Source organism: Pleurodeles waltl, unplaced genomic scaffold (genome assembly GCF_031143425.1).
Source record: "Pleurodeles waltl isolate 20211129_DDA unplaced genomic scaffold, aPleWal1.hap1.20221129 scaffold_65, whole genome shotgun sequence".
Taxonomy (NCBI): Eukaryota; Metazoa; Chordata; class Amphibia; order Caudata; family Salamandridae; genus Pleurodeles; species Pleurodeles waltl.
Window position 1 is genome coordinate 163174 of NW_027150363.1, and position 144179 is coordinate 307352.

The window sequence follows — 144179 nt, forward strand, 5'->3', positions numbered from 1 at the left end:
CCGCTGGGTCTCCTGAAACTTGGCCAGTACCGTTACCATTGACTCCTGGGAATGATGGTACGCTCCCATGATGTTAGAGAGTGCCTCGTGGAGAGTGTGTTCCTTGGGCCTGTCCTCCCCTTGTCGCACAGCAGTCCTCCCAGTTCCCCTGTTTTCCTGTTCCTCTGTCCCCTGAACCGTGTGCCCACTGCCACTGCCCCAGGTCCCTGATTTTGTTGTGCTGGTGAGTTTACCTGGGTTCCCTGTAGTGGTGGACACACTGCTGCTTGACGTGTCCTGGGGACAGAGGGATGGGCCTGCTGGGTAGGTGCTGTGGTGGTGTTTCCTGCGGGGGGAGGCTCTGTGGTGGCTTGTGCCAGTGTCAGGGGAACCGACTGTCCTGAGGTCCCAGATAGGCCGGGCTTGTCATCTTGATCCAGTTGTGCAGAGCTGCTGTCATCACTGTGGGCCTCTTCTGTGGGGGGACTGGATATGTCTGGATCCCCCTGTCCGGTGAGGTTGGGTAGGGGTCCTGCAGGGGTGTAAAGGCATGATTATTGCATCTGTGTGTGCCATTGTGTACAATGGGTGAGTGATCCTGTACTCCAGTGCTTGCATTCTTGTCTAGGTCCTTGTGTGATATTTGGTTTGGGGTCTGTGTGGGTATCTGTAGTGGACATGCTTTGGTGATGGTTGTCCATGCTTTGGTGTTGCATGCAGGGCTTGGTGTTGGGATGGGTGGGTTGTGATAGTGTGACATATGTGAGGTGTTGGAGTCATGGGGGTTAGGGTGGTGGTATGTGATGGCATGCAGGTAGGGTGGGGGATAAAATAGTTAAGAGTTGACTTACCAGAGTCCATTCCTCCTGCTGTTCCTGCAAGGCCTTCAGGATGCAGTATTGCCAAGACCTGCTCCTCACATGTTGTTAGTTGTGGGGTAGGAGGTGGGGGTCCACTGCCAGTCCTGGGTACTGCAATCTGGTGTCTGGAGACCACGAAACGCACCTTCCCCCGTAGGTCATTCCACCTCTTCCTGATGTCATCCTGTGTTCTTGGATGCTGTCCCACTGCATTGGCCCTGTCGATGATTCTGCGCCATAGCTCCATCTTCCTAGCAATGGAGGTGTGCTGCACCTGTGATCCGAATAGCAGTGTCTCTACCCGGAGGATTTCCTCCACCATGACCCTGAGCGCCTCCTCAGAAAACCTGGGGTGTCGTTGAGGTGCCATGATGTGGTGTGGGTGATGAGTGAGGTGGTGTGTGTTGTGATGTGTGAGGGGAAGTGTTGCTGTGTGTTGTTTGAGGTGCGTGGATGTTGTGTGAGTGATGATGTTGTGTGTCTGTGAATGCTAGTGTTGTTTCTGGTGATGTCTCAATCTGGCCTTCTTTTGAAATTTTGGTAGTAAGGGTTTGTGGGTGATGTGGCTGTGTGTTTTATATTGGATTGGGTGTGTGAGAGTGGTGTGTGTATGTGTATCAGGTGTGTGTATTTGGTATTGTCCAATGTGGTTGTGTTTTGTAAATGTGTGTGTATTTTGAGTGCGGTGGTGTGTACCGCCAATGGAATACCGCGGTTGAGAGACCGCCACGTGGATTCGTGGGTCGTGATAGTGTGGCCGTATTCCTGTTGGCGTGACGGTGTCGGTTTTGTTATCGCCAGTTTATCACTGACCTTTGGTGTGGCGGACTTGTGTGGGTGTCTGGATTCTGGTGGATTCCGAACTGTGGGTCGTAATAGCTGTGGCGGAATTCCGCCAATGTTGTAATGAGGGCCTTCGTGTTTTTTACCACATAGAAACGGATAGCGCCAATCTGGTCATCTGGTCTCACCTCGACTGGGGCAAAGTCAAAGTTTAAGGCCGACTATGATGGAGCCCTGCTCGGCTACAGCAAGCAGGAGGACTCAGTCGAAAGTTTACCTTGGGATTTAGTCATTTTCTTGAAGATTTTCAGCCAGATAAAGTCGCCAGTCCGATTCTACCTCCCTGGAGAATTTCCTCGGATACGCGTCGCAGGAGACCTCAGTGAAGATTTATACTTTCGGACTTAGATGATTTTTCTAGACGAAAATCCTTTGACCGGACCAAACCTGAATCTTGATCCAATATGTCTGGAGGCCTCTTTGGATACACTGCGCGGGATGTCCTGGTCAACTTTCTAAGTTCGGACATAGTCACTTTTTTGGAGATTTGTTTCAGCAGGAGAAACCTGCAAGTCAAGCCAGGTCGCGGTTGAGGCGAGCCGGCTAGACTCACCGTGGCGGGTCGATCACAGTATGGAGCTTTTTCCAGAAAGTTCACCAATCTTCTTCAAATTTCTGGATCTTCTTCCAGAAGGTCTTTGAAGGTCATTTAGGAGTCCACAGCTCACCCCAAAGTTCCAGAAGCTCTGAGTTGCTCCTTGAGGGTGCTAACTCCCACAACCAGAATGCACCTGGCTGAAACCTCAAAATGGCCACTGGACAGTGGTCAGCTCGTCAGTTTCTTCAGGATTTGATGCAGTGGACTCTGGTTAGCTATTTTTCACATATAGCAAACAGGGAGTCCCTTCTTGAACCAGTTGAAGCCAGGCAAAGTCTTTCTTGTGGTGAAGCCCAAGTGTGCAGTTGGTGCTGTCCTTCAGAGTGCAGTGTCCAGGTGAAGGTCAGGGGTCCAGCAGGGCAGTCCTTTGTCTTCTGGTGTTCTTCCTTGTAGGGATCTGAGGTGTGGGTGCAGCTCTGCCATATTTATTCTTGCTTCTGGATAAAAAACAGGGGGGTCCTGGGTATCCAATCACAGCCAGGCTTCTTCTCCCTTTGTTGGCCACTTCCTGGGAAGTGTGGCAAAAATCAAACCCAGGGAGCAACATTCTTCAAAAATCCAACATGCCTGAAGGTGATTTTTAGAGGTTAGATCTGACTAAGCCCACCCACTGGTGTGGCACAAAATCCTAAACACACCCCTCTCCTGCCTTCTCCTAATCTAATCAAGAGGGCACATAATTGTCTGGGGTTGCAGGATGTGGTGGAGGTGCTGGGCTGCTCCAAATGTCCTTCCCTGCTTTGAAGACCAGTTTTGCTGCCCTCCCCCTTCCTGATTCACCATCTGCTGAGGCAGATCTCCTCTCACAGACACATCCGTTGTGTTCAGCCCAGGCAATTCACACCTCATCTAGGCAGCCTGGCCTGGGCAATCAGAGAAGGGCACCACCGAGCTGAAGTTGGCAACTTTCAGGTAGAGCTTTAAAACTCTTTATTGAAAATAGTTATATTAAATCTGTAGGAGGCTGGACTGGCTTGTAGTGAGTACCAAGGGGTACTTGCACCTTGCACCAGGCCCAGTTATCGCTTATTAGTGTATAGGGTGTCTAGCAGCTTAGGCTGATAGATAATGGTAGCTTAGCAGAGCAGCTTAGGCTGAACTAGGAGACGTGTGAAGCTACTACAGTACCACTTAGTGTCATATGCACAATATCATAAGAAAACACAATACACAGTTATACTAAAAATAAAGGTACTTTATTTTTATGACAATATGCCAAAGTATCTTAGAGTGTACCCTCAGTGAGAGGATAGGAAATATACACAAGATATATATACACAAATAGCAAAAATATGCAGTGTAGTCTTAGAAAACAGTGCAAACAATGTATAGTTACAATAGGATGCAATGGGGAAACATAGGGATAGGGGCAACACAAACCATATACTCCAAAAGTGGAATGCGAACCACGAATGGACCCCAAACCTATGTGACCTTGTAGAGGGTCGCTGGGACTATTAGAAAATAGTGAGAGTTAGAAAAATAACCCTCCCCAAGACCCTGAAAAGTGAGTGCAAAGTGCACTAAAGTTCCCCTAAGGACAAAATAGTCGTGTTAGAGGAATAATGCAGGAAAGACACAAACCAGCAATGCAACAACTGTGGATTTCCAATCTAGGGTACCTGTGGAACAAGGGGACCAAGTCCAAAAGTCACAAGCAAGTCGGAGATGGGCAGATGCCCAGGAAATGCCAGCTGCGGGTGCAAAGAAGCTTCGACTGGACAGAAGAAGCTGAGGTTTCTGCAGGAACGAAAAAGGCTAAAGACTTCCCCTTTGGTGGACGGATCCCTCTTGCTTGGGAGAGTAGTGCAGAAGTGTTTTTCCGCCAGAAGGACGCCAACAAGCCTTGCTACACGCAAATCGTGCGTTTGGCGTTTTTGGACTCTGCTTGGGCCCAGGAGGGACCAGGAGGTCGCAAATTGGACCTGCAGAGAGAAAGGACGTCGAGCAAGACAAAGAGCCCTCACTGAAGCAGGTAGCACCCGGAGAAGTGCCAGAAACAGGCACTACGAGGATGCGTGAAACGGTGCTCGCCGAAGTTGCACAAAGGAGTCCCACGTCGCCGGAGACCAACTTAGAAAGTCGTGCAATGCAGGTTAGAGTGCCGTGGACCCAGGCTTGGCTGAGCACGAAGGATTTCCGCCGGAAGTGCACAGGGGCCGGAGTAGCTGCAAAGTCGCGGTTCCCAGCAATGCAGCCCAGCGAGGTGAGGCAAGGACTTACCTCCACCAAACTTGGGCTGAAGAGTCGCTGGACTGTGGGGGTCACTTGGACAGCGTTGCTGGATTCGAGGGACCTCGCTCGTCGTGCTGAGAGGAGACCCAAGGGACCGGTAATGCAGCTTTTTGGTGCCTGCGGTTGCTGGGGGAAGATTCCGTCGACCCACAGGAGATTTCTTCGGAGCTTCTGGTGCAGAGAGGAGGCAGGCTACCCCCACAGCATGCACAAGCAGGAAAACAGTCGAGAAGGCGGCAGGATCAGCGTTACAGAGTTGCAGTAGTCGTCTTTGCTACTATGTTGCAGGTTTGCAGGCTTCCAGCGCGGTCAGCGGTCGATTCCTTATCAGAAGGTGAAGAGAGAGATGCAGAGGAACTCGGCTGAGCTCATGCATTCGTTATCTAAAGTTTCCCCAGAGACAGAGACCCTAAATAGCCAGAAAAGAGGGTTTGGCTACCTAGGAGAGAGGATAGGCTACTAACACCTGAAGGAGCCTATCAGCAGGAGTCTCTGACGTCACCTGGTGGCACTGGCCACTCAGAGCAGTCCAGTGTGCCAGCAGCACCTCTGTTTCCAAGATGGCAGAGGTCTGGAGCACACTGGAGGAGCTCTGGACACCTCCCAGGGGAGGTGCAGGTCAGGGGAGTGGTCACTCCCCTTTCCTTTGTCCAGTTTCGCGCCAGAGCAGGGGCTAAGGGGTCCCTGAACCGGTGTAGACTGGCTTATGCAGAATTGGGCACATCTGTGCCCAACAAAGCATTTCCAGAGGCTGGGGGAGGCTACTCCTCCCCTGCCTTCACACCATTTTCCAAAGGGAGAGGGTGTCACACCCTCTCTCAGAGGAAGTTCTTTGTTCTGCCATCCTGGGCCAGGCCTGGCTGGACCCCAGGAGGGCAGCTGCCTGTCTGAGGGGTTGGCAGCAGCAGCAGCTGAAGTGAAACCCCAGGAAGGGCAGTCTGGCAGTACCAGGGTCTGTGCTACAGACCACTGGGATCATGGAATTGTACCAACAATGCCAGGATGGCATAGAGGGGGCAATTCCATGATCATAGACATGTTACATGGCCATATTCGGAGTTACCATGGTGAAGCTACATATAGGTAGTGACCTATATGTAGTGCACGCGTGTAATGGTGTCCCCGCACTCACAAAGTTCAGTGAATTGGCTCTGAACAATGTGGGGGCACCTTGGCTAGTGCCAGGGTGCCCTCACACTAAGTAACTTTGCACCTAACCTTTACCAGGTAAAGGTTAGACATATAGGTGACTTATAAGTTACTTAAGTGCAGTGTAAAATGGCTGTGAAATAACGTGGACGTTATTTCACTCAGGCTGCAGTGGCAGGCCTGTGTAAGAATTGTCAAAGCTCCCTATGGGTGGCAAAAGAACTGCTGCAGCCCATAGGGATCTCCTGGAACCCCAATACCCTGGGTACCTCAGTACCATATACTAGGGAATTATAAGGGTGTTCCAGTAAGCCAATGTAAATTGGTAAAAAGGGTCACTAGCCTGTCAGTGACAATTTGGAAAGAAATGAGAGAGCATAACCACTGAGGTTCTGATTAGCAGAGCCTCAGTGAGACAGTTAGTCACTACACAGGTAACACCTTCAGGCACACTTATGAGCACTGGGGCCCTGGGTTACCAGGGTCCCAGTGACACATACAACTAAAACAACATATATACAGTGAAAAATGGGGGTAACATGCCAGGCAAGATGGTACTTTCCTACAAAATCCAACAATTTTAAAATGTGGGATTTATTATACCTACTGATTTGATACCAAACTGAATGTATCTGACACTTAAGGGGACTTTATTAATTTAAATAAAGTCTCCCCATTTTAGCCTCTGGAGGTCACTCACTACCGTGAGGGAAAAACAAGTTTGGCTATTTTACCTCAGCAGGACTTATAAAACAATTTTTATAAAGTCCTTGCCTATAGTTACATGGCACCCACCCTAGGGGCACACAGGGCACACCTTAGGGGTGACTAATATGTAAAAATAAAGACGTTTAAGACTTGAGAAGTGCTTTTAATTCCAAAGTCGAATTTGCATATAACTTTGGTTTAGAAGCAGCCAGCAAGGCAGGGCTGCCTTTAAAATTACACTGGGCATCTCAGCAGTGCACCTGGGGGTGCCCTAACTATGCTGTGGTCCCCAAGCCTACATGTCCTACAATATACTAGGGACCTCTAGGTAGGTTTATACTACCAATTATAATTAGCCTAGCTTGAATATCCACTCTACACAGAGCACTGGCCCTGGGACTGGTAAGCAGGACCCAGGGCACAGCCAAGAGTCAGTAATCACCAGTATCTGTGCAAAACATTTGGGGGTGACCAGGGCAAAAAGGAGGACTTTCCTACAGATCTGGATACTGTTCCCTTCTTTTTCAGGCTCTCCATATCTGGAATCCACCTTGTGGTGTCAATGACCTAGCCCATTGTAGGAAGTTGGCTCTGTATGTAATATTTCAAAGTAAGGAATAGTATGCACAGAGTCCAAGGGTTCCCCTTAGAGGTAAGATAGTGGAGAAGGGGGTGCCCCGGTTCCAGTCTGCCAGCAGGTAAGTACCCGCGTCTTCGGAGGGCAGACTAGGGGGTTTTGTAGGGCACCGGGGGGGACACCAGTCCACACAGAAAGTACACCCTCAGCGGCACATGGGCGGCCGGGTGCAGTGTGCAAACAAGCGTCAGGTTTGTAATGGAAATCAATGGGAGACCAAGGGGTCTCTTCAGCGATGCAGGCAGGCAAGGGGGGGGCTCCTCGGGGTAGCCACCACCTGGTCAAGGGAGAGGGCCACCTGGGGGTCGCTCCTGCACTTGAGGTCTGATCCTTCAGGTCCTGGGGGCTGCGGGTGCAGTGTCCCTACCAGGCATCGGGTTCTTAGAAGCAGGCAGTCGTGGTCAGGGGGAGCCTCGGGATTCCCTCTGCAGGCGTCCCTGTGGGGGCTCAGAGGGGTCAACTCTGGCTACTCACGGTCTTGCAGTCGCCGGGGAGTCCTCCCTGAAGTGATTGTTCTCCACAAGTCGAGCCAGGGGTGTCGGATGCATAGTGCCAAGTCTCACGCTTCCAGCGGGAAACGCGTGTTGTTTCAAAGTTGCTTCTTTGTTGCAAAATTGCAGTCTTTGGTGAATAGAGCCGCTGCCCTCGTGAGTTCTTGGTCCTGCTAGATGCAGGGCAGTCCTCTGAGGCATCAGAGGTCGCTAGTCCCTGGGGAGAGCGTCGCTGGAGCAGTTTCTTTAGAAGTGGGGAGACAGGCCTTTAGAACTGGGGCCAAAGCAGTTGGTGTCTCCGTCTTCTCTGCAGGGTTTTTCAGCTTAGCAGTCCTCTTCTTCTTAGGTTGCAGGAATCTGAGTTCCTAGGTTCTGGGGAGCCCCTAAATACTGAATCTAGGCGTGTGTTTAGGTCTGGGGGGTTAGTAGCCAATGGCTGCTAGCTCTGAGGGGGGCTACACCCTCTTTGTGCCTCTTCCCTGAGGGGAGGGGGGCACATCCCTAATCCTATTGTGGGAATCCTCCATCTGCAAGATGGAGGATTTCTAAAAGTTAGAGTCACCTCAGCTCAGGACACCTTAGGGGCTGTACTGACTGGCCAGTGACTCCTCCTTGTTTTTCTCATTATCTCCTCCGGCCTTGCCACCAAAAGTGGGGCCGTGGCCGGAGGGGGCGGGCAACTCCACTAGCTGGAGTGCCCTGGGGTGCTGTAACAAAGGGGGTGAGCCTTTGAGGCTCACCGCCAGGTGTTACAGTTCCTGCAGGGGGAGGTGTGAAGCACCTCCACCCAGTACAGGCTTTGTTACTAGCCACAGAGTGACAAAGGCACTCTCCCCATGTGGCCAGCAACATGTCTGGTGTGTGGCAGGCTGCTAAAACTAGTCAGCCTACACGGATAGTCGGATAAGGTTTCAGGTGGCACCTCTAAGGTGCCCTCTGGGGTGTATGTTACAATAAAATGTACACTGGCATCAGAGTGCATTTATTGTGCTGAGAAGTTTGATATCAAACTTCCCAGTTTTCAGTGTAGCCATTATGGTGCTGTGGAGTTCGTGCATGACAGACTCCCAGACCATATACTCTTATGGCTACCCTGCACTTACAATGTCTAAGGTTTTGCTTAGACACTGTAGGGGCATAGTGCTCAAGCACTTATGCCCTCACCTATGGTATAGTGCACCCTGCCTTAGGGCTGTAAGGCCTGCTAGAGGGGTGCCTTATCTATACCTGTAGGCAGTGTGAGGTTGGCATGGCACCCTGAGGGGAGTGCCATCTCGACTTAGTCATTTTATCCCCACCAGCACACACAATCTGGCAAGGAGTGTGTCTGTGCTGAGTGAGGGGTCCCCAGGGTGGCATAAGATATGCTGCTGCCCTTAGAGACCTTCCCTGGCATCAGGGCCCTTGGTACCAGGGGTTCCAGTTACAAGGGACTTACCTGGATGCCAGGGTGTGCCAATTGTGGAAATAAAAGTACAGGTTAGAGAAAGAACACTGGTGCTGGGGCCTGGTTATCAGGCCTCAGCACACTTTCAAATCAAAACTTAGCATCAGCAAAGGCAAAAAGTCAGGGGGTAACCATGCCAAGGAGGCATTTCCTTACACAACCCCCCCCCTCTAAACGAAAGAGGATGAGACTAACCCTTCCCAAGAGAGTCTTCATTTTCTAAGTGGAAGAACCTGGAAAGGGCATCTGCATTGGCATGGGCAGTCCCAGGTCTGTGATCCACTATAAAGTCCATTCCCTGTAGGGAGATGGACCACCTCAACAGTTTTGGATTTTCACCTTTCATTTGCATCAGACATCTGAGAGCTCTGTGGTCAATTTGAGCTACAAAGTGAGTACCAAAGAGGTATGGCCTCAGCTTCTTCAGGGACCAAACCACAGCAAAGGCCTCCCTCTCAATGGCACTCCTACGCTGCTCCCTGGGGAGTAAGCTCCTGCTAATGAAAGCAACAGGCTGGTGTAGGAAAGTACCATCTTGCCTGGCATGTTACCCCCATTTTTCACTGCATATATGTTGTTTTAGTTGTATGTGTCACTGGGACCCTGCCAGCCAGGGCCCCAGTGCTCATAAGTGTGCCTGAAAGTGTTACCTGTGTTATGACTAACTGTCTCACTGAGGCTCTGCTATCCAGAACCTCAGTGGTTATTGTAGGAAAGTACCATCTTGCCTGGCATGTTACCCCCATTTTTCACTGTATATATGTTGTTTTAGTTGTATGTGTCACTGGGACCCTGTTCACCAGGGCCCCAGTGCTCATAAGTGTGTCTGAATGTGTTACCTGTGTAGTGACTAACTGTCTCACTGAGGCTCTGCTAATCAGAACCTCAGTGGTTATGCTCTCTCATTTCTTTCTAAATTGTCACTAACAGGCTAGTGACCAATTTTACCAATTCACATTGGCTTACTGGAACACCCTTATAATTCCCTAGTATATGGTATTGAGGTACCCAGGGTATTGGGGTTCCAGGAGATCCCTATGGGCTGCAGCATTTCTTTTGCCACCCATAGGGAGCTCTGACAATTCTTACACAGGCCTGCCACTGCAGCCTGAGTGAAATAACGTCCACGTTATTTCACAGCCATTTTACACTGCACTTAAGTAACTTATAAGTCACATATATGTCTAACCTTTACCTGGTAAAGGTTAGGTGCAAAGTTACTTAGTGTGAGGGCACCCTGGCACTAGCCAAGGTGCCCCCACATTGTTCAGAGCCAATTCCCTGAACTTTGTGAGTGCGGGGACACCATTACACACGTGCACTACATATAGGTCAATACCTATATGTAGCTTCACAATGGTAACTCCGAATATGGCCATGTAACATGTCTAAGATCATGGAATTGCCCCCTCTATGCCATCCTGGCATTGTTGGCACAATTCGATGATCCCAGTGGTCTGTAGCACAGACCCGGGTACTGCCAAACTGCCTTTCCTGGTGTTTCACTGCAGCTGCTGCTGCTGCCAACCCCTCAGACAGGTTTCTGCCCCCATGGAGTCAAGCCAGGCTTGTCCCAGGATGGCAGAACAAAGGACTTCCTCTGAGAGAGGGTGTTACACCCTCTCCCTTTGGAAAATAGTGTGAAGGCAGGGGAGGAGTAGCCTCCCCCAGCCTCTGGAAATGCTTTCTTGGGCACAGATGTGCCCAATTCTGCATAAGCCAGTCTACACCGGTTCAGGGACCCCTTAGCCCCTGCTCTGGCGCGAAACTGGACAAAGGAAAGGGGAGTGACCACTCCCCTGACCTGCACCTTCCCTGGGAGGTGTCCAGAGCTCCTCCAGTGTGCTCCAGACCTCTGCCATCTTGGAAACAGAGGTGCTTCTGGCACACTGGACTGCTCTGAGTGGCCAGTGCCACCAGGTGACGTCAGAGACTCCTTCTGATAGGCTCCTTCAGGTGTTAGTAGCCTATCCTCTCTCCTAAGTAGCCAAAACCCTCTTTTCTGGCTATTTAGGGTCTCTGTCTCTGGGGAAACTTTAGATAACGAATGCAAGAGCTCATCAGAGTTCCTCTGCATCTCTCTCTTCACCTTCTGCCAAGGAATCGACTGCTGACCGCGCTGGAAGCCTGCAACACTGCAACAAAGTAGCAAAGACGACTACTGCAACTCTGTAACGCTGATCCTGCCGCCTTCTCGACTGTTTTCCTGGTGGTGCATGGTGTGGGGGTAGTCTGCCTCCTCTCTGCACTAGAAGCTCCGAAAAAATCTCCCGTGGGTCGACGGAATCTTCCCCCTGCAACCGCAGGCACCAAAAAGCTGCATTACCGGTCCCTTGGGTCTCCTCTCAGCACGACGAGCGAGGTCCCTCGAATCCAGCAACTCTGTCCAAGTGACTCCCACAGTCCAGTGACTCTTCAGTCCAAGTTTGGTGGAGGTAAGTCCTTGCCTCACTTCGCTAGACTGCATTGCTGGGAACCGCGACTTTTGCAGCTACTCCGGCCCCTGTGCATTTCCAGTGGAAATCCTTTGTGCACAGCCAAGCCTGGGTCCACGGCACTCTAACCTGCCTTGCACGACTTTCTAAGTTGGTCTCCGGCGACGTGGAACTCCTTTGTGTAACTTCGGGTGAGCACCATTTCACGCATCCTCGTAGTGCCTGTTTCTGGCACTTCTCTGGGTGCTACCTGCTGCTGAGAGGGCTCCTTGTCTTGCTCGACGTCCCCTCTCTCTCTTGGTCTAATTTGCAACCTCCTGGTCCCTCCTGGGCTACAGCAGCGTCCAAAAACGCTAACCGCACGATTTGCAGCTAGCAAGGCTTGTTGGCGTTCTTTTGGCAGGAAAACACATCTGCACGACTCTCCATGGCAAGGGGGATCCGTCCACCAAAGGGAAAGTCTCTAGCCCTTTTCGTTCCTGCAGAAACCTCAGCTTCTTCTGTCCAGTAGAAGCTTCTTTGCATCCACAGCTGGCATTTCCTGGGCATATGCCCATCTCCGACTTGCTTGTGACTTTTGGACTTGGTCCCCTTGTTCCACAGGTACCCTAGATTGGAAATCCACAGTTGTTGCATTGTTGGTTTGTGTCTTTCCTGCATTATTCCTCTGTCACGACTTCTTTGTCTTTGGGGGAACTTTAGTGCACTTTGCACTCACTTTTCAGGGTCTTGGGGAGGGCTAATTTTCTAACTCTCACTATTTTCTAATAGTCCCAGCGACCCTCTACAAGGTCACATAGGTTTGGGGTCCATTTGTGGTTCGCATTCCACTTTTGGAGTATATGCTTTGTGTTGCCCCTATCCCTATGTGTCCCAATTGCATCCTATTGTAACTATACATTGTTTGCACTGTTTTCTAAGACTATACTGCATATTTTTGGTATTGTGTACATATAACTTGTGTATATTTGCTATCCTCTCACTGAGGGTACACTCTAAGATACTTTGGCATATTGTCATAAAAATAAAGTCCCTTTATTTTTAGTATAACTGTGTATTGTGTTTTCTTATGATATTGTGCAAGTGACACTTGTGGTACTGTAGTAGCTTCACACGTCTACTAGTTCAGCCTAAGCTGCTCTGCTAAGCTACCATTATCTATCAGCCTAAGCTGCTAGACACCCTATACACTAATAAGGGATAACTGGGCCTGGTGCAAGGTGCAAGTACCCCTTGGTACCCACTACAAGCCAGTCCAGCCTCCTACATTGGTTGTGCAGCGGTGGGATAAGTGCTTTGAGACTACTTACCACTCTTGTCATTGTACTTTTCATAAGAGAAAAATATACAAAACAAGTTCAGTGTGTGTACACATAGCTAAAAAGTTTTGCATTTCCTCTTTTCACTCTTTTCTAAAGTGCCGAAAAGTACTTCTAAACTTTCAAAAAGTTCTAAAAAGTTGTAAAAGTTTTTTCTGTCTTCCTAAAAAGTTCTGAAATTTTTTTTTTCTCTTTTTCTATCACTTTAACTCTCTCTAAAAATGTCTGGCATAGGCCAAAATGTTGATCTGTCCAAACTTGCATATGATCACCTTAGCTGGAAAGGAGCAAGGAGTCTCTGCATAGAGAGAGGTTTGAGTGTAGGGAAGAATCCTTCCTTGGAACTGTTAATTAACATGCTTAGAGAACAGGATAAGGCCATAAGTGCCCCATCTGTTGAAAAAGTACCTAATAGTTCCCAATCTGATCCAGGGTCTCCCCCAGGAAAAGATTCAGGAAAGAAACTTCCTAGAATGCCCATTACTAGACAGTCTAGCATAGTTGGTAATGATGATGAGCCACACCATACAAATAGTGTTGTCTCACATCATAGCAAAAGCATTTATTCTCACCACACTGGTAGTGATGTTTCTGTTAGCCAAGCTGTTAGGGTGGCCTCTGTAAGGGACAGGTCTCCTTCTGTTCATTCTTCTGTGTCTAAGAATGTCCCTCCCACCAACCCTGATGACAGAATGTTAGAGAGGGAACTCCATAAGTTGAGGGTGGAACAAACCAGACTGAAGCTTAAAAAGCAACAGCTGGATTTGGATAGACAGTCTTTTGAACTAGAGAAAGAAAGACAGAAGTTGGGTTTTGAAACCCATGGTGGCAGCAGCAGTATTCCCCATAGTCATCCTGTAAAAGAGCATGATTCCAGGAATCTGCACAAGATAGTTCCCCCTTATAAGGAGGGGGATGACATTAACAAGTGGTTTGCTGCACTTGAGAGGGCCTGTGTTGTACAGGATGTCCCTCAAAGGCAGTGGGCTGCTATCCTATGGCTATCATTTATTGGAAAAGGTAGGGATAGGCTCCTTACTGTGAAAGAAAGTGATGCCAATAATTTCCAAGTTCTTAAGAATGCACTCCTGGATGGTTATGGCTTAACCACTGAACAATACAGGATAAAGTTCAGAGAGACCAAAAAGGGAGTCTTCACAAGACTGGGTTGATTTCATTGACCATTCAGTGAAGGCCTTGGAGGGGTGGTTAAATGGCAGTAAGGTTACTGACTTTGAAAGCCTGTATAACTTGATCCTGAGAGAGCATATTCTTAATAATTGTGTGTCTGATTTGTTGCACCAGTACTTGGTGGACTCTGATCTGACCTCTCCCCAAGAATTGGGAAAGAAGGCAGACAAATTGGTCAGAACAAGGGTGAACAGAAAAGTTCATACAGGGGGTGACAAAGATGGCAACAAAAAGAAGGATGGTAAGTCTTCTGACAATGGCGGGGACAAATCTAAAAATGAGTCATCATCAGGCCCACAAAAACACTCTGGTGGGGGTGGTGGGCCCAAATCCTCTTTTAATCAGAACAAGGAAAAGAAACCATGGTGCTATTTTTGTAAAGTAAAAGGCCATTGGACAACAGATCCCAGTTGTCCAAAGAAAAGCACCAAGCCTCCTACCACCACAACCCCTACTGCTACACCTAGTGTCCCTACTAATATCAGTGGTGGTGGGAGCAAACCTACTAATAGCCAATCCAAGGGAGTAGCTGGGCTCACTATTGGTAACTTAGTTGGGGTTGGTCTTGTTAGGGAGACCACAGAGGCTGTGTTAGCCTCTGAGGGGGCTATTGATTTAGCCACCTTAGCTGCTTGTCCCTTTAATATGGATAAGTACAAGCAGCTACCCCTAATAAATGGTGTTGAGGTTCAGGCCTACAGGGACACTGGTGCCAGTGTGACTATGGTCATAGAGAAACTGGTCCACCCTGAACAACACCTACTTGGTCACCAGTACCAAGTAACCGATGCTCACAACAACACACTTAGCCACCCCATGGCTGTTGTTAATCTCAACTGGGGGGGGGGTTACTGGTCCAAAGAAAGTTGTGGTAGCCACAGATTTACCTGTAGTCTGTCTACTAGGAAATGATTTGGAGACATCAGCTTGGTCAGATGTGGAGTTGGAGGCCCATGCAGCAATGCTGGGCATCCCAGGGCATATTTTTGCTTTAACCAGGGCTCAGGCCAAAAAGCAAAAAGGACAGGGAAGCTTGGATCCTGGAACAATGGACCAAGTGCTCCCTAAAGCTAGGGCTAGTAGAAGCAAACCACTTCCTACTATCCCTCCTTCTACAGTGGATTCTACTTCTGAGGAAGAAGAATTCCCTCCCTGTGCAGAACCTACACCAGAGGAGCTGGAAGCAGATACTGCTGAGCTTTTGGGTAAAGGGGGGCCTGCCAGAGAGGAGCTGAGTGTGGCACAGCAAACCTGTCCCACATTAGAGGGTCTGAGACAGCAAGCTGTCAAACAGGCTAATGGGGATGTCAGTGACTCTCACAGAGTTTACTGGGAGGACAACCTCTTGTACACTGAGCATAGGGATTCTAAACCTGGAGCTGCCAGGAGACTAGTGATTCCTCAGGAGTACAGAAAGTTCCTCCTAACTCTGGCACACGACATTCCCCTAGCTGGGCATCTTGGACAAATGAAAACTTGGGACAGGCTTGTTCCCTTGTTTCATTGGCCTAGAATGTCTGAGGACACAAAGGAATTTTGTAAGTCCTGTGAAACCTGTCAAGCTAGTGGCAAGACAGGTGGCACTCCAAAGGCACCCCTTATTCCACTGCCTGTGGTTGGGGTTCCCTTTGAAAGGGTAGGGGTTGACATAGTTGGCCCCCTTGACCCTCCTACTGCTTCAGGCAATAGATTCATCTTGGTGGTAGTGGACCATGCCACAAGATATCCTGAAGCTATTCCTTTAAGGACCACTACAGCTCCTGCAGTGGCAAAGGCCCTCCTGGGAATATTTTCCAGGGTGGGCTTCCCAAAGGAAGTAGTATCAGACAGGGGAAGCAATTTCATGTCTGCATACTTAAAGGCCATGTGGAAGGAGTGTGGTGTAACTTATAAGTTCACAACACCCTATCATCCACAAACAAATGGACTGGTGGAGAGATTTAACAAAACTCTCAAAGGCATGATTATGGGTCTCCCTGAAAAACTCCGCAGGAGATGGGATATCCTTCTACCATGCCTCCTTTTTGCCTACAGGGAGGTACCCCAGAAAGGAGTGGGCTTCAACCCCTTTGAACTTCTTTTTGGACACCCTGTTAGAGCTCCACTAACACTTGTGAAGGAGGGTTGGGAACAACCTTTAAAAGGTCCTAAGCAGGATATTGTGGATTATGTACTTGGCCTCAGATCAAGGATGGCTGAGTATATGAAAAAGGCCAGTAAAAACCTTCAGGCCAGCCAAGAGCTCCAGAAGCAATGGCATGATCAGAAGGCTGTTTTGGTTCAGTACCAACCAGGGCAGAAAGTATGGTTCTTGGAGCCTGTGGCCCCAAGAGCACTCCAAGATAAATGGAGTGGACCCCACACAATTGTTGAGAAAAAGGGTGAAGTCACCAATTTAGTTGACTTAGGCACTGCAAGGAGTCCCCTTAGGGTGCTCCATGTAAACCGCCTGAAACCCTACTATGACAGGGCTGATCTCACCCTGCTCATGGCAACTGATGAGGGACAGGAAGAAGACAGTGATCCTCTACCTGATCTCTTCTCTTCCACAGAACAAGATGCTCTTGTGGAAGGTGTAGTTTTGGCTTATTGTCTTACTGCTGAGCAGAAAGATAATTGCAAAAATCTCCTAGATCAATTCTCTGAACTCTTCTCTACTGTGCCAGGTACCACTTCTTGGTGTGAGCACACTATAGATACTGGAGACAGCTTGCCTGTCAAAAGTAAGATCTATAGGTAGCCTGACCATGTCAGAGACTGCATAAAACAAGAGGTCCAGAAAATGTTAGAACTAGGTGTGGTTCAGCACTCTGAAAGTCCATGGGCCTCTCCTGTGGTACTTGTACCAAAACCCCATTCCAAAGATGGAAAGAAGGAAATGCGGTTTTGTGTAGACTATAGAGGTCTCAACCTTGTAACCAAAACTGATGCTCACCCTATACCCAGGGCAGATGAGCTCATAGATACACTGCCATCTGCCAAGTATCTAAGCACTTTTGAAATAACTGCAGGGTATTGGCAGATCAAATTGTCAGAATATGCTAAACCTAAAACAGCATTTTCAACCATTGGAGGACATTACCAGTTTACTGTAATGACTTTTGGTTTGAAAAATGCACCTGCCACTTTTCAGAGGTTGGTGAACACAGTCCTGCAAGGGCTGGAAGCTTTCAGTGCAGCATATTTGGACGATATAGCTGTCTTTAGCTCCAGCTGGGATGATCACCTGGTCCACCTATGGAAAGTTTTGGAGGCCCTGCAAAAGGCAGGCCTCACTATCAAGGCTTCAAAGTGCCAGATAGGGCAGGGTAAGGTGGTTTATCTGGGACACCTTGTTGGTGGGGAACAGATTGCACCACTTCAGGGGAAAATCCAGACAATTATTGATTGGGTTCCCCCTACTACACAGACTCAGGTGAGAGCCTTCCTAGGCCTCACTGGGTATTACAGGAGGTTCATTAACAACTATGGCTCCATTGCAGCCCCTCTTAATGACCTCACTTCCAAGAAGATGCCTAAAAAGGTATTATGGACAGCAAACTGTCAGAAAGCTTTTGAGGAGCTGAAGCAGGCCATGTGCTGTGCACCTGTCCTGAAAAGCCCTTGTTACTCTAAAAAATTCTATGTCCAAACTGATGCATCTCAATTAGGAGTAGGGGCAGTCCTATCACAACTTAATTCTGAGGGCCAGGATCAACCTGTTGCTTTTATTAGTAGGAGGTTGACCCCTAGAGAAAAGCGTTGGTCTGCCATAGAGAGGCAGGCCTTTGCTGTGGTCTGGGCTCTGAAGAAGTTGAGGCCATACCTGTTTGGCACTCACTTCATTGTTCAGACAGACCACAAACCTCTACTTTGGCTAAAACAAATGAAAGGTGAAAATCCTAAATTGTTGAGGTGGTCCATATCCCTACAGGGAATGGACTATACAGTGGAACATAGACCTGGGAGTAGCCACTCCAATGCAGAAGGACTCTCCAGATATTTCCACTTAGACAATGAAGACTCATCAGGTCATGGCTAGTCTTATTGTCCTTCGTTTGGGGGGGGGGGTAGTGTAGGAAAGTACCATCTTGCCTGGCATGTTACCCCCATTTTTCACTGTATATATGTTGTTTTAGTTGTATGCGTCACTGGGACCCTGTTCACCAGGGCCCCAGTGCTCATAAGTGTGCCTGAATGTGTTACCTGTGTAGTGACTAACTGTCTCACTGAGGCTCTGCTAATCAGAACCTCAGTGGTTATGCTCTCTCATTTCTTTCTAAATTGTCACTAACAGGCTAGTGACCAATTTTACCAATTCACATTGGCTTACTGGAACACCCTTATAATTCCCTAGTATATGGTACTGAGGTACCCAGGGTATTGGGGTTCCAGGAGATCCCTATGGGCTGCAGCATTTCTTTTGCCACCCATAGGGAGCTCTGACAATTCTTACACAGGCCTGCCACTGCAGCCTGAGTGAAATAACGTCCACGTTATTTCACAGCCATTTTACACTGCACTTAAGTAACTTATAAGTCACCTATATGTCTAACCTTTACCTGGTAAAGGTTAGGTGCAAAGTTACTTAGTGTGAGGGCACCCTGGCACTAGCCAAGGTGCCCCCACATTGTTCAGAGCCAATTCCCTGAACTTTGTGAGTGCGGTGACACCATTACACGCGTGCACTACATATAGGTCAATACCTATATGTAGCTTCACAATGGTAACTCCGAATATGGCCATGTAACATGTCTAAGATCATGGAATTGCCCCCTCTATGCCATCCTGGCATTGTTGGCACAATTCAATGATCCCAGTGGTCGGTAGCACAGACCCTGGTACTGCCAAACTGCCTTTCCTGGGGTTTCACTGCAGCTGCTGCTGCTGCCAACCCCTCAGACAGGTTTCTGCCCCCCTGGGGTCAAGCCAGGCTTGTCCCAGGATGGCAGAACAAAGGACTTCCTCTGAGAGAGGGTGTTACACCCTCTCCCTTTGGAAAATAGTGTGAAGGCAGGGGAGGAGTAGCCTCCCCCAGCCTCTGGAAATGCTTTCTTGGGCACAGATGTGCCCAATTCTGCATAAGCCAGTCTACACCGGTTCAGGGACCCCTTAGCCCCTGCTCTGGCGCGAAACTGGACAAAGGAAAGGGGAGTGACCACTCCCCTGACCTGCACCTCCCCTGGGAGGTGTCCAGAGCTCCTCCAGTGTGCTCCAGACCTCTGCCATCTTGGAAACAGAGGTGCTGCTGGCACACTGGACTGCTCTGAGTGGCCAGTGCCACCAGGTGACGTCAGAGACTCCTTCTGATAGGCTCCTTCAGGTATTAGTAGCCTATCCTCTCTCCTAAGTAGCCAAACCCTCTTTTCTGGCTATTTAGGGTCTCTGTCTCTGGGGAAACTTTAGATAACGAATGCAAGAGCTCATCCGAGTTCCTCTGCATCTCTCTCTTCACCTTCTGCCAAGGAATCGACTGCTGACCGCGCTGTAAGCCTGCAACACTGCAACAAAGTAGCAAAGACGACTACTGCAACTCTGTAACGCTGATCCTGCCGCCTTCTCGACTGTTTTCCTGGTGGTGCATGCTGTGGGGGTAGTCTGCCTCCTCTCTGCACTAGAAGCTCCGAAGAAATCTCCCGTGGGTCGACGGAATCTTCCCCCTGCAAACGCAGGCACCAAAAAGCTGCATTACCGGTCCCTTGGGTCTCCTCTCAGCACGACGAGCGAGGTCCCTCGAATCCAGCAACTCTGTCCAACTGACTCCCACAGTCCAGTGACTCTTCAGTCCAAGTTTGGTGGAGGTAATTCCTTGCCTCACCTCGCTAGACTGCATTGCTGGGAACCGTGACTTTTGCAGCTACTCCGGCCCCTGTGCACTTCCCGTGGAAATCCTTTGAGCACAGCCAAGCCTGGGTCCACGGCACTCTAACCTGCATTGCACGACTTTCTAAGTTGGTCTCCGGCGACGTGGGACTCCTTTGTGTAACTTCGGGTGAGCACCGTTTCACGCATCATTGTTGTGCCTGTTTCTGGCACTTCTCCGGGTGCTACCTGCTGCTGAGAGGGCTCCTTGTCTTGCTCGATGTCCCCTCTCTCTCTTGGTCCAATTTGCGACCTCCTGGTCCCTCCTGGGCCACAGCAGCGTCCAAAAACGCAAACCGCACGATTTGCAGCTAGCAAGGCTTGTTTGCGTTCTTTCGGCGGAAAAACACTTCTGCACGGCTGTCCACGGCGAGTGGGATCAGTCCACCTAAGAGGAAGTCTTTAGCCTTTTTCGTTCTTACAGAAACCTCAGCTTCTTCTGTCCAGTAGAAGCTTCTTTGCATCCACAGCTGGCATTTCCTGGGCATATGCCCATCTCCGACTTGCTTGTGACTTTTGGACTTGGTCCCCTTGTTCCACAGGTACCCTAGATCGGAAATCCACAGTTGTTGCATTGTTGGTTTGTGTCTTTCCTGCATTATTCCTCTATCACGACTTCTTTGTCTTTGGGGGAACTTTAGTGCACTTTGCACTCACTTTTCAGGGTCTTGGGGAGGGCTAATTTTCTAACCCTCACTATTTTCTAATAGTCCCAGCGACCCTCTACAAGGTCACATAGCTTTGGGGTCCATTCGTGGTTCGCATTCCACTTTTGGAGTATATGGTTTGTGTTGCCCCTATCCCTGTGTGTCCCCATTGCATCCTATTGTAACTATACATTGTTTGCACTGTTTTCTAAGACTATACTGCATATTTTTGGTATTGTGTACATATAACTTGTGTATATTTGCTATCCTCTCACTGAGGGTACACTCTAAGATACTTTGGCATATTGTCATAAAAATAAAGTACCTTTATTTTTAGTATAACTGTGTATTGTGTTTTCTTATGATATTGTGCAAGTGACACTTGTGGTACTGTAGTAGCTTCACACGTCTCCTAGTTCAGCCTAAGCTGCTCTGCCAAGCTACCATTATCTATCAGCCTAAGCTGCTAGACACCCTATACACTAATAAGGGATAACTGGGCCTGGTGCAAGGTGCAAGTACCCCTTGGTACTCACTACAAGCCAGTCCAGCCTCCTACAGTTATGCTCTCTCATTTCTATCCAAATTGTCACTAACAGGCTAGTGACCAATTTCACCAATTCACATTGGCATACTGGAACACCATTATAATTCCCTAGTATATGGTACTGAGGTTCCCAGGTTATTGGGGTTCCAGGAGATCCCTTTGGGCTGCAGCATTTCTTTTGCCACCCATAGGGAGCTCTGACAATTCTTACACAGGCCTACCACTGCAGCCTGAGTGAAATAACGCCCACGTTATTTCACAGCCATTTACCACTGCACTTAAGTAACTTATAAGTCACCTATATGTCTATCCTTTACCTGGTAAAGGGTAGGTGCAAAGTTACTTAGTGTGTGGGCACCCTGGCACTAGTCAAGGTGCCCCCACATTGTTCAGGGCAAATTCCCCGGACTTTGTGAGTGCAGGGACACCATTACACGCGTGCACTACACATAGGTCACTACCTATGTGTAGCTTCACAATGGTAACTCCGAATATGGCCATGTAACATGTCTAAGATCATGGAATTGCTCCCTCTATGCCATCCTGGCATAGTTGGAACAATCCCATGATCCCACGGGTCTGTAGCACAGACCCTGGTACTGCCAAACTGACTTTTCAGGGGTTTCACTGCAGCTGCTGCTGCTGCCAACCCCTCAGAAAGGTTTCTGCCCTCCTGGGGTCCAGCCAGGCTTGGTCCAGGATGGCAGAACAAAGGACTTCCTCAGAGAGAGGGTGTTACACCCTCTCCCTTTGGAAAAAGGAGTTAAGGCAGGGGAGGAGTAGCCTCCCCAGCCCCTGGAAATGCTTTCATGGGCAGAGATGGTGCCCATTTCTGAATAAGCCAGTCTACACCGGTTCAGGGACCCCTCAGCCCTGCTCTGGTGTAGGAAAGTATCATCTTGCCTGGCATGTTACCCCCATTTTTCACTGTATATATGTTGTTTTAGTTGTATGTGTCACTGGGACCCTGGTAACCCAGGGCCCCAGTGCTCATAAGTGTGCCTGAATGTGTTACCTGTGTAGTGACTAACTGTCTCACTGAGGCTCTGCTAATCAGAACCTCAGTGGTTATGCTCTCTCATTTCTTTCCAAATTGTCACTAACAGGCTAGTGACCATTTTTACCAATTTACATTGGCTTACTGGAACACCCTTATAATTCCCTAGTATATGGTACTGAGGTACCCAGGGTATTGGGGTTCCAGGAGATCCCTATGGGCTGCAGCATTTCTTTTGCCACCCATAGGGAGCTCTGACAATTCTTACACAGGCCTGCCACTGCAGCCTGAGTGAAATAACGTCCACGTTATTTCACAGCCATTTTACACTGCACTTAAGTAACTTATAAGTCACCTATATCTCTAACCTTTACCTGGTAAAGGTTAGGTGCAAAGTTACTTAGTGTGAGGGCACCCTGGCACTAGCCAAGGTGCCCCCACATTGTTCAGAGCCAATTCCCTGAACTTTGTGAGTGCGGGGACACCATTACACGCGTGCACTACATATAGGTCACTACCTATATGTAGCTTCACAATGGTAACTCCGAATATGGCCATGTAACATGTCTATGATCATGGAATTGCCCCCTCTATGCCATCCTGGCATAGTTGGCACAATTCCATGATCCCAGTGGTCTGTAGCACAGACCCTGGTACTGCCAAACTGCCCTTCCTGGGGTTTCACTGCAGCTGCTGCTGCTGCCACCCCTCAGACAGGCATCTGCCCTCCTGGGGTCCAGCCAGGCCTGGCCCAGGATGGCAGAACAAAGAACTTCCTCTGAGAGAGGGTGTGACACCCTCTCCCTTTGGAAAATGGTGTGAAGGCAGGGGAGGAGTAGCCTCCCCCAGCCTCTGGAAATGCTTTGTTGGGCACAGATGTGCCCAATTCTGCATAAGCCAGTCTACACCGGTTCAGGGGACCCCTTAGCCCTGCTCTGGCGCGAAACTGGACAAAGGAAAGGGGAGTGACCACTCCCCTGACCTGCACCTCCCCTGGGAGGTGTCCAGAGCTCCTCCAGTGTGCTCCAGACCTCTGCCATCTTGGAAACAGAGGTGCTGCTGGCACACTGGACTGCTCTGAGTGGCCAGTGCCACCCGGTGACGTCAGAGACTCCTTCTGATAGGCTCCTTCAGGTGTTAGTAGCCTATCCTCTCTCCTAGGTAGCCAAACCCTCTTTTCTGGCTATTTAGGGTCTCTGTCTCTGGGGAAACTTTAGATAACGAATGCAAGAGCTCATCCGAGTTCCTCTGCATCTCTCGCTTCACCTTCTGCCAAGGAATCGACTGCTGACCGCGCTGGAAGCCTGCAAACCTGCAACATAGTAGCAAAGACGACTACTGCAACTCTGTAACGCTGATCCTGCCGCCTTCTCGACTGTTTTCCTGCTTGTGCATGCTGTGGGGGTAGTCTGCCTCCTCTCTGCACCAGAAGCTCCGAAGAAATCTCCCGTGGGTCGACGGAATCTTCCCCCTGCAACCGCAGGCACCAAAAAGCTGCATTACCGGTCCCTTGGGTCTCCTCTCAGCACAACGAGCGAGGTCCCTCGAATCCAGCGACTCTGTCCAAGTGACCCCCACAGTCCAGTGACTCTTCAGTCCAAGTTTGGTGGAGGTAAGTCCTTGCCTCACCTCACTGGGCTGCATTGCTGGGAACTGCGACTTTTGCAGCTACTTCTGCCCCTGTGCACTTCCGGCGGAAATCCTTTGTGCACAGCCAAGCCTGGGTCAACGGCACTCTAACCTGCATTGCACGACTTTCTAAGTTGGTCTCCGGCGTCGTGGGACTCCTTTGTGCAACTTCAGCGAGCACCATTTCACGCATCCTCGTAGTGCTGGTTTCTGGCACTTTTCCGGGTGCTACCGGCTTCAGAGAGGGCTCCTTGTCTTGCACGACGTCCCCTCTATCAGCTGGTCCAATTTGCGACCTCCTGGTATCTCCTGGGCCTCAGCAGCGTCCAAAAACGTTAACCGCACGATTTGCAGCTAGCAAGGCTTGTTTGCGTTCTTTCGCGGGAAAATACTTCTGCACGACTCTCCACGGCAAGTGGGATCCGTCCACCAAATGGGAAGTCTCTAGCCCTTTTTGTTCCTGCAGAAACCTCAGCTTCTTCTGTCCAGTAGAAGCTTCTTTGCACCCACAGCTGGCATTTCCTGGGCATCTGCTCATCTCCGACTTGCTTGTGACTTTTGGACTTGGTCCCCTTGTTCCACAGGTACCCTAGATTGGAAATCCACAGTTGTTGCATTGTTGGTTTGTGTCTTTCCTGCATTATTCCTCTAACACGACTTCTTTGTCCTTAGGGGAACTTCAGTGCACTTTGCACTCACTTTTCAGGGTCTTGGGGAGGGTTATTTTTCTAACTCTCACTATTTTCTAATAGTCCCAGCGACCCTCTACAAGGTCACATAGGTTTGGGGTCCATTCGTGGTTCACATTCCACTTTTGGAGTATATGGTTTGTGTTGCCCCTATCCCTATGTTTCCCCATTGCATCCTATTGTAACTATACATTGTTTGCACTGTTTTCTAAGACTATACTGCATATTTTTGCTATTGTATATATATCTTGTGTATATTTCCTATCCTCTCACTGAGGGTACACTCTAAGATACTTTGGCATATTGTCATAAAAATAAAGTACCTTTATTTTTAGTATAACTGTGTATTGTGTTTTCTTATGATATTGTGCATATGACACTAAGTGGTACTGTAGTAGCTTCACACGTCTCCTAGTTCAGCCTAAGCTGCTCTGCTAAGCTACCATTATCTATCAGCCTAAGCTGCTAGACACCCTATACATAAATAAGGGATAACTGGGCCTGGTGCACGGTGCAAGTACCCCTTGGTACTCACTACAAGCCAGTCCAGCCTCCTACATTGGTTGTGCAGCGGTGGGATAAGTGCTTTGAGACTACTTACCACTCTTGTCATTGTACTTTTCATAAGAGAAAAATATACAAAACAAGGTCAGTGTATATACACATAGCCAAAAAGTTTTGCATTTCCTCTTTTCACTCTTTTCTAAGTGCTGAAAAGTACTCCTAACTTTCTAAAAAGTTCTAAAAAGTTAAAAAAGTTTTTTTCTCTGTCTTTCTAAAAGCTCTGACAAACTTTTTATCTTTTACTATCACTTTAACTCTCTCTAAAAATGTCTGGCACAGGCCAAAATGTTCATCTGTCCAAACTTGCATATGATCACCTTAGCTGGAAAGGAGCAAGGAGTCTCTGCATAGAGAGAGGTTTGAGTGTAGGGAAGAATCCTTCCTTAGAACTGTTAATTAACATGCTTAGAGTACAGGATAAGGCCATAAGTGCCCCATCTGTTGAAAAAGTAGCTAATGGTTCTCAATCTGATCCAGGGACTCCCCCAGGAAAAGATTCAGGAAAGAAACTTCCTAGCCTGCCCATTACTAGACAGTCTAGCATAGTTGGTAATGATGATGAGCCACACCATATAAATAGTGTTGTCTCACATCATAGCAAAAGCATTTATTCTCACCATACTGGTAGTGATGTTTCTGTTAGCCAAGCTGTTAGGGTGGCTTCTGTAAGGGACAGGTCTCCTTCTGTCCATTCTCACCATACTTCTGTTTCAAAGCATGTCCCTCCCACCCACCCTGATGACAGATTGTTAGAAAGGGAGCTCAATAGATTGAGAGTGGAACAAACCAGACTGAAGCTCAAGAAGCAACAGCTGGATTTGGATAGACAGACTTTAGAAGTAGAGAAGTAGAGACAGAAACTGGGTTTAGAAACCCATGGTGGCAGCAGCAGTATTCCCCATAGTCATCCTGCAAAAGAGCATGATTCCAGGAATCTGCATAAGATAGTTCCCCCTTATAAGGAGGGGGATGACATTAACAAGTGGTTTGCTGCACTTGAGAGGGCCTGTGTTGTACAGGATGTCCCTCAAAGGCAGTGGGCTGCTATCCTATGGCTATCATTTAGTGGAAAAGGTAGGGATAGGCTCCTTACTGTGAAAGAAAATGATGCTGATAATTTCCAAGTTCTTAAGAATGCACTCCTGGATGGTTATGGCTTAACCACTGAACAATACAGGATAAAGTTCAGAGAGACCAAAAAGGAGTCTTCACAAGACTGGGTTGATTTCATTGACCATTCAGTGAAGGCCTTGGAGGGGTGGTTACATGGCAGTAAAGTTACTGATTATGACAGCCTGTATAACTTGATCCTGAGAGAGCATATTCTTAATAATTGTGTGTCTGATTTGTTGCACCAGTACTTGGTGGACTCTGATCTGACCTCTCCCCAAGAATTGGGAAAGAAGGCAGACAAATGGGTCAGAACAAGGGTGAACAGAAAAGTTCATACAGGGGGTGACAAAGATGGCAACAAAAAGAAGGATGGTAAGTCTTCTGACAAGGGTGGGGACAAATCTAAAAATGAGTCTTCATCAGGCCCACAAAAACACTCTGGTGGGGGTGGTGGGCCCAAATCCTCTTTTAATCAGAACAAGGAAAAGAAACCATGGTGCTATTTATGTAAAATAAAAGGCCATTGGACAACAGATCCCAGTTGTCCAAAGAAAGGCACCAAGCCTCCTACCACTACAACCCCTACTGCTACACCTAGTGTCCCTACTAATAGCAGTGGTGGTGGGAGCAAACCTACTAATAGCCAATCCAAGGGAGTAGCTGGGCTCACTATTGGTAACTTAGTTGGGGTTGGCCTTGTTAGGGAGGCCACAGAGGCTGTGTTAGTCTCTGAGGGGGCTATTGATCTAGCCACCTTAGTTGCTTGTCCCCTTAATATGGATAAGTACAAGCAGCTACCCCTAATAAATGGTGTTGAGGTTCAGGCCTACAGGGACACGGGTGCCAGTGTGACTATGGTCATAGAGAAACTGGTCCACCCTGAACAACACCTACTTGGTCACCAGTACCAAGTAACCGATGCTCACAACAACACACTTAGCCACCACATGTCTGTTGTTAATCTCAACTGGGGGGGGGTTACTGATCCAAAGAAAGTTGTGGTAGCCACAGATTTACCTGTAGACTGTCTACTAGGAAATGATTTGGAGACATCAGCTTGGTCAGATGTGGAGTTGGAGGCCCATGCAGCAATGCTGGGCATCCCAGGGCATATTTTTGCTTTAACCAGGGCTCAGGCCAAAAAGCAAAAAGGACAGGGAAGCTTGGATCCTGGAACAATGGACCAAGTGCTCCCTAAAGCTAGGGCTAGTAGAAGCAAACCACTTCCTACTATCCCTCCCTCTACAGTGGATTCAACTTCTGAGGAAGAAGAATTCCCTCCCTGTGCAGAACCTACACCAGAGGAGCTGGAAGCAGACACTGCTGAGCTTTTGGGTGAAGGGGGGCCTGCCAGAGAGGAGCTGAGTGTGGCACAGCAAACCTATCCCACATTAGAGGGTCTGAGACAGCAAGCTGTCAAACAGGCTAATGGGGATGTCAGTGACTCTCACAGAGTTTACTGGGAGGACAACCTCTTGTACACTCAGGCAAGGGATCCTAAACCTGGAGCTGCCAGGAGATTGGTGATTCCTCAGGAATACAGAAAGTTCCTCCTAACTCTGGCACACGACATTCCCCTAGCTGGGCATCTAGGACAAATGAAAACTTGGGACAGGCTTGTTCCCTTGTTTCATTGGCCTAGGATGTCTGAGGACACAAAGGAATTTTGTAAGTCCTGTGAAACCTGTCAAGCCAGTGGCAAGACAGGTGGCACTCCAAAGGCACCCCTTATTCCACTGCCTGTGGTTGGGGTTCCCTTTGAAAGGGTAGGGGTTGACATAGTTTGCCCCCTTGACCCTCCTACTGCTTCAGGCAATAGATTCATCTTGGTGGTAGTGGACCATGCCACAAGATACCCTGAAGCTATTCCTTTAAGGACCACTACAGCTCCTGCAGTGGCAAAGGACCTCCTGGGAATATTTTCCAGGGTGGGCTTCCCAAAGGAAGTAGTATCAGACAGGGGAAGCAATTTCATGTCTGCATACTTAAAGGCCATGTGGAAGGAGTGTGGTGTAACTTATAAGTTCACAACACCCTATCATCCACAAACAAATGGACTGGTGGAGAGATTTAACAAAACTCTCAAAGACATGATTATGGGTCTCCCTGAAAAACTCAGCAGGAGATGGGATATCCTTCTACCATGCCTCCTTTTTGCCTACAGGGAGGTACCCCAGAAAGGAGTGGGCTTCAGCCCCTTTGAACTTCTTTTTGGACACCCTGTTAGGGGTCCACTCACACTTGTAAAGGAGGGTTGGGGACAACCTTTAAAAGCTCCTAAGCAGGATATTGTGGACTATGTACTTGGCCTCAGATCAAGGATGGCTGAGTATATGAAAAAGGCCAGTAAAAACCTTCAGGCCAGCCAAGAGCTCCAGAAGCAATGGCATGATCAGAAGGCTGTTTTGGTTCAGTACCAACCAGGGCAGAAAGTGTGGGTCTTGGAGCCTGTGGCCCCAAGAGCACTCCAAGATAAATGGAGTGGACCCCACACAATTGTTGAGAAAAAGGGTGAAGTCACCTACTTAGTTGACTTAGGCACTGCCAGGAGTCCCCTTAGGGTGCTCCATGTCAATCGCCTTAAACCCTACTATGACAGGGCTGATCTCACCCTGCTCATGGCAACTGATGAGGGACAGGAAGAAGACAGTGATCCTCTACCTGATCTCTTCTAATCCACAGAACAAGATGCTCTAGTGGAAGGTGTAGTTTTGGCTGATTGTCTTACTGCTGAGCAGAAAGATCATTGCATAAATCTCCTGGGTCAGTTTTCTGAACTCTTCTCTACTGTGCCAGGTACCACTTCTTGGTGTGAGCACACTATAGATACTGGAGACAGCTTGCGTGTCAAAAGTAAGATCTATAGGCAGCCTGACCATGTCAGGGACTGCATAAAGCAAGAGGTGCAGAAAATGTTAGAACTGGGAGTGGTTGAGCACTCTGAAAGTCTATGGGCTTCTCCTGTGGTACTTGTACCAAAACCTCATTCCAAAGATGAAAAGAAGGAAATCCGGTTTTGTGTAGACTACAGAGGTCTCAACCAGGTAACCGAAACTGATGCTCACCCTATACCCATGGCAGATGAGCTCATAGATACACTCTCATCTGCCAAGTATTTAAGCACTTTTGATTTGACTGCAGGGTATTGGCAGATCAAATTATCAGAAGATGCTAAACCTAAAACTGCATTTTCAACCCTTGGAGGACATTACCAGTTCAGAGTAATGCCTTTTGGATTGAAAATTGCACCTGCCACTTTTCAGAGGTTGGGAACACAGTCCTGCAAGTCCAGGCTTTCAGTGCAGCATATTTGGACGATATAGCTGTCTTTAGCTCCAACTGGGATGATCACCTGGTCCACCTATGGAAAGTTTTGGAGGCCCTGCAAAAGGCAGGCCTCACTATCAAGGCTTCAAAGTGCCAGATAGGGCAGGGTAAGGTGGTTTATCTGGGACACCTTGTTGGTGGGGAACAGATTGCACCACAACAGGGGAAAATCCAAACAATTATTGATTGGGTTCCCCCTACCACTCAGTCTCAGATGAGAGCCTTCCTAGGCCTCACTGGGTATTACAGGAGGTTCATTAAGAACTATGGCTCCATTGCAGCCCCTCTTAATGACCTCACATCCAAGAAAATGCCTAAAAAGGTGTTATGGACAGCAAAATGTCAGAAAGCTTTTGAGTAGCTGAAGCAGACCATGTGCTCTGCACCTGTCCTGAAAAGCCCTTGTTACTCTAAAAAATTCTATGTCCAAACTGATGCATCTGAATTAGGAGTAGGGGCAGTCCTATCACAACTTAATTCTGAGGGCCAGGATCAACCTGTTGCTTTTATTAGTAGGAGGTTGACCCCTAGAGAAAAGCGTTGGTCTGCCATAGAGAGGGAGGCCTTTGCTGTTGTCTGGGCACTGAAGAAGTTGAGGCCATACCTGTTTGGCACTCACTTCATTGTTCAAACAGACCATAAACCTCTACTTTGGCTAAAACAAATGAAAGGTGAAAATCCAAAATTGTTGAGATGGTCCATATCCCTACAGGGAATGTACTATACAGTGGAACATAGACCTGGGAGTAGCCACTCCAATGCAGATGGACTCTCCAGATATTTCCACTTAGACAATAAAGACTTATCAGGTCATGGCTAGTCTTATTGTCCTTCGTTTGGGGGGTGGGTTGTGTAGGAAAGTACCATCTTGCCTGGCATGTTACCCCTATTTTTCACTGTATATATGTTGTTTTAGTTGTATCTGTCACTGGGACCCTGCCAGCCAGGGCCCCAGTGCTCATAAGTGTGCCTGAATGTGTTACCTGTGTAGTGACTAACTGTCTCACTGAGGCTCTGCTATCCAGAACCTCAGTGGTTATGCTCTCTCATTTCTTTCAAATTGTCACTAACAGGCTAGTGAACAATTTTACCAATTTACATTGGCTCACTGGAACACCCTTATAATTCCCTAGTATATGGTACTGAGGTACCCAGTTTATTGGGGTTCCAGGAGATCCCTATGGGCTGCAGCATTTCTTTTGCCACCCATAGGGAGCTCTGACAATTCTTACACAGGCCTGCCACTGCAGCCTGAGTGAAATAACGTCCACGTTATTTCACAGCCATTTTACACTGCACTTAAGTAACTTATAAGTCACCTATATGTCTAACCTTTACCTGGTAAAGGTTAGGTGCAAAGTTACTTAGTGTGAGGGTACCCTGGCACTAGCCAAGGTGCCCCCACATTGTTCAGGGCCAATTCCCCGGACTTTGTGAGTGCGGGGACACCATTACACGCGTGCACTACATATAGGTCACTACCTATATGTAGCTTCACAATGGTAACTCCGAATATGGCCATGTAACATGTCTATGATCATGGAATTGCCCCCTCTATGCCATCCTGGCATAGTTGGCACAATCCCATGATCCCAGTGGTCTGTAGCACAGACCCTGGTACTGCCAAACTGCCTCTCCTGGGGTTTCACTGCAGCTGCTGCTGCTGCCAACCCCTCAGACAGGTTTCTGCCCTCCTGGGGTCAAGCCAGGCTTGTCCCAGGATGGCAGAACAAAGGACTTCCTCTGAGAGAGGGTGTTACACCCTCTCCCTTTGGAAAATGGTGTGAAGGCAGGGGAGGAGTAGCCTCCCCAGCCTCTGGAAATACTTTCATGGGCACATTTGGTGCCCATTTCAGCATAAGCCAGTCTACACCGGTGCAGGGACCCCTTAGCCCTGCTCTGGCACGAAACTGGACAAAGGAAAGGGGAGTGACCACTCCCCTGACCTGCACCTCCCCTGGGAGGTGTCCAGAGCTCCTCCAGTGTGCTCCAGACCTCTGCCATCTTGGAAACAGAGGTGCTGCTGGCACACTGGACTGCTCTGAGTGGCCAGTGCCACCAGGTGACGTCAGAGACTCCTTCTGATAGGCTCCTTCAGGTGTTGCTAGCCTATCCTCTCTCCTAGGTAGCCAAACCCTCTTTTCTGGCTATTTAGGGTCTCTGTCTATGGGGATTCCTCAGATAACGAATGCAAGAGCTCATCCGATTTCCTCTGCATCTCTCTCTTCACCTTCTGCCAAGGAATCGACTGCTGACCGCGCTGGAAGCCTGCAAAACTGCAACAAAGTAGCAAAGACAACTACTGCAACTCTGTAACGCTGATCCTGCCGCCTTCTCAACTGTTTTCCTGGTGGTGCATGCTGTGGGGGTAGTCTGCCTCCTCTCTGCACTAGAAGCTCCTAAGAAATCTCCCGTGGGTCGACGGAATCGTCCCCCTGCAACCGCAGGCACCAAAGAACTGCATCAACGATCCCCTGGGTCTCCTCTCAGCACGACGAGCGAGGTCCCTTGAATCCAGCAACTCTGTCCAAGTGACTCCCACAGTCCAGTGACTCTTTAGTCCAAGTTTGGTGGAGGTAAGTCCTTGCCTCCCCACGCCAGACTGCATTGCTGGGATCCGCGACTTTTGCAGCTACTCCGGCCTCCGTGCACTTCCGGTGGAAATCCTTTGTGCACAGTCCAGCCTGGGTCCACGGCAACCAAACCTGCATTGCACGACTTTCTAAGTTGGTCTCCGACGACGTGGGACCCCTTTGTGTAACTTCGGGTGAGCACCGTTTCATGCATCCTCGTAGTGCCTGTTTCTGGCACTTCTCCGGGTGCTGCCTGCTGCTGAGAGGGCTCTTTGTCTTGCTCGACGTCCCCTCTGTCCCCTGACGCAATTGGCGACATCCTGGTCCCTCCTGGGCCACAGCAGCGTCCAAAAACTCTTACCGCACGATTTGCAGCTAGCAAGGCTTGTTGGCGGTCTCTCGGTGGGAAAACACTTCTGCACAACTCTATACGGCGAGTGGGATCCGTCTTCCAAAGGGGAAGTCTCTATCCCTTGTCGTTCCTGCAGAAACCTAAGCTTCTACTGTCCAGTAGCAGCTTCTTTGCACCCACAGCTGGCATTTCCTGGGCATCTGCCCATCTCCGACTTGCTTGTGACTTTTGGACTTGGTCCCCTTGTTCCACAGGTAGCCTCGACTGGAAATCCATCATTGTTGCATTGCTGGTTTGTGTCTTTCCTGCAGAATTCCCCTCTCACGACTCCTTTGTCCTGTGGGGAACTTTAGTGCACTTGGCACTCACTTTTCAGCGTCTTGGGGTGGGCTATTTTTCTAACCCTTACTATTTTCTAATAGTCCCAGTGACCCTCTACAAGGTCACATAGGTTTGGGGTCCATTCGTGGTTCGCATTCCACTTTTGGAGTATATGGTTTGTGTTGCCCCTATCCCTATGTGTCCCCATTGCATCCTATTGTAACTATACATTGTTTGCACTGTTTTCTAAGACTATACTGCATATTTTTAGTATTGTGTACATATATCTTGTGTATATTTGCTATCCTCATACTGAGATACACTCTAAGATACTTTGGCATATTGTCATAAAAATAAAGTACCTTTATTTTTAGTATAACTGTGTATTGTATTTTCTTATTATATTGTGCAAGTGACACTAGTGGTACTGTAGGAGCTTCACTCGTCTCCTAGTTCAGCCTAAGCTGCTCTGCTAAGCTACCATTATCTATCAGCCTATGCTGCTAGACACCCTATATACTAATAAGGGATAACTGGGCCTGGTGCAAGGTGCAAGTACCCCTTGGTACTCACTACAAGCCCGTCCAGCCTCCTACAGTAGGTGACTTCACCCTTTTTCTCAACAATTGTGTGGGGTCCACTCCATTTATCTTGGAGTGCTCTTGGGGCCACAGGCTCCATGACCCACACTTTCTGCCCTGGTTGGTACTGAACCAAAACAGCCTTCTGGTCATGCCATTGCTTCTGGAGCTCCTGGCTGGCCTGAAGGTTTTTACTGGCCTTTTTCATATACTCAGCCATCCTTGATCTGAGGCCAAGTACATAATCCACAATATCTTGTTTTGGAGCTTTGAAAGGTTGTTCCCAACCCTCCTTGACAAGTGTTAGTGGACCCCTAACAGGTTGTCCAAAGAGGAGTTCAAAGGGGCTGAAGCCAACTCCTTTCTGGGGTACCTCCCTGTAGGCAAAAAGGAGGCATGGTAACAGGATATCCCATCTCCTGCGGAGTTTCTCAGGGAGACCCATAATCATGCCTTTGAGAGTTTTGTTAAATCTCTCCACCAGTTCATTTGTTTGTGGATGATAGGGTGTAGTGAACTTGTAAGTCACACCACACTCTTTCCACATGGCCTTTAAGTATGCAGACATGAAATTGCTTCCCCTGTCTGATACTACTTCCTTTGGGAAGCCCACCCTTGAAAATATTCCCAGGAGGGCCTTTGCCACTGCAGGTGCTGTAGTGGTCCTTAAAGGAATTGCTTCAGGATATCTCGTGGCATGGTCCACTACCACCAAGATAAACCTATTGCCTGAAGCAGTAGGAGGGTCAAGGGGGCCAACTATGTCAACCCCTACCCTTTCAAAGGGGACCCCAACCACAAGCAGTGGAATAAGGGGTGCCTTTGGCGTGCCACCTGTCTTGCCACTGGCTTGACAGGTTTCACAGGACTTACAAAAATCATTTGTGTCCTCAGACATTCTAGGCCAATGAAACAAAGGAACAAGTCTGTCCCAAGTTTTCATTTGTCCCAGATGTCCAGCTAGGGGAATGTCGTGGGCTAGAGTTAGTAGGAACTTTCTGTACTCCTGAGGAATCACTAACCTCCTGGCAGTTCCAGGTTTAGGATCCCTTGCTTCAGTGTACAAGAGGTTGTCCTCTCAGTAAACTCTGTGAGAGTCACTGACATCCCCATTAGCTTGTGTGACAGCTTGCTGTCTTAGACCCTCTAATGTGGGACAGGTTTGCTGTGCCACACTCAGCTCCTCCCTGGCAGGCCCCCCTTCACCCAAAAGCTCAGCAGTGTCTGCTTCCAGCTCCTCTGGTGTAGGTTCTGCACAGGGTGGAAATTCTTCTTCCTCAGAAGTAGAATCCACTGTGGAGGGAGGGATAGTAGGAAGTGCTTTACTTCTACTAGCCCTAGCTTTAGGGAGCACTTGGTCCATTGTTCCAGGATCCAAGCTTCCTTGTCCTTTTTGCTTTTTGGCCTGAGCCCTGGTTAAAGCAAAAATATGCCCTGGGATGCCCAGCATTGCTGCATGGGCCTCCAATTCAACTTCTGACCAAGCTGATGTCTCCAAATCATTTCCTAGTAGACAGTCTACAGGTAAATCTGAGGCTACCACAACTTTCTTTGGACCAGTAACCCCCCCCCCAGTTGAGATTTTCAACAGCCATGGGGTGGCTAAGTGTGTTGTTGTGAGCATCGGTTACTTGGTACTGGTGACCAAGTAGGTGTTGTTCAGGGTGGACCAGCTTTTCTATCACCATTGTGACACTGGCACCTGTGTCCCTGTAGGACTGAACCTCAACACCATTTATTAGGGGCAGTTGCTTGTACTTATCCATATTAAGGGCACAAGCAACTAAGGTGGCTAAATCAATAGCCCCCTCAGAGACTAACACAGCCTCTGTGGTCTCCCTAACAAGACCAACCCCAACTAAGTTACCAAAAGTGATCCCAGCTACTCCCTTGGATTGGCTATTAGTAGGTTTGCTCCCACCACCACTGCTATTAGTAGGGACACTAGGTGTAGCAGTAGGGGTTGTAGTGGTAGGAGGCTTGGTGCTTTTCTTTGGACAACTGGGATCTGTTGTCCAATGGCCTTTTATTTTACATAAATAGCACCATGGTTTCTTTTCTTTGTTTTGATTAGAAGAGGATTTGGGCCCACCACCCCCACCAGAGTGTTTTTGTGGGCCTGATGAAGACTCATTTTTAGATTTGTCCCCACCCTTGTCAGAAAACTTACCATCCTTCTTGTTGTTGCCATCTTTGTCACCCCCTGTATGAACCTTTCTGTTCACCCTTGTTCTGGCCCATTTGTCTGCCTTCTTTCCCAATTCTTGGGGAAAGGTCAGATCAGAGTCCACCAAGTACTGGTGCAACAAATCAGACACACAATTATTAAGAATATGCTCTCTCAAGATCAAGTTATACAGGCTGTCATAATCAGTAACTTTACTGCCATGTAACCACCCCTCCAAGGCCTTCACTGAATGGTCAATGAAATCAACCCAGTCTTGTGAAGACTCCTTTTTGGTCTCTCTGAACTTTATCCTGTATTGTTCAGTGGTTAAGCCATAACCATCCAGGAGTGCATTCTTAAGAACTTTGTAATCATTGGCTTCATTTTCTTTTAAAGTAAGGAGCCTATCCCTACCTTTTCCACTAAATGATAGCCATAGGATAGCAGTCCACTGCCTTTGAGGGACATCCTGTACAGCACAGGCCCTCTCAAGTGCAGCAAGCCACTTGTTAATGTCATCCCCATCCTTATAAGGGGGAACTATCTTGTGCAGATTCCTGGAATCATGCTCTTTTGCAGGATGACTATGGGGAATACTGCTGCTGCCACCATGGGTTTCTAAACCCAATTTCTGTCTCTCCTTCTCTACTTCTAAGGTCTGTCTATCCAAATCCAGCTGTTGCTTCTTGAGCTTCAGTCTGGTTTGTTCCACTCTCAATCTATTGAGCTCCCTTTCTAACAATCTGTCATCAGGGGGGGGGGGGGAGGGACATGCCTTGAAACAGAAGTATGGTGAGAATGGACAGATGGAGACCTGTCCCTTACAGAAGGCACCCTAACAGCTTGGTTAACAGAAACATCACTTCTACTGTGGTGAGAATGAATGCTCTTGCTATGATGTGAGACAACACTATCTGTATGGTGTGACTCTACATCAGTACCAACTATGCTAGACTGTCTAGTAATGGCCAGGCTAGGAAGTTTCTTTCCTGAATCTTTTTCTAAGGGTGTCCCTGGATCAGATTGGGAACCATTAGCTACTTTTTCAACAGATGGGGCCCTTTTGGCCTTATCTTGTTCTCTAAGCATGTTAAGCAATAATTCCAAGGAAGGATTCTTCCCTACACTCAAACCTCTCTCTATGCAGAGACTCCTTGCTCCTTTCCAGTTAAGGTGATCATATGCAAGTTTGGACAGATCAACATTTTGGCCTGTGCCAGACATTTTTAGAGAGAGTTAAAGTGATAGCAAAAGTGAAAAAAGTTTTCAGAACTTTTAGCAAGACAGAGAAAAAAACTTTTTAAACTTTTTAGAACTTTTTGAAAGTTTAGAAGTCCTTTTCAGCACTTAGAAAAGAGTGAAAAGAGGAAATGCAAAACTTTTTAGTTATGTGTACACACACTGAACTTGTTTTGTATATTTTTCTCTTATGAAAAGTACAATGACAAGAGTGGTAAGTAGTCTCAAAGCACTTATCCCACCGCTGCCACCAATGTAGGAGGCTGGACTGGCTTGTAGTGAGTACCAAGGCGTACTTGCACCTTGCACCAGGCCCAGTTATCCCTTATTAGTGTATAGGGTGTCTAGCAGCATAGGCTGATAGATAATGGTAGCTTAGCAGAACAGCTTAGGCTGAACTAGAAGACGAGTGAAGCTCCTACAGTACCACTAGTGTCATATGCACAATATCATAAGAAAACACAATACACAGATATACTAAAAATAAAGATACTTTATTTTTATGACAATATGCCAAAGTATCTCAGAGTGTACCCTCAGTATGAGGATAGCAAATATACACAAAATATATGTACACAATACTAAAAATATGCAGTATAGTCTTAGAAAACAGTGCAAATAATGTAGAGTTACAATAGGATGCAATGGGGACACATAGGGATAGTGGCAACACAAACCATACACTCCAAAAGTGGAATGCGAACCACGAATGGACCCCAAACCTATGTGACCTTGTAGAGGGTCGCTGGGACTATTAGAAAATAGTAAGGGTTAGAAAAATAGCCCACCCCAAGACCCTGAAAAGTGAGTGCAAAGTGCACTAAAGTTCCCCAAAGGACAAAGAAGTTGTGATAGGGGAATTCTGCAGGAAAGACACAAACCAGCAATGCAACAACGACGGATTTCCAGTCGAGGGTACCTGTGGAACAAGGGGACCAAGTCCAAAAGTCACAAGCAAGTCGGAGATGGGCAGATGCCCAGGAAATGCCAGCTGTGGGTGCAAAGAAGCTGCTACTGGACAGTAGAAGCTGAAGGTTCTGCAGGAACGACAATGGCTAGAGACTTCCTGTAGGAAGCTGGACTGGCTTGTAGTGAGTACCAAGGGGTACTTGCACCTTGCACCAGGCCCAGTTATCCCTTATTAGTGTATAGGGTGTCTAGCAGCTTAGGCTGATAGATAATGGTAGCTTAGCAGAGCAGCTTAGGCTGAACTAGGAGACGTGTGAAGCTACTACAGTACCACAAGTGTCACTTGCACAATATCATAAGAAAACACAATACACAGTTATACTAAAAATAAAGGTACTCTATTTTTATGACAATATGCCAAAGTATCTTCGAGTGTACCCTCAGCAAGAGGATAGCAAATATACACAAGTTATATGTACACAATACCAAAAATATGCAGTATAGTCTTAGAAAACAGTGCAAACAATGTGTAGTTACAATGGGATGCAATGGGGACACATAGGGATAGGGGCAACACAAACCATATACTCCAAAAGTGGAATGCGAACCACGAATGGACCCCAAACCTATGTGACCTTGTAGAGGGTCGCTGGGACTATTAGAAAATAGTGAGAGTTAGAAAATTAGCCCTCCCCAAGACCCGGAAAAGTGAGTGCAAAGTGCACTAAAGTTCCCCAAAAGACAAAGAAGACGTGATAGAGGAATAATGCATGAAAGACACAAACCAACAATGCAACAACGATGGATTTCCAATCTAAGGTACCTGTGGAACAAGGGGACCAAGTCCAAAAGTCACAAGCAAGTCGGAGATGGGCATATGCCCAGGAAATGCCAGCTGTGGATGCAAAGAAGCTTCTACTGGACAGAAGAAGCTGAGGTTTCTGCAGGAACGAAAAGGGCTAGAGACATCCCCTTTGGTGGAGGGATCCCACTCGCCGTGGAGAGTCGTGCAAAAGTGTTTTCCCGCCGAAAGAACGCCAACAAGCCTTGTTAGCTGCAAATCGTGCGGTTAGCGTTTTTGGACACTGCTGTGGCCCAGGAATGGACCAGGAGGTCGCAAATTGGACCAGGAGAGAGAGGGGACGTCGAGCAAGACAAGAAGCCCGCTCAGCAGCAGGTAGCACCCGGAGAAGTGCCAGAAACAGGCACTACAATGATGTGTGAAATGGTGCTCACCCGAAGTTACACAAAGGAGTCCCACGACGCCGGAGACCAACTTAGAAAGTCGTGCAATGCAGGCTAGAGTGCCGTGGACCCAGGCTTGGCTGTGCACAAAGGATTTCCGCCGGAGGTGCACAGGGGCCGGAGTAGCTGCAAAAGTCGTGGTTCCCAGCAATGCAGTCTAGCGAGGTGAGGCAAGGACTTACCTCCACCAAGCTTGGACTGAAGAGTCACTGGACTGTGGGAGTCACTTGGACAGAGTTGCTGGATTCGAGGGACCTCGCTCGTCGTGCTGAGAGGAGACCCAAGGGACCGGTAATGCAGCTTTTTGGTGCCTGCGGTAGCAGGGGGAAGATTCCGTTGACCCACGGGAGATTTCTTCGCAGCTTCTAGTGCAGAGAGGAGGCAGACTACCTCCACAGCATGCACCACCAGGAAAACAGTCGAGAAGGCGGCAGGATCAGCGTTACAGAGTTGCAGTAGTCATCTTTGCTACTTTGTTGCAGTGTTGCAGGCTTCCAGCGCGGTCAGCAGTCGATTCCTTGGGAGAAGGTGAAGAGAGAGATGCAGAGGAACTCTGATGAGCTCTTGCATTCGTTATCTAAAATTTCCCCAGAGACAGAGACCCTAAATAGCCAGAAAAGAGGGTTTGGCTACTTAGGAGAGAGGATAGGCTACTAACACGTGAAGGAGCCTATCAGAAGGAGTCTCTGACGTCAACTGGTGGCACTGGCCACTCAGAGCAGTCCAGTGTGCCAGCAGCACCTCTGTTTCCAAGATGGCAGAGGTCTGGAGCACACTGGAGGAGCTCTGGACACCTCCCAGGGGAGGTGCAGGTCAGGGGAGTGGTCACTCCCCTTTCCTTTGTCCAGTTTCGCGCCAGAGCAGGGGCTAAGGGGTCCCTGAACCGGTGTAGACTGGCTTATGCTGAATTGGGCACATCTGTGCCCAAGAAAGCATTTCCAGAGGCTGGGGAGGCTACTCCTCCCCTGCCTTCACACCATGTTCCAAAGGGAGAGGGTGTAACACCCTCTCTCAGAGGACGTCCTTTGTTCTGCCATCCTGGGACAAGCCTGGCTTGACCCCAGGGGGGCAGAAACCTGTCTGAGGGGTTGGCAGCAGCAGCAGCTGCAGTGAAACCCCAGAAAAGGCAGTTTGGCAGTACCAGGGTCTGTGCTACAGACCACTGGGATCATGGAATTGTGCCAACAATGCCAGGATGGCATAGAGGGGGCAATTCCATGATCTTAGACATGTTACATGGCCATATTCGGAGTTACCATTGTGAAGCTACGTATAGGTAGTGACCTATATGTAGTGCACGCGTGTAATGGTGTCCCCGCACTCACAAAGTTCAGGGAATTGGCTCTGAACAATGTGGGGGCACCTTGGCTGGTGCCAGGGTGCCCTCACACTAAGTAACTTTGCACCTAACCTTTACCAGGTAAAGGTTAGACATATAGGTGACTTATAAGTTACTTAAGTGCAGTGTAAAATGGCTGTGAAATAACGTGGACGTTATTTCACTCAGGCTACAGTGGCAGGCCTGTGTAAGAATTGTCAGAGCTCCCTATGGGTGGCAAAAGAAATGCTGCAGCCCATAGGGATCTCCTGGAACCCCAATACCCTGGGTACCTCAGTACCATATACTAGGGAATTATAAGGGTGTTCCAGTAAGCCAATATAAATTGGTAAATTGGTCACTAGCCTGTTAGTGACAATTTTGAAAGAAATGAGAGAGCATAACCACTGAGGTTCTGATTAGCAGAGCCTCAGTGAGACAGTTAGTCACTACACAGGTAACACATTCAGGCACACTTATGAGCACTGGGGCCCTGGAGAACAGGGTCCCAGTGACACATACAACTAAAACAACATATATACAGTGAAAAATGGGGGTAACATGCCAGGCAAGATGGTACTTTCCTACACTTCCCCTTTTGCAGGATAAATCCCCCACGCCGTGGAGAGTCATGCAGAAGTGTTTTCCCGCCGAAAGACCACCAACAAGCCTTGCTAGCTGCAAATCGTGCGGTAAGGGTTTTTTGATGCTGCTGTGGCCCAAGAGGGACCAGGATGTCGCCAATTGCGTCTGGGGACAGAGGGGACATCGAGCAAGACAAGGAGCCCTCTCAGCAGCAGGCAGCACCCGCAGAAGTGCGAGAAACAGGCACTACGAGGATGCGTGAAACGGTGCTCACCCGAAGTTGCACAAAGGAGTCCCACGTCGCCGAAGACCAACTTAGAAAGTCGTGCAATGCAGGTTAGAGTGCCGTGGACCCAGTGTAGGAAAGTACCATCTTGCCTGGCATGTTACCCCCATTTTTCACTGTATATATGTCGTTTTAGTTGTAGGTGTCACTGGGACCCTGGTAACCCAGGGCCCCAGTGCTCATAAGTGTGCCTGAATGTGTTACCTGTGTAGTGACTAACTGTCTCACTGAGGCTCTGCTAATCAGAACCTCAGTGGTTATGCTCTCTCATTTCTTTCCAAATTGTCACTGACAGGCTAGTGACCATTTTTACCAATTTACATTGGCTTACTGGAACACCCTTATAATTCCCTAGTATATGGTACTGAGGTACCCAGGGTATTGGGGTTCCAGGAGATCCCTATGGGCTGCAGCATTTCTTTTGCCACCCATAGGGAGCTCTGACAATTCTTACACAGGCCTGCCACTGCAGCCTGAGTGAAATAACGTCCACGTTATTTCACAGCCATTTTACACTGCACTTAAGTAACTTATAAGTCACCTATATGTCTAACCTTTACCTGGTAAAGGTTAGGTGCAAAGTTACTTAGTGTGAGGGCACCCTGGCACTAGCCAAGGTGCCCCCACATTGTTCAGAGCCAATTCACTGAACTTTGTGAGTGCGGGGACACCATTACACGCGTGCACTACATATAGGTCACTACCTATATGTAGCTTCACCATGGTAACTCCGAATATGGCCATGTAACATGTCTATGATCATGGAATTGCCCCCTCTATGCCATCCTGGCATTGTTGGTACAATTCCATGATCCCAGTGGTCTGTAGCACAGACCCTGGTACTGCCAGACTGCCCTTCCTGGGGTTTCTCTGCAGCTGCTGCTGCTGCCAACCCCTCAGACAGGCAGCTGCCCTCCTGGGGTCCAGCCAGGCCTGGCCCAGGATGGCAGAACAAAGAACTTCCTCTGAGAGAGGGTGTGACACCCTCTCCCTTTGGAAAATGGTGTGAAGGCAGGGGAGGAGTAGCCTCCCCCAGCCTCTGGAAATGCTTTGTTGGGCACAGATGTACCCAATTCTGCATAAGCCAGTCTACACCGGTTCAGGGACCCCTTAGCCCCTGCTCTGGCGCGAAACTGGACAAAGGAAAGGGGAGTGACCACTCCCCTGACCTGCACCTCCCCTGGGAGGTGTCCAGAGCTCCTCCAGTGTGCTCCAGACCTCTGCCATCTTGGAAACAGAGGTGCTGCTGGCACACTGGACTGCTCTGAGTGGCCAGTGCCACCAGGTGACGTCAGAGACTCCTGCTGATAGGCTCCTTCAGGTGTTAGTAGCCTTTCCTCTCTCCTAGGTAGCCAAACCCTCTTTTCTGGCTATTTAGGGTCTCTGTCTCTGGGGAAACTTTAGATAACGAATGCATAAGCTCAGCCGAGTTCCTCTACATCTCCCTCTTCACCTTCTGATAAGGAATCGACCGCTGACCGCGCTGGAAGCCTGCAAACCTGCAACATAGTAGCAAAGACGACTACTGCAACTCTGTAACGCTGATCCTGCCGCCTTCTCGACTGTTTTCCTGCTTGTGCATGCTGTGGGGGTAGTCTGCCTCCTCTCTGCACCAGAAGCTCCGAAGAAATCTCCCGTGGGTCGACGGAATCTTCCCCCTGCAACCGCAGGCACCAAAAAGCTGCATTACCGGTCCCTTGGTCTCCTCTCTGCACGACGAGCGAGGTCCCTCGAATCCAGCGACACCGTCCAAGTGACCCCCACAGTCTAGTGACTCTTCAGCCCAAGTTTGGTGGAGGTAAGTCCTTGCCTCACCTCGCTGGGCTGCATTGCTGGGAACCGCGACTTTGCAAGCTACTCCGGCCCCTGTGCACTTCCGGCGGAAATCCTTCGTGCACAGCCAAGCCTGGGTCCACGGCACTCTAACCTGCATTGCACGACTTTCTAAGTTGGTCTCCGGCGACGTGGGACTCCTTTGTGCAACTTCGGCGAGCACTGTTTCACGCATCCTCGTAGTGCCTGTTTCTGGCACTTCTCCGGGTGCTACCTGCTTTAGTGAGGGCTCTTTGTCTTGCTCGACGTCCCCTCTCTCTGCAGGTCCAATTTGCGACCTCCTGGTCCCTCCTGGGCCCCAGCAGCGTCCAAAAACGCCAAACGCACGATTTGCGTGTAGCAAGGCTTGTTTGCGTCCATCTGGCGGGAAAACACTTCTGCACGACTCTACTAGGCGTGGCGGATCAATCCTCCAAAGGGGAAGTCTCTAGCCCTTGTCGTTCCTGCAGTATTCACAGTTCTTCAGCCTAGTAAGAGCTTCTTTGCACCAACCGCTGGCATTTCTTGGGCATCTGCCCATCTCCGAGCTGCTTGTGACTTTTGGACTTGGTCCCCTTGTTCCACAGGTACCCTCAGTCAGGAATCCATCGTTGTTGCATTGCTGATTTGTGTTTTCCTTGCATTTTCCCTCTAACACGACTATTTTGTCCTTAGGGGAACTTTAGTGCACTTTGCACTCACTTTTCAGGGTCTTGGGGAGGGTTATTTTTCTAACTCTCACTATTTTCTAATAGTCCCAGCGACCCTCTACAAGGTCACATAGGTTTGGGGTCCATTCGTGGTTCGCATTCCACTTTTGGAGTATATGGTTTGTGTTGCCCCTATCCCTATGTTTCCCCATTGCATCCTATTGTAACTATACATTGTTTGCACTGTTTTCTAAGACTATACTGCATATTTTTTGCTATTGTGTATATATATCTTGTGTATATTTCCTATCCTCTCACTGAGGGTACACTCTAAGATACTTTGGCATATTGTCATAAAAATAAAGTACCTTTATTTTTAGTATAACTGTGTATTGTGTTTTCTTATGATATTGTGCATATGACACTGAGTGGTACTGTAGTAGCTTCACACGTCTCCTAGTTCAGCCTAAGCTGCTCTGCTAAGCTACCATTATCTATCAGCCTAAGCTGCTAGACACCCTATACACTAATAAGGGATAACTGGGCCTGGTGCAAGGTGCAAGTACCCCTTGGTACTCACTACAAGCCAGTCCAGCCTCCTACATTGGTTGTGCAGCGGTGGGATAAGTGCTTTGAGACTACTTACCACTCTTGTCATTGTACTTTTCATAAGGGAAAAATATACAAAACAAGGTCAGTGTATATACACATAGCCAAAAAGTTTTGCATTTCCTCTTTTCACTCTTTTCTAAGTGCTGAAAAGTACTTCTAAACTTTCAAAAAGTTCTTAAAAGTTTAAAAAGTTTTTTTCTGTCTTTCCAAAAAGTTCTGAAAACTTTTTTCTCTTTTGCTATCACTTTAACTCTCTCTAAAAAATGTCTGGCACAGGAAAAAAAGTTGAACTGTCCAAACTTGCATATGATCACCTTAGCTGGAAAGGAGCAAGGAGTCTCTGCATAGAGAGAGGTTTGAGTGTAGGGAAGAATCCTTCCTTAGAACTGTTAATTAATATGCTTAGAGTACAGGATAAGGCCATAAGTGCCCAATCTGTAGAAAAAGTAGCTAATGGTTCTCAATCTGATCAAGGGACTCCCCCAGGAAAAGGTTCAGGAAAGAAACTTCTCAGCCTGCCCATTACTAGACAGTCTAGCATAGTTGGTACAGAGGTTGAATCACATCATACTGATGATGTGCTCTCACATTATGCTGGTAGCCAAGCTGTTAGGGTGCCCTTTGTAAGGGACAGGTCTCCTTCTGTTCATTCCCATCATACCTCTGTATCTAGAAATGTCCCTCCCACCCACCCTGATGACAGATTGTTAGAAAGGGAGCTCAATAGATTGAGAGTGGAACAAACCAGACTGAAGCTCAAGAAGCAACAGCTGGATTTGGATAGACAGTCTTTAGAAATAGAGAGGGAAAGACAGAAGATGGGTTTAGATACCCATGGTGGCAGCAGCAGTATTCCCCATAGTCATCCTGCAAAAGAGCATGATTCCAGGAATCTGCACAAGATAGTTCCCCCTTATAAGGAGGGGGATGACATTAACAAGTGGTTTGCTGCACTTGAGAGGGCCTGTGCTGTACAGGATGTCCCTCAAAAGCAGTGCGCTGCTATCCTATGGCTATCATTTACTGGAAAAGGTAGGGATAGGCTCCTTACTGTAAAAGAAAATGATGCTAACAATTTCCAAGTTCTTAAGAATGCACTCCTGGATGGTTATGGCTTAACCACTGAACAGTACAGGATAAAGTTCAGAGATACCAAAAAGGAGTCTTCACAAGACTGGGTTGATTTCATTGACCAGGCAGTGAAGGCCTTGGAGGGGTGGTTACATGGCAGTAAAGTTACTGATTATGACAGCCTGTATAACTTGATCCTGAGAGAGCATATTCTTAATAATTGTGTGTCTGATTTGTTGCACCAGTACTTGGTGGACTCTGATCTGACCTCTCCCCAAGAATTGGGAAAGAAGGCAGACAAATGGGTCAGAACAAGAGTGAACAGAAAAGTTCATACAGGGGGTGACAAAGATGGCAACAAAAAGAGGGATGGTAAGTCTTCTGACAAGGGTGGGGACAAATCTAAAAATGAGTCTTCATCAGGCCCACAAAAACACTCTGGTGGGGGTGGTGGGCCCAAATCCTCCTTTAATCAGAACAAGGAAAAGAAACCATGGTGCTATTTATGTAAAATAAAAGGCCATTGGACAACAGATCCCAGTTGTCCAAAGAAAGGCACCACAGCTCCTACCACTACAACCCCTACTGCTACACCTAGTGTCCCTACTAATAGCAGTGGTGGTGGGAGCAAACCTACTAATAGCCAATCCAAGGGAGTAGCTGGGCTCACTTTTGGTAATTTAGTTGGGGTTGGTCTGATTAGGGAGACCACAGAGGCTACTTTAGTCTCTGAAGGGGCTATTGATTTAGCCACTTTGGTTGCTTGCCCCCATAACTTGGAGAAGTACAAGCAACTAACCCTAATAAATGGTGTTGAGGTCCAGGCCTACAGGGACACTGGTGCCAGTGTCACAATGGTGATTGAGAAACTGGTGCACCCTGAACAACACATACTTGGACACCAGTACCAAGTAACCGATGCTCACAACATGACACAAAGCCACCCCTGGCTGTTGTAAATCTCAACTGGGGGGGGGTATCTGGTCCAAAGAAAGTTGTGGTAGCTTCAGATTTACCTGTAGACTGTCTATTAGGGAATGATTTGGAGACATCAGCTTGGTCAGATGTGGAGTTGGAGGCCCATGCAGCAATGCTGGGCATCCCAGGGCATATTTTTGCTTTGACAAGGGCTCAGGCCAAAAAGCAAAAAGGACAGGGAAGCTTGGATCCTGGAACAATGGACCAAGTGCTCCCTAAAGCTAGGGCTAGTAGAAGCAAACCACTTCCTACTATCCCTCCCTCTACAGTGGATTCTACTTCTGAGGAAGAAGAATTCCCTCCCTGTGCAGAACCTACACCAGAGGAGCTGGAAGCAGACACTGCTGAGCTTTTGGGTGAAGGGGGGCTTGCCAGAGAGGAGCTGAGTGTGGCACAGCAAACCTGTCCCACATTAGAGGGTCTCAGACAGCAAGCTGTCAAACAGGCTAATGGGGATGTCAGTGACTCTCACAGAGTTTACTGGGAGGACAACCTCTTGTACACTGAGCATAGGGATCCTAAACCTGGAGCTGCCAGGAGATTAGTGATTCCTCAGGAGTACAGAAAGTTCCTCCTAACACTGGCACATGACATTCCCTTAGCTGGGCACCTGGGTCAAATGAAAACTTGGGACAGATTGGTACCATTGTTTCATTGGCCTAGGATGTCTGAGGACACAAAAGAATTTTGCAAGTCCTGTGAAACCTGTCAAGCCAGTGGCAAGACAGGTGGCACTCCAAAGGCACCCCTTATCCCACTGCCTGTGGTTGGGGTTCCCTTTGAAAGGGTAGGGGTTGACATAGTTGGCCCCCTTGACCCTCCTACTGCTTCAGGCAATAGGTTTATCTTGGTGGTAGTGGACCATGCCACAAGATATCCTGAAGCAATTCCTTTAAGGACCACTACAGCTCCTGCAGTGGCAAAGGCCCTCCTGGGAATATTTTCCAGGGTGGGCTTCCCAAAGGAAGTAGTATCAGACAGAGGAAGCAATTTCATGTCTGCATACTTAAAGGCCATGTGGAAGGAGTGTGGTGTAACTTACAAGTTCACAACACCCTATCATCCACAAACAAATGGACTGGTGGAGAGATTTAATAAAACTCTCAAAGGCATGATTATGGGACTCCCTGAAAATCTCCGCAGGAGATGGGATATCCTTCTACCATGCCTCCTTTTTGCCTACAGGGAGGTACCCCAGAAAGGAGTGGGCTTCAGCCCCTTTGAACTTCTTTTTGGACACCCTGTTAGGGGTCCACTCACACTTGTAAAGGAGGGTTGGGAACAACCTTTAAAAGCTCCTAAACAGGATATTGTGGATTATGTACTTGGCCTCAGATCAAGGATGGCTGAGTACATGAAAAAGGCCAGTAAAAACCTTCAGGCCAGCCAAGAGCTCCAGAAGCAATGGCATGATCAGAAGGCTGTTTTGGTTCAGTACCAACCAGGGCAGAAAGTGTGGGTCTTGGAGCCTGTGGCCCCAAGAGCACTCCAAGATAAATGGAGTGGACCCCACACAATTGTTGAAAAGAAGGGTGAAGTCACCTACTTGGTAGACTTAGGCACTGCCAGGAATCCCCTTAGGGTGCTCCATGTCAACCGCCTGAAACCCTACTATGACAGGGCTGATCTCACCCTGCTCATGGCAACAGATGAGGGACAGGAAGAAGACAGTGATCCTCTACCTGATCTCTTCTCTTCCACAGAACAAGATGCTCTTGTGGAAGGTGTAGTTTTGGCTGATTGTCTTACTGCTGAGCAGAAAGATAATTGCATAAATCTCCTAGGACAATTTTCAGAACTCTTCTCCATTGTGCCAGGCACCACTTCTTGGTGTGAGCACACTATAGATACTGGAGACAGTTTACCTGTCAAAAGTAAGATCTATAGGCAGCCTGACCATGTCAGGGACTGCATAAAGCAAGAAGTTCAGAAAATGTTGGAACTAGGAGTGGTTGAGCACTCTGACAGTCCATGGGCTTCTCCTGTGGTACTGGTACCAAAACCCAATTCTAAAGATGGAAAGAAGGAAATGAGGTTTTGTGTAGACTATAGAGGTCTCAACTTGGTAACCAAAACTGATGCTCACCCTATACCCAGGGCAGATGAGCTTATAGATACACTGGCATCTGCCAAGTATCTAAGCACTTTTGATTTGACTGCAGGGTATTGGCAGATCAAATTGTCAGAAGATGCTAAACCTAAGACTGCATTTTCTACCATTGGAGGACATTACCAGTTTACTGTAATGCCTTTTGGTTTGAAAAATGCACCTGCCACTTTTCAGAGGTTGGTGAACACAGTCCTGCAAGTGCTGGAAGCTTTCAGTGCAGCATATTTGGATGATATAGCTGTCTTTAGCTCCAGCTGGGATGATCACCTGGTCCACCTATGGAAAGTTTTGGAGGCCCTGCAAAAAGCAGGTCTCACTATCAAGGCTTCAAAGTGCCAGATAGGGCAGGGTAAGGTGGTTTATCTGGGACACCTTGTTGGTGGGGAACAGATTGCACCACTTCAGGGGAAAATCCAAACTATTATTGATTGGGTTCCCCCTACCACTCAGACTCAGGTGAGAGCCTTCCTAGGCCTCACTGGGTATTACAGGAGGTTCATTAAGAACTATGGCTCCATTGCAGCCCCTCTTAATGACCTCACATCCAAGAAAATGCCTAAAAAGGTATTATGGACAGCAAACTGTCAGAAAGCTTTTGAGGAGCTGAAGCAGGCCATGTGCTCTGCACCTGTCCTGAAAAGCCCTTGTTACTCTAAAAAATTCTATGTCCAAACTGATGCATCTGAATTAGGAGTAGGGGCAGTCCTATCACAACTTAATTCTGAGGGCCAGGATCAACCTGTTGCTTTTATTAGTAGAAGGTTGACCCCTAGAGAAAGGCGTTGGTCTGCCATTGAGAGGGAGGCCTTTGCTGTGGTCTGGGCTCTGAAGAAGTTGAGGCCATACCTGTTTGGCACTCACTTCATTGTTCAGACAGACCACAAACCTCTACTTTGGCTAAAACAAATGAAAGGTGAAAATCCTAAATTGTTGAGGTGGTCCATATCCCTACAGGGAATGGACTATACAGTGGAACATAGACCTGGGAGTAGCCACTCCAATGCAGATGGACTCTCCAGATATTTCCACTTAGACAATGAAGACTCATCAGGTAATGGCTAGTCTTATTGTCCTTCGTTTGGGGGGGGGTTGTGTAGGAAAGTACCATCTTGCCTGGCATGTTACCCCCATTTTTCACTGTATATATGTCGTTTTAGTTGTATGTGTCACTGGGACCCTGGTAACCCAGGGCACCAGTGCTCATAAGTGTGCCTGAATGTGTTACCTGTGTAGTGACTAACTGTCTCACTGAGGCTCTGCTAATCAGAACCTCAGTGGTTATGCTCTCTCATTTCTTTCCAAATTGTCACTGACAGGCTAGTGACCATTTTTACCAATTTACATTGGCTTACTGGAACACCCTTATAATTCCCTAGTATATGGTACTGAGGTACCCAGGGTATTGGGGTTCCAGGAGATCCCTATGGGCTGCAGCATTTCTTTTGCCACCCATAGGGAGCTCTGACAATTCTTACACAGGCCTGCCACTGCAGCCTGAGTGAAATAACGTCCACGTTATTTCACAGCCATTTTACACTGCACTTAAGTAACTTATAAGTCACCTATATGTCTAACCTTTACCTGGTAAAGGTTAGGTGCAAAGTTACTTAGTGTGAGGGCACCCTGGCACTAGCCAAGGTGCCCCCATATTGTTCAGAGCCAATTCACTGAACTTTGTGAGTGCGGGGACACCATTACACGCGTGCACTACATATAGGTCACTACCTATATGTAGCTTCACCATGGTAACACCGAATATGGCCATGTAACATGTCTATGATCATGGAATTGCCCCCTCTATGCCATCCTGGCATTGTTGGTACAATTCCATGATCCCAGTGGTCTGTAGCACAGACCCTGGTACTGCCAGACTGCCCTTCCTGGGGTTTCTCTGCAGCTGCTGCTGCTGCCAACCCCTCAGACAGGCAGCTGCCCTCCTGGGGTCCAGCCAGGCCTGGCCCAGGATGGCAGAACAAAGAACTTCCTCTGAGAGAGGGTGTGACACCCTCTCCCTTTGGAAAATGGTGTGAAGGCAGGGGAGGAGTAGCCTCCCCCAGCCTCTGGAAATGCTTTGTTGGGCACAGATGTGCCCAATTCTGCATAAGCCAGTCTACACCGGTTCAGGGACCCCTTAGCCCCTGCTCTGGCGCGAAACTGGACAAAGGAAAGGGGAGTGACCACTCCCCTGACCTGCACCTCCCCTGGGAGGTGTCCAGAGCTCCTCCAGTGTGCTCCAGACCTCTGCCATCTTGGAAACAGAGGTGCTGCTGGCACACTGGACTGCTCTGAGTGGCCAGTGCCACCAGGTGACGTCAGAGACTCCTGCTGATAGGCTCCTTCAGGTGTTAGTAGCCTTTCCTCTCTCCTAGGTAGCCAAACCCTCTTTTCTGGCTATTTAGGGTCTCTGTCTCTGGGGAAACTTTAGATAACGAATGCATGAGCTCAGCCGAGTTCCTCTGCATCTCCCTCTTCACCTTCTGATAAGGAATCGACCGCTGACCGCGCTGGAAGCCTGCAAACCTGCAACATAGTAGCAAAGACGACTACTGCAACTCTGTAACGCTGATCCTGCTGCCTTCTCGACTGTTTTCCTGCTTGTGCATGCTGTGGGGGTAGTCTGCCTCCTCTCTGCACCAGAAGCTCCGAAGAAATCTCCTGTGGGTCGACGGAATCTTCCCCCTGCAACCGCAGGCACCAAAAAGCTGCATTACCGGTCCCTTGGGTCTCATCTCAGCACGACGAGCGAGGTCCCTCGAATCCAGCGACACCGTCCAAGTGACCCCCACAGTCCAGTGACTCTTCAGCCCAAGTTTGGTGGAGGTAAGTCCTTGCCTCACCTCGCTGGGAACCGCGACTTTGCAAGCTACTCCGGCCCCTGTGCACTTCCGGCGGAAATCCTTCGTGCACAGCCAAGCCTGGGTCCACGGCACTCTAACCTGCATTGCACGACTTTCTAAGTTGGTCTCCGGCGACGTGGGACTCCTTTGTGCAACTTCGGCGAGCACCGTTTCACGCATCCTCGTAGTGCCTGTTTCTGGCACTTCTCCGGGTGCTACCTGCTTCAGTGAGGGCTCTTTGTCTTGCACGACGTCCCCTCTCTCTGCAGGTCCAATTTGCGACCTCCTGGTCCCTCCTGGGCCCCAGCAGCGTCCAAAAACGTCAAACGCACGATTTGAGTGTAGCAAGGCTTGTTGGCGTCCATCCGGCGGGAAAACACTTCTGCACGACTCTCCGAGGCGTGGGGGATCAATCCTCGAAAGGGGAAGTCTCTAGCCCTTGTCGTTCCTGCAGTATTCACAGTTCTTCAGCCTAGTAAGAGCTTCTTTGCACCAACCGCTGGCATTTCTTGGGCATCTGCCCATCTCCGAGCTGCTTGTGACTTTTGGACTTGGTCCCCTTGTTCCACAGGTACCCTCAGTCAGGAATCCATCATTGTTGCATTGCTGATTTTTGTTTTCCTTGCATTTTCCCTCTAACACGACTATTTTGTCCTTAGGGGAACTTTAGTGCACTTTGCACTCACTTTTCAGGGTCTTGGGGAGGGTTATTTTTCTAACTCTCACTATTTTCTAATAGTCCCAGCGACCCTCTACAAGGTCACATAGGTTTGGGGTCCATTCGTGGTTCGCATTCCACTTTTGGAGTATATGGTTTGTGTTGCCCCTATCCCTATGTTTCCCCATTGCATCCTATTGTAACTATACATTGTTTGCACTGTTTTCTAAGACTATACTGCATATTTTTTGCTATTGTGTATATATATCTTGTGTATATTTCCTATCCTCTCACTGAGGGTACACTCTAAGATACTTTGGCATATTGTCATAAAAATAAAGTACCTTTATTTTTAGTATAACTGTGTATTGTGTTTTCTTATGATATTGTGCATATGACACTGAGTGGTACTGTAGTAGCTTCACACTTCTCCTAGTTCAGCCTAAGCTGCTCTGCTAAGCTACCATTATCTATCAGCCTAAGCTGCTAGACACCCTATACACTAATAAGGGATAACTGGGCCTGGTGCAAGGTGCAAGTACCCCTTGGTACTCACTACAAGCCAGTCCAGCCTCCTACACCCAGGCTGGACTGTCCACAAAGGATTTCCACCGGAAGTGCACGGAGGCCGGAGTAGCTGCAAAAGTCGCGGTTCCCAGCAATGCAGTCTGGCGTGGGGAGGCAAGGACTTACCTCCAACAAACTTGGACTGAAGAGTCACTGGACTGTGGGAGTCACTTGGACAGAGTTGCTGGATTCAAGGGACCTCGCTCGATGTGCTGAGAGGAGACCCAGGGGACCAGTGATGCAGTTCTTTGGTGCCTGCGGTTGCAGGGGGACGATTCCGTCGACCCACGGGAGATTTCTTCGGAGCTTCTAGTGCAGAGAGGAGGCAGACTACCCCCACAGCATGCACCACCAGGAAAACAGTCGAGAAGGCGGCAGGATCAGCGTTACAGAGTTTCAGTAGTCGTCTTTGCTACTTTGTTGCAGTTTTGCAGGCTTCCAGCGCGGTCAGCAGTCGATTCCTTGGCAGAAGGTGAAGAGAGAGATGTAGAGGAACTCTGATGAGCTCTTGCATTCGTTATCTAAGGAATCCCAAGAGACAGAGACCCTAAATAGCCAGAAAAGAGGGTTTGGCTACCTAGGAGAGAGGATAGGTTAGCAACACCTGAAGGAGCCTTTCAGAAGGAGTCTCTTACGTCACCTGGTGGCACTGGCCACTCAGAGCAGTCCAGTGTGCCAGCAGCACCTCTGTTTCCAAGATGGCAGAGGTCTGGAGCACACTGGGGGAGCTCTGGACACCTCCCAGGGGAGGTGCAGGTCAGGGGAGTTTTCACTCCCCTTTCCTTTGTCCAGTTTCGCGCCAGAGCAGGGCTAAGGGGTCCCTGAACCGGTGTAGACTGGCTTATGCAGAAATGGGCACCAAATGTCCCCATGAAAGCATTTCCAGAGGCTGGGGGAGGCTACTCCTCCCCTGCCTTCACACCATTTTCCAATGGGAGAGGGTGTAACACCCTCTCTCAGAGGAAGTCCTTTGTTCTGCCATCCTGGGACAAGCCTGGCTTGACCCCAGGAGGGCAGAAACCTGTCTGAGGGGTTGGCAGCAGCAGCAGCTGCAGTGAAACCCCTGAAAAGGCAGTTTGGCAGTACCAGGGTCTGTGCTACAGACCACTGGGATCATGGGATTGTGCCAACTATGCCAGGATGGCATAGAGGGGGCAATTCCATGATCATAGACATGTTACATGGCCATATTCGGAGTTACCATTGTGAAGCTACACATGGGTAGTGACCTATGTGTAGTGCACGCGTGTAATGGTGTCCCCGCACTCACAAAGTCCGGGGAATTTGCCCTGAACAATGTGGGGGCACCTTGGCTAGTGCCAGGGTGCCCTCACACTAAGTAACTTTGCACCTAACCTTTACCAGGTAAAGGTTAGACATATAGGTGACTTATAAGTTACTTAAGTGCAGTGTAAAATGGCTGTGAAATAACGTGGACGTTATTTCACTCAGGCTGCAGTGGCAGGCCTGTGTAAGAATTGTCAGAGCTCCCTATGGGTGGCAAAAGAAATGCTGCAGCCCATAGGGATCTCCTGGAACCCCAATACCCTGGGTACCTCAGTACCATATACTAGGGGATTATAAGGGTGTTCCAGTAAGCCAATGTAAATTGGTAAAATTGGTCACTAGCCTGTTAGTGACAATTTGAAAGAAATGAGAGAGCATAACCACTGAGGTTCTGGATAGCAGAGACTCAGTGAGACAGTTAGGGGGTTATTCTGACCTCGGCGGTAAAAGGCTCTTACCGCCGGTCAGAAGACCGCCATAATACCGCCGCGGCCGCGGTAAGCCGCCACGGTCATTCTGACCCACAACTGCCAAACCTCCAAAAATCCGACCTCCACTGCAGTCCGCCACATCAGAGGCCAGCGATAAACTGGAGATGACCAAACCTCCACCGCCACGCCAACAGAAATACGCCCATTCCATTACGACCCACGAATCCACGCGACGGTCATTCAAACGTGGTATTCCATTGGCGGTACACACCGCCGCGGTCAAAATACACACCCAGCACCAACACACAGCCACATTGGACAATTTGAAATACACACACCTATTACACATACATCCACCACTCCCACACATCCAACCAACTATAAAACACACACCCACATCACCCACAAACCCCTACGACCACAAATCAGAGACGAAGGACAGAGAGAGACACCATAGAATAGAGAGCAACATCACACAGAGGCACACTACACCATCACCCACACCACATCTACGCACAAAGCACCACACACCAACACACTCATCACCACATACACCACCCCACACCTCATCCACGCCACCCCATGGCACCCCAAAGACACCCACGGTTTTCGGACCAAGAACTCAGGGTCATGGTGGAGGAAATAATAAGGGTAGAACCCCAGCTCTTCGGCACACAGGTGCAGCACACCACTATAGCCAGGAAGGCGGAGCTATGGCAACGTATCGTAGACAGGGTCAACGCTGTGGGACAGCATCCCAGAAATCGGGAGGACATCCGCAAACGCTGGAACGACCTACGGGGGAAGGTGCGCTCGATGGTGTCAAGGCACAACATCGCTGTGCAGAAGACTGGCGGCGGACCCCCACCCACCCCACCCGAATTCACAGCATGGGAGCAAGAGGTCTTGAACATCCTGCATCCTGACGGCCTCGCTGGAGTAGCCGGAGGAATGGACTCTGGTAAGTCGAATCTCAACTACTACATCCCCCCAACCCCACCAGCATGCCAACCCACACCCCCACCCTCACCCCCAACCCCCCATCACACATCCTCCCTGAGAATGTCTCACCAGCACAACCCACCCAACCCAACACCATCCCCTGAATGCCAACACAAACCATGGACACCCATCACCTAAGCATGGCCACTGCACATACCCATTGTAGGAAAGTACCATCTTGCCTGGCATGTTACCCCCATTTTTCACTGTATATATGTTGTTTTAGTTGTATGTGTCACTGGGACCCTGTTCACCAGGGCCCCAGTGCTCATAAGTGTGCCTGAATGTGTTACCTGTGTAGTGACTAACTGTCTCACTGAGGCTCTGCTAATCAGAACCTCAGTGGTTATGCTCTCTCATTTCTTTCTAAATTGTCACTAACAGGCTAGTGACCAATTTTACCAATTTACATTGGCTTACTGGAACACCATTATAATTCCCTAGTATATGGTACTGAGGTACCCAGGGTATTGGGGTTCCAGGAGATCCCTATGGGCTGCAGCATTTCTTTTGCCACCCATAGGGAGCTCTGACAATTCTTACACAGGCCTGCCACTGCAGCCTGAGTGAAATAACGTCCACGTTATTTCACAGCCATTTTACACTGCACTTAAGTAACTTATAAGTCACCTATATGTCTAACCTTTACCTGGTAAAGGTTAGGTGCAAAGTTACTTAGTGTGAGGGCACCCTGGCACTAGCCAAGGTGCCCCCACATTGTTCAGAGCCAATTCCCTGAACTTTGTGAGTGCGGGGACACCATTACACGCGTGCACTACATATAGGTCAATACCTATATGTAGCTTCACAATGGTAACTCCGAATATGGCCATGTAACATGTCTAAGATCATGGAATTGCCCCCTCTATGCCATCCTGGCATTGTTGGCACAATTCCATGATCCCAGTGGTCAGTAGCACAGACCCTGGTACTGCCAAACTGCCTTTTCTGGGGTTTCACTGCAGCTGCTGCCAACCCCTCAGACAGGTTTCTGCCCTCCTGGGGTCAAGCCAGGCTTGTCCCAGGATGGCAGAACAAAGGACTTCCTCTGAGAGAGGGTGTTACACCCTCTCCCTTTGGAAAATGGTGTGAAGGCAGGGGAGGGGTAGCCTCCCCCAGTGTCTGGAAATGCTTTCTTGGGCACTGATGAGCCCAATTCTGCATAAGCCAGTCTACACTGGTTCAGGGACCCCTTAGCCCCGGCTCTGGCGTGAAACTGGACAAAGGAAAGGGGAGTGACCACTCCCCTGACCTGCACCTCCCCTGGGAGGTGTCCAGAGCTCCTCCAGTGTGCTCCAGACCTCTGCCATCTTGGAAACAGAGGTGCTGCTGGCACACTGGACTGCTCTGAGTGGCCAGTGCCACCAGGTGACGTCAGAGACTCCTTGTGATAGGCTCCTTCAGGTGTTAGTAGCCTATCCTCTCTCCTAAGTAGCCAAACCCTCTTTTCTGGCTATTTAGGGTCTCTGTCTCTGGGGAAACTTTAGATAACGAATGCAAGAGCTCAGCCGAGTTCCTCTGCATCTCTCTCTTCACCTTCTGATAAGGAATCGACTGCTGACCGCGCTGGAAGCCTGCAAACCTGCAACAAAGTAGCTAAGACGACTACTGCAACTCTGTAACGCTGATCCTGCCGCCTTCTCGACTGTTTTCCTGTCTGTGCATGCTGTGGGGGTAGTCTGCCTCCTCGCTGCACCAGAAGCTCCGAAGAAATCTCCCGTGGGTTGACGGAATCTTCCCCCTGCAACCGCAGGCACCAAAAAGCTGCATTACCGGTCCCTTGGGTCTCCTCTCAGCACGACGAGCGAGGTCCCTCGAATCCAGCAACTCTGTCCAATTGGCCACCACAGTCCAGTGACTCTTCAGTCCAAGTTTGGTGGAGGTAAGTTCTTGCCTCACCTCGCTGGGCTGCATTGCTAGGAACCGCGACTTTTGCAGCTACTTCGGCCTCTGTGCCCTTCCGGCAGAAATCCTTTGTGCACAGCCAAGCCTGAGTCCACGGCACTCTAACCTGCATTGCACGACTTTCTAAGTTGGTCTCCGGCGACGTGGGACTCCTTTGTGTAACTTCGGGTGAGCACCGTTTCATGCATCCTCGAGTGCCTGTTTCTGGCACTTCTCTGGGTGCTACCTGCTGCTGAGAGGGCTCCTTGTCTTGCTTGACGTCCCCTCTCTCTACTGGTCCAATTTACGACCTCCTGGTCCCTCCAGGGCCACAGCAGCGTCCAAAAACGCTAACCGCATGATTTGCAGCTAGCAAGGCTTGTTCGCGTTCTTTTGGCGGGAAAGCACTTCTGCACGACTTTCCACGGCGAGAGGGATCCGTCCACCAAAGGGGAAGTCTCTAGCACTTTTCGTTCCTGCAGAAACCTCAGCTTCTTCTGTCCAGTAGAAGCTTCTTTGCACCCACAGCTGGCATTTCCTGGGCATCTGCCCATCTCCGACTTGCTTGTGACTTTTGGACTTGGTCCCCTTGTTCCACAGGTACCCTAGATTGGAAATCCACAGTTGTTGCATTGTTGGTTTGTGTCTTTCCTGCATTATTCCTCTAACACGACTTCTTTGTCCTTAGGGGAACTTTAGTGCACTTTGCTCTCACTTTTCAGGGTCTTGGGGAGGGTTATTTTTCTAACTCTCACTATTTTCTAATAGTCCCAACGACCCTCTACAAGGTCACATAGGTTTGGGGTCCATTCGTGGTTCGCATTCCACTTTTGGAGTATATGGTTTGTGTTGCCCCTATCCATATGTTTCCCCATTGCATCCTATTGTAACTATACATTGTTTGCACTGTTTTCTAAGACTATACTGCATATTTTTGCTATTGTGTATATATATCTTGTGTATATTTCATATCCTCTCACTGAGAGTACACTCTAAGATACTTTGGCATATTGTTGTAGGAGGCTGGAATGGCTTGTAGTGAGTACCAAGGGGTACTTGCACCTTGCACCAGGCCCAGTTATCCCTTATTAGTGTATAGGGTGTCTAGCAGCTTAGGCTGATAGATAATGGTAGCTTAGCAGAGCAGCTTAGGCTGAACTAGGAGACGTGTGAAGCTACTACAGTACCACTTAGTGTCATATGCACAATATCATAAGAAAACACAATACACAGTTATACTAAAAATAAAGGTACTTTATTTTTATGACAATATGCCAAAGTATCTTAGAGTGTACCCTCAGTGAGAGGATAGGAAATATACACAAGATATATATACACAATAGCAAAAATATGCAGTATAGTCTTAGAAAACAGTGCAAACAATGTATAGTTACAATAGGATGCAATGGGGAAACATAGGGATAGGGGCAACACAAACCATATACTCCAAAAGTGGAATGCGAACCACGAATGGACCCCAAACCTATGTGACCTTGTAGAGGGTCGCTGGGACTATTAGAAAATAGTGAGAGTTAGAAAAATAACCCTCCCCAAGACCCTGAAAAGTGAGTGCAAAGTGCACTAAAGTTCCCCTAAGGACAAAGAAGTCGTGTTAGAGGAATAATGCAGGAAAGACACAAACCAGCAATGCAACAACTGTGGATTTCCAATCTAGGGTACCTGTGGAACAAGGGGACCAAGTCCAAAAGTCACAAGCAAGTCGGAGATGGGCAAATGCCCAGGAAATGCCAGCTGCGGGTGCAAAGAAGCTTCTACTGGACAGAAGAAGCTGAGGTTTCTGCAGGAACGAAAAGGGCTAGAGACATCCCCTTTGGTGGACGGATCCCACTCACCGTGGAAAGTCGTGCAGACGTGTTTTTTCGCCGAAAGAATGCCAACAAGCCTTGCTAGCTGCAAATCGTGCGGTTAGCGTTTTTGGACGCTGCTGAGGCCCAGGAGGGACCAGGAGATCGAGAATTGGATCAGCGGAGAGAGGGGACGTCAAGCAAGACAAGGAGCCCTCTCTGAAGCCGGTAGCACCCGCAAAAGTGCCAGAAAGAGGCACTACAAGGATGCATGAAATGGTGCTCGCCAAAGTTGCACAAAGGAGTCCCACGTCGCCGGAGACCAACTTAGAAAGTCGTGCAATGCAGGTTAGAGTGCAGTGGACCCAGGCTTGGCTGTGCACAAGGGATTTCCGCCGGAAGTGCACAGGGGCCGGAGTAGCTGCAAAAGTCGCGGTTCCCAGCAATGCAGCCCAGCGAGGTGAGGCAAGGACTTACCTCCACCAAACTTGGACTGAAGAGTCACTGGACTGTGTGGGTCACATGGACAGAGTCGCTGGATTCGAGGGACCTCGCTCGTCGTGCCGAGAGGAGACCCAAGGGACCGGTAATGCAGCTTTTTGGTGCCTGCGGTTGCAGGGGGAAGATTCCGTCGACCCACGGGAGATTTCTTTGGAGCTTCTGGTGCAGAGAGGAGGCAGACTACCCCCACAGCATGCACAAGCAGGAAAACAGTCGAGAAGGCAGCAGGATCAGCGTTACAGAGTTGCAGTAGTCGTATTTGCTACTATGTTGCAGGTTTGCAGGCTTCCAGCACGGTCAGCAGTCGATTCCTTGCCAGAAGGTGAAGAGAGAGATGCAGAGGAACTCGGATGAGCTCTTGCATTCGTTATCTAAAGTTTCCCCAGAGACAGAGACCCTAAATAGCCAGAAAAGAGGGTTTGGCTACCTAGGAGAGAGGATAGGCTAGCAACACCTGAAGGAGCCTATCACAAGGAGTCTCTGACGTCACCTGGTGGCACTGGCCACTCAGAGCAGTCCAGTGTGCCAGCAGCACCTCTGTTTCCAAGATGGCAGAGGTCTGGAGCACACTGGAGGAGCTCTGGACACCTCCCAGGGGAGGTGCAGGTCAGGGGAGTGGTCACTCCCCTTTCCTTTGTCCAGTTTCGCGCCAGAGCAGGGCTAAGGGGTCCCCTGAACCGGTGTAGACTGGCTTATGCAGAATTGGGCACCTCTGTGCCCAACAAAGCATTTCCAGAGGCTGGGGGAGGCTACTCCTCCCATGCCTTCACACCATTTTCCAAAGGGAGAGGGTGTCACACCCTCTCTCAGAGGAAGTTCTTTGTTCTGCCATCCTGGGCCAGGCCTGGCTGGACCCCAGGAGGGCAGATGCCTGTCTGAGGGGTTGGCAGCAGCAGCAGCTGCAGTGAAACCCCAGGAAGGGCAGTTTGGCAGTACCAGGGTCTGTGCTACAGACCACTGGGATCATGGGATTGTGCCAACTATGCCAGGATGGCATAGAGGGGGCAATTCCATGATCATAGACATGTTACATGGCCATATTCGGAGTTACCATTGTGAAGCTACATATAGGCAGTGACCTATATGTAGTGCACGCGTGTAATGGTGTCCCCGCACTCACAAAGTTCAGGGAATTGGCTCTGAACAATGTGGGGGCACCTTGGCTAGTGCCAGGGTGCCCTCACACTAAGTAACTTTGCACCTAACCTTTACCAGGTAAAGGTTAGACATATAGGTGGCTTATAAGTTACTTAAGTGCAGTGTAAAATGGCTGTGAAATAACGTGGACGTTATTTCACTCAGGCTGCAGTGGCAGGCCTGTGTAAGAATTGTCCGAGCTCCCTATGGGTGGCAAAAGAAATGCTGCAGCCCATAGGGATCTCCTGGAACCCCAATACCCTGGGTACCTCAGTACCATATACTAGGGAATTATAAGGGTGTTCCAGTAAGCCAATGTAAATTGGTAAAAATGGTCACTAGCCTGTTAGTGACAATTTGGAAAGAAATGAGAGAGCATAACCACTGAGGTTCTGATTAGCAGAGCCTCAGTGAGACAGTTAGTCACTACACAGGTAACACATTCAGGCACACTTATGAGCACTGGGGCCCTGGGTTACCAGGGTCCCAGTGACACATACAACTAAAACAACATATATACAGTGAAAAATGGGGGTAACATGCCAGGCAAGATGGTACTTTCCTACACAACCCCCCCCCCAAACGAAGGACAATAAGACTAGCCATGACCTGATGAGTCTTCATTGTCTAAGTGGAAATATCTGGAGAGTCCATCTGCATTGGAGTGGCTACTCCCAGGTCTATGTTCCACTGTATAGTCCATTCCCTGTAGGGATATGGACCACCTCAACAATTTAGGATTTTCACCTTTCATTTGTTTTAGCCAAAGTAGAGGTTTGTGGTCTGTCTGAACAATGAAGTGAGTGCCAAACAGGTATGGCCTCAACTTCTTCAGAGCCCAGACCACAGCAAAGGCCTCCCTCTCAATGGCAGACCAACACTTTTCTCTAGGGGTCAACCTCCTACTAATAAAAGCAACAGGTTGATCCTGGCCCTCAGAATTAAGTTGTGATAGGACTGCCCCTACTCCTAATTCAGATGCATCAGTTTGGACATATAATTTTTTAGAGTAACAAGGGCTTTTCAGGACAGGTGCAGAGCACATGGCCTGCTTCAGCTCCTCAAAAGCTTTCTGACAGTTTGCTGTCCATAATACCTTTTTAGGCATTTTCTTGAATGTGAGGTCATTAAGAGGGGCTGCAATGGAGCCATAGTTCTTAATGAACCTCCTGTAATACCCAGTGAGGCCTAGAAAGGCTCTCACCTGAGTCTTAGTGGTAGGGGGAACCCAATCAATAATTGTTTGGATTTTCCCCTGAAGTGGTGCAATCTGTTCCCCACCAACAAGGTGTCCCAGATAAACCACCTTACCCTGCCCTATCTGGCACTTTGAAGCCTTGATAGTGAGGCCTGCCTTTTGCAGGGCCTCCAAAACTCCATAGGTGGACCAGGTGATCATCCCAGCTGGAGCTAAAGACAGCTATATCGTCCAAATATGCTGCACTGAAAGCTTCCAGCCCTTGCAGGACTGTGTTCACCAACCTCTGAAAAGTGGCAGGTGCATTTTTCAAACCAAAAGGCATTACAGTAAACTGGTAATGTCCTCCAATGGTTGAAAATGCAGTCTTAGGTTTAGCATCTTCTGACAATTTGATCTGCCAATACCCTGCAGTCAAGTCAAAAGTGCTTAGATACTTGGCAGATGCCAGTGTATCTATGAGCTCATCTGCCCTGGGTATAGGGTGAGCATCAGTTTTGGTTACCAAGTTGAGACCTCTATAGTCTACACAAAACCGCATTTCCTTCTTTCCATCTTTGGAATGGGGTTTTGGTACCAGTACCACAGGAGAAGCCCATGGACTGTCAGAGTGCTCAACCACTCCTAGTTCTAACATTTTCTGGACCTCTTGCTTTATGCAGTCCCTGACATGGTCAGGCTGCCTATAGATCTTACTTTTGACAGGTAAACTGTCTCCAGTATCTATAGTGTGCTCACACCAAGAAGTGGTACCTGGCACAGTAGAGAAGAGTTCAGAGAATTGATCTAGGAGATTTATGCAATTATCTTTCTGCTCAGCAGTAATACAATCAGCCAAAACTACACCTTCCACAAGAGCATCTTGTTCTGTGGAAGAGAAGAGATCAGGTAGAGGATCACTGTCTTCTTCCTGTCCCCCATCAGTTGCCATGAGCAGGGTGAGATCAGCCCTGTCATAGTAGGGTTTCAGGCGGTTGACATGGAGCACCCTAAGGGGACTCCTGGCAGTGCCTAAGTCAACTAAATAGGTGACTTCTCCCTTCTTTTCAACAATTGTGTGGGGACCACTCCATTTATCTTGGAGTGCTCTTGGGACGACAGGCTCCAAGACCCACACTTTCTGCCCTGGTTGGTACTGAACCAAAACAGCCTTCTGATCATGCCATTGCTTCTGGAGCTCTTGGCTGGCCTGAAGGTTTTTACTGGCCTTTTTCATGTACTCAGCCATCCTTGATCTGAGGCCAAGTACATAATCCACAATATCCTGCTTAGGAGCTTTTAAAGGTTGTTCCCAACCCTCCTTTACAAGTGTGAGTGGACCCCTAACAGGGTGTCCAAAAAGAAGTTCAAAGGGGCTGAAGCCCACTCCTTTTTGGGGTACCTCCCTGTAGGCAAAAAGGAGGCATGGTAGAAGGATATTGTAGGAGGCTGGACTGGCTTGTAGTGAGTACCAAGGGGTACTTGCACCTTGCACCAGGCCCAGTTATCCCTTATTAGTGTATAGGGTGTCTAGCAGCTTAGGCTGATAGATAATGGTAGCTTAGCAAAGCAGCTCAGGCTGAACTAGGAGACGTGTGAAGCTACTACAGTACCACTTAGTGTCATATGCACAATATCATAAGAAAACACAATACACAGTTATACTAAAAATAAAGGTACTTTATTTTTATGACAATATGCCAAAGTATCTTAGAGTGTACCCTCAGTGAGAGGATAGGAAATATACACAAGATATATATATACAATAGCAAAAATATGCAGTATAGTCTTAGAAAACAGTGCAAACAATGTATAGTTACAATAGGATGCAATGGGGAAACATAGGGATAGGGGCAACACAAACCATATTCTCCAGAAGTGGAATGCGAACCACGAATGGACCCCAAACCTATGTGACCTTGTAGAGGGTCGCTGGGACTATTAGAAAATAGTGAGAGTTAGCAAAATAACCCACCCCAAGACCCTGAAAAGTGAGTGCAAAGTGCACCAAAGTTCCCCTAAGGACAAAATAGTCGTGTTAGAGGGAGAATGCAAGGAAAACACAAATCAGCAATGCAACAACGATGGATTCCTGTCTGAAGGTACCTGTGGAACAAGGGGACCAAGTCCAAAAGTCACAAGCAGCTCGGAGATGGGCAGATGCCCAAGAAATGCCAGCGGTTGGTGCAAAGAAGCTCTTACTAGGCTGAAGAACTGTGAATACTGCAGGAACGACAAGGGCTAGAGACTTCCCCTTTGGAGGATGGATCCCCCACGCTTTGGAGAGTCGTGCAGAAGTGTTTTCCCGCCGGATGGACGCCAACAAGCCTTGCTACACGCAAATCGTGCGTTTGCCGTTTTTGGACGCTGCTGGGGCCCAGGAGGGACCAGGAGGTCGCAAATTGGACCTGCAGAGAGAGGGGACGTCGAGCAAGACAAAGAGCCCTCACTGAAGCAGGTAGCTCCCGGAGAAGTGCCAGAAACAGGCACTACGAGGATGCGTGAAACGGTGCTCGCCGAAGTTGCACAAAGGAGTCCCACGTCGCCGGAGACCAACTTAGAAAGTCGTGCAATGCAGGTTAGAGTGCCGTGGACCCAGGCTTGGCTGTGCACACAGGATTTCCGCCGGAAGTGCACAGGGGCCGGAGAAGCTTGCAAAGTCGCGGTTCCCAGAAATGCAGCCCAGCGAGGTGAGGCAAGGACTTACCTCCACCAAACTTGGGCTGAAGAGTCACTGGACTGTGGGGGTCACTTGGACGGTGTCGCTGGATTCGAGGGACCTCGCTCGTCGTGCTGAGAGGAGACCCAAGGGACCGGAGATGCAGCTTTTTGGTGCCTGCGGTTGCAGGGGGAAGATTCCGTCGACCCACGGGAGATTTCTTCGGATCTTCTGGTGCAGAGAGGAGGCAGACTACCCCCACAGCATGCACAAGCAGGAAAACAGTCGAGAAGGCGGCAGGATCAGCGTTACAGAGTTGCAGTAGTCGTCTTTGCTACTATGTTGCAGGTTTGCAGGCTTCCAGCGCGGTCAGCGGTCGATTCCTTATCAGAAGGTGAAGAGGGAGATGCAGAGGAACTCGGCTGAGCTCATGCATTCGTTATCTGACGTTTCCCCAGAGGCAGAGACCCTAAATAGCCAGAAAAGAGGGTTTGGCTACCTAGGAGAGAGGAAAGGCTACTAACACCTGAAGGAGCCTATCACAAGGAGTCTCTGACGTCACCTGGTGGCACTGGCCACTCAGAGCAGTCCAGTGTGCCAGCAGCACCTCTGTTTCCAAGATGGCAGAGGTCTGGAGCACACTGGAGGAGCTCTGGACACCTCCCAGGGGAGGTGCAGGTCAGGGGAGTGGTCACTCCCCTTTCCTTTGTCCAGTTTCGCGCCAGAGCAGGGGCTAAGGGGTCCCTGAACCGGTGTAGACTGGCTTATGCAGAATTGGGCACATCTGTGCCCAACAAAGCATTTCCAGAGGCTGGGGGAGGCTACTCCTCCCCTGCCTTCACACCATTTTCCAAAGGGAGAGGGTGTCACACCCTCTCTCAGAGGAAGTTCTTTGTTCTGCCATCCTGGGCCAGGCCTGGCTGGACCCCAGGAGGGCAGATGCCTGTCTGAGGGGTTGGCAGCAGCAGCAGCTGCAGAGAAACCCCAGGAAGGGCAGTCTGGCAGTACCAGGGTCTGTGCTACAGACCACTGGGATCATGGAATTGTACCAACAATGCCAGGATGGCATAGAGGGGGCAATTCCATGATCATAGACATGTTACATGGCCATATTCGGAGTTACCATGGTGAAGCTACATATAGGTAGTGACCTATATGTAGTGCACGCGTGTAATGGTGTCCCCGCACTCACAAAGTTCAGTGAATTGGCTCTGAACAATGTGGGGGCACCTTGGCTAGTGCCAGGGTGCCCTCACACTAAGTAACTTTGCACCTAACCTTTACCAGGTAAAGGTTAGACATATAGGTGACTTATAAGTTACTTAAGTGCAGTGTAAAATGGCTGTGAAATAACGTGGACGTTATTTCACTCAGGCTGCAGTGGCAGGCCTGTGTAAGAATTGTCAGAGCTCCCTATGGGTGGCAAAAGAAATGCTGCAGCCCATAGGGATCTCCTGGAACCCCAATACCCTGGGTACCTCAGTACCATATACTAGGGGATTATAAGGGTGTTCCAGTAAGCCAATGTAAATTGGTAAAAATGGTCACTAGCCTGTCAGTGACAATTTGGAAAGAAATGAGAGAGCATAACCACTGAGGTTCTGATTAGCAGAGCCTCAGTGAGACAGTTAGTCACTACACAGGTAACACATACAGGCACACTTATGAGCACTGGGGCCCTGGGTTACCAGGGTCCCAGTGACACATACAACTAAAACAACATATATACAGTGAAAAATGGGGGTAACATGCCAGGCAAGATGGTACTTTCCTACAGATATCCCATCTCCTGCGGAGTTTTTCAGGGAGACCCATAATCATGCCTTTGAGAGTTTTATTAAATCTCTCCACCAGTCCATTTGTTTGTGGATGATAGGGTGTTGTGAACTTGTACGTTACACCACACTCCTTCCACATGGCCTTTAAGTATGCAGGCATGAAATTGCTTCCCCTGTCTGATACCACTTCCTTTGGGAAGCCCACCCTGGAAAATATTCCCAGGAGGGCCTTTGCCACTGCAGGTGCTGTAGTGGTCCTTAAAGGAATAGCTTCAGGATATCTTGTGGCATGGTCCACTACCACCAAGAAAAACCTATTGCCTGAAGCAGTAGGAGGGTCAAGGGGGCCAACTATGTCAACCCCTACCCTTTCAAAGGGAACCCCAACCACAGGCAGTGGGATAAGGGGTGCCTTTGGGGTGCCACCTGTCTTGCCACTGGCTTGACAGGTTTCACAGGACTTACAAAATTCCTTTGTGTCCTCAGACATCCTAGGCCAATGAAACAATGGAACCAGTCTGTCCCAAGTTTTCATTTGACCCAGGTGCCCAGCTAGGGGAATGTCATGTGCCAGGGTTAGGAGGAACTTTCTGTACTCCTGAGGAATCACTAATCTCCTGGCAGCTCCAGGTTTAGGATCCCTATGCTCAGTGTACAAGAGGTTGTCCTCCCAGTAAACTCTGTGAGAGTCACTGACATCCCCATTAGCCTGTTTGACAGCTTGCTGTCTGAGACCCTCTAATGTGGGACAGGTTTGCTGTGCCACACTCAGCTCCTCTCTGGCAGGCCCCCCTTCACCCAAAAGCTCAGCAGTGTCTGCTTCCAGCTCCTCTGGTGTAGGTTCTGCACAGGGAGGGAATTCTTCTTCCTCAGAAGTCGAATCCACTGTAGAGGGAGGGATAGTAGGAAGTGGTTTGCTTCTACTAGCCCTAGCTTTAGGGAGCACTTGGTCCATTGTTCCAGGATCCAAGCTTCCCTGTCCTTTTTGCTTTTTGGCCTGAGCCCTTGTCAAAGCAAAAATATGCCCTGGGATGCCCAGCATTGCTGCATGGGCCTCCAACTCCACATCTGACCAAGCTGATGTCTCCAAATCATTCCCTAATAGACAGTCTACAGGTAAATCTGAAGCTACCACAACTTTCTTTGGACCAGTAACCCCCCCCCAGTTGAGATTAACAACAGCCATGGGGTGGCTAAGTGTGTTGTTGTGAGCATCGGTTACTTGGTACTGGTGACCAAGTAGGTGTTGTTCAGGGTGGACCAGTTTCTCTATGACCATAGTCACACTGGCACCAGTGTCCCTGTAGGCCTGAACCTCAACACCATTTATTAGGGGTAGCTGCTTGTACTTATCCATATTAAGGGGACAAGCAACTAAGGTGGCTAAATCAATAGCCCCCTCAGAGACTAACACAGCCTCTGTGGCCTCCCTAACAAGGCCAACCCCAACTAAGTTACCAATAGTGAGCCCAGCTACTCCCTTGGATTGGCTATTAGTAGGTTTGCTCCCACCACCACTGCTATTAGTAGGGACACTAGGTGTAGCAGTAGGGGTTGTAGTGGTAGGAGGCTTGGTGCCTTTCTTAGGACAACTGGGATCTGTTGTCCAATGGCCTTTTATTTTACATAAATAGCACCATGGTTTCTTTTCCTTGTTCTGATTAAAAGAGGATTTGGGCCCACCACCCCCACCAGAGTGTTTTTGTGGGCCTGATGAAGACTCATTTTTAGATTTGTCCCCACCCTTGTCAGAAGACTTACCATCCTTCTTTTTGTTGCCTTCTTTGTCACCCCCTGTATGAACTTTTCTGTTCACCCTTGTTCTGACCCATTTGTCTGCCTTCTTTCCCAATTCTTGGGGAGAGGTCAGATCAGAGTCCACCAAGTACTGGTGCAACAAATCAGACACACAATTATTAAGAATATGCTCTCTCAGGATCAAGTTATACAGGCTGTCATAATCAGTAACTTTACTGCCACGTAACCACCCCTCCAAGGCCTTCACTGAATGGTCAATGAAATCAACCCAGTCTTGTGAAGACTCCTTTTTGGTCTCTCTGAACTTTATCCTGTACTGTTCAGTGGTTAAGCCATAACCATCCAGGAGTGCATTCTTAAGAACTTGGAAATTATTAGCATCATTTTCTTTCACAGTAAGGAGCCTATCCCTACCTTTTCCACTAAATGATAGCCATAGGATAGCGGCCCACTGCCTTTGAGGGACATCCTGTACAACACAGGCCCTCTCAAGTGCAGCAAACCACTTGTTAATGTCATCCCCCTCCTTATAAGGGGGAACTATCTTGTGCAGATTCCTGGAATCATGCTCTTTTGCAGAATGACTATGGGGAATACTGCTGCTGCCACCATGGGTTTCTAAACCCAGTTTCTGTCTCTCCTTCTCTACTTCTAAAGTCTGTCTATCCAAATCCAGCTGTTGCTTCTTGAGCTTCAGTTTGGTTTGTTCCACTCTCAATCTATTGAGCTCCCTTTCTAACAATCTGTCATCAGGGTGGGTGGGAGGGACATGCCTTGAAACAGAAGTATGGTGAGAATGGACAGAAGGAGACCTGTCCCTTACAGAAGCCACATTAACAGCTTGGCTAACAGAAACATCACTACCAGTATGGTGAGAATAAATGCTTTTGCTATGACGTGAGACAACACTATTTATATGGTGTGGCTCATCATCATTACCAACTATGCTAGACTGTCTAGTAATGGGCAGGCTAGGAAGTTTCTTTCCTGAATCTTTTCCTGGGGGAGTCCCTGGATCAGATTGAGAACCATTAGCTACTTTTGCAACAGATTGGGCACTTATGGCCTTATCCTGTACTCTAAGCATGTTAATTAACAGTTCTAAGGAAGGATTCTTCCCTACACTCAAACCTCTCTCTATGCAGAGATTCCTTGCTCCTTTCCAGCTAAGGTGATCATATGCAAGTTTGGACAGATCAACATTTTGGCCTGTGCCAGACATTTTTTAGAGAGAGTTAAAGTGATAGTAAAAGATAAAAAGTTTGTCAGAGCTTTTAGAAAGACAGAGAAAAAAAAACTTTAAAAACTTTTTAGAACTTTTTAGAAAGTTAGAAGTACTTTTCAGCACTTAGAAGAGAGTGAAAAGAGGAAATGCAAAACTTTTTGGCTATGTGTATATACACTGACCTTGTTTTGTATATTTTTCTCTTATGAAAAGTACAATGAAAAGAGTGGTAAGTAGTCTCAAAGCACTTATCCCACCGCTGCACAACCAATGTAGGAGGCTGGACTGGCTTGTAGTGAGTAACAAGGGGTACTTGCACCTTGCACCAGGCCCAGTTATCCCTTATTAGTGTATAGAGTGTCTAGCAGCTTAGGCTGATAGATAATGGTAGCTTACCAGAGCAGCTTAGGCTGAACTAGGAGACGTGTGAAGCTACTACAGTACATTACATGTATATGTATATATAGTATAGAGTCAAGAAACCCACAGGTATGTAACCACAGCTTGCACAGTACAAGAATCGCTAGTCATTGAAAGGCTTGTATGATTGGCAATGCAAGGCCTAGGCCTGTATGACGCAGTAGAAATTAAGCCATGTGGGCCCTTGAAATGGCGGCTGCCTGACCTGTGAAGTGTGACAATGGGATGTGAGGTCAATGCGCTGGCGTGGCACACCGTGGCGGCAGGCGATCGAAGACCGCTGTGCGAAGCCGCATTGGTTAACAATGAACCCTATGGGTTTCAGGAGCCAATGACGAGGTGCGCCGGCGGTCACGGTACGCTCCGCCGCGGTACGCACCGCCGCGGACGTGACCGCCATTTTATATCTGCTTAATCACTCGAGACCTGATCATCCACAGGAGAGGACCTATACTGCAAGTGCTGCTGTGACCTCGGTCTGGAAGAGACAATGGCTGCTGCGACTGGGGAAAGGGCCCCTGCCTTCACTTCTGAAGAGTTGGAGGAACTAGTGGATGGGGTCCTCCCCCAGTATGCGCTACTGTACGGTCCTCCAGACCAACAGGTAAGTACACAGGGTGCACGTTGAATGGGCAATGCATGTGTTGAGTGGGGTGGATATAAGAAGTTTGGGGGGGAGGGAATGACGAGTGGCAAGGTTGGGGAGGGGGGGCCAATCACATCTAACATGCAGAAAAATGATGATATTTCCTTTCCCACCCTGTACATGTCAAATAGGTCAGCGCCCATCAGAAAGTCGACATTTGGTGTGCCATCGCCAAGGAAGTCCAGACCCTGGGGGTCTACAAAAGACGGGGCACCCACTGCCGCAAGAGGTGGGAGGACATCGGCTGCGGAACCAGGAAGAATGCTGAGTCACTGCTGGGGATGGCCTCCCAACCTAGGAGGGGTGCCAGTCGTACCCTGACCCCCCTGATGTCCCGGATCCTGGCGGTGGCCTACCCTGATTTGGATGGGCGCGTGACGACATCACAGCAGACACAAGGGGGTGAGTACCAGCTAATTCAGCTATTTTTACGCGCAGTGGAGGTGCCTGGGTGGGGGAGGAGGGCTGTGGGTGACATTAGGCCAGGGCGCTTTCTGTAGTGTAGTCCTCTCCTTTAGCCATGGCCCTGTGCCCCCGCCCCCCACCTCTGTAGGGCGACAAGTACAGCTATCCATGGTCCAGCATCACCCATGTGCGCATGTGTTGTCCCTAGACCTGTAGGCCTAGTCACAAGTACTGAGTAGTGTACCCCGATAGCGCGGCTTAGTGCATGAGGCTCCTGTGTCTGTCCTCTCCGACAACGGTGTTGACAATGCATGCACTCAACCTGTTTTTTTTTCTCCCCCCACCCTTTTTCTTTATCTGCTTTTCCATGTGTGAATTAGCATCATCAGGCGGAGGAGATTTGGCACCGGAGCAGGAGGGAGCTGCGACTCACAAGGCCCCGGTGGGCCATGGCACAGACACCGAGGCCACCAGTGATACGGAGGGCAAGGGGAGATTCACAACGGGGACCCGTGGTGATACCAGCGACACCGACACGTCCTCGGATGGGAGCTCCCTAGCGGTGGTGGCAACAGGCAACCTCTACAGGTACAGCCGCCACCCAGCGCACCAGCTCCGCCCTCCCAGCAGCCCCTCAGCCTACGCTCCGTGCCCGCTCGCCCAAGAATGTGGGCATCTCCTTCGCCCCAGGCACCTCAGGCCCTGCCCCTGTTACCCCTGCTGCCCTCAGTGAGGAGGTCATTGACCTCCTACAGACCATCATTGTTGGGCAGTCTACCCTTTTGAATGCCATCCAGGGTGTGGAGAGGGAGGTGCATCGTAGCAATGCATACCTGGAGGGCATTCATTCGGGTCAGGCTGCCCATCAACGATCGTTCAATTCTCTGGCCTCAGCACTGACGGCAGCCATTATCCCTGTCTCCAGTCTCCCTCTTCTAACTGCCTCCACCCTGTCTCTGTCTCCTGTTCCTCAGCCTATCCCATCCACACCATCAGACCAGCCTGTACACACCTCAACACCCAAGGGCAGCTCACACAGACATAAGCACCACAAAACACACAAACAGTCACCCAAGCAACAGACAGATGCAGACATGCCTACAGTCACTACCACCTCTGTGTCCCCCTCCTCCTCGTCTACCTCCTCCCTCCCTGTGACGTCTACACTCACACCTGCATGCACACCACCAACAGCCAGTACTTCCATCACCTGCACACCCTCCAGTACAGTCCACACACGTGCAGTCACCACCCCCACTGCCATTTACACGTCCCCTGTGTCCTCTCCCACTGTGTCTGTCACCCCCTCTTCCAAGACACACAAACGCAGGCAGCCACCCACCCAACAGCCATCCACCTCACGACAGCCTACGTCACAATCACCTGCTCCCAAAGACAGCACACCTGACTCTCCTACAACCACATCCTCTTCCTCCACTCCCATCACCACTACTCCCACCCTTTACCTTGGTCCCAAAAAAGTTTACCTCTCCAATCTTAACCTCTTTCCCTCACCTGACCCACCCCCTCCATCTGCTAAGAGTCCCAAGAGCACCTCAGCCACCACCAGCCCAGCTTCTCGTGTCACTGTAGTGCATGGGTTCTGGAGTCCACCCTTTGGCAGCAGTGACACATCTGTCAGCAGCAAGGGGACAGCAAGCCCCCCCCCTGGCAAGAGGACCCGGAAACTCAAGGGCCGCAGTGAGAAGACTGACACGGCTGCCCCCAAGGACCAAAGTTCTGCCACTTCACCTGCCACAACATCCAGGGGAGGCAAGGGCCAGAGAGCCTCATCTAAGGAGCGAAAGGGCAGCAGGGCGGAGAAGTCAGCCAGCAGGAGCGAGGAGCAAGAGGGCCCCACAAGCCCCATCCCGGGTGTAAGGGAGGACACCCAAGGGGCCAGGACTCCGTCACCGAAGGGTCCAGCAACTGCACTGTCGGAGGGCGACTGAGCAGGGAGGCCAGGTCTGGCTCCCTTGGATTACTGGACAAGCACCGCTGAAGAGGGCCCCGCCGTGCAGAAGAGCACCGCTGAAGAGGGCCCGCCGTGCAGAAGAGTACCGCTGAACAGGGTCCGCCGTGCAGAAGAGCACCGCTGAACAGGGCCCGCCGTGCAGAAGAGCACCGCTGAAGAGGGCCCCGCCGTGCAGAAGAGCACCGCTGAAGAGGGCCCCGCCGTGCAGAAGAGCACCGCTGAACAGGGCCCGCCGTGCAGAAGAGCACCGCTGAACAGGGCCCGCCGTGCAGAAGAGCACCGCTGAACAGGGCCCGCCGTGCAGAAGAGCACCGCTGAACAGGGCACTGCCGTCTCAAGCACCGCTCCGCTGGGCCCTTCCTGTAAGGCACCGCTCCGCTGGGCCCCGCCGTCTCAAGCACCGCTGAACAGGGCACCGCCGTCTCAAGCACCGCTCCGCTGGGCCCTTCCTGTCAGGCACCGCTCCGCTGGGCCCGCCGTCTCAAGCACCGCTGAACAGGGCACCGCCGTCTCAAGCACCGCTCCGCTGGGCCCTTCATCTCAAGCACCGCTCCGCTGAGCCCTTCCTGTCAAGCACCGCTCCGCTGGGCCCTTCATCTCAAGCACCGCTGAACAGGGCACCGCCGTCTCAAGCACCGCTCCGCTGGGCCCTTCATCTCAAGCACCGCTGAACAGGGCACCACCGTCTCAAGCACCGCTCCGCTGGGCCCTTCATCTCAAGCACCGCTGAACAGGGCCCCGCCGTCTCAAGCACCGCTGGCCCAATGACAGTGCCGGTTCTGTGTCGACCTACTGTTCACGGTTTACTGTGCCCACCATGCCTCCTCCATGACCAGTGGTCTCTGTAATCCACCTGATGGACTGTGGCTTTGCACTCCCCAGGATGGCACAGTGGGCAAGCCACCCACTATAGAGACTTGAGAGACTGTGGCTTTGCACTCCCCAGGATGGCACAGTGGGCAACCCACCCACTGTAGAGACTTGTGAGACTGTGGCTTTGCACTCCCCAGGATGGCACAGTGGGCAACCCACCCACTGTATAGACTTGAGAGACTGTGGCTTTGCACTCCCCAGGATGGCACAGTGGGCAAGCCACCCACTGTAGAGACTTGTGAGACTGTGGCTTTGCATTCCCCAGGATGGCACAGTGGGCATGGTGTCCCCTTCGTGGACCTGGCGTCGTGGACTCATGTGGCTGTGGTGCCCCCCCCTTCCCTTCCCCCTGAGGTGCCTGTAGTTTTATCATCAGATGCCCCTGCAGTGTTCTCTCCAACGGACTCAGGTCTCCTGTGTGGGCTTTGCCCTTGTGTTGATACACTTTGGCCCACGGACACTTGGAATTTCGTTAAATGTGCAGGACTAATTGCCTCGGTTTATCGATTGCACAAAATATTCACTTTATTTTATCATCTTTATATTGCTATTTGACCATGACTTCTCAGAGGCTATTTTTTACATAAATTTTGTTTCTCACTTTAATAATGTCTTTTCATTATTCCGGGGGGTTTGGGTGGTGTCACTGTGACTTGTTGCTCTACATTGGTGTGTAGATAGTTTGGGGGGGGTGGGGGTCGCATATGTGTGTGCCCGTAACCTTTCGTCCTCCCCCCTCCCCTGTGTCGTAGGTGCAGTACTCACCGTTGTCGTCTGCGCCGGCGTTCGTACTCGTGGTAGATGAGCAGGTAGACGAGAGCAGGTAGGATGTTTAATTCGGGTTCCATGCTGTCCTCGTTCCTCGTGGAGTGCGTAGAGGTGAGCGTTTTCCCGTTCGTAGTCTGTTTCCGCCGTGTTTTTATCGGCGGTGCTCCCGCCCCGGAAAAGGTGGCGGATTGGTGAGTTGTGATAGTGTGGGCGGTACATTGTCTGCCGCCTGGCTGTTGGCGGTGACCGCCGCGCTGTTTGTTTGTCCTGCCGTGGCGGTCGGAGTGTTGAAGTGGCGGGCTGTGTTGGTGGTTCCCGCCAGGGTCAGAATTCCATTTTTTGGACCGCCGGCCTGTTGGCGGGTTGGCCGCCGCTTTATCACCGACCGCCAGAGTTAGAATGACCCCCTTAGTCACTACACAGGTAACACATTCAGGCACACTTATGAGCACTGGGGCCCTGGCTGGCAGGGTCCCAGTGACACATACAACTAAAACAACATATATACAGTTACAAATGGGGGTAACATGCCAGGCAAGATGGTACTTTCCTACAAACAACCCCAACTAAATTACCAAAAGTGAGCCCAGCTACTCCCTTGGATTGGCTATTAGTAGGTTTGCTTCCACCACCACTGCTATTACTAGGGCACTAGGTGTAGCAGCAGGGGGTGTAGTGGTAGGAGGATTGGTGCTTTTCTTTGGACAAATGGGATCAGTTGTCCAATGGCCTTTTACTTTACAAAAATAGTACCATGGTTTCTTTACTTGATTTGAAGAGGATTTGGGCCCACCACCCCCACCAGAGTGTTTTTCTCGGCCTGATGAAGACTCATTTTTAGATTTGTCCCCACCCTTGTCTGAAGACTTACCATCCTTCTTCTTGCCATCCTTGTCACCCCCTGTATGAACTTTTCTGTTCACTCTTGTTCTGACCCATTTGTCTGCCTTCTTTCCCATTCTTGGGGAGAGGTCAGATCTGAGTCCACTAGATACTGGTGCAACAAATCAGACACACAATTATTAAGAATATGCTATCTCAGGATTAAGTTATACAGGCTTTGTTAGTCAGAAACTTTACTGCCATATAACCACCCCTCCAAGGCCTTCACTGAATGGTCAACAAAGTCTACCCAGTCTTGTGAAGACTCCTTTTTGGTTTCTTTGAACTTGATCCTGTACTGTTCAGTGGTTAAGCCATAACCATCTAGGAGTGCATTCTTAAGAACTGTAAAATTATTGGCATCACTTTCCTTAACAGTAAGGAGCCTATCCCTACCCTTTCCACTGAAAGATAGCCATAGGATAGCAGCCCACTGCCTTTGAGGGGCCCCCTGTACAACACAGGCCCTCTCAAGTGCAGCAAACCACTTGTTAATGTCATCCCCCTCCTTGTAAGAGGGAACTATCTTGTGCAGATTCCTAGAATCATGCTCTTTTACAGGATTACTATCTGTAATACTGCTGCTGCCACCATGGGGTCCAAACCCCAACCTCTGTCTTCCTTTTTCTAAGTCAAATGCTTCCCTGTCTAGATCCAGCTGTTGCTTTTTCAGCTTCAGCCTGGACTCTTCTACTCTCAATCTATTGAGTTCCCTTTCTAACACTCTGTCTTCAGGGTGGTGGGTTGGGCATGCCTTGACACAGAAGAATGGTGTGAATGAACAGAGGGAGACCTGTCCCTAACAGATGCTACTCTAACAACCTGGCCTAAAGGAGTAACCTCTATACTATGATGAGAACTCACATCAGTACCAGCCCTGCCAGGTGGCCTTCTAAGGGGCAGGTTTGGAAGGTTCCCTTCTAACACTTTTACTGGGGCTACCCCAGAATCAGAGTGTGAACCATCAGCTAATCACTCACCATATGTGCCACCTAAGGCCTTATCATTTTCAATGAGCATATTAACTAACAATTCTCTAGAGGGATTCTTCCCTACCCCTAAACTTCTATCAATGCAGAGACTCCTTGCACTTTTCCAGCTAAGGTGGTCATAGGCAGTGCTGGTCAGATCCAGAGTTTGACCTGTACCAGACATGATAGAACAAGGTTTAAGGGACAGAAAAATAAAAAAAAAGTTTCAGAACTTTTTAAAGAACAGGAAAAAAAACTTTTTCAACTTTTAAGAACTTTTTTAAAGTTTTAGAGGTACTTTTCAGCACTTAGCAAAGGAGTAAGAGAAGAAAAGCAAAACTTTATGGTTAGGTGTACATAAACTGAACTTGTTTTGTATATTTTTCTCTTATGAAAAGTACAAAATGACAAAGAGGTAAGTAGTTGCAAGTACTTATCCCACCGCTGCACAACCAATGAAGGAGGCTGGCCTGGTTTGTAGTGGTACCAAGGGGTACTTACACTCTGCACCAGGTCCAGTTATCCCTTATTAGTGTAGAAGAGGTGTCTAGCAGCTTAGGCTGATAGAAAAGGGTAGCTTAGCAGAGCAGCTTAGGTTGAACTAGGAGACGTGTAAAGCTCCTACTATACCACTGGTGTCATATGCAAAATATCATAAGAAAACACAATACACAGATTTACTAAAAATAAAGGTAATTTATTTTTATGACAATATGCCAAAAGTATCTCAGTGAGTACCCTCAGTATGAGGATAGCAAATATACGTCATTTTTTCATTTTAACTTTATTTCGGTAAGTAAAAAACATACCATAACAGTACAATGCACATCAAAGAGAAGAAAAGCTTTTTTAAGAACAGAGGATACTAAAAATATAAACACAGTAAAAAAACAAAAAAGTTTAAAAATTAAACAAAATAAACAACCAAATGAACACCTCTTAATATAAAAAAGGTCCACTCAACAAAGAACTGGTTTCATAAATCAATGGATGATTGATAATATAATAAACCAATATCTATATCCTAAAGAGTAAAGACCAAAATCACGCATCCGATTTGATAAATGTACATAAATAAATCTAAAAATTGGCTCCTCAATCTTACTCCTTAAAATTGCTGATCTCAAGCGTCTGAATAATTCAAAAAAATGTACCACTAATAAAACTATCTGAACGGATGGATCACATTTTAAAATTCTCACAACATAAAACAAGGGACCAGTTCCATAGATCAATAAATAATCAATAATATTATGAACCAATATCTATATCCTATGAAACAAAAAACTACAATCATACATCCAAATTCAATAAATATACATAGATAAGACTAAGAATTGACTACACAGTCTTATTCCTTAAAATTGCTAATCTCAACCGCCAGATTGACTCGAGAAATCTTGCCACTGGTAAAACTATCTGGACGGACGGGTCGCATTTTAAAATTCTTTCAGTATGGAAACAAGATCTAAACCCTATTTGTTCGGAAAACAGGATGAGCCATAGTGCTCTTTGTTTATGAAACACATGACAGTGAAAGAAAAACATGTGAAACGGTCTCTTCACCTTTACAACCCATCGGGTAAAATTTAGATCTGTTGATTGAGCTGGACCATTTGTACGTTAAGCAGCACAAGGGGAGAGACCCAATTCTGAACCTAATAAAAAGGGCACGAGCAAATGGAGATAACGCTGTGTCCATAAAGGGCTCAAATTCATAATGACATTTGTCAAGTAAAAAATTGGCAGACATAGACAGTGGGATAGAACTGGCAAATTGGCCAACCTGAACATTGTGCCAAAAAGCATCCTTTAACAGCTGTGCAGCATTTTTAGGAATGGAAATAGGATCCTGCCAGTAGGACCCTAAGCCGAGCTGGGAAAAAGATTGTTCGACAAAGACACAGCATTTAATTTTGATAATAGAATCACGGCCCACCAAATTAAGAAGCCCACAACGAAAAGGAATTAGGGCATCTGTTGTCCATAACCGAATCCAAAACAGCAGAGGCCTTAAGGCAGCAATCTGTGAAATTGAGAAAAGGTTTAGGTCCAGACGAATGGGCAAGGATGGAGTGCTTGATGGGTTCTTTAGCAACATATTTAGAAACTGATTTTCTGCCCTTGCCAAATTCGCCAAATTACAGTGGCCCCAGAGTTCGGCGCCATATAAGGCGCCCCCCCCTAGCTTTAGATTTATATATTTCGAGGGCAGCGGACATTGCAAATTTGGGGGATCTGGAGGCAAATCTAGCAATGCCACCCGCCCTCTGCTTCAGGCATAATAAAGATTTTTGGTGTTGAGCATGCCAGAGATGTGATTCTTCCACTTTGATGCCTAAATAGTCAAAGGTACCCACCCTTTCCAAGGGAACACCTTCTAAATATACAGGCCTCTTCATTTTATGCCTAATGTCCCCAAAAACCATATATTTTGTTTTTGCTGAATTAATTGATAGCCCATGGTCAGTACAAAACTCCGGAAATCTGGAGAGCAGTCTAGAAAGGCCCATGGCAGTACGTGATAGTAGTAGAGTATCATCTGCAAACAGAAGGCAAGGGAGCTTCTGCCCGCCCAGACTAGGGCATCACTTTGGCAATCTAAAAGGTATGACAAACAAGCATTAATAAACAGAAGAAAGAAGGTGGGCACCAAAACGCACCCTTGCTTCACACCACGTGCAGTTGGAAAAGCTGGAGTCAGGTCGCCAGTAACACCCCAGCGAACTTTAGCACAGTTGTCAGAGTAAAGATCCTTGATGATGTTAATCATAGAACTCGGAACACCAGTGGTACTGAGGACCTCCCAGAGCTTGGCGCGCGGGACAAGGTCAAACGCAGATTTCAAATCGACAAAGGCCACAAATAAGTGGCCTTTATCTGCGTCTACGATCTTCCACTTGATGGTAATAAATCGGAAGATCTGATCGATGGTACTGACCTTGTCCCTAAATCCCGCCTGAAGATGACTTAAAACCTGGTTTTTCGTTATCCAGTGTTTTAGTCTGGTTAACAACTGGTACGAAAAGATTTTCTGCAAGTTATCTAATAAACTAATAGGTCTATAATTCCCGGGGGAACTCTTGTCTCCTTTTTTGTGAACGGGGACAATAATTGCCATCTTCCACGAGACCGGATAGGATCGAATTGCCATGGCAGTGTTCGATACCCTATTGATGTACCGGCAAATATACACAAGATATATGTACACAATAACCAAAATATGCAGTAATAGCAATAGAAAGCAATGCAAGCAATGTACAGTCACAATAGATTGCAATGAGAGCACATAGGTATAGGGGCAACACAAATCATATACTCCAAAAGTGGAATGCGAATCACGAATGGACCCCAAACCTATGTGACCTTGTAGAGGGTCGCTGGGACTGTAAGAAAACAGTGAGGGTTGGAAAAATAGCCCACCCCAAGACCCTGAAAAGTGGGTGTAAAGTGCACCTAAGTTCCCCAGAGAGCACAGAAGTCGTGATAGGGGAATTCTGCAAGGAAGACCAACACCAGCAATGCAACAATGATGGATTTCCGGACGAGAGTACCTGTGGAACAAGGGGACCAAGTCCAAAAGTCACGATCAAGTCGGGAGTGGGCAGATGCCCAGGAAATGCCAGCTGTGGGTGCAAAGAAGTTGCCACCGGATGGTAGAAGCTGTGGATTCTGCAAGAACAAAGAGGACTAGGAACTTCCCCTTTGCAGGATGGATGTCCCACGTTGTGAAGAAGCTTGCAGAGGTGTTTCCGTGCAGAAAGACCACAAACAAGCCTTGCTAGCTGTAAGGGTCGTGGTTAGGGTTTTTGGATGCTGCTGTGGCCCAGGAGGGACCAGGATGTCGCCAATTGCGTGAGGAGACAGAGGGGGCATCCAGCAAGACAAAGAGCCCACTCAGAAGCAAGCAGCACCCACAGAAGTGCTGGAACAGGCACTACAAAGAGGAGTGAACCGGAGCTCACCTGAAGTCACAAAAGAAGGTCCCACGACGCCGGAGGACAACTCAGGAGGACGTGCACTGCAGGTTAGAGTGTCGGGGACCCAGGCTTGGCTGTGCACAAAGGCAATCCTGGAGGAGTGCACAGGAGCCGGAGCAGCTGCAAATCACGCGGTACCCAGCAATGCAGTCTAGCGTGGGGAGGCAAGGACTTACCTCCACCAAACTTGGACTGAAGAGTCACTGGACTGTGGGAGTCACTTGGACAGAGTTGCTGAGTTCCAGGAACTACGCTTGTCGTGCTGAGAGGGGAGCCAGAGGACCGGTGATGCAGTCTTTTGGTGCCTGCGGTTGCAGGGGGAAGACTCCGTCGACCCACAGGAGATTTCTTCGGAGCTTCTGGTGCAGAGAGGAGGCAGACTACCCCCACAGTATGCACCACCAGGAAAACAGTCGAGAAGGCAGCCGGATCAGCGTTACAAAGTCGCAGTAGTCGTCTTTGCTACTTTGTTGCAGTTTTGCAGGCGTCCAGAGCAGTCAGCGGTCGAGTCCTTGGCAGAAGGTGAAGAGAGAGATGCAGAGGAACTCTAATGAGCTCTTGCATTCGTTAACTAAAGAATTCCCCAAAGAAGAGACCCCAAATAGCCAGAAAAGGAGGATAGGCTAGCAACACAGGTAAGAGTCTATCAGAAGGAGTCTCTGACGTCACCTGCTGGCACTGGCCACTCAGAGCAGTCCAGTGTGCCAGCAGCACCTCTGTTTCCAAGATGGCAGAGGACTGGAGCACACTGGAGGAGCTCTGGGCACCTCCCCTGGGAGGTGCAGGTCAGGGGAGTGGTCACTCCCCTTTCCTTTGTCCAGTTTCGCGCCAGAGCAGGATTGGGGGATCCCTGAACTGGTGTAGACTGGCTTATGCAAAGATGGGCACCATCTGTGCCCATGAAAGCATTTCCAGAGGCTGGTGGAGGCTACGCCTCCCCAGCCCTGACACCTTTTTCCAAAGGGAGACGGTGTAACACCCTCTCTCTGAGGAAGTCCTTTGTTCTGCCTTCCTGGGCCAAGCCTGGCTGGACCCCAGGAGGGCAGAAACCTGTCTGAGGGGTTGGCATCAGCAGCAGTTGCAGTCAAACCCCGGGAAAGGCAGTTTGGCAGTACCCGGGTCTGTGCTAGAGACTCGGGGGATCATGGAATTGTCTCCCCAATGCCAGAATGGCATTGGGGTGACAATTTCATGATCTTAGACATGTTACATGGCCATGTTCGGAGTTACCATTGTGACGCTATACATCTGTTGTGACCTATGTATAGTGCACGTGTGTAATGGTGTCTCCGCATGATCTTAGACATGTTACATGGCCATATATTCGGAGTTACCATTGTGAAGCTATACATAGGTAGTGACCTATGTATAGTGCACGCGTGTAATGGTGTCCCCGCACTCACAAAGTCCGGTGGAATTTGCCCTGAACAATGTGGGGGCACCTTGGCTAGTGCCAGGGTGCCCACACACTAAGTAACTTAGCACCCAACCTTTACCAGGTAAAGGTTAGACATATAGGTGACCTATAAGTTACTTAAGTGCAGTGGTAAATGGCTGTGAAATAACGTGGACGTTATTTCACTCAGGGTGCAATGGCAGGCCTTTGTAAGAATTGTCAGAGCTCCCTATGGGTGGCAATAGAAATGCTGCAGCCCAAAGGGATCTCCTGGAACCCCAATACCCTTGGTACCTCAGTACCATACACTAGGGAATTATGAGGGTGTTCCAGTATGCCAATGTAAATTGGTGAAATTGGTCACTAGCCTGTTAGTGACAATTTGGAAAGAAATGAGAGAACATAACCACTGAGGCTCTGGTTAGCAGAGCCTCAGTGAGAGAGTTAGTCATAACATAGGTAACACATACAGGGCACACTTATGAGCACTGGGGCCCTGGCTGGCAGGGTCCCAGTGACGCATACAACTAAAACAAAATATATACAGTGAAATATGGGGGTAACATGCCAAGCAAGATGGTACTTTCCTACAACATCCCATCTCCTTTTGAGTTTTTCAGAGCGCCTCATGATCATGCCTTTCAATGTCTTGTTGAATCTCTCAACAAGACCATTGGTTTGTGGATGGTATGGTGTGGTGAATTTGTAAGTCACCCCACACTCATTCCACATGTGTTTCAGGTATGCTGACATAAAGTTGGTACCTCTGTCAGACACCACCTCCTTAGGAAAACCCACTCTGGTAAAAATACAATGAGTGCCATAGCTACTGTAGGGGCAGTAGTCGACCTAAGGGGATTGCTTCAGGGTATCTAGTAGCATGATCCACTACTACTAGTATGTATCGGTTCTCTGAGGCTGTGGGAAGTTCAAGTGGACCCACTATGTCCACACCCACTCTTTCAAAGGGGACCCCCACCACTGGAAGTGGAATGAGGGGGGCCTTTGGGTGTCCACCTGTCTTACCACTGGCTTGACAGGTGGCACAGGAGACACAAAACTCCTTGACCTTCTGGGACATGTTGGGCCAATAGAAGTGGTTGACTAGTCTCTCCCACGTCTTGGTCTGTCCCAAATGCCCAGTAAGAGGAATATCATAGGCTAAAGTCAGAATGAACTCCCTAAACTCCTGAGGTACTACCACTCTCCTAGTGGCACCAGGTTTGGGATCTCTTGCCTCAGTGTAAAGGAGCTCATCTTCCCAATAGACCCTATGTGTTCCTGTTTTCTTTCCATTGGACTCTTCAGCAGCTTGCTGCCTAAGGCCTTCAAGAGAGGGACAGGTTTCTTGGCCCTTACACAACTGCTCCCTTGAGGGTCCCCCTGGGCCTAGGAGCTCAACCTGATAAGGTCCTAACTCCAGAGGCTCAGGTCCCTCAGAGGGCAGAACTTCTTCCTGAGAAGAGAGGTTCTCTTTTTCTTGTTGTGTGGCAACTGGTTCCCCAGTTGTCTTTCCTTTCCTCTTGGAGGGTTGGGCCCTTTTTTCAGGCTCCAACACCACCTTTTCACCCTGAGCCTTGCACTGTGCCCTTGCCTTGACACACACCAGTTCAGGGATACCCAGCATGGCTGCATGGATTTTCAATTCTACCTCAGCCCATGCTGAGGACTCCAGTTCATTTCCAAGCAGACAGTCTACAGGGATATTTGAGGAGACCACCACCTGTTTCAGGCCATTGACCCCTCCCCACTCTAAAGTTACCATAGCCATGGGATGTACTTTACTCTGATTGTCAGCGTTGGTGACTGGATAAGTTTGTCCAGCCAGGTATTGACCAGGGGAAACCAGTTTCTCTGTCACCATGGTGACACTGGCACCTGTATCCCTCAAGCCTTCTACACTTGTCCCATTAATTAAGAGCTGCTGCCTGTATTTTTGCATGTTAGGGGGCCAGGCAGCCAGTGTGGCTAAATCCACCCCACCCTCAGAGACTAATGTAACTTCAGTGTGACACCTGATTTGCTCTGGGCACACTGTTGATCCCACTTGGAGACTAGCCATTCTAGTGTTAGCTGGAGTATAGTTAGAAGTGGAATTTTTCTTGGGACAGGCCTTGTCTCCAGTTTGGTGTCCAGGCTGATTACAGCTACGACACCAGGCCTTTTTGGGATCAAAGTTTTTACCCTTGTACCCAAAATTGGATTGTGAAGAGGCTCTGGGCCCACCCTCCTGTGCAGGTTTTTGGGGGCCTGTAGAAGACTCTTTACTATTTTTCCCTTTGGATGTCTCAACACTCTTCCCCTGGGGAGGCTTTGTGATCCCTTTCTTTTGGTCACCCCCTGTGGAAGTCTTGGTCACCCTAGTCTTGACCCAATGGTCCGCCTTCTTTCCCAATTCTTGGGGAGAAATTGGTCCTGGGTCTACCAGATGCTGATGCAGTTTATAATTTGAACAATTACTTAATAGGTGTTCTTTCACAAATAAATTGTACAGCCCATCACAATCATTTGCACCACTGCCTTGAATCCAACCATCCAGTGTTTTCACTGAGTAGTCAACAAAATCAACCCAGGTCTGGCTCGAGGATTTTTGAGCCCCCCTGAACCTAATTCTACACTCCTCAGTGGAGAATACAAAGCTCTCAATCAAGGTAGCCTTCATGAGGTCATAGGATTCTGTATCTTTTCCAGAGAGTGTGAGGAGTCTATCCCTACACTTTCAAGTGAACATTTCCCAAAGGAGAGCACCCCAGTGAGATCTGTTTACTTTTCTGGTTGCACAAGCCCTCTCAAAAGCTGTGAACCATTTGGTGATATCATCACCATCTTCATATTTAGTTACAATCCCTTTTGGGATTTTCAACATGTCAGGAGAATCTCTGACCCTATTTATGTTGCTGCCACCATGGATGGGACCAAAACCCATCTCTTGTCTTTCCCTTTCTATGGCTAGGAGCTGTCTCTTTAGAACCAATCTTTTGGCCATCCTGGCTAGCAGGAGGTCATCTTCATTGAGGCTGTCCTTAATGTTTCCAGAGCTGCTGGACTCTCCTGTGAGAGAACCAGCATCTCTGACTATCACATTTGGAATCAGGGTTTGAGGAGCCCTGATTTCCCTAACTAGGACTGGAGGGGGGGAATTCTTCTCCACATCACTAGCTTCCTCCTCTGGGAGGTCATCCTCAGAGGGGTTGGCTTTGGCAAACTCTGCCAACAGCTCCTGGAGCTGTAGTTTTGTAGGGTTTAAACCAGCTTTAATATTTTTTATTTGCAGAGAGACCTTAACTCTCTCATCCTAAGATGGAGGTAAGGGGTGATGCCGAGTTCCACCACATTCTCTTCTGCATTAGACATTATGTTTCTAAAAGTTGGAATACTTTTTAAGAATCTAAAACTATCTCTTGAACTTAATTCAAACTTTCACAAAACTTTTAAATTCTAAAAGAAATGCTAACAGGGACTAACACAAGGCCCTAACAAGACTTTTAAAAATTTAGGAAAATAGCTCAAATTTCAAAAATCAGTATCTAAGGAAATGTTTTGGAATTTAGTTGTGTGATCAGGTATTGGCTGAGTAGTCCAGCAAATGCAAAGTCTTATACCCCACCCCTGATCCACCAATGTAGGAAGTTGGCTCTGTATGTACTATTTCAAAGTAAGGAAAAGTATGCACAGAGTCCAAGGGTTCCCCTTAGAGGTAAGATAGTGGCAAAAAGAGATAATTCCAATGCTCTATTTTGTGGTAGTGTGGTTGAGCAGTAGGCTTATCAAAGGAGTAGTGTTAAGCATGTGTTGCACCCCCACAGACAATAAATGAGGAACACACACTCAGAGACAATTCCAGGACAATAGGTTTTTGTATAGAAAAATAACTTTTCTTAGTTTATTTTAAGAACCACAGGTTCAAGATTTACATGTAATACTTCAAATGAAAGGTATTTCAGGTAGGTACTTTAGGAACTTTGAATTAGCAAAATAGCATATACAGTTTTCACATAAATGACATATAGCTATTTTAAAACTAGACACTGCAATTTTCAACAGTTCCTTGGGGAGGTAAGTGTTTGATAGTTTTTGCAGGTAAGTAAACCACCTACGGGGTTCAAGTTTGGGTCCAAGGTAGCCCACCGTTGGGGGTTCAGAGCAACCCCAAAGTTACCACACCAGCAGCTCAGGGCCGGTCAGGTGCAGAGTTCAAAGTGATGCCCAAAACGCATAGGCTTCAATGGAGAACGGGGTGCCCCGGTTCCAGTCTGCCAGCAGGTAAGTACCCGCGTCTTCGGAGGGCAGACCAGGGGGTTTTGTAGGGCACCGGGGTTGACACAAGTCCACGCAGAAAGTACACCCTCAGCAGCACTAGAGCGGCCGGGTGCAGTGTGCAAACAAGCGTCGGGTTTGTAATGGAAATCAATGGGAGACCAAGGGGTCTCTTCAGCGATGCAGGCAGGCAAGGGGGGGGCTCCTCGGGGTAGCAACCACCTGGGCAAGGGAGAGGGCCACCTGGGGGTCGCTCCTGCACTGGAGGTCGGATCCTTCAGGTCCTGGGGGCTGCGGGTGCAGTGTCCCTACCAGGCATCGGGTTCTTAGAAGCAGGCAGTCGTGGTCAGGGGGAGCCTCGGGATTCCCTCTGCAGGCGTCCCTGTGGGGGATCAGGGGGTCAACTCTGGCTACTCACGGTCTCGCAGTCGCTGGGGAGTCTTCCCTGAAGTGATTGTTCTCCACAAGTCGAGCCGGGGGCGTCGGGTGCAGAGTGCCAAGTCTCACTCTTCCGGCGGGAAACACGTGTTGTTTCAAAGTTACTTCTTTGTTGCAAAGTTGCAGTCTTTGGTGAACAGAGCCGCTGCCCTCGGGAGTTCTTGGTCCTTCTAGATGCAGGGTAGTCCTCTGAGGCTTCTGAGGTCGCTAGTCCCTGGGGACAGCGTCGCTGGAGCAGTGTCTTTAGAAGTGGGGAGACAGGCCGGTAGAGCTGGGGCCAAAGCAGTTGGTGTCTCCGTCTTCTCTGCAGGGTTTTTCAGCTTAGCAGTCCTCTTCTTCTTAGGTTGCAGGAATCTGAGTTCCTAGGTTTGAAGAACCAGAACCTTTTGGGCCTGGCGGCGCAGGGTACGCCTAAAATCTCCGTGGATTCACCTGCCTCAACTAACAGAGACACGGGACACTCTGTCAGGCGTAAAAGATCAGATTTTATTAGCTGCAGCTAGTACAGTTGTCCAAGAAGTACACAAGGTATGTTCTCAGGAGACTGCCACTTTACTTTGTGGCGCACAATCTTATATACCGTATAAAAACCATTTATTAACTACATACACTCCCAGAACACATAGAAAGGAGCCAGTAAGAATAATGTAAAGATAGAACAGAGCCAATAGAAATGTCGGAAAACAAGACAGCACCAATAGAAGGAATTGGAAAACAAAGTATCAAGTGACTTAAGGTTGCCTCCCCTCCAGCTGTGTTTGTCACCCCTCCCTTGAACTAATTCATTAACCGATCCACAACGAAGTTGCATGTGGTGCGATAAGTTTGTGTGCGTTTTGAGGACAGTTGTGAAATGAGAGAATACTAGCAAAGGACAGCGAAGGCCAGACGATAAGATAAGATCGGCGGAGAATAGTGTGAGCCTACAGATAGTTGAAACAAGGATTAGAAAACCAGACAGGGATTAGTGTACTCGGTCAGACCTTAATACCAGCCTTGTAAAGATAGAGGCAGAAGGCTGTTTTGAACACCATGTTGCAGAATAAGCAGAAAAGGCAGAATGGACTTCGTTCGCTGTGCTGCCTGAGTGAAGGCAACATAAAATGGCGGCGGGCCACAAAATGGCAGGTCGATACGATCGTATTAAAAATCGAATTTCCTCAGACCCTCCTTTTGCCAGAACTCAGGCAAGATACTCAAACTCATGTTAATCTGAGTCGATGTCTATGGCCATGAGGTCATCAAGCTGTTGCTGTACCATCATTTTGATATTCTCTGCTCTTTGTGACTTAGGTTTGGGAATACATGCAGTAGCACATAGGTTGCAGATGGCAGGACCGCAGTGCATACAAAGACAACAAGAGAATATAAAAGCTAAAATTACTCCAAAGAATGTCAATACCTTCCAACCCCATTTGGACAGTAATCCCCAAAACCACTCTGAAAAGGACCAATCTCCTTCGTCCTGATGAATCGACTCGGAGATTATGTGTAACTTAGAGATAGCTTGGTATACTGTCGGAGCGTCATTAGGTATGAAAATACAGCAACTTGATCCGATCAATTTGCATACTCCACCACGGTCCGCAAGAACAAAGTCTAAGGCAACACGGTTCTGCAAGGTCATAAGACGATCAGCCTGTAGTTCAGCTGTAATGTTACTTAAAGCTCCTACAGTGATGTCTATGGTGGTTTCTACGACACGAACCAATTGCCTTATATTTCTGCTGTTGGCCATTGGACCCCAGAAGGGAAGAAATCCTTTGAGGAAATCTCCTCCCTCTTGTCCTGCTGTGTCTTTCGAATCCACAATCCCTCTGCCATATCTATTTTTATGATGGTTCGCAGGAGCGGTGTATGTAGGGGGAAGAAGAAAGGCTATATAACAAGTACCAGAGAAATCAGCTGGCAACCATGTATAAGCCCTATCGTAGCAAACGAAGTATGTACCTTGAGATGGTACTAACGGCAGTGGATTCAGGGCTGAATAAACATATGTATGGGAACATAAACTTTCTCTTTGTCCGGTGTTTGGAGTTCTACCATTTATTTGCAGACAGAAATTTCCTTGTTGGGGTATGACCCGTATCGGAGGAGATTTTCCTTGCTTAACCTTATCATTGAGGCTGGAAATGTAATTAGTTATGTTCCAATTGGTATATGCTTTTCTTTCATCTATGGAAGCTTCACTTTTTTCCATGATTTTAGCCATAGCTACCATTCCCTTTATCAATAGACTATGACTGAAATCTGAACCAACACTATGTGAACTGACAGGTTGTTTAATTTTACTTTGATATGCATTATTGAAAATGACAAAATAAGCCCAAGCGGAACCTTCATAGGAGAATGGAAGAACTAAATATGGCATTCCTTTTTCTACCGTATGTGGTATGAGTCCACACACCCAACAGTCAGTTGTATTGATCACTAACTGATGTTGATGTAACAACTGGACGAAGGAATTGTTAAAGTATTCAGTTCTTCTGATGAGTTCATGCTGGGGAAGAGTGTGAAATAGGTGCGGAGAGATAGTAGAAGAAGATGTAGAGGTAGGAGAAGAGACAACTTTTTGCTGCAGAGTAATAATGATCCAGTTTACAGATGCCAAAAGAATACACGACAATATAATGACGCATAGAGCAATACTACAACGACTATATATTTCTTTACAATTATTCTTTACATTTTTACTTTCTCTTTTATCTAATGTAGCCTCCATCTTTCTAAGTGGATGCTCACGGCAATCTTCCTCAATCACTGTAGTCACGATTATCTACCGTCCTATGACACTGTGAGGTCCTGCAGGCCTATTGCCACTTACTCAGGTCGTGACTAAGACTCCTACCGTGACCCTGCAACCGGGATAGAGTACTACATAGGAGAGAAATTTACAAGTTCTTTGGTCTTGGTCTCAAATTATAGCGTTCCTGTCCAGAGGCAGTCTGGTTTTGAAACAATGTTCCTGGATTTGTCGTGTTCAAGCGACGATGCGATGGTATTGCTTCTTGAAGGATGTCGTCGTCCTCTTTCTCAGAAAGTGTTCCAATTAGACGTGCATCACTGAATGGTACAAATTGCGGAACTTTCTCACTTTCAGAGTCACTGATGCCTCTACGGACCCACTGATCGAAAGGCAAGGGCAAAGGCACTTTCTTGCAGTGCACGGCATGCACCCAGTTTTTCTTTCCTTCGACTTTAACTGCTGTTCTTGTGGTCAAAAGAACCAGGCGTGGCTCTCTCCATCTGGGCTCCAAATTTCTCTGTCGTTGGAAATTTTTCGTGCAGACCCAGTCACCTGGTCGGATGGAATGACCTGGGTCTGTGGAAGCCTCTGGTAGAGCACTCTGAACCTGTTGATGAAGAACATGCAATTTAGTTGTAAGGTCATGCAAGTAGTCAATCAACATCGGGTATGGCAAGTCTGAGTATTTCTTAGGGCGAGGAACTCCCCATACATTAGCTGGGCGACCAAATATCACTTCGTAAGGGCTAAGCCCCAAACGAGAGTGTACTGCTGTTCTGGTGGACAGAAGAGCCAATGGTAAAGCATCAGGCCAATTAAGTCCTGTGCTAGCTTGCACCTTAGCAATTTTAAGCTTCAAGGTTCCATTGTAGCATTCTACTAAACCAGCCGACTGTGGGTGATTCGCCGCGTGGAACTTCTGTTTTATGCCAAGACCTGCACAAACTTTTTGCATGACTTGACCCACAAATTCGCTCCCATTGTCACTCCAGACAATGCGCGGCAAACCAAACCTAGGGAAGAATTCTTTCAAAAGTATTTTGGCAGTTGATAAAGCAGTATTGTCCTTCAGAGGGTAGGCTTCTACTCATCTAGAAAAAGCACATACTACCACCAGAACATATTTGAGGTTGTTGCATCGTTCCATGTGAATATAATCGATCTGCAACACCTCAAATGGATATGTTGGAGGAGCAAAATGACCTGCTGGAGTTGGGGTTCCCTTTCCCGGATTGTACATCAAGCAAACAATACAATGTTTTACTACATTATTTGCACACTTTGGGATCCCCTCATTTTGCCACACTGGAGCCAGAAGTTTACATATTCCTTTTGCACTTAAGTGAGCTGGACCATGTGCCATAGTAACTACAGGTAGTACATAAGCATCTGGTAACAGCCAACGTTGATGTTCTAATAACTCAACCCAACATCCCATCTCATCTAACATTCCTGTACTTTCCTTCCACTTTCTCAACTCATTCTCCGTAGCCTCTCCTTGAATTGATTTCACACTCTCTACTGTATCTTCACACATTCCCTTTTCTCTTACGCAGTTTGCGGGACCTGCAACATACATTCGACTTGTGTTGTCTCTGGCTGTCTTTTTCGCTACCTCATCTGCAAATGCATTTCCTCGACCAACATCGTCCACAATCTTTTTGTGTGCACTACACTTCACGATCGCTATCTGAGTAGGCATTGTAAGTGACTCAAGAAGTTCAGTCACTTATTGACCATGTTGTATCTTAGTACCATGGGAAGTAAAGAATCCTCTTTCCTTCCATAAACGCCCAAAGTTAAACGCTACACCAAAAGCGTATTGGCTATCAGTGTACACGTTTACTCTTTTTCCTTTGGATAACACACACGCTCTAGTTAAGGCTATCAATTCAGCTGCCTGAGCTGAATTATGTCTAATGCGTGCTGTCTCCACAATCGTATGCAAAGTAGTAATAGCGTAGGCTGAAACTGTATCTCCATTCGGGAGCTTGAAACAAGAACCATCTACCCATAGTGTTCCATCTGGATTCACCAATGGCGTGTCTTTTAGGTCAATTCTACCCTTAGTCTCTTCTTCAGTACGGAGAAAACAATCATGCTGTTCAGAGACATCTCTCTCTTCTGGAAGAGGCAACAAAGTAGCTGGATTCAGGGTATTACATCGTTTGATGTGTATGTGACTAGCCAAAAGCGTCAGCTCATATCCGGACAACCGAGCACTCGTAAGATGCTGCGTTTTTGTCCTATTTAGTAAAGTATCCACTGCATGTGGCACCATAACAATGAGAGTATTATCTAGCACTACTCCAGCAGACTGTCGAATAGAAATTGCTGCTGCCGCTGTCGCCTTAAGACAACTAGGCAATGCTTTAGCTACTGGATCTAACGTAGCTGAGAAATATGCGCATGGTCGCTGTTGATCTCCAAAACGCTGCGTTAAGACTGACAATGCACAACCCTCTCTTTCGTGGACATAGAGCGTAAAGGGCTTACTGTAATCAGGAGTACCCAATACAGGAGCAGAACACAAAGCAATACGCAAATCAGTAAAACTCTTCTGACATTCGTCAGTCCACGGAAGAGGCTGAGGCGTATCTTTTAAAGTTAGCGCCAACAGCGGTTTAGCCAATAAAGAGAAACTCGGAATCCACTGTCTACAATAAGAAGTAATGCCCAAAAAGGCACGTACCTCTTTTTGTGTGGATGGCACTGACATTTGTGCAATTGCCTGAATTCGTTCGGGGGTCAATCGTCGTCCCTCCTTTGACAAGAGATGACCCAAATAAGTCACCTCGCGACAGACATATTGTAATTTAGAAGGAGAAACCTTGTGATTCAGATCAAACAAATGACGCAACAGTGCAACGGTCACGTTTTTGCAAATCTCCTCTGAATCAGCTGCAACTAATAAGTCATCCATGTACTGAATGAGAGCGGCACCGGACGGTAAGGAAAAGGCATCAAGATGACATTTTAGAGCTTGACTGTAAACAGAGGGACTTTCACAATAACCTTGAGGTGCGCGTTTAAACCGGAAGCTTCGGCCTCCGAGGGAAAAACCAAAAATATCTCTACTCTCTTCGGCGATGGGAATACTAAAGAAAGCATTCTTTAGATCAATAACTGAAAACCAAGTCGCTGTAGAAGGTATCATCGTCAACAGAGCAGTGATATCTGAGACTACAGGAAACTGCGGTACGACAATCTTGTTTACCTCCCGAAGATCAATTACAAAACGATAAACAGGAGGCTGAGAAGGATCAGTGCGTTTAAGAACCGGAAGAACAGGACTGTTACATGTATTTCCTCTCGTTTCCTCAACCACACCCTTCTGAATCAAATCATGGACAATTTCCAGAAGTGCTTTCTCACCTTCAGTAGAGATTCTGTATTGCGGAATACGTGGCATTTCAGCATTGGGCTTAAGAGTAACAACATAAGGTGGGATCTCAAGACAACTAACGTCATTCGGACCCGTAGCCCAAAGCGTTTCGGGAAGAGAAAGCAATTCAGGTGGGAATTGATCTTTTGATAAGTACATTGGACTAGTCATTTTCTGTCCTAGAGTGAGGTATACACCAGAAGGTGAACAATATATCGTAGCATGCATTCTTTTTAATAGATCTAAACCCAACAGATTTTCACCACAACCATTCGTCAGAAGAAGCGGAGCTTCTAAATCATAAGGGCCTATTGAAACAGGCAAAGGGAAAGAAACTGGATTGCGAACAGGGGCGCCAGAAAATCCTACAGATACATTCGTTAAGCCAGACAAAGGTGCGCCAGGGAGTTTAGAATGAATGATAGAGCTTCTCATGGCACCAGTATCTAAAAGAAATGGCTCTGAAACACCCATTGTAGTGACATTAACATAAGGTCCATTCTGATCCACTGGAATTGACGTAACCCCCTTACTTTGTCCATGGCTGTCCTATTCAAAATGAAGACTTTCATTCCCTCCTTCAATATACTGATCCTCACTGTAATACTGTGTAGACCTAACATTTTGCTGGTCAAAGTAATTTCCGGAATTTGGAGGAACAAAAGAACGCTGCTCTTGGGTTAACACACCTCGACCTCTACCTCTATTTGCTGACTGAAGACCACCACGACCTCGTGAAGCAGATGTTGCTCCATTACGCTGCAACAATGCCGGACAATTGTTCTTAAAATGACCTTCCTCCCTACAATAAGCACATTGATTGGGACCTAGCAAAGGTCTTGGAATGAATGGTTCAGGCTTTTGATACAACCTCTGAAACTGCGGAGGCTGTTGAAACTGAGGCTGAACATAACGAGGAGGATAAGCCTGTTGCAAGAGAACTTTAGTTTTTAATTCTTTCGTCTTTTTCTCTTGTTTTTCCCTTTCTTCTTTGTCTCTATTTTCATAATATTGTGCAGTAGCCAATATCTGGGCGGAAGAAGAAACTGCCCATGAACTCTCGGAGTCTTTTAGCTTGTGTGATAGTTCAGGAAGCAAGTTATATACGAACTTATCCACAAATAATCGCTGTCCCCCTTCTGTAGCCATATCTTGACCACTGTGATCAATGAATGTCTCCTCGAATCGGGTAAAGAAATCGGAAACACTTTCATCTTTCTTTTGTTTACATACTGCTAGCTTATCCCAATTAACTCTCAAAGCAGGCATCATTGTTTTCATTAATGTAATAATCCTACCAGGGAGTTCTGAGATCAAAGCGTCGGGCTTTGCACCACCTACTTGACCTCTATCTGCGGCAATAATAGCGTTCCAATCGCCGCCTAATTCTTGAGCGTGATCCTCTCTACGAATTTTAGCCCATATTGTCTGTGGAACTACATTTCCCATCAACATGTCAATATCTGCTAGATTCATAGTACATGCATCAACTGTTTGCGACAACTCTTTATAGTAACCAGCAGGATTTTTGCGTGGATCTGGTAGTGACTGTTTAAGTGCTAAAACTTCAGACCTTTTCCAGGGGACATGTATCCATATGCGCTGAAAATGCGCAGGAATAGCTGGATTAGCACCTGCTGCTGCAACTTCTTCCTTCCATATTGGAGAAACCTCTCTCATGGGATAGTTTTTCAGTGCTGTCCTAACTGAAGGATCAGAATCAGGAAAAGTCTGTGAGAACAATAGGGATCTGAAAGAAATAAGTGTTCTGACAGCGTTTTCAACCTTAGGACCCACAATAAGTCCTTTGTCAAAGTCAGCCTGAACATCTAACAGATCCTGTGGGACCGAACCCAAATTCATATCCTCCCATTCTTTAGCGAGAGTATCGCACATAACTTTAAAAACATATCTCTGCGTAGGTGCATTCCATTGCAGAAAGGTGGACATAATATCAGACGTACTATATTGGGGACCCTTCTTGATCCATCTACAAGCAAGTGAGTCCAATTTTTCTCGCTCTTCGGAGTCTGGGAATTGACTACGAGACTGTCTTCGAGAAAAAGCTGGAGACACATTTAAAGCTTCAAAGAAAGGTGATAAGAGACCAGAGACAGTATCTGCAAATCGCTTACGCATAGATGGAGAATTTGACATAAGGATAGGGGACAAGGTATTAGGTGAATTAACTAAAGGAGCATTAGGAATTGCCAAAGGAGCAGAAGGCAAAGGAGTTAAAGGCAAAGCTGGCATAGGCAATACTTGAGGAGGCAAATGTGGAAAAGCTGGAGCAGGCGGAAGCACAACTGGCGGCTGAACAGGCTGTAACATCGGGGGTGCATTAGCACCTTGTACATAGGGCGGAGGCAATTTCAATAAGTGGGACATTAAGGAATCTTCCTCAAAATCTTTTCTCTTATCAAGGGAAGAGATAGGCAACGTCGGATAGCATTTATCTATTGCCATTCGATGCTGTTTGTCTGAAATTTCCATTGCATTATCTATTTCATCATCTTTGAATTGCTGAGCAGCCTGTATAATCGTCATTCCCTGTGTTTTCCTATCTCGTTTCGCTTGTTTAATTTCTCTCTGTTTGGCTTCCTTACGCCAAAGGCGAAAAGAGTCAAACATTGCCGGCCGGGCTTTTCTTTTAAATAACGTTGCTTCAGTTTCGAAACTACCATTTTCTGGCCATTTTAAAACACCATCTTTCTTTGTATATCGGGTCCATGTCTTATTAAAGGCAATAGGACCAACACCATGTTTAGAATAGAGCTCATATGTGGGAGTTCCAACCGAAGGAATCGGACAGGAGTCCTCAAGCTGGGAGTCCCTATTACAACCAAAGCAACAAAGTTTTCCAAACTTAGTCAGACCAGACATCTCGCGATTTTTACTGGCTGTTCACAAACATATGCACTTACTCCTCGGCTTTGGCCACTGCAATGGCCAAATCTAAGGACCTAAGGACAAAACAAAGACCAAAATTTGTGGGCGCGACCCACCAAATACTTAACTAAGGATGTCTTCTTACACCAACAGAGGCCCGTCTATCGTCTCGCTTTACCATACATCATCAAAGAAAGGGCCAAGGCAGGGCGGCAGTCAGGGCAGCAGTCGTCAGTAGCCGTCAGGAAGGAGTAACCGCGCTGAAAAAGACCTTCGGACCACTTCGACATACAGGGGTCGCTTGACGTGGCTCGCGATTCCTCCAGAATTTTCTTGCGGGGTTCCTCACGACCTTCAGGCAGAACCGGTACCGCTGAAGCCGCCCCACGTTGGGCGCCAGTTGAAGAACCAGAACCTTTTGGGCCTGGCGGCGCAGGGTACGCCTAAAATCTCCTTGGATTCACCTGCCTCAACTAACAGAGACACGGGACACTCTGTCAGGCGTAAAAGATCAGATTTTATTAGCTGCAGCTAGTACAGTTGTCCAAGAAGTACACAAGGTATGTTCTCAGGAGACTGCCACTTTACTTTGTGGCGCACAATCTTATATACCGTATAAAAAACATTTATTAACTACATACACTCCCAGAACACATAGAAAGGAGCCAGTAAGAATAATGTAAAGATAGAACAGAGCCAATAGAAATGTCGGAAAACAAGACAGCACCAATAGAAGGAATTGGAAAACAAAGTATCAAGTGACTTAAGGTTGCCTCCCCTCCAGCTGTGTTTGTCACCCCTCCCTTGAACTAATTCATTAACCGATCCACAACGAAGTTGCATGTGGTGCGATAAGTTTGTGTGCGTTTTGAGGACAGTTGTGAAATGAGAGAATACTAGCAAAGGACAGCGAAGGCCAGACGATAAGATAAGATCGGCGGAGAATAGTGTGAGCCTACAGATAGTTGAAACAAGGATTAGAAAACCAGACAGGGATTAGTGTACTCGGTCAGACCTTAATACCAGCCTTGTAAAGATAGAGGCAGAAGGCTGTTTTGAACACCATGTTGCAGAATAAGCAGAAAAGGCAGAATGGACTTCGTTCGCTGTGCTGCCTGAGTGAAGGCAACATAAAATGGCGGCGGGCCACAAAATGGCGGGTCGATACGATCGTATTAAAAATCGAATTTCCTCAGGTTCTGGGGAGCCCCTAAATACTGAATTTAGGGGGGTGTTTAGGTCTGGGGGTTAGTAGCCAATGGCTACTAGCCCTGAGGGGGGCTAAACCCTCTTTGTGCCTCTTCCCTGAGGGGAGGGGGGCACATCCCTAATCCTATTGGGGGAATCCTCCATCTGCAAGATGGAGGATTTCTAAAAGTTAGAGTCACCTTAGCTCAGGACACCTTAGGGGCTGTCCTGACTGGCCAGTGACTCCTCCTTGTTTTTCTCATTATCTCCTCCGGCCTTGCCGCCAAAAGTGGGGCCGTGGCCAGAGGGGGCGGGCAACTCCACTAGCTGGAGTGCCCTGGGGTGCTGTAACATACGGGGTGAGCCTTTGAGGCTCACCGCCAGGTGTTACAGTTCCTGCAGGGGGAGGTGTGAAGCACCTCCACCAGGTACAGGCTTTGTTACTAGCCACAGAGTGACAAAGGCACTCTCCCCATGTGGTCAGCAACATGTCTGGTGTGTGGCAGGCTGCTAAAACTAGTCAGCCTACACGGATAGTCGGTTAAGGTTTCAGGGGGCACCTCTAAGATGCCCTCTGGCGTGTATGTTACAATAAAATGTACACTGGCATCAGTGTGCATTTATTGTGCTGAGAAGTTTGATACCAAACTTCCCAGTTTTCAGTGGAGCCATTATGGTGCTGTGGAGTTCGTGCATGACAGACTCCCAGACCATATACTCTTATGGCTACCCTGCACTTACAGTGTCTAAGGTTTTGCTTAGACACTGTAGGGACATAGTGCTCATGCACTTATGCCCTCACCTATGGTATAGTGCACCCTGCCTTAGGACTGTAAGGCCTGCTAGAGGGATGACTTATCTATACCTGTAGGCAGTGTGAGGTTGGCATGGCACCCTGAGGGGAGTGCCATGTCGACTTAGTTGTTTTATCCCCACTAGCACACACAAGCTGGCAAGCAGTGTGTCTGTGCTGAGTGAGGGGTCCCCAGGGTGGCATAAGACATGCTGCAGCCCTTAGAGACCTTCCCTGGCATCAGGGCCCTTGGTACCAGGGGTACCAGTTACAAGGGACTTACCTGGATGCCAGGGTGTGCCAATTGTGGAAACAAAAGTACAGGTTAGAGAAAGAACACTGGTGCTGGGACCTGGTTATCAGGCCTCAGTACACTTTCAAATCAAAACTTAGCATCAGCAAAGGCAAAAAGTGAGGGGGTAACAATGCCAAGGAGGCATTTCCTTACACAACCCCCACCCCCAAACGAAAAAGGATGAGACTAACCTTTCCCAAGAGAGTCTTCATTTTCTAAGTGGAAGAACCTGGAAAGGCCATCTGCATTGGCATGGGCAGTCCCAGGTCTGTGTTCCACTATAAAGTCCATTCTCTGTAGGGAGATGGACCACCTCAACAGTTTTGGATTTTCACCTTTCATTTGCATCAGCCATCTGAGAGGTCTGTGGTCAATTTGAACTACAAAGTGAATACCAAAGAGGTATGGTCTAAGCTTCTTCAGGGACCAAACCACAGCAAATGCCTCCCTCTCAATGGCACTCCAACGCTGCTCCCTGGGGAGTAACCTCCTGCTAATGAAAGCAACAGGCTGGTCAAGACCATCATCATTTTTTTGGGACAAAACTGCCCCTATCCCATGTTCAGAGGCATCAGTCTGCACAATGAACTGCTTGGAGTAATCTGGAGCTTTAAGAACTGGTGCTGTGCACATTGCTTGTTTCAGGGTGTCAAAGGCCTGTTGGCATTCTACAGTCCAGTTTACCTTCTTGGGCATAGTCTTGTAGGTAAGTTCTGTGAGGGCTGTCACTATGGATCCATATCCCTTCGCAAACCTCCTGTAGTACCCAGTCAAGCCAAGGAATGCTCTGACTTGAGTCTGAGTTTTTGGAGCTGCCCAGTCAAGAATAGTCTGGATCTTAGGCTGGAGTGGCTGAACTTGGCCTCCACCTACAAGGTGACACAAGTAAACCACAGTTCCCTGCCCTATCTGGCATTTGGATGCCTTGATAGAGAGGCCTGCTGATTACAGAGCCTTCAAAACCTTCTTCAGGTGGACCAGGTGATCCTGCCAGCTGGAGCTAAAGACAGCAATATCGTCAAGATAAGCTGAACTAAAGGACTCGAAGCCAGCAAGGACTTGATTCACCAACCTTTGGAAGGTGGCAGGGGATTTCTTTAAACCAAAAGGCATAACAGTAAACTGATATTGCCCGTCAGGTGTGGAGATTGCTGTCTTTTCTTTTGCTCCTGGTGCCATTTTGATTTGCCAGTACCCTGCTGTTAAGTCAAAGGTACTTAAGAATTTGGCAACACCTAATTTGTCAATCAGTTCATCTGCTCTTGGAATGGGATCGGCATCTGTCTTGGTGACAGAATTAAGTCCTCTGTAGTCCACACAAAACCTCATCTCTCTCTTTACATCTTTGGTGTGAGGTTTGGGGACTAAGACCACTGGGTTAGCCCAGGGGCTGTCAGAGTGCTCAATGACTCCCAATTCCAGCATCTTGTGGACTTCCACCTTGATGCTTTCCTTAACTTGGTCAGACTGTCTGAAAATGTTGTTTTTGACAGGCATACTGTCTCCTGTGTCCACATCATGGGTACACAGGTGTGTCTGACCAGGGGTTAGGGAAAAGAGCTCAGCAAACTGTTGCAGGACCTTCCTACAGTCAGATTGCTGTTGGCCAGAGAGGGTGTCTGAATAGATCACTCAATCAACTAAGCCATCTTTAGGGTCTGTGGAGAGGAGATCAGGGAGAGGTTCACTCTCAGCTTCCTGGTCCTTATAGGAGGCTGGACTGGCTTGTAGTGAGTACCAAGGGGTACTTACACCTTGCACCAGGCCCAGGTATCCCTTATTAGTGTATAGGGTGTCTAGCAGCTTAGGCTGATAGATAATAGTAGCTTAGCAGAGCCACTTAGGCTGAACTAGGAGACGAGTGAAGCTCCTACAGTACCACTAGTGTCACTTGCACAATATCATAAGAAAACACAATACACAGATATACTAAAAATAAAGGTACTTTATTTTAATGACAATATGCCAAAGTATCTCAGTGAGTACCCTCAGTATGAGGATAGCAAATATACACAAGATATATGTACACAATACCAAAAATATGCAGTATAGTCTTAGAAAACAGTGCAAACAATGTATAGTTACAATAGGATGCAATGGGGACACATAGGGATAGGGGCAACACAAACCATATACTCCAAAAGTGGAATGCGAACCACGAATGGACCCCAAACCTATGTGACCTTGTAGAGGGTCGCTGGGACTGTAAGAAAACAGTGAGGATTAGAAAAATAGCCCACCCCAAGACCCTGAAAAGTGAGTGCAAAGTGCTCTAAAGTTCCCCAAAGAGCACAGAAGTCGTGATAGGGGAATTCTGCAGGAAAGGCACAAACAAGCAATGCAACAACGATGGATTTCCAGTCGAGGGTACTTGTGGGACAAGGGGACCAAGTCCAAAAGTCACAAGCAAGTCGGAGATGGGCAGATGCCCAGGAAATGCCAGCTGTGGGTGCAAAGAAGCTGCCACTTGTCAGTAGAAGCTGAGGATTCTGCAGGAACGACAAGGGCTAGAGACTTCCCCTTTGGAGGATGGATCCAGCACGCCGTGGAAAGTTGTGCAGAAGTGATTTCCTGCCGAAAGACCACTAACAAGCCTTGCTAGCTGCAAATCGTGTAGTTAGGGTTTTTGGATGCTGCTGTGGCCCAGGGGAGACCAGGATGTCGCCAATTGAGTCAGGGGACAGAGGGGGCAACGAGCAAGACAAGGAGCCCTCTTAGAAGCAGGCAGTACCTGCAGAAGTGCCAGAACAGGCTCCATGAAGAGGAGTAAAACGGTGCTCACACGAAGTTGCACAAAGGAGTCTCACGCCGCCGGAGGAGAACTTAGAAAGTCTTGCAATGCAGGTTAGAGTGCCGTGGACACAGGCTTGGCTGTGCACAAAGGATTTCCGCCGGAAGTGCACAGAGGCCGGAGTAGCTGCAAAAGTTGCAGTTCCCAGCAATGCAGTCTGGCGTGGGGAGGCAAGGACTTACCTCCACCAAACTTGGACTGAAGAGTCACTGGACTGTGGGAGTCACTTGGACACAGTTGCTGGAATCAAGGGACCTCGCTCGTCGTGCTGAGAGGAGACCCAGGGGACAGGTGATGCAGTTCTTTGGTGCCTGCGGTAGCAGGGGGAAGATTCCGTCGACCCACAGGAGATTTCTTCGGAGCTTCTAGTGCAGAGAGGAGGCAGACTATGCCCACAGCATGCACCACCAGGAAAACAGTCGAGAAGGCGGCAGGATCAGCGTTACAGAGTTGCAGTAGTCGTAATAGCTACTTTGTTGCAGTTTGGCAGGCTTCCAGCGCGGTCAGCAGTCGATTCCTTGGCAGAAGGTGAAGAAAGAGATGCAGAGGAACTCTGTTGAGCTCTTGCATTCGTTATTTAAGGAAATCCCCAAAGCAGAGACCCTAAAATAGCCAGAAAAGAGGGTTTGGCTACTTAGGAGAGAGGATAGGCTAGCAACACCTGAAGGAGCCTATCAGAAGGAGTCTCTGACATCACCTGCTAACCCTGGCCGCTCAGAGCAGTCCAGTGTGCCAGCAGCACCTCTGTTTCCAAGATGGCAGCGGTCTGGAGCACACTGGAGGAGCTCTGGACACCTCCCAGGGGAGGTGCAGGTCAGGGGAGTGGTCACTCCCTTTTCCTTTGTCCAGTTTTGCGCCAGAGCAGGGCTGAGGGGTCCCTGAACCGGTGTAGACTGGCTTATGCAGAAATGGGCACCATCTGTGCCCATGAAAGCATTTCCAGAGGCTGGGGGAGGCTACTCCTCCCCTGTCTTAACACCTTCGTCCAAAGGGAGAGGGTGTAACACCCTCTTTCTGAGGAAGTCCTTTGTTCTACCATTCTGGGCCAAACCTGGCTGGACCCCAGGAGGGCAGAAACCTGTCTGAGGGGTTGGCAGCAGCAGCAGCTGCAGTGAAACCCCTGAAAAGGCAGTTTGGCAGTACCTGGGTCGGAGCTACAGACCCTTGGGATCATGGGATTGTGCCAACAATGCCAGGATGGCATAGAGGGGGCAATTCCATGATCTTAGACATGTTACATGGCCATATTCGGGGTTATCATTGTGAAGCTACACATAGGTATTGACCTATGTGTAGTGCACGCGTGTAATGGTGTCCCCGCACTCACAAAGTCTGGAGAATTTGCCCTGAACTATGTGGGAGCACCTTGGCTAGTGCCAGGGTGCCCACACACTAAGTAACTTTGCACCTAACCTTTACCAGGTAAAGGTTAGACATATAGGTGACTTATAAGTTACTTAAGTGCAGTGAAAATGGCTGTGAATTTAATGTGTGCATTATTTCACTCAGGCTGCAGTGGCAGGCCTGTGTAGGATTTGTCAGAGCTCCCTATGGGTGGCAAAAGAAATGCTGCAGCCCATAGGGATCTCCTGGAACCCCAATACCCTAGGTACCTCAGTACCATATACTAGGGAATTATAAGGGTGTTCCAGTATGCCAATGTGAATTGGTGAAATTGGCCACTAGCCTGTTAGTGACAATTTGGAAAGAAATGAGAGAGCATAACCAATGAGGTTCTGGATAGCAGAGCCTCAGTGAGACAGTTAGTCATAACACAGGTAACACTTTCAGGCACACTTATGAGCACTGGGGACCTGGCTGGCAGGGTCCCAGTGACACATACAACTAAAACAACATATATACAGTGAAAAATGGGGGTAACATGCCAGGCAAGATGGTACTTTCCTAAACAACCCCCCCCCCAAACGAAGGACAATAAGACTAGTCATTACCTGATGGGTCTTCATTGTCTAAGTGGAAATATCTGGAGAGTCCATCTGCATTGGAGTGGGTACTCCCAGGTCTATGTTCCACTGTATAGTCCCTTCCCTGTAGGGATATGGACCACCTCAACAATTTAGGATTTTCACCTTTCATTTGTTTTAGCCAAAGTAGAGGTTTGTGGTCTGTCTGAACAATGAAGTGAGTGCCAAACAGGTATGGCCTCAACTTCTTCAGTGCCCAGACCACAGCAAAGGCCTCCCTCTCAATGGCAGACCAACTCTTTTCTCTAGGGGTCAACCTCCTACTAATAAAAGCAACAGGTTGATCCTGGCCCTCAGAATTAAGTTGTGATAGGACTGTCCCTACTCCTAATTCAGATGCATCAGTTTGGACATATAATTTTTTAGAGTAACAAGGGCTTTTCAGGACAGGTGCAGAGCACATGGCCTGCTTCAGCTCCTCAAAAGCTTTCTGACAGTTTGCTGTCCATAATACCTTTTTAGGCATTTTCTTTGAAGTGAGGTCATTAAGAGGGGCTGCAATGGAGCCATAGTTCTTTATGAACCTCCTATAGTACCCAGTGAGGCCTAAAAAGGCTTTCACTTGAGTATGAGTAGTAGGGGGAACCCAATATGTAATAGTTTGGATTTCCCCCTCTAGTGGTGCAATCAGTTCCCCACCAACCAGGTGTCCCAGATAAACCACCTTCCCCTGCCCTATCTGGCACTTTGAAGCCTTGATAGTGAGGCCTGCCTTTTGCAGGGCCTCTAAAACTTTCCAAAAGTGGACCAGGTGATCATCCCAGCTGGAGCTAAAGACAGCTATATCGTCCAGATATGCTGCAATAAAAGCTTCCAGCCCTTGCAGGACTGTATTCACCAACCTTTGAAAAGTGGCAGGTGCATTTTTCAATCAAAAGGCATTACTGTGAATTGGTAATGGCCTCCAATGGTTGAAAATGCAGTTTTAGCTTTTGCATCTTCTGATAATTTGATCTGCCAATACCCTGAAGTCAAGTCAAAAGTGCTTAGATACTTGGCAGATGCCAGTGTATCTATGAGCTCATCTGCCCTGGGTATAGGGTGAGCATCAGTTTTGGTTACCTGGTTGAGACCTCTGTAGCCTACACACAACCGCATTTCCTTCTTTCCATCCTTGGAATGAGGTTTTGGTACAAGTACCACAGGAGAGGCCCATAGACTTTCAGAGTGCTCAACCACTCCCAGTTCTAACATTTTCTGCACCTCTTGCTTTATGCAGTCTCTGACATGGTCAGGCTGCCTATTGATCTTACTTTTGACAGGCAAGCTGTCTCCAGTACCTATAGTGTGCTCACACCAAGAAGTGGTACATGGCACAGTAGAGACGAGTTCAGAAAACTGACCCAGGAGATTTATGCAGTGGTATTTCTGCTCAGCAGTAAGACAATCAGCCAAAACTACACCTTCCACTAGAGCATCTTGTTCTGTGGAAGAGAAGAGATCAGGTAGAGGATCACTGTCTTCTTCCTGTCCCTCATCAGTTGCCATGAGCAGGGTGAGATCAGCCCTGTCATAGTAGGGTTTCAGGCGATTGACATGGAGCACCCTAAGGGGAATCCTGGCATTGCCTAAGTCAACTAAGTAGGTGACTTCACCCTTTTTCTCAACAATTGTGTGGGGTCCACTCCATTTATCTTGGAGTGCTCTTGGGGCCGCAGGCTCCAAGACCCACACTTTCTGCCCTGGTTGGTACTGAACCAAAACAGCCTTCTGGTAATGCCATTGCTTCTGGAGCTCTTGGCTGGCCTGAACGTTTTTACTGGCCTTTTTCATGTACTCAGCCATCCTTGATCTGAGGCCAAGCACATAGTCCACTATGTCTTGCTTTGGAGCTTTTAAAGGTTGTTACCAACCCTCCTTAACAAGTGTTAGAGGACCTCTCACAGGGTGACCAAATAGGAGTTCAAAGGGGCTGAAGCCCACTCCTTTCTGGGGTACCTCCCTGTAAGCAAAAAGGAGGCATGGTAAAAGGATATCCCATCTCCTGCAGAGTTTTTCAGGGAGTCCCATAATCATGCCTTTGAGAGTTTTGTTAAATCTCTCCACCAGTCCATTTGTTTGTGGATGATAGGGTGTGGTGAACTTGTATGTAACACCACACTCCTTCCACATGGCATTTAGGTAAGCAGACATGAAATTGCTTCCCCTGTCTGATACCACCTCTTTTGGGAAGCCCACCCTGGAAAAGATTCCCAGGAGGGCCATTGCCACTGCAGGAGCTCTAGTGGTCCTTAGAGGAATTGCTTCAGGATATCTGGTGGCATGGTCCACTACCACCAAGATAAACCTATTGCCTGAAGCAGTAGGAGGGTCAAGGGGGCCAACTATGTCAACCCCTACCCTTTCAAAGGGAACCCCAACCACAGGCAGTGGAATAAGGGGTGCCTTTGGAGTGCCACCTGTCTTGCCACTGGCTTGACAGGTTTCACAGGACTTATAAAAATCTTTTGTGTCCTCTGACATTCTAGGCCAATGAAACAAGGGTACAAGCCTTTCCCACGTTTTCATTTGCCCCAAATGTCCAGCTAAGGGAATGTCGTGAGCAAGAGTTAGGAGAAACTTTCTGTACTTTTGAGGAATCACCAATCTCCTGGCAGCTCCAGGTTTTGGATCCCTTGCTTCAGTGTACAAGAGTTTGTCCTCCCAGTAAACTCTGTGAGAGTCACTGACATCCCCATTTGCTTGTTTGACAGCTTGCTGTCTTAGACCCTCTAGTGTGGGACAGGTCTGCTGTGCCACACTCAGTTCCTCCCTGGCAGGCCCCCCTTCACCCAAAAGCTCAGCAGTGTCTGCTTCCAGCTCCTCTGGTTTAGGTTCTGCACAGGGTGGAAATTCTTCTTCCTCAGAAGTAGAATCCACTGTAGAGGGAGGGATAGTAGATAGTGCTTTACTTCTACTAGCCCTAGCTTTAGGGAACACTTGGTTCATTCTTACAGGATCCAAGTCACCCTGTCCTTTTTGCTTTTTGGCCTGAGCCCTGGTCAAAGCGAAAATATGCCCTGGAATGCCCAGCATTGCTGCTTGAGCCTCCAACTCCACTTCTGCCCAAGATGATGTCTCTAAATCATTCCCTAATAGACAGTCTACAGGTAAATCTATTGTAACACTGGCACCAGTGTCCCTGTAGGCCTGAACCTCAACAACATTTATTAGGGGTAGTTGCTTGTACATATCCATGTTAAGGGGACAAGCAACCAAGGTGGCTAAATCAATAGCCCCCTCAGAGACTAACACAGCCTCTGTGGTCTCCCTAATCAGACCAACCCCAACTAAGTTACAAATAGTGAGCCCAGCTACTCCCTTGGATTGGCTATTAGTAGGTTTGCTCTCACCACCACTGCTATTAGTAGGGACACTAGGTGCAGCAGTACGGGTTGTAGTGGTAGGAGGCTTGGTGCTTTTCTTTGGACAACTGGGATCTGTTCTCCAATGGCCTTTTATTTTACATAAATAGCACCATGGTTTCTTTTCCTTGTTTTTGATTAGAAGAGGATTTGGGCCCACCACCCCCACCAGAGTGTTTTTGTGGGCCTGATGAAGACTCATTTTTAGATTTGTCCCCACCCTTGTCAGAAGGCTTACCATCCTTCTTCTCATTGCCATCTTTCTCACCCCCTGTATGAACTTTTCCGTTCACCCTTGTTCTGACCCATTTGTCTGCCTTCTTTCCCAATTCTTGGGGAGAGGTCAGATCTGAGTCTACCAAGTCAGACACTCAATTATTAAGAATATGCTCTCTCAGGATCAAGTTATACAGGCTTTCATAATCAGTAGCTTTACTGCCATGTAACCACCCCTCCAAGGCCTTCACTGAATGATCAACAAAATCAACCCAGTCTTGTGAAGACTCCTTTTTGGTCTCTCTGAACTTCATCCTGTACTGTTCAGTGGTTAAGCCATAACCATCCAGGAGTGCATTCTTAAGAACTGTAAAATTATTGGCATCACTTTCTTTCACATTAAGGAGTCTATCCCTACCCTTTCCACTAAATGATAGCCATAGGATAGCAGCCCACTGCCTTTGAGGGACATCCTGTACAACACAGGCCCTCTCAAGTGCAGCAAACCACTTGTTAATGTAATCCCCCTCCTTATAAGGGGGAACTATCTTGTGCAGATTCCTGGAATCATGCTCTTTTGCAGGATGACTATGGGGAATACTGCTGCTGCCACCATGGGTTTCTTTTCCCAGTTTCTGTCTTTCTCTCTCCACTTCTAAGCACTGTCTATCCAAATCCAGCTGTTGCTTCTTGAGCTTCAGTCTGGTTTGTTCCACTCTCAATCTATTGAGCTCCCTTTCTAACAATCTGTCATCGGGGTGGGTGGGAGGGACATGCCTTGAAACAGAGGTAAGGTGAGAATGAACAGAAGGAGACCCATCCCTTACAGAAGGCATCCTAACAGCTTGGTTAACAGAAACATCACTTCTACTGTGGTCAGAAGGAATACTCTTGCTATGATGTGAGACAACACTATCAGTATGGTGTGACTCTACATCAGTACCAACTATGCTAGGCTGTCTAGTATTGGGCAGGCTAGGAAGTTTCTTTCCTGACTCTTTTTCTAGGGGTGTCCCTGGATCAGATTGGGAACCATTAGCTACTTTTTCAACAGATGGGGCACCTCTGGCCTTATCTTGTTCTATAAGCATGTTAACCAACAGTTCTCTACAGGGATTCTTCCCTACACTCAAACCTCTTTCTATGCAGAGACTCCTTGCTCCTTTCCAGCTAAGGTGATAATAAGCAAGTTTGGACAGATCAACAATTTGGCCTGTGCCAGACAATTTTAGAAAGTGTTTAAGTGACAGAAAAAGTGAGGAAAATGTTTTTCAGAACTTTTAGAAAGACAGAAAAAAACTTTTTAAACTTTTAGAAAGTTTAGAGGTATTTTTCAGCACTTAGAAAAGAGTGAAAAGAGGAAATGCAAAACGTTTTGGTTAGGTGTACATACACTGAACCTGTTTTGTATATTTTTCTCTTATGAAAAGTACAGTGACAAAAGTGGTAAGTAGTTGCAAAGTACTTATCCCACCGCTGCAGAACCAATGTAGGAGGCTGGACTGGCTTGTAGTGAGTACCAAGGGGTACTTACACCTTGGACTAGGCCCAGGTATCCCTTATTAGTGTATAGGGTGTCTAGCAGCTTATGCTGATAGATAATGGGTGCTTAGCAGAGCAGCTTAGGCTGAACTAGGAGACGAGTGAAGCTCCTACAGTACCACTAGTGTCACTTGCACAATATCATAAGAAAATACAATACACAGATATACTAAAAATAAAGGTACTTTATTTTTATGACAATATGCCAAAGTATCTCAGTGAGTACCCTCAGTATGAGGATAGCAAATTTACACAAGATATATGTACACAATACCAAAAATATGCAGTATAGTGTGGTACTGAAAATTCTGGACCCGTGTTATAAACGTCGTCGTATCACAACGATTTTGGTATCAGCAGACCGGGAATGATTAGAATAGTATACACAAGCATTGTATTCATATTCGGGTAACAAAATCATCTGAATATCAGAGTTTCCGTCCTGAACCCTCGTGTTCCATTTAAACGACAGCCATTTTATGATTGCCCTCACATAGGCCAATGTCTAATGCTGAAAACGAGTCTAAAGGACACGTACACCTTTGCTGACTCCTCTGTGACCTGGGCAAGCTGACTCCACTGCCTGAAGCCAAACCTGTTCGGCCAGTTTCTTTCCCAGTGGCCGAATGAGATTATTATCAAGGCACAACACATCATAAACCTTTCATCACACACAAACCATGCCTAATCTTACACACACCTGTCCCTGTTTCTTTCTTTATGACTTGCTTTACAAGGAGGAGGTGCCCGTTTATATTGGGGGTCCGTCGATATCTGATGAAAGTACTAAGCCTTGCCGGGTAATTGATTAAGGGCTGGACAAACTGGAATATGGGCTTGTCATCATAAACCTGCTATTTCTTTGCAGTGAAAATATGTGAATGGTCAACTGTAAAATAAGGAATGTTTGCCTAAAGCATAATATTTTGTATAAAAGAGAAGGTTAGCTTTGCAAGAGGAGCAGTCTCCTGAGAATATACACTGTGTTGTACTTCTAGGATACCTGTTACTGGCTGCAGCCAATAAACAAGATCTTTGACTTCACCAAGAAGACTCTGTGTTTCTGTAGTCTGAAACAAGAAGGACTCGAAGTCTTAGGGTGTGTTCCCTGGCACCGCTAGGTTCTGAAAAACCCAGTACTTCAGTCTGGCGCCCAATGTGGGGCGATTTCAGAGGTACCGGTCCAAGCCAGAGGTTCGTGAGGAGCTTCGTGTGAAAATTTGGGAGGAAGGCCGCCACTTCATCGACCCCTGTATGTCGACGTGGTCCGAAAGTCTTTGCTGCGAGGTTCCCCGCTTCCCGACGGCTACGAAGGACTGCTGCCCTGACTATCGCCCTGTTTTGGACCCTTGATGATTTGGTAGAGCGAAACGATAAACGAGTCTTCTGGTGACGTCATCGATACCTCAGTTAAGTATAAGTGGAGCGTCTCCCAGTCCTTAGTTTGGTTCTTAGTTTGGTATCCCCTTGGGATGTTTGATTTGGAACTTGCAAGTACCAAAGCTGAGGGATTCGTGTATTCACGAGACTATCATATTCGATAATCCTTTGAAGTTTGAAGCTAGACTAGAGAGCGAAGATGCCAGGTCTTAGCAGATATGGAAATTTGTTTTGTCTTGGTTATAATAGGGATTCCCGATTGGAGGACTCATGTCCGGTTCCTCCGATTGGAACTCCAACCTATGAACTATATGTGAAACATGGCATAGGCCCCCTCACATATAATGAAGTATGGATCCGATACACCAGGAAAGATGGAGTTTTAAAATGGCCCCAATATGGTAGTTTTGACACAGAGATTCTGAATAATCTGGAGGTTAAACTTTTTAAGAAGAAAGCCCGGCCGGCGATGTTTGACTCTTTCCGCCTATGGCGTAAGGAAGCCAAACAGAAGGAAATTAAATTAGCAAAGAGAAATAAGAGGGAAGAGGGTATCTCAATAATGCAAGCTGCTATGCAGTTTAAAGATGATGAAGAAGAACAGATGAATGAGCAGTTGCACAGGCAACGTAAATTGGTGACCGATAAATGTTATCCAGTTCTTCCGCTTCTTCAGCAAGATGCAGCAAAAGAACTTGAGAAAGATCCTTTAATGTCACACTTGTTGAGGTCGCCACCCCCTTATGCGCAGAATGCTACAGCACCTCCGCAACCTTTAGCTGTGAAACCTCCGGTTATTGTGCCACAGGTTCTTCCACAGCCGCCAGCTCCTTTTTAGTTGGATCCTACTACTATGGCGCAGCCCCTTCAAGGGCCGCCGACTTCGCTACCTGCTCCATCTGTACCTCCTACGACTTTATGTACTACATCGACTGCCACTTCTGGTGTTCTTCCTGATACTGCCTCTGCATCTGCTTCTGCGTCTGCCTTGCCTCCCTCTGTTTTAACTCCTGTTCTTTCATCAACTTCTCCTTCTGTCCGACAGAGAATGACAGATACTGTTGCCAGCCTTATATTTCCTCTCTTTGGGTCGTCTGGTGTGACCCCAGATTCGGAGCGTAAGCAGTCGCGTAGTCAACTTCCTAATTCTCAAGAGAGAGAAATGTTTGACCGTATGGCGCGTAAATGGGTTGTTTACCCTTTAAGATATGATGTAGAGTCTGTTATGGATGTCTTCCGTCAATGGGGAGCACCAAAACAAAGATACGTTTTTGAGAAAATGTGTGCTTTCCTTTGTGAGGAATTGGAAGATAATGATTTGGAAACAAATCCGCCTGATTTGTGCTGTGTACGGTTTGAGTTTGCAAAGGGCACGATTGTGGGTCCCGATGTTGAGACAGCAGTTGCGACGTTGTTGTCCTTTAGGAATAAGGGTCCTTCTCAGTCATTGTTCCAACATGACTCTTCTGTTAAAAAAAAGGTGGGACAGTACCCAATGAGAGAAGTCCCTCCGGCATGGAAGGACGCCGTTGAGGCTGATGTTGCTAATCAAATTGATGCTGTCCCAGCTCATTTTCAGCGTGTTTGGGTACATGTTCCGTGGAAGCGAGCGGAAGTTTTAGCCCTTAAGCAGACTTTGCCTGATCCCCGTAAAAACCCTGCAGGGTATTATAAGGAATTATCACAGACTGCAGACTCATGCATTATGAATTTAGCCGACATAGACATGTTATTTGGGAATGTTGTTCCACAGCCTTTGTGGGGATTGATTCGCCATACAGATCATGCGCAAGAGTTAGGTGACTCATGGGCTAATATTAGTGCTGCAAATGATAGACAAGTTGGTGGTGCCAAGCCTGAGCCTTTGGTAGCAGAACTGCCTGCTAGGATCATTACTTACATGAAGACTTTAATGCCTGCGATGTGTGTGAATTGGGATAAACTATCTGCGTGTAAGCAGAAGAAAGATGAAACAGTGTCTGATTTCTTCACCAGGTTTGAGGAAACGTTTATCGACCACAGTGGTCAAGATATGAGTACAGAAGGTGGTCAACGGTTGTTCGTCGACAAGTTTGTGCACAATTTGCTTGCAGAGCTGTGTAAGAAATTGAAGGATTCAGAGAGTTCTTGGGACGTTTCCTCTTCAGCACAAATATTGGCTACTGCACAGTACTACGAAAATAGGGATAAAGATGAGAAGGATAGAGCAGACAAGAAAACTAAAGAATTAAAGACGAAGGTTCTTTTACAACAGTCGTATCCGCCACGTGGTGGTCAGAGTAACTATCAGCAACCTCAACAGTTCCAGAGAAACTCGCAAAGGTTTGAGTTTTCTCAACCACGTGTTCCTGTAGGTCCCAATCAGTGTTCATATTGTAAAGAAGAGGGTCATTTCAAGTATAGTTGTCCTATTTTGTTACAGCGTACGAATGATGCTTCTGGCGCAAGAGGTCGAGGTGTTCAACAAGCTCCGAGAGGTAGAGGACGTGGAAGTTTTCCCCAGAACACGCGTTCCTTTCAGTCTCAAAACTCAATGAATAGTTTTGACCAGCAACATAACGCGTCTGGTAGGATGGCTCAGTACTATGCTGACGACTACTATGCAGAAGATGAGAATCTGGAAGGTAATAATTGCTAGGACAGCCATAGACGAAGAGAGGGAGTTTTTTTAGTTCCAGTGGATCAGAATGGACCTTATGTTAAGGTAATTACCTCAGGTGTGTCGGAGCCTTTTCTGTTGGATACTGGTGCTACAAAGAGTTCTATTATGCACTCAAAACTCCCTGGCGCACCTTTTGTCTGGCGAGATGAATGTTTCAGTAGGTTTTTCTGGCGCCCCGGTTAGGAACCCGATTTCTAGTCCTATGTCCCTTTCTGTTGGACCTTGTGAATTGGAAGCACCCCTTATTCTGACGACAGGTTGTGGTGAAAACTTGTTAGGATTGGATTTGTTGAAAAGATTGTATGCGACATTATATTGTTCTCCTTCAGGAGTACAACTTACTATGGGTAGGAAAGTGGTCTCTCCAATGTCTTTGTCAAAGGATAAACTTCCGACCGAATTGTCGTTTCTTCCTGATACCATTTGGGCTACTGGTCCTAATGATGTGGGTCTGTTGGAAATACCGCCTTATGTTGTGACATTGAAAGCCAATATTAAATTACCACACATTCAACAATACAAGATCTCTAGTGAAGGTGAAAAGGCGTTGCTAGCGATCATTTATGATTTAATTGAAAAAGATGTAATTGAAGAGACAAGAGGCAACGTTTGTAATAGTCCTGTTCTGCCTGTTTTGAAACGTACTGACCCCTCTAAGCCACCTGTTTACAGGCTCGTGATTGATCTTAGAGAGGTAAATAAAATAGTTGTGCCACAGTTTCCAGTTGTTCCTGATATCACTGCCATATTAACTATGATTCCAGCTTCCGCCACCTGGTTCTCGGTGATTGACTTAAAGAATGCTTTCTTCAGCATCCCGATTGCAGAGGAGAGCAGGGATATTTTTGGATTCAGTTTAGGAGGCCGAAGTTTCCGCTTCAAACGCGCTCCACAAGGCTACTGTGAAAGTCCATCAATATATAGTCAGGCTTTAAAAACACAGCTCGATGCAATTGTTTTACCTGACGGCGCTACCCTTATTCAGTACATTGATGATTTGCTAGTCGCTACAGATACTGAAGAGATTTGTAAAGAAGCCACCTTGTTGTTGTTGCATCATTTGTCTGATTTACATCACAAAGTGTCCCTTTCAAAACTGCAATATTGTCGACAAGAAGTGACCTACTTAGGTCATCTCTTATCGAAGGAGGGAAGGAAACTGACCTCAGAAAGAATTCAGGCAATTGCAAAATTGAGTGTGCCAAGGACACAGAGAGAAGTACGTGCTTTCTTGGGTATTACATCATACTGCAGACAATGGATACCGAATTTTTCTTTGCTGGCCAAACCTTTGGTAGCATTGACCTATAAAGATACACCAAACCCCGTTCCGTGGTCTGAAGATTGTCAGAAAAGTTTTTCCGAATTGCGTAATGCATTGTGTTGGGCTCCTGTGTTGGGTTCCCCCGACTACAGTAAGCCCTTTACACTGTACGTCCATGAGAAAGAGGGTTGTGCATTGTCAGTGCTGACACTGTCTTTTGGAGACAAGCAGCGCCCATGCGCATATATTTCGTCGACTTTGGATCCGGTAGCTAAAGCATTGCCGAGTTGCTTGAGAGCCACAGCGTCAGCAGCTGTTTCTATCCGACAGTCTGCTGGGTTAGTGATGAATAATATGTTGATTGTGATGGTTCCACATGCAGTGGACACGTTGTTAAACAGGACCAAGACACAGCATTTAACTAGTGCTCGATTGTCAGGTTACGAGTTGACACTGTTAGCGAGTCATGTGCACATAAAGAGGTGCAATACGTTGAATCCAGCCACGTTATTGCCAATTTCAGTAGAAACAGATGATGTTGAACAACATGATTGTTTTCTTAGAACAGAAGAAGAAATAAAAGGGAGAGTAGATCTTAAAGATATTCCTCTTGTAAAGTGTGATGGTACCTTATGGGTGGATGGTTCATGCTTCAAGCTTCCAAATGGTGATACGACTGCAGCATATGCTGTCACAACTTTGCATACGATTGTTGAAGCTGCACGTATACCACATAATTCAGCTCAAGCAGCAGAGCTGATTGCACTTACGAGAGCGTGTGTGTTATCGAAAGGAATGAAAGTGACCATATATACCGACAGCCAGTATGAGTTTGGTGTGGCCCATAGTTTTGGACGATTGTGGAAAGAACGTTGGTTCCTGACTTCGCATGGAACTAAAATTCAGCATGGTCAGTTGGTGAATGAGCTTCTTGAGTCACTGACCTTGCCATTACAAGTTGCGATTGTGAAATGCAGTGCACACAAGAAGGTTACTGATGATGTCGGTCGTGGCAATGCATTTGCTGACGAAATCGCAAAAGAAACAGCAAAAGATGTGATGAATCGAATGTATGTTGCAGGCTCCGCAAGATGGGTTGGTGACGTTGGAATATGTGAAGATACGATAGAGGGTGTGAAGTCTATTCAAGCTGAAGCTTCAGAGAAAGAGTTGAGTGTGTGGAAAGAAAGTACAGGTAAATTGGATGAAAATGGTTGTTGGGTTGACTTGTCAGAACATCAGCGATGGTTGTTACCCGATGCGTATGTGCTTGCAGTGGTGACAATGGCTCATGGAATGGCCCATATCAGTGTAAAAGGGATTTGTAAGTTGTTGGCTCCAGTATGGCAAAATGCTGGAATTCCTAAATGTGCAGAGAATGTGGTCAAGAATTGCATGGTGTGTCTGAAATACAATGCTGGTAGGGGAACCCCAACTCCAGCTGGTCATTTTGCACCTCCAACGTATCCGTTCGAGGTTTTGCAGCTAGATTTCATCCACATGGAAAGGTGCAACAATCTGAAATACGTACTCGTTGTTGTTTGTGCTTTTTCAAGATGGGTAGAAGCATATTCTTAAAAGACAACACTGCCTTATCCACAGCTAAAGCCCTTGTCAAATAATTCTTCCCTAGGTTTGGAATGCCGAGAATAGTCTGGAGTGACAATGGGAGTGAATTTGTGGGTCGAGTGATGAAAAAAGTATGTGAAGGGCTAGGTATCCAGCAAAAATTCCACGCTGCAAATCACCCCCAATCAGCTGGACTAGTAGAGTGCTATAATGGCACGCTAAAACTGAAGTTGGCAAAGATACAAGCGAGCTCTGGTCTTAAATGGCCTGACGCTCTGCCTCTAGCACTCCTATCAACAAGAATGACTGTGCATTCGCGAGTGGGACTTAGTCCCTATGAAATTGTGTTTGGCAGCCCGGCCAACATATGGGGAGTGCCAAGACCAACAAAATTCAGTGAGATTGAACACCCTGTACTGCTTGATTATTTGTATGAATTGATGGCTAAATTGCGTGTTCTACACCAACAGGTTCACGATACTCTGCCTCAGGTCTCTGAAGCTCCAGGACATCTTATCGATCCTGGATCATGGGTACTGGTCGAAAACTTCCAGCGGACAAAGAATGACCAGCCCCGTTGGACCGGTCCCTACCTCGTCCTTCTCTCAACAAGATCAACTGTTTGAGTGGAAGGGAAAAAGAACTGGATCCACGGCGTACACTGCAAGAAGGTCCCTTTTCCTCTACCGTACGACCGGTGGGACCAGGAGGGGATCGCTGACTCTGAAACTGAGACTGTGCCTCGTTTTTTGCCATTTAGCGATGCACGTGTAAAAGGAACTATTTCTGAACAAGAAAGTGACAATAATTTGCAAGAAGCTGTGCCACCGTCAGTTCGATTGAACACTACAGAGCCTGAACTCTTTTTCCAGAACCAGACAGTTCCTGGAAAAAGCTGTTATAATTTAAGACCAAGAACTAAGGACAAATAATTTTTTTCCCGTTCCTTTGCTATTTTTTTTAAAGTGCGGCTCTCTCATCTGAGAAACTTTCTTATTTTTGTTTTTTTCTTTTCGAACCGCCATCCGGGTTCAGCTGTAGAGTCGTGGTTGCCCAAGTCTTTGGAGTGCAGCTGAAGACGTTAGGTCGACAGTTCTGGTCGGTCTAAAGGAGTTGCCCTGGACTGACAGAAGCATTCCCTAGCATAGAACACCCTACCACCACGAGCAGCAATTAGAGAGGGTGGAGTTATTCAAGAATGAGAGACCTGCCAGACAGATGGACTTTAAAGCCAGAATGGGTATAATAATGACAAAGAAACGATTTTTGATATTATGGGGGTCATTCTGACCCCGGCGGTCTAAGACCGCCGGGGCCAGGGTCGGCGGTGCCCCGCAGGGCATTCTGACCGCGGCGGTTCGGCCGCGGTCAGAAGAGGCAAACCGGCGGTCTCCCGCCGGTTTACCACTGCCCTTAGAATCCCCCATGGCGGCGCAGCTTGCTGCGCCGCCATGGGGGATTCTGACACCCCCTACCGCCATCCTGTTCCTGGCGGTTCGCCGGCCAGGAACAGGATGGCGGTAGGGGGTGCCGCGGGGCCCCTGGGGGCCCCTGCCGTGCCCATGCCACTGGCATGGGCACGGCAGGGGCCCCCGTAAGAGGGCCCCACAAAGTATTTCAGTGTCTGCCTAGCAGACAGTGAAATACGCGACGGGTGCAACTGCACCCGTCGCACCTTCCCACTCCGCCGGCTCAATTCTGAGCCGGCATCCTAGTGGGAAGGTTGATTTGCCCTGGGCTGGCGGGCGGCCTTTTGGCGGCCGCCCGCCAGCCCAGGGCAAATCTCAGAATCACCGCCGCGGTCTTTCGACCGCGGTGCGGTGTTCTGACGGCGGAACCTTGGCGGACGGCCTCCGCCGTCCGCCAAGGTTAGAATCAGCCCCTATGTGTTTTCATGTTGCTTAGTGTAATGAGGTTTTTAATAGGATATGTTTTATTCTCTTTTCAAGTGACATTTGCACCCATTACACAGCCCAGACCTCCTTCTACTGTTTCCTCGCATTCTTTTCACCCCCTGCCTGAACACGAGTCTGCCAGAAGATTAGAATTTGTCAACAATTCATTCATTCAGCTTCTACACCAACACCAATTAGTAGTGAACACAACTAACTGTTGGGTGTGTGGTCTTATGCCCCATACTACTGATAAAGGTATCCCTTATCTGGTCCTGCCTTTCAGCCATAATGGTTCTGTATGGGCATATAGAACGGTGTTCATATACGCGTATGAAGCCAACCCCCTACGTTCTGTGAAAGATAATCCTAAGAATAGTGCTCTAGCTAAGGGTATAGTAGATATGATTAGGGAAGATATTTCCTATGAGACTATCCCGAGAGATGAGACACTAGCATATATTGGATGGAACGTAACAGGATATGGAGTTACTCTGAGTGGGAACCAGCGAGCAAAGAGATCCTCCCCGATTTGGATTGTACCCCATCAGGGTCACCTATGTCTGCAAGGTAATGGCAAGAATCCCAGAGCTCAGTTAGGGAAAAGTATCTGCACTGAAACATATGTTTTTGCGTCTCAGACTTCTCCTTCGTTCTTAGCAGCTAAGGGTACCTATTTCATCTGCCATAATAGAGCCTATACATGGTTGCCTCCTGACTTCTCAGGCACATGTTTTGTTTCGTTCCTGTTACCTCCCACCTACACGGCCGCGGCAGATTACCATAAGACAAGGATAGTTAGAGGTGTCATAAGTAAAGAAGACACTACAGGACAAGAATTTGGAGATTTCGCAAAGGGTTTTCTGCCGTTTTGGGGCCCTATGGTTAACAGCAGGAACATAAGGCAATTGACAAAGGTGGTTGAATCCACAGTAGTTGAAACCGCCGGTGCCCTTAGTAATTTGACTGCTGAGCTCCAGTCGGATCGCCTTATGACTCTTCAGAACAGGGTCGCATTAGACGTCATACTTGCAGACCGAGGTGGGGTATGTAAAGTGATCCAATCAAGTTGCTGTGTTTTCATCCCAGATAACGCTCCGACAGTCTACCAGGCCATTTCGAAACTGCATAAGATCTCCGAATCTATTCATGTGGATAAAGGAGATTGGTCATTGATGGGGTGGTTCTGGGAGCTGATATCCGCCTGGGGATGGAAGACTCTGGTAGTCATTGGGATGATCTTAGCCATTCTTTTCCTGTCCTGTCTGTGTGTACAGTGTGCTCCTGCAATATGTGGCCTCTGTGGTACATCGTGTGTAAGGAAGCCTGTATCAAGGGACGAGCTAAGTAATAGGATGATGGTAAAGCAACATCTCAACGACTTTATGAATATAGACCTGGACTCAGATTAGCGTGAGTATAGGTTATTGCCTATGTAAGGGCAAAAGGAGGGTCTGTGGTACTGAAAATTCTGGACCCGTGTTATAAACGTCGTCGTATCACAACGATTTTGGTATCAGCAGACCGGGAATGATTAGAATAGTATGCACAAGCATTGTATTCATATTCGGGTAACAAAATCACCCGAATATCAGAGTTTCCGTCCTGAACCCTCGTGTTCCATTTAAATGACAGCCATTTTATGATTGCCCTCACATAGGCCAATGTCTAATTGTAGGAGGCTGGACTGGCTTGTAGTGAGTACAAAGGGGTACTTGCACCTTGCACCAGGCCCAGTTATCCCTTATTAGTGTATAGGGTGTCTAGCAGCTTAGGCTGATAGATAATGGTAGCTTAGCAGAGCAGCTTAGGCTGAACTAGGAGACGTGTGAAGCTACTACAGTACCACAAGTGTCACTTGCACAATGTCATAAGAAAACACAATACACAGTTATACTAAAAATAAAGGTACTTTATTTTTATGACAATATGCCAAAGTATCTTAGAGTGTACCCCCAGTGAGAGGATAGGAAATATACACAAGATATATGTACACAATACCAAAAATATGCAGTATAGTCTTAGAAAACAGTGCAAACAATGTATAGTTACAATAGGATGCAATGGGGACACATAGGGATAGGGGCAACACAAACCATATACTCCAAAAGTGGAATGCGAACCACGAATGGACCCCAAACCTATGTGACCTTGTAGAGGGTCGCTGGGACTATTAGAAAATAGTGAGAGTTAGAAAAATAGCCCTCCCCAAGACCCTGAAAAGTGAGTGCAAAGTGCACTGAAGTTCCCCAAAAGACAAAGAAGTCGTGATAGAGGAATAATGCAGGAAAGACACAAACCAACAATGCAACAACTGTGGATTTCCAATCTAGGGTACCTGTGGAACAAGGGGACCAAGTCCAAAAGTCACAAGCAAGTCGGAGATGGGCATATGCCCAGGAAATGCCAGCTGTGGATGCAAAGAAGCTTCTACTGGACAGAAGAAGCTGAGGTTTCTGCAGGAACGAAAAGGGCTAGAGACTTCCCCTTTGGTGGACGGATCCCTCTTGCCGTGGAGAGCCGTGCAGAAGTATTTTCCCACCGAAAGAATGCCAACAAGCCTTGCTAGCTGCAAATCATGCGGTTAGCGTTTTTGGACGCTGCTGTGGCCCAGGAGGGACAAGGAGGTTGCAAGTTGGACCAGGAGAGAGAGGGGACTTCGAGCAAGATAAAGAGCCCTCTCAGTAGCAGGTAGCACCCAGAGAAGTGCCAGAAACAGGCACTAAAAGGATGCATGAAATGGTGCTCACCCGAAGTTACACAAAGGAGTCCCACGTCGCCGGAGACCAACTTAGAAAGTCGTGCAATGCAGGTTAGAGTGCCGTGGACCCAGGCTTGGCTGTGCACAAAGGATTTCTGCCGGAAGTGCACAGGAGCCGGAGTAGTTGCAAAAGACGCGGTTTCTAACAATGCAGTCTGGCGTGGGGAGGCAAGTACTTACCTCCACCAAACTTGGACTGAAGAGTCACTGGACTGTGGGAGTCACTTGGACAGAGTTGCTAGATTCAAGGGACCTCGCTCGTCGTGCTGAGAGGAGACCCAAGGGACCGGTAATGCAGCTTTTTGGTGCCTCCGGTTGCAGGGGGAAGTTTCCGTCGACCCACGGGAGATTTCTTCGGAGCTTCTAGTGCAGAGAGGAGGCAGACTACCCCCACAGCATGCACCACCAGGAAAACAGTCGAGAAGGCGGCAGGATCAGCGTTACAGAGTTGCAGTAGTCGTCTTTGCTACTATGTTGCAGTTTTGCAAGCTTCCAGCGCGGTCAGCAGTCGATTCCTTCGCAGAAGGTGAAGAGAGAGATGCAGAGGAACTCTGATGAGCTCTTGCATTCGTTATCTAAAGTTTCCCCAGAGACAGAGACCCTAAATAGCCAGAAAAGAGGGTTTGGCTACCTAGGAGAGAGGATAGGCTACTAACACCTGAAGGAGCCTATCAGAAGGAGTCTCTGACGTCACCTGGTGGCACTGGCCACTCAGAGCAGTCCAGGGTGCCAGCAGCACCTCTGTTTCCAAGATGGCAGAGGTCTGGAGCACACTGGAGGAGCTCTGGACACCTCCCAGGGGAGGTGCAGGTCAGGGGAGTGGTCACTCCCCTTTCCTTTGTCCAGTTTCGCGCCAGAGCAGAGGCTAAGGGGTCCCTGAACCGGTGTAGACTGGCTTATGCAGAATTGGGCACATCTGTGCCCAAGAAAGCATTTCCAGAGGCTGGAGGAGGCTACTCCTCCCCTGCCTTCACACCATTTTCCAAAGGGAGAGGGTGTAACACCCTCTCTCAGAGGAAGTCCTTTGTTCTGCCATCCTGGGACAAGCCTGGCTTGACCCCAGGGGGGCAGAAACCTGTCTGAGGGGTTGGCAGCAGTAGCAGCTGCAGTGAAACCCCAGAAAAGGCAGTTTGGCAGTACCAGGGTCTGTGCTACAGACCACTGGGATCATGGAATTGTACCAATAATGCCAGGATGGCATAGAGGGGGCAATTCCATGATCTTAGACATGTTACATGGCCATATTCGGAGTTACCATTGTGAAGCTACATATAGGTAGTGACCTATATGTAGTGCACGCGTGTAATGGTGTCCCCGCACTCACAAAGTTCAGGGAATTGGCCCTGAACAATGTGGGGGCACCTTGGCTAGTGCCAGGGTGCCCTCACACTTAGTAACTTTGCACCTAACCTTTACCAGGTAAAGGTTAGACATATAGGTGACTTATAAGTTACTTAGTGCAGTGTAAAATGGCTGTGAAATAACGTGGACGTTATTTCACTCAGGCTGCAGTGGCAGGCCTGTGTAAGAATTGTCAGAGCTCCCTATGGGTGGCAAAAGAAATGCTGCAGCCCATAGGGATCTCCTGGAACCCCAATACCCTGGGTACCTTAGTACCATATACTAGGGAATAATAAGGGTGTTCCAGTAAGCCAATGTAAATTGGTAAAATTGGTCACTAGCCTGTTAGTGACAATTTGAAAGAAATGAGAGAGCATAACCACTGAGGTTCTGATTAGCAGAGCCTCAGTGAGACAGTCACTACACAGGTAACACATTCAGGCACACTTATGAGCACTGGGGCCCTGGAGAACAGGGTCCCAGTGACACATACAACTAAAACAACATATATACAGTGAAAAATGGGGGTAACATGCCAGGCAAGGTGGTACTTTCCTACACAACCCCCCCCCAACGAAGGACAATAAGACTAGCCATGACCTGATGAGTCTTCATTGTCTAAGTGGAAATATCTGGAGAGTCCATCTGCATTGGAGTGGCTCCTCCCAGGTCTATGTTCCACTGTATAGTCCATTCCCTGTAGGGATATGGACCACCTCAACAATTTAGGATTTTCACCTTTCATTTGTTTTAGCCAAAGTAGAGGTTTGTGGTCTGTCTGAACAATGAAGTGAGTGCCAAACAGGTATGGCCTCAACTTCTTCAGAGCCCAGACCACAGCAAAGGCCTCCCTCTCTATGGCAGACCAACGCTTTTCTCTAGGGGTCAACCTCCTACTAATAAAAGCAACAGGTTGATCCTGGCCCTCAGAATTAAGTTGTGATAGGACTGTCCCTACTCCTAATTCAGATGCATCAGTTTGGACATAGAATTTTTTAGAGTAACAAGGGCTTTTCAGGACAGGTGCAGAGCACATGGCCTGCTTCAGCTCCTCAAAAGCTTTCTGACAGTTTGCTGTCCATAATACCTTTTTAGGCATTTTCTTGGATGTGAGGTCATTAAGAGGGGCTGCAATGGAGCCATAGTTCTTAATGAACCTCCTGTAATACCCAGTGAGGCCTAGGAAGGCTCTCACCTGAGTCTGAGTAGTAGGGGGAACCCAGTCTATGATAGTCTGGCTTTTCCCCTGAAGTGGTGCAATCTGTTCCCCACCAACAAGGTGTCCCAGATAAACCATCTTACCCTGCCCTATCTGGCACTTTGAAGCCTTGATAGTGAGGCCTGCCTTTTGCAGGGCCTCCAAAACTCCATAGGTGGACCAGGTGATCATCCCAGCTGGAGCTAAAGACAGCTATATCGTCCAAATATGCTGCACTGAAAGCTTCCAGCCCTTGCAGGACTGTGTTCACCAACCTCTGAAAAGTGGCAGGTGCATTTTTCAATCCAAAAGGCATTGCAGTGAACTGGTAATGTCCTCCAATGGTTGAAAATGCAGTTTTAGGTTTAGCATCTTCTGACAATTTGATCTGCCAATACCCTGCAGTCAAGTCAAAAGTGCTTAGATACTTGGCAGATGCCAGTGTATCTATGAGCTCATCTGCCCTGGGTATAGGGTGAGCATCAGTTTTGGTTACCAAGTTGAGACCTCTGTAGTCTACACAAAACCGCATTTCCTTCTTTCCATCTTTGGAATGGGGTTTTGGTACAAGTACCACAGGAGAAGCCCATGGACTTTCAGAGTGCTCAACCACTCCTAGTTCTAACATTTTCTGAACCTCTTGCTTTATGCAGTCCCTGACATGGTCAGGCTGCCTATAGATCTTACTTTTGACAGGCAAGCTGTCTCCAGTATCTATAGTGTGCTCACACCAAGAAGTGGTACCTGGCACAGTAGAGAAGAGTTCAGAGAATTGATCTAGGAGATTTATGCAATGGTCTTTCTGCTCAGCAGTAAGACAATCAGCCAAAACTACACCTTCTACAAGAGCATCTTGTTCTGTGGAAGAGAAGAGATCAGGTAGAGGATCACTGTCTTCTTCCTGTCCCTCATCAGTTGCCATGAGCAGGGTGAGATCAGCCCTGTCATAGTAGGGTTTCAGGCGGTTGACATGGAGCACCCTAAGGGGACTCCTGGCAGTGCCTAAGTCAACCAGGTAGGTGACTTCACCCTTTTTCTCAACAATTGTGTGGGGTCCACTCCATTTATCTTGGAGTGCTCTTGGGGCCACAGGCTCCAAGACCCACACTTTCTGCCCTGGTTGGTACTGAACCAAAACAGCCTTCTGATCATGCCATTGCTTCTGGAGCTCTTGGCTGGCCTGAAGGTTTTTACTGGCCTTTTACATATACTCAGCCATCCTTGATCTGAGGCCAAGTACATAATCCACAATATCCTGTTTTGGAGCTTTTAAAGGTTGTTCTCAACCCTCCTTAACAAGTGTTAGTGGACCCCTAACAGGGTTCCCAAAAAGAAGTTAAAAGGGGCTAAAGCCCACTCCTTTCTGGGGTACCTCCCTGTAGGCAAAAAGGAGGCATGGTAACAGGATATTCCATCTCCTGCGGAGTTTTTCAGGGAGACCCATAATCATGCCTTTGAGAGTTTTGTTAAATCTCTCCACCAGTCCATTTGTTTGTGGATGATAGGTTGTAGTGAACTTATAAGTCACACCACACTCTTTCCACATGGCCTTTAAGTATGCAGACATGAAATTGCTTCCCCTGTCTGATACTACTTCCTTTGGGAATCCCACCCTGGAAAATATTCCCAAGAGGGCCTTTGCCACTGCAGGTGCTGTAGTGGTCCTTAAAGGAATTGCTTGAGGATATCTTGTGGCATGGTCCACTACCACCAAGATAAACCTATTGCCTGAAGCAGTAGGAGGGTCAAGGGGGCCAACTATGTCAACCCCTACCCTTTCAAAGGGAACCCCAACCACAGGCAGTGGAATAAGGGGTGCCTTTGGGGTGCCACTTGTCTTGCCACTGGCTTGACAGGTTTCACAGGACTTACAAAATTATTTTGTGTCCTCAGACATCCTAGACCAATGAAACAAAAGAACAATCCTGTCCCAAGTTTTCATTTGTCCCAGATGCCCAGCTAGCGGAATGTCGTGTGCCAGAGTTAGGAGGAACTTTCTGTACTCCTGAGGGATCACTAATCTCCTGGCAGCTCCAGGTTTAGGATCCCTTGCCTCAGTATACAAGAGATTGTCCTCCCAGTAAACTCTGTGAGAGTCACTGACATCCCCATTAGCTTGTTTGACAGCTTGCTGTCTTAGACCCTCTAATGTGGGACAGGTTTGCTGTGCCACACTCAGCTCCTCTCTGGCAGGCCCCCCTTCACCCAAAAGTTCAGCAGTGTCTGCTTCAAGCTCCTCTGGTGTAGGTTCTGCACAGGGAGGGAATTCTTCTTCATCAGAAGTAGAATCCACTGTAGAGGGAGGGATCGGAGGAAGTGGTTTGCTTCTACTAGCCCTAGCTTTAGGGAGCACTTTGTCCATTGTTCCAGGATCCAAGCTTCCCTGTCCTTTTTGTTTTTTGGCCTGAGCCCTGGTTAAAGCAAAAATATGCCCCAGGATGCCCAGCATTGCTGCATGGGCCTCCAACTCCACATCTGACCAAGCTGATGTCTCCAAATCATTTCCTAGTAGACAGTCTACAGGTAAATCTGTGGCAACCACAACTTTCTTTGGACCAGTACCCCCCCCCCCCAGTTGAGATTTACAACATCCATGGGGTGGCTAAGTGTGTTGTTGTGAGCATCGGTTACTTGGTACTGGTGACCAAGTTGGTGTTGTTCAGGGTGGACCAGTTTCTCTATGACCATAGTCACACTGGCACCAGTGTCCCTGTAGGCCTGAACCTCAACACCATTTATTAGGGGTAGCTGCTTGTACTTATCCATATTAAGGGGACAAGCAACTAAGGTGGCTAAATCAATAGCCCCCTCAGAGACTAACACAGCCTCTGTGGTCTCCCTAACAAGACCAACCCCAACTAAGTTACCAATAGTGAGCCCAGCTACTCCCTTAGATTGGCTATTAGTAGGTTTGCTCCCACCACAACTGCTATTAGTAGGGACACTAGGTGTAGCAGTAGGGGTTGTAGTGGTAGGAGGCTTGGTGCTTTTCTTTGGACAACTGGGATCTGTTGTCCAATGGCCTTTAATCTTACATAAATAGCACCATGGTTTATTTTCCTTGTTCTGATTTGAAGAGGATTTGGGCCCACCACCCCCACCAGAGTGTTTTTGTGGGCCTGATGAAGACTCATTTTTAGATTTGTCCCCACCCTTGTCAGAAGACTTACCATCCTTCTTCTTGCCATCTTTGTCACCCCCTGTATGAACTTTTCTGTTCACCCTTGTTCTGACCCATTTGTCTGCCTTCTTTCCCAATTCTTGGGGAGAGGTCAGATCAGAGTCCACCAAGTATTGGTGCAACAAATCAGACACACAATTATTAAGAATATGCTCTCTTAGGATCAAGTTATACAGGCTGTCATAATCAGTAACTTTACTGCCATGTAACCACCCCTCCAAGGCCTTCACTGAATGGTCAATGAAATCAACCCAGTCTTGTGAAGACTCCTTTTTGGTCTCTCTGAACTTCATCCTGTATTGTTCAGTGGTTAAGCCATAACCATCCAGGAGTGCATTCTTAAGAACATGGAAATTATTGGCATCACTTTCTTTCACAGTAAGGAGCCTATCCCTACCTTTTCCACTAAATGATAGCCATAGGATAGCAGCCCACTGCCTTTGAGGGACATCCTGTACAACACAGGCCCTCTCAAGTGCAGCAAACCACTTGTTAATGTCATCCCCCTCCTTATTAGGGGGAACTATCTTGTGCAGATTCCTGGAATCATGCTCTTTTACAGGATGACTATGGGGAATACTGCTGCTGCCACCATGGGTTTCTAAACCCAATTTCTGTCTTTCCTTCTCTACTTCTAAGGATTGTCTATCTAAATCCAGCTGTTGCTGTTTAAGCTTCAGTCTGGATTGCTCCACTCTCAATCTATTGAGCTCCCTTTCTAACATTCTGTCATCAGGGTGGGTGGGAGGGACATTCCGAGACACAGAAGTATGGTGAGAATGAACAGAAGGAGACCTGTCCCTTACAGAAGCCACCCTAACAGCTTGGCTAACAGAAACATCACTACCACTGTGGTGAGAATAAATGCTTTTGCTATGATGTGAGACAACACTATTTGTATGGTGTGGCTCTTCATCATTACCAACTGTAGGAAAGTACCATCTTGCCTGGCATGTTACCCCCATTTTTCACTGTATATATGTTGTTTTAGTTGTATGTGTCACTGGGACCCTGGTAACCCAGGGCCCCAGTGCTCATAAGTGTGCCTGAATGTGTTACCTGTGTAGTGACTAACTGTCTCACTGAGGCTCTGCTAATCAGAACCTCAGTGGTTATGCTCTCTCATTTCTTTCCAAATTGTCACTGACAGGCTAGTGACCATTTTTACCAATTTACATTGGCTTACTGGAACACCCTTATAATTCCCTAGTATATGGTACTGAGGTACCCAGGGTATTGGGGTTCCAGGAGATCCCTATGGGCTGCAGCATTTCTTTTGCCACCCATAGGGAGCTCTGACAATTCTTACACAGGCCTGCCACTGCAGACTGAGTGAAATAACGTCCACGTTATTTCACAGCCATTTTACACTGCACTTAAGTAAGTTATAAGTCACCTATATGTCTAACCTTTACCTGGTAAAGGTTAGGTGCAAAGTTACTTAGTGTGAGGGCACCCTGGCACTAGCCAAGGTGCCCCCACATTGTTCAGAGCCAATTCCCTGAACTTTGTGAGTGCGGGGACACCATTACACGCGTGCACTACATATAGGTCACTACCTATATGTAGCTTCACCATGGTAACTCCGAATATGGCCATGTAACATTTCTATGATCATGGAATTGCCCCCTCTATTCCATCCTGGCATAGTTGGCACAATCCCATGATCCCAGTGGTCTGTAGCACAGACCCTGGTACTGCCAAACTGCCCTTCCTGGGGTTTCACTGCAGCTGCTGCTGCTGCCAACCCCTCAGACAGGCAGCTGCCCTCCTGGGGTCCAGCCAGGCCTGGCCCAGGATGGCAGAACAAAGAACTTCCTCTGAGAGAGGGTGTGACACCCTCTCCCTTTGGAAAATGGTGTGAAGGCAGGGGAGGAGTAGCCTCCCCCAGCCTCTGGAAATGCTTTGTTGGGCACAGATGTGCCCAATTCTGCATAAGCAGGTCTACACCGGTTCAGGGACCCCTTAGCCCCTGCTCTGGCGCGAAACTGGACAAAGGAAAGGGGAGTGACCACTCCCCTGACCTGCACCTCCCCTGGGAGGTGTCCAGAGCTCCTCCAGTGTGCTCCAGACCTCTGCCATCTTGGAAACAGAGGTGCTGCTGGCACACTGGACTGCTCTGAGTGGCCAGTGCCACCAGGTGACGTCAGAGACTCCTGCTGATGGGCTCCTTCAGGTGTTAGTAGCCTATCCTCTCTCCTAGGTAGCCAAACCCTCTTTTCTGGCTATTTAGGGTCTCTGTCTCTGGGGAAACTTTAGATAACGAATGCAAGAGCTCATCCGAGTTCCTCTGCATCTCCCTCTTCACCTTCTGATAAGGAAACGACGGCTGACCGCGCTGGAAGCCTGCAAACCTGCAACATAGTAGCAAAGACGACTACTGCAACTCTGTAACGCTGATCCTGCCGCCTTCTCGACTGTTTTCCTGCTTGTGCATGCTGTGGGGGTAGCCTGCCTCCTTTCTGCACCAGAAGCTCCGAAGAAATCTCACGTGGGTCGACGGAATCTTCCCCCTGCAACCGCAGGCACCAAAAAGCTGCATTACCGGTCCCTTGGTTCTCCTCTCAGCACGACGAGCGAGGTCCCTCGAATCCAGCGACTCTGTCCAAGTGACCCCCACTGTCCAGTGACTCTTCAGTCCAAGTTTGGTGGAGGTAAGTCCTTGCCTCACCTCGCTGGGCTGCATTGCTGGGAACCGCGACTTTGCAGCTACTCCGGCCCCTGTGCACTTCCGGCGGAAATCCTTTGTGCACAGCCACGCCTGGGTCCACGGCACTCTAACCTGCATTACACGACTTTCTAAGTTGGTCTCCGGCGACGTGGGACTCCTTTGTGCAATTTCGGTGAGCACCGTTTCACGCATATTCGTAGTGCCTGTTTCTGGCACTTCTCTGGGTGCTACCTGCTTTAGTGAGAGCTCTTTGTCTTGCGCGACGTCCCCTCTCTATTCAGGTCCAACTTGCGATCTCCTGGTCCCTCCTGGGCCCCAGCAGCGTCCAAAAACGCCAAACGCACGATTTGCGCCTAGCAAGGCTTGTTGGCGTTCTTCCGGCGGGAAAACACTTCTGCACAACTCAACAAAGCGAGTGGGATCCGTCCACCAAAGGGGAAGTCTCTAGCCCTTTTCGTTCCTGCAGAAACCTCAGCTTCTTCTGTCCAGTCGAAGCTTCTTTGCACCCGCAGCTGGCATTTCCTGGGCATCTGCCCATCTCCGACTTGCTTGTGACTTTTGGACTTGGTCCCCTTGTTCCACAGGTACCCTAGATTGGAAATCCACAGTTGTTGCATTGCTGGTTTGTGTCTTTCCTGCATTATTCCTCTAACACGACTACTTTGTCCTTAGGGGAACTTTAGTGCACGTTGCACTCACTTTTCAGGGTCTTGGGGAGGGTTATTTTTCTAACTCTCACTATTTTCTAATAGTCCCAGCGACCCTCTACAAGGTCACATAGGTTTGGGGTCCATTCGTGGTTCGCATTCCACTTTTGGAGTATATGGTTTGTGTTGCCCCTATCCCTATGTTTCCCCATTGCATCCTATTGTAACTATACATTGGTTGCACTGTTTTCTAAGACTATACTGCATATTTTTGCTATTGTGTATATATATCTTGTGTATATTTCCTATCCTCTCACTGAGGGTACACTCTAAGATACTTTGGCATATTGTCATAAAAATAAAGTACCTTTATTTTTAGTATAACTGTGTATTGTGTTTTCTTATGATATTGTGCATATGACACTAAGTGGTACTGTAGTGGCTTCACACGTCTCCTAGTTCAGCCTAAGCTGCTCTGCTAAGCTACCATTTTCTATCAGCCTAAACTGCTAGACACCCTATACACTAATAAGGGATAACTGGGCCTGGTGCAAGGTGCAAGTACCCCTTGGTACTCACTACAAGCCAGTCCAGCCTCCTACACCAACTATGCTAGACTGTCTAGTAATGGGCAGGCTAGGAACTTTCTTTCCTGAATCTTTTCCTGGGGGAGTCCCTGGATCAGATTGGGAACCATTTGCTACTTTTTCAACAGATGTGGCCCCTTTGGCCTTATCTTGTTCTCTAAGCATATTAAGCAACAATTCCAAGGAAGGATTCTTCCCTACACTCAAACCTCTCTCTATGCAGAGACTCCTTGCTCCTTTCCAGCTAAGGTGATCATATGCAATCTTAGACAGGTCAACATTTTGGCCTGTGCCAGACATTTTTAGAGACAGTTAAAGTGATAGAAAAAGAGAAAAAAGTTTTCAGAACTTTTTAGAAAGACAAAAAAAAACTTTTTAAACTTTTAAGAACTTTTTGAAAGTTTAGAAGTACTTTTCAGCCCTTTAGAAAAGAGTGAAAAGAGGAAATGCAAAACTTTTTAGCAATGTGTACACACACTGAACTTGTTTTGTATATTTTTCTCATATGAAAAGTACAATGACAAGAGTGGTAAGTAGTCTCAAAGCACTTATCCCACCGCTGCACAACCAATGTAGGAGGCTGGACTGGCTTGTAGTGAGTACCAAGGGGTACTTGCACCTTGCACCAGGCCCAGTTATCCCTTATTAGTGTATAGGGTGTCTAGCAGCTTAGGCTGATAGATAATGGTAGCTTAGCAGAGCAGCTTAGGCTGAACTAGGAGACGTGTGAAGCTACTACAGTACCACAAGTGTCACTTGCACAATATCATAAGGAAACACAATACACAGTTATAATAAAAATAAAGGTACTTTATTTTTATGACAATATGCCAAAGTATCTTAGAGTGTACCCTCAGTGAGAGGATAGGAAATATACACAAGATATATGTACACAATACCAAAAATATGCAGTATAGTCTTAGAAAACAGTGCAAACAATGTATAGTTACAATAGGATGCAATGGGGACACATAGGGATAGGGGCAACACAAACCATATACTCCAAAAGTGGAATGCGAACCATGAATGGACCCCAAACCTATGTGAGCTTGTAGAGGGTCGCTGGGACTATTAGAAAATAGTGAGAGTTAGAAAAATAGCCCTCCCCAAGACCCTGAAAAGTGAGTGCAAAGTGCACTGAAGTTCCCCAAAAGACAAAGAAGTCGTGATAGAGGAATAATGCAGGAAAGACACAAACCAACAATGCAACAACTGTGGATTTCCAATCTAGGGTACCTGTGGAACAAGGGGACCAAGTCCAAAAGTCACAAGCAAGTCGGAGATGGGCATATGCCCAGAAAATGCCAGCTGTGGATGCAAAGAAGCTTCTACTGGACAGAAGAAGCTGAGGTTTCTGCAGGAACGAAAAGGGCTAGAGACTTCCCCTTTGGTGGACGGATTCCTCTTGCCATGGAAAATTGTGCAGAAGTGTTTTCCCACCGAAGAAACGCCAACAAGCCTTGCTAGCTGCAAATTGTGTGGTTAGCGTTTTTGGAGGCTGCTGTGGCCCAGGAAGGACCAGGAGGTCGCAAATTGGACCAGGAAAGAGAGGGAACGTCGAGCAAGACAAGGAGCTCTCTCAGCAGCAGGTAGCACCCAGAGAAGTGCCAGAAACAGGCACTACAAAGATGCGTGAAACGGTGCTCACCCGAAGTTACACAAAGGAGTCCCACGTCGCCGGAGACCAACTTAGAAAGTCGTGCAATGCAGGTTAGAGTGCCGTGGACCCAGGCTTGGCTGTGCACAAAGGATTTCCGCCGGAAGTGCACAGGAGCCGGAGTAGTTGCAAAAGACGCGGTTTCCAACAATGCAGTCTGGCGTGGGGAGGCAAGGACTTACCTCCACCAAACTTGGACTGAAGAGTCACTGGACTGTGAGAGTCACTTGGACAGAGTTGCTGGATTCAAGGGACCTCACTCGTCGTGCTGAGAGGAGACCCAAGGGACCGGTAATGCAGCTTTTTGGTGCCTGCGGTTGCAGGGGGAAGATTCCGTCGACCCACAGAAGATTTCTTCAGAGCTTCTAGTGCAGAGAGGAGGCAGACTACCCCCACAGCATGCACCACCAGGAAAACAGTCGAGAAGGCGGCAGGATCAGCGTTACAGAGTTGCAGTAGTCGTCTTTGCTACTATGTTGCAGTTTTGCAAGCTTCCAGCGCGGTCAGCAGTCGATTCCTTGGCAGAAGGTGAAGAGAGAGATGCAGAGGAACTCTGATGAGCTCTTGCATTCGTTATCTAAAGTTTCCCCAGAGACAGAGACCCTAAATAGCCAGAAAAGAGGGTTTGGCTACCTAGGAGGGAGGATAGGCTACTAACACCTGAAGGAGCCTATCAGAAGGAGTCTCTGACGTCACCTGGTGGCACTGGCCACTCAGAGCAGTCCAGTGTGCCAGCAGCACCTCTGTTTCCAAGATGGCAGAGGTCTGGAGCACACTGGAGGAGCTCTGGACACCTCCCAGGGGAGGTGCAGGTCAGGGGAGTGGTCACTCCCCTTTCCTTTGTCCAGTTTCGCGCCAGAGCAGGGGCTGAGGGGTCCCTGAACCGGTGTAGACTGGCTTATGCAGAATTGGGCACATCTGTGCCCAAGAAAGCATTTCCAGAGGCTGGGGGAAGCTACTCCTCCCCTGCCTTCACACCATTTTCCAAAGGGAGAGGGTGTAACACTGTAGGAGGCTGGACTGGCTTGTAGTGAGTACCAAGGGGTACTTGCACCTTGCACCAGGCCCAGTTATCCCTTATTAGTGTATAGGGTGTCTAGCAGCTTAGGCTGATAGATAATGGTAGCTTAGCAAAGCAGCTCAGGCTGAACTAGGAGACGTGTGAAGCTACTACAGTACCACTTAGTGTCATATGCACAATATCATAAGAAAACACAATACACAGTTATACTAAAAATAAAGGTACTTTATTTTTATGACAATATGCCAAAGTATCTTAGAGTGTACCCTCAGTAAGAGGATAGGAAATATACACAAGATATATATACACAATAGCAAAAATATGCAGTATAGTCTTAGAAAACAGTGCAAACAATGTATAGTTACAATAGGATGCAATGGGGAAACATAGGGATAGGGGCAACACAAACCATATACTCCAGAAGTGGAATGCGAACCACGAATGGACCCCAAACCTATGTGACCTTGTAGAGGGTCGCTGGGACTATTAGAAAATAGTGAGAGTTAGCAAAATAACCCACCCCAAGACCCTGAAAAGTGAGTGCAAAGTGCACCAAAGTTCCCCTAAGGACAAAATAGTCGTGTTAGAGGGAGAATGCAAGGAAAACACAAATCAGCAATGCAACAACGATGGATTCCTGACTGAGGGTACCTGTGGAACAAGGGGACCAAGTCCAAAAGTCACAAGCAGCTCGGAGATGGGCAGATGCCCAAGAAATGCCAGCGGTTGGTGCAATGAAGCTCTTACTAGGCTGAAGAACTGTGAATACTGCAGGAACGACAAGGGCTAGAGACTTCCCCTTTGGAGGATGGATCCCTCACGCCTTGGAGAGTCGTGCAGACGTGTTTTCCTGCCGGATGGACGCCAACAAGCCTTGCTACACGCAAATCGTGCGTTTGGCGTTTTTGGACGCTGCTGGGGCCCAGGAGGGACCAGAAGGTCGCAAATTGGACCTGCAGAGAGAGGGGACGTCGAGCAAGACAAGGAGCCCTCACTGAAGCAGGTAGCCCCCGGAGAAGTGCCAGAAACAGGCACTACGAGGATGCGTGAAACAGTGCTCGCCGAAGTTGCACAAAGGAGTCCCACGTCGCCGGAGACCAACTTAGAAAGTCGTGCAATGCAGGTTAGAGTGCCGTGGACCCAGGCTTGGCTGTGCACGAAGGATTTCCGCCGGAAGTGCACAGGGGCCGGAGTAGCTTGCAAAGTCGCGGTTCCCAGCAATGCAGCCCAGCGAGGTGAGGCAAGGACTTACCTCCACCAAACTTGGGCTGAAGAGTTACTGGACTGTGGGGGTCACTTGGACGGTGTCGCTGGATTCGAGGGACCTCGCTCGTCGTGCTGAGAGGAGACCCAAGGGACCGGAGATGCAGCTTTTTGGTGCCTGCGGTTGCAGGGGGAAGATTCCGTCGACCCACGGGAGATTTCTTCGGATCTTCTGGTGCAGAGAGGAGGCAGACTACCCCCACAGCATGCACAAGCAGGAAAAACAGTCGAGAAGGCGGCAGGATCAGCGTTACAGAGTTGCAGTAGTCGTCTTTGCTACTATGTTGCAGGTTTGCAGGCTTCCAGCGCGGTCAGCGGTCGATTCCTTATCAGAAGGTGAAGAGGGAGATGCAGAGGAACTCGGCTGAGCTCATGCATTCGTTATCTAAAGTTTCCCCAGAGACAGAGACCCTAAATAGCCAGAAAAGAGGGTTTGGCTACCTAGGAGAGAGGAAAGGCTACTAACACCTGAAGGAGCCTATCACAAGGAGTCTCTGACGTCACCTGGTGGCACTGGCCACTCAGAGCAGTCCAGTGTGCCAGCAGCACCTCTGTTTCCAAGATGGCAGAGGTCTGGAGCACACTGGAGGAGCTCTGGACACCTCCCAGGGGAGGTGCAGGTCAGGGGAGTGGTCACTCCCCTTTCCTTTGTCCAGTTTCGCGCCAGAGCAGGGGCTAAGGGGTCCCTGAACCGGTGTAGACTGGCTTATGCAGAATTGGGCACATCTGTGCCCAACAAAGCATTTCCAGAGGCTGGGGGAGGCTACTCCTCCCCTGCCTTCACACCATTTTCCAAAGGGAGAGGGTGTCACACCCTCTCTCAGAGGAAGTTCTTTGTTCTGCCATCCTGGGCCAGGCCTGGCTGGACCCCAGGAGGGCAGATGCCTGTCTGAGGGGTTGGCAGCAGCCGCAGCTGCAGAGAAACCCCAGGAAGGGCAGTCTGGCAGTACCAGGGTCTGTGCTACAGACCACTGGGATCATGGAATTGTACCAACAATGCCAGGATGGCATAGAGGGGGCAATTCCATGATCATAGACATGTTACATGGCCATATTCGGAGTTACCATGGTGAAGCCACATATAGGTAGTGACCTATATGTAGTGCACGCGTGTAATGGTGTCCCCGCACTCACAAAGTTCAGTGAATTGGCTCTGAACAATGTGGGGGCACCTTGGCTAGTGCCAGGGTGCCCTCACACTAAGTAACTTTGCACCTAACCTTTACCAGGTAAAGGTTAGACATATAGGTGACTTATAAGTTACTTAAGTGCAGTGTAAAATGGCTGTGAAATAACGTGGACGTTATTTCACTCAGGCTGCAGTGGCACGCCTGTGTAAGAATTGTCAGAGCTCCCTATGGGTGGTAAAAGAAATGCTGCAGCCCATAGGGATCTCCTGGAACCCCAATACCCTGGGTACCTCAGTACCATATACTAGGGGATTATAAGGGTGTTCCAGTAAGCCAATGTAAATTGGTAAAAATGGTCACTAGCCTGTCAGTGACAATTTGGAAAGAAATGAGAGAGCATAACCACTGAGGTTCTGATTAGCAGAGCCTCAGTGAGACAGTTAGTCACTACACAGGTAACACATACAGGCACACTTATGAGCACTGGGGCCCTGGGTTACCAGGGTCCCAGTGACACATACAACTAAAACAACATATATACAGTGAAAAATGGGGGTAACATGCCAGGCAAGATGGTACTTTCCTACACAACCCCCCCCCAAACGAAGGACAATAAGACTAGCCATTACCTGATGAGTCTTCATTGTCTAAGTGGAAATATCTGGAGAGTCCATCTGCATTGGAGTGGCTACTCCCAGGTCTATGTTCCACTGTATAGTCCATTCCCTGTAGGGATATGGACCACCTCAACAATTTAGGATTTTCACCTTTCATTTGTTTTAGCCAAAGTAGAGGTTTGTGGTCTGTCTGAACAATGAAGTGAGTGCCAAACAGGTATGGCCTCAACTTCTTCAGAGCCCAGACCACAGCAAAGGCCTCCCTCTCAATGGCAGACCAACGCTTTTCTCTAGGGGTCAACCTTCTACTAATAAAAGCAACAGGTTGATCCTGGCCCTCAGAATTAAGTTGTGATAGGACTGCCCTTACTCCTAATTCAGATGCATCAGTCTGGACATAGAATTTTTTAGAGTAACAAGGGCTTTTCAGGACAGGTGCAGAGCACATGGCCTGCTTCAGCTCCTCAAAAGCTTTCTGACAGTTTGCTGTCCATAATACCTTTTTAGGCATTTTCTTGGATGTGAGGTCATTAAGAGGGGCTGCAATGGAGCCATAGTTCTTAATGAACCTACTGTAATACCCAGTGAGGCCTAGGAAGGCTCTCACCTGAGTCTGAGTGGTAGGGGGAATCCAATCAATAATAGTTTGGATTTTCCCCTGAAGTGGTGCAATCTGTTCCCCACCAACAAGGTGTCCCAGATAAACCACCTTACCCTGCCCTATCTGGCACTTTGAAGCCTTGATAGTGAGGCCTGCCTTTTGCAGGGCCTCCAAAACTTTCCAAAGGTGGACCAGGTGATCATCCCAGCTGGAGCTAAAGACAGCTATATCATCCAAATATGCTGCACTGAAAGCTTCCAGCCCTTGCAGGACTGTGTTCACCAACCTCTGAAAAGTGGCAGGTGCATTTTTCAAACCAAAAGGCATTACAGTGAACTGGTAATGTCCTCCAATGGTAGAAAATGCAGTCTTAGATTTAGCATCTTCTGACATTTTGATCTGCCAATACCCTGCAGTCAAATCAAAAGTGCTTAGATACTTGGCAGATGCCAGTGTATCTATTAGCTCATCTGCCCTGGGTATAGGGTGAGCATCCGTTTTGGTTACCAAGTTGAGACCTCTATAGTCTACACAAAACCTCATTTCCTTCTTTCCATCTTTAGAATTGGGTTTTGGTACCAGTACCACAGGAGAAGCCCATGGACTGTCAGAGTGCTCAACCACTCCTAGTTCCAACATCTTCTGAACTTCTTGCTTTATGCAGTCCCTGACATGGTCAGGCTGCCTATAGATCTTACTTTTGACAGGTAAACTGTCTCCAGTATCTATAGTGTGCTCACACCAAGAAGTGGTGCCTGGCACAATGGAGAAGAGTTCTGAAAATTGTCCTAGGAGATTTATGCAATTATCTTTCTGCTCAGCAGTAAGACAATCTGCCAAAACTACCCCTTCCACAAGAGCATCTTGTTCTGTGGAAGAGAAGAGATCAGGTAGAGGATCACTGTCTTCTTCCTGTCCCTCATCTGTTGCCATGAGCAGGGTGAGATCAGCCCTGTCATAGTAGGGTTTTAGGCGGTTGACATGGAGCACCCTAAGGGGACTCCTGGCAGTGCCTAAGTCAACCAAGTAGGTGACTTCACCCTTCTTTTCAACAATTGTGTGTGGACCACTCCATTTATCTTGGAGTGCTCTTGGGGCCACAGGCTCCAAGACCCACACTTTCTGCCCTGGTTGGTACTGAACCAAAACAGCCTTCTGATCATGCCATTGCTTCTGGAGCTCTTGGCTGGCCTGAAGGTTTTTACTGGCCTTTTTCATGTACTCAGCCATCCTTGATCTGAGGCCAAGTACATAATCCACAATATCCTGCTTAGGAGCTTTTAAAGGTTGTTCCCAACCCTCCTTTACAAGTGTGAGTGGACCCCTAACAGGGTGTCCAAAAAGAAGTTCAAAGGGGCTGAAGCCCACTCCTTTCTGGGGTACCTCCCTGTAGGCAAAAAGGAGGCATGGTAGAAGGATATCCCATCTCCTGCGGAGTTTTTCTGGGAGTCCCATAATCATGCCTTTGAGAGTTTTATTAAATCTCTCCACCAGTCCATTTGTTTGTGGATGATAGGGTGTTGTGAACTTGTAAGTTACACCACACTCCTTCCACATGGCCTTTAAGTATGCAGACATGAAATTGCTTCCTCTGTCTGATACTACTTCCTTTGGGAAGCCCACCCTGGAAAATATTCCCAGGAGGGCCTTTGCCACTGCAGGAGCTGTAGTGGTCCTTAAAGGAATTGCTTCAGGATACCTTGTGGCATGGTCCACTACCACTAAGATAAACCTATTGCCTGAAGCAGTAGGAGGGTCAAGGGGGCCAACTATGTCAACCCCTACCCTTTCAAAGGGAACCCCAACCACAGGCAGTGGGATAAGGGGTGCCTTTGGAGTGCCACCTGTCTTGCCACTGGCTTGACAGGTTTCACAGGACTTACAAAATTCTTTTGTGTCCTCAGACATCCTAGGCCAATGAAACAGTGGTACCAATCTGTCCCAAGTTTTCATTTGACCCAGGTGCCCAGCTAAGGGAATGTCATGTGCCAGTGTTAGGAGGAACTTCCTGTACTCCTGAGGAATCACTAATCTCCTGGCAGCTCCAGGTTTAGGATCCCTATGCTCAGTGTACAAGAGGTTGTCCTCCCAGTAAACTCTGTGTGAGTCACTGACATCCCCATTAGCCTGTTTGACAGCTTGCTGTCTGAGACCCTCTAATGTGGGACAGGTTTGCTGTGCCACACTCAGCTCCTCTCTGGCAGGCCCCCCTTCACCCAAAAGCTCAGCAGTGTCTGCTTCCAGCTCCTCTGGTGTAGGTTCTGCACAGGGAGGGAATTCTTCTTCCTCAGAAGTAGAATCCACTGTAGAGGGAGGGATAGTAGGAAGTGGTTTGCTTCTACTAGCCCTAGCTTTAGGGAGCACTTGGTCCATTGTTCCAGGATCCAAGCTTCCCTGTCCTTTTTGCTTTTTGGCCTGAGCCCTTGTCAAAGCAAAAATATGCCCTGGGATGCCCAGCATTGCTGCATGGGCCTCCAACTCCACATCTGACCAAGCTGATGTCTCCAAATCGTTCCCTAATAGACAGTCTACAGGTAAATCTGAAGCTACCACAACTTTCTTTGGACCAGATACCCCCCCCCAGTTGAGATTTACAACAGCCATGGGGTGGCTTTGTGTTATGTTGTGAGCATCGGTTACTTGGTACTGGTGTCCAAGTATGTGTTGTTCAGGGTGCACCAGTTTCTCAATCACCATTGTGACACTGGCACCTGTGTCCCTGTAGGCCTGGACCTCAACACCATTTATTAGGGTTAGTTGCTTGTACTTCTCCAAGTTATGGGGGCAAGCAACCAAAGTGGCTAAGTCAATAGCCCCTTCAGAGACTAAAGTAGCCTCTGTGGTCTCCCTAATCAGACCAACCCCAACTAAATTACCAAAAGTGAGCCCAGCTACTCCCTTGGATTGGCTATTAGTAGGTTTGCTCCCACCACCACTGCTATTAGTAGGGACACTAGGTGTAGCAGTAGGGGTTGTAGTGGTAGGAGCTGTGGTGCCTTTCTTTGGACAACTGGGATCTGTTGTCCAATGGCCTTTTATCTTACATAAATAGCACCATGGTTTCTTTTCCTTGTTCTGATTAAAGGAGGATTTGGGCCCACCACCCCCACCAGAGTGTTTTTGTGGGCCTGATGAAGACTCATTTTTAGATTTGTCCCCACCCTTGTCTGAAGACTTACCATCCTTCTTTTTGTTGCCATCTTTGTCACCCCCTGTATGAACTTTTCTGTTCACTCTTGTTCTGACCCATTTGTCTGCCTTCTTTCCCAATTCTTGGGGAGAGGTCAGATCAGAGTCCACCAAGTACTGGTGCAACAAATCAGACACACAATTATTAAGAATATGCTCTCTCAGGATTAAGTTATACAGGCTGTCATAATCAGTAACTTTACTGCCATGTAACCACCCCTCCAAGGCCTTCACTGCCTGGTCAATGAAATCAACCCAGTCTTGTGAAGACTCCTTTTTGGTATCTCTGAACTTGATCCTGTACTGTTCAGTGGTTAAGCCATAACCATCCAGGAGTGCATTCTTAAGAACTTGGAAATTGTTAGCATCATTTTCTTTTACAGTAAGGAGCCTATCCCTACCTTTTCCAGTAAATGATAGCCATAGGATAGCAGCCCACTGCTTTTGAGGGACATACTGTACAGCACAGGCCCTCTCAAGTGCAGCAAACCACTTGTTAATGTCATCCCCCTCCTTGTAAGGGGGAACTATCTTATGCAGATTCCTGGAATCATGCTCTTTTGCAGGATGACTATGGGGAATACTGCTGCTGCCACCATGGGTATCTAAACCCATTTTCTGTCTTTCCCTCTCTATTTCTAAAGACTGTCTATCCAAATCCAGCTGTTGCTTCTTGAGCTTCAGTCTGGTTTGCTCCACTCTCAATCTATTGAGCTCCCTTTCCAACAATCTGTCATCAGGGTGGGTGGGAGGGACATTTCTAGATACAGAGGTATGATGGGAATGAACAGAAGGAGACCTGTCCCTTACAGAGGGCACCCTAACAGCTTGGCTACCAGTATAATGTGAGAGCACATCATCAGTATGATGTGATTCAACCTCTGTACCAACTATGCTAGACTGTCTAGTAATGGGCAGGCTGAGAAGTTTCTTTCCTGAACCTTTTCCTGGGGGAGTCCCTGGATCAGATTGAGAACCATTAGCTACTTTTTCTACAGATTGGTCACTTATTGCCTTATCCTGTACTCTAAGCATATTAATTAACAGTTCTAAAGAAGGATTCTTCCCTACACTCAAACCTCTCTCTATGCAGAGACTCCTTGCTCCTTTCCAGCTAAGGTGATCATATGCAAGTTTGGACAGTTCAACTTTTTGGCCTGTGCCAGACATTTTTAGAGAGAGTTAAAGTGATAGACAAAAACTTTTTAAACTTTTAAGAACTTTTTGAAAGTTTAGAAGTACTTTTCAGCACTTTAGAAAAGAGTGAAAAAGAGGAAATGCAAAACTTTTTGGCTATGTGTATATACACTGACCTTGTTTTGTATATTTTTCTCTTATGAAAAGTACAATGACAAGAGTGGTAAGTAGTCTCAAAGCACTTATCCCACCGCTGCCACCAATGTAGGAGGCTGGACTGGCTTGTAGTGAGTACCAAGGGGTACTTGCACCTTGCACCAGGCCCAGTTATCCCTTATTAGTGTATAGGGTGTCTAGCAGCTTAGGCTGATAGATAATGGTAGCTTAGCAAAGCAGCTCAGGCTGAACTAGGAGACGTGTGAAGCTACTACAGTACCACTTAGTGTCATATGCACAATATCATAAGAAAACACAATACACAGTTATACTAAAAATAAAGGTACTTTATTTTTATGACAATATGCCAAAGTATCTTAGAGTGTACCCTCAGTAAGAGGATAGGAAATATACACAAGATATATATACACAATAGCAAAAATATGCAGTATAGTCTTAGAAAACAGTGCAAACAATGTATAGTTACAATAGGATGCAATGGGGAAACATAGGGATAGGGGCAACACAAACCATATACTCCAGAAGTGGAATGCGAACCACGAATGGACCCCAAACCTATGTGACCTTGTAGAGGGTCGCTGGGACTATTAGAAAATAGTGAGAGTTAGCAAAATAACCCACCCCAAGACCCTGAAAAGTGAGTGCAAAGTGCACCAAAGTTCCCCTAAGGACAAAATAGTCGTGTTAGAGGGAGAATGCAAGGAAAACACAAATCAGCAATGCAACAACGATGGATTCCTGACTGAGGGTACCTGTGGAACAAGGGGACCAAGTCCAAAAGTCACAAGCAGCTCGGAGATGGGCAGATGCCCAAGAAATGCCAGCGGTTGGTGCAAAGAAGCTCTTACTAGGCTGAAGAACTGTGAATACTGCAGGAACGACAAGGGCTAGAGACTTCCCCTTTGGAGGATGGATCCCCCACGCCTTGGAGAGTCGTGCAGAAGTGTTTTCCTGCCGGATGGACGCCAACAAGCCTTGCTACACGCAAATCGTGCGTTTGGCGTTTTTGGACGCTGCTGGGGCCCAGGAGGGACCAGAAGGTCGCAAATTGGACTTGCAGAGAGAGGGGACGTCGAGCAAGACAAGGAGCCCTCACTGAAGCAGGTAGCACCCGGAGAAGTGCCAGAAACAGGCACTACGAGGATGCGTGAAACGGTGCTCGCCGAAGTTGCACAAAGGAGTCCCACGTCGCCGGAGACCAACTTAGAAAGTCGTGCAATGCAGGTTAGAGTGCCGTGGACCCAGGCTTGGCTGTGCACGAAGGATTTCCGCCGGAAGTGCACAGGGGCCGGAGTAGCTTGCAAAGTCGCGGTTCCCAGCAATGCAGCCCAGCGAGGTGAGGCAAGGACTTACCTCCACCAAACTTGGGCTGAAGAGTTACTGGACTGTGGGGGTCACTTGGACGGTGTCGCTGGATTCGAGGGACCTCGCTCGTCGTGCTGAGAGGAGACCCAAGGGACCGGAGATGCAGCTTTTTGGTGCCTGCGGTTGCAGGGGGAAGATTCCGTCGACCCACGGGAGATTTCTTCGGATCTTCTGGTGCAGAGAGGAGGCAGACTACCCCCACAGCATGCACAAGCAGGAAAAACAGTCGAGAAGGCGGCAGGATCAGCGTTACAGAGTTGCAGTAGTCGTCTTTGCTACTATGTTGCAGGTTTGCAGGCTTCCAGCGCGGTCAGCGGTCGATTCCTTATCAGAAGGTGAAGAGGGAGATGCAGAGGAACTCGGCTGAGCTCATGCATTCGTTATCTAAAGTTTCCCCAGAGACAGAGACCCTAAATAGCCAGAAAAGAGGGTTTGGCTACCTAGGAGAGAGGAAAGGCTACTAACACCTGAAGGAGCCTATCACAAGGAGTCTCTGACGTCACCTGGTGGCACTGGCCACTCAGAGCAGTCCAGTGTGCCAGCAGCACCTCTGTTTCCAAGATGGCAGAGGTCTGGAGCACACTGGAGGAGCTCTGGACACCTCCCAGGGGAGGTGCAGGTCAGGGGAGTGGTCACTCCCCTTTCCTTTGTCCAGTTTCGCGCCAGAGCAGGGGCTAAGGGGTCCCTGAACCGGTGTAGACTGGCTTATGCAGAATTGGGCACATCTGTGCCCAACAAAGCATTTCCAGAGGCTGGGGGAGGCTACTCCTCCCCTGCCTTCACACCATTTTCCAAAGGGAGAGGGTGTCACACCCTCTCTCAGAGGAAGTTCTTTGTTCTGCCATCCTGGGCCAGGCCTGGCTGGACCCCAGGAGGGCAGATGCCTGTCTGAGGGGTTGGCAGCAGCCGCAGCTGCAGAGAAACCCCAGGAAGGGCAGTCTGGCAGTACCAGGGTCTGTGCTACAGACCACTGGGATCATGGAATTGTACCAACAATGCCAGGATGGCATAGAGGGGGCAATTCCATGATCATAGACATGTTACATGGCCATATTCGGAGTTACCATGGTGAAGCCACATATAGGTAGTGACCTATATGTAGTGCACGCGTGTAATGGTGTCCCCGCACTCACAAAGTTCAGTGAATTGGCTCTGAACAATGTGGGGGCACCTTGGCTAGTGCCAGGGTGCCCTCACACTAAGTAACTTTGCACCTAACCTTTACCAGGTAAAGGTTAGACATATAGGTGACTTATAAGTTACTTAAGTGCAGTGTAAAATGGCTGTGAAATAACGTGGACGTTATTTCACTCAGGCTGCAGTGGCAGGCCTGTGTAAGAATTGTCAGAGCTCCCTATGGGTGGCAAAAGAAATGCTGCAGCCCATAGGGATCTCCTGGAACCCCAATACCCTGGGTACCTCAGTACCATATACTAGGGGATTATAAGGGTGTTCCAGTAAGCCAATGTAAATTGGTAAAAATGGTCACTAGCCTGTCAGTGACAATTTGGAAAGAAATGAGAGAGCATAACCACTGAGGTTCTGATTAGCAGAGCCTCAGTGAGACAGTTAGTCACTACACAGGTAACACATACAGGCACACTTATGAGCACTGGGGCCCTGGGTTACCAGGGTCCCAGTGACACATACAACTAAAACAACATATATACAGTGAAAAATGGGGGTAACATGCCAGGCAAGATGGTACTTTCCTACACACACCCTCTCTCAGAGGAAGTCCTTTGTTCTGCCATCCTGGGACAAGCCTGTCTTGACCCCCGGGGGGGAAGAAACCTGTCTGAGGGGTTGGCAGCAGCAGCAGCTGCAGTGAAACCCCAGAAAAGGCAGTTTGGCAGTACCAGGGTCTGTGCTACAGACCACTGGGATCATGGAATTGTACCAATAATGCCAGGATGGCATAGAGGGGGCAATTCCATGATCTTAGACATGTTACATGGCCATATTCGGAGTTACCATTGTGAAGCTACATATAGGTAGTGACCTATATGTAGTGCACGCGTGTAATGGTGTCCCCGCACTCACAAAGTTCAGGGAATTGGCCCTGAACAATGTGGGGGCACCTTGGCTAGTGCCAGGGTGCCCTCACACTTAGTAACTTTGCACCTAACCTTTACCAGGTAAAGGTTAGACATATAGGTGACTTATAAGTTTCTTAAGTGCAGTGAAAATGGCTGTGAAATAATGTGGACGTTATTTCACTCAGGCTGCAGTGGCAGGCCTGTGTAAGAATTGTCAGAGCTCCCTATGGGTGGCAAAAGAAATGCTGCAGCCCATAGGGATCTTCTGGAACCCCAATACCCTGGGAACCTCTGTACCATATCCTAGGGAATTATAAGGGTGTTCCAGTATGCCAATGTGAATTGGTGAAATTGGTCACTAGCCTGTTAGTGACAATTTGGAAAGAAATGAGAGAGCATAACCAATGAGGTTCTGGATAGCAGAGCCTCAGTGAGACAGTTAGTCATAACACAGGTAACACTTTCAGGCACACTTATGAGCACTGGGGCACTGGCTGGCAGGGTCCCAGTGACACATACAACTAAAAAAACATATATACAGTGAGAAATGAGGGTAACATGCCAGGCAAGATGGTACTTTCCTACAGTCCTCATCTGTTACCATCAACAGATTCACATCTGCCCTGTCGTGGAAGAGCTTAAGGCGGTTCACATGGATCACCCACTTGGGGGTCCTGATAGTGCCTAGGTCCACCAGGTAGGTGACCTGACTCTTCTTTTTTAGCACTGGGTAAGGGCCACTCCATCTGTCCTGAAGTGCCCTGGGAGCCACAGGCTCAAGAACCCAGACTTTCTGCCCTGGCTGAAATTCAACCATAGCAGCCTTTTGGTCATACCAAAACTTCTGGAGCTGTTGGCTGACCTCAAGATTTTTGCTTGCCTTTTCTATGAACTCTGCCATCCTTGAACGTAGGCCTAGTACATAGTCCACTATATCTTGCTTAGGCTCATGGAAAGGTCTCTCCCAGCCTTCTTTCACAAGAGCTAGTGGTCCCCTTACAGGGTGGCCAAACAGAAGTTCAAAGAGGGAAAACCCTACTCCCTTCTGAGGCACCTCTCTGTAAGTGAAAAGCAGACATGGCAAGAGGACATCCCATCTCCTTTTGAGTTTTCCAGGGAGCCCCATGATCATGCCTATCAATATCTTGTTGAATCTCTCAACAAGACCATTGGTTTGTGGATGGTATGGTGTGGTGAATTTGTAAGTCACCCCACACTCATTCCACATGTGTTTCAGGTATGCTGACATAAAGTTGGTACCACTGTCAGACACCACCTCCTTAGGAAAACCCACTCTGGTAAAAATACCAATGAGTGCCTTGGCTACTGCAGGGGCAGTAGTCGACCTAAGGGGGATTGCTTCAGGGTATCTAGTAGCATGGCCCACTACTACTAGTATGTATATAGTTCCCTGAGGCTGTGGGAGGTTCAAGTGGACCCACTATGTCCACACCCACTGTAGGAGGCTGGACTGGCTTGTAGTGAGTACCAAGGGGTACTTACTCCTTGCACCAGGCCCCGGTATCCCTTATTGGTGTAGAGGGGTGTCTAGCAGCTTAGGCTGATAGAAAAGGTAGCTTAGCAGAGCAGCTTAGGCTGAACTAGGAAACGAGTGAAGCTCCTACAGTACCACTAGTGTCATATGCACAATATCATAAGAAAACACAATACACAGATATACTAAAAATAAAGGTATTTTATTTTTTATGACAATATGCCAAAGTATCTCAGTGAGTACCCTCAGTATGAGGATAGCAAATGTACACAAGATATATGTACACAATACCAAATTATGCAGTAATAGCAATAGAAAACAGTGCAAACAATGTATAGTCACAATAGAATGCAATGGGGGCACATAGGGATAGGGGCAACAAAAACCAT